This window comes from Melospiza georgiana, chromosome 4, assembly GCF_028018845.1.
Source record: "Melospiza georgiana isolate bMelGeo1 chromosome 4, bMelGeo1.pri, whole genome shotgun sequence".
NCBI classification, from domain to species: Eukaryota; Metazoa; Chordata; class Aves; order Passeriformes; family Passerellidae; genus Melospiza; species Melospiza georgiana.
In genome coordinates this window covers 22995829-23140007 of record NC_080433.1, presented here as the reverse complement: position 1 = coordinate 23140007, position 144179 = coordinate 22995829, and the positions used below count along the sequence as shown (strand labels likewise).

Here is a 144179-nt window from a genome sequence, read left to right as displayed (position 1 = left end):
CACTGTTCACAGACTTTTTTCTCTTGAGCAGACAGTTGCTATTTTTCTTTTTGGATGTAGAGTCTTAGCACCCCTGAGGTCATCCAAGATCCATGAAGGGGCAGCAATAGCACTGTGCCATGGCTGGCAGCTAAAAGCTGTTCTGCATCAGCCCCTTGAGTGCACAAGTGGTTTACCTTGGGGGACGGGTAATGACATGAGGAGCCCTCTCCACAAACATGCTGGAAGGGGCCTCACTAGAGCACCTTGTTAAAATTTCCCTTTTGTAAGTGGAAATTGCTTTGCCTTGAAGGTCAGCCCCTTTTCACATATCACTTAATCATGACTATGAAAGATGACTTATCTCTGAGGCTATAAAAATGTTTTGCCTCCTGACATACTTTACATTAAAACATTTTGGAGGTTTTTTTTAAACAAGAAAAATTAGATTATATGACACCTTAAAATTATCACCAAAAAGAATCCAATATTACCTAAGAACATGAACATTTCAGATTCCCAGATAAAGCCCCCTACCCCTCATGTCTAAAGTCCCAAATGGAATTCTGAAGAACACTATCAAAACGAAGACCTTTTTCACCCATAAAATGACTGCAGATTGGTGGCCTTTTCTTCACTGTTTGTGACAGGGAGGTGATGACAACTTTCTATTATTAAAGCTAATAAACAGAGAAATCATTGTCACCATGGTTCTGCTTTCACCAAACAAATCAAATTTGTCACTGATGGCATACTGAACATTAAACTAAGCACAGAGAAGGTTCAGGGTGAAATCCTGGTCCCTCTGGAACCACTGGTCCTTGAAGCATGACTTGAACATTCCTATAAGGGAAGTTATTCAGTGTCTTATCAAAATCTCTTTTTTTTTTTTTTCTCTTCTGTGCACTGTAAGAAAACATCCTGGTGATCAGCACTTGTGGGTTTTATGAGTCCTTCACAGGTTCAGATGATCAATACCACTGGAATACTTAATATATCTTTTCTAACGATGAGTAAACAGCCATTGTGGCAATGGGAGAATGTTGAAAGTATATGTAAAAATTAAGTCAATATTAAAAAAAAGAGAGAGGATTCATGGAAGATTAAATTTATCAAACACCTTTAAAAGCAGGGTCAGTTTTATAGTAAAATCATGAGTAAAAAAAAAAAAAATTCAGGTCAGCACCTGAGTCAAACCTTGGTGGTTTTGTACAAATAGAAAGCCTCATGTCTTGTCTGTTCCTTAAAACTGAACTCAAATTTATTTGAATCTCCTGTTTTCTGAAAAGTGGCTGTCAGCTTCTTCAGGGAGTATTTACTTAGTAAAAGCTAATCTGCTATTTAAAGTGTTGCAAAAGTGGCTTAACTGAAGTCTTATTTTCAGTCAGTTTAAATGGACAAGTTCAGTCTTGCGCAGATGCACTTAAATCAATGTACAGCTGCCATATAAAACTCCACCCATTGAATTAAGCTAGATCAACATTAGCCAGTTGTAAATCAATTTAACTGTGTCCATACATGGATTTGCTTGATGTTTAATGAAACTGATCTAAAAGAAAAAAATCCAACTGAAACCACTGCAATTTTCCTTTGCAGGCAAAACCTATATTATGTTAATTTATGTGGAGCTAGAACTCCTCTGGCAAAGGTATTGAATAGCAAGCAGAACTGAAGTGCTGAACATCAACCGGAATTCTTGGTCTTGTTATTTTGACTAAGAAGGTTTTTTTTTTGCATGCAGCCATGTTTCTCCCTCAGTGAGATTTAACCCATGCATTTATCTTCCCAAATGGTTGGGATTTTTATGTTGTAAAGTAAGCTGATTAACTTAATCCAAACAGGATTTCACCCAATTTTTTTGTGCTGTCAGTAGTTGCATGGGCTCATCACATCAGCAGTTACGTTCTTAATGAAATAGCCTGGGCTTTCAGTTTGATTTACGGATACAAGCAAGGAAAACTATAAATTCAGTCAGAAAAATTGTCCATGTATTGTTTAGCCAGGGTGTTCTGGTAGGGTTTCCTTTGTATCTAGGAAATTGGTGCTGCCATGAATTTATGGCTTCTAATGACAGTGATCTTCAGTTTGTTCCTCATTAAAAAACATTAGTTCTAAATAAAGCTCCCACTTTTTGTACTTCTGGAAACTGTGTAAAGAAAAATCATCCTTGTATATGTATTTATTGCTTAGTGAACCAATATTTCCAGAATTGATGGCATTTCTTCTCTAGGTCACTAATTTTCGTGAGTACCTTTAAAGGGCAGCAAGAAAGAAAACGTTCAGACTTGAACAACCCCAATTCCTAATGTCTTATCTGAAAATCACAAATCGACAGTCATGACAAACATATACATAAAAAACCAAATGTGTCTCTATGGCTTTGTCTAGACTTTTATTTCCTCCAAAATACGGCTGTTATTCTGATAAAAGCTATTGCTGCTCCCTGCAGACTTCCCCTGGCCAATAGGCAAAGACAATTCCAGCTACAGTCACGCTTCTGTTGGTGTTGTGCTCATCCCCATCACATGTCCTGCACAGCACTCAGAAACTTAGTAGGATCATGAGAAAATAGTAGTGGTGTAGCCTTTCACACCCATTTGACCTGGAATAATGTATACATCTAACAGCATTAATTTTGTACATTCTCATTATTTCCTACCTACACTGCAGACCAATACCAGATTTCCCAGTGCCAGAGCCTAACAAATAGGCTCGAATATTTTCTATGGTATGGGAGGAATTATTTGCCTGTAGCGGACTCTTCTTGTTGTTCTGAGTTTTCTGGTTTTCTGTAGGCACTGAAAGGAACTGTTGCTGCAGGCCCCCAGCCAGGTAATAATTAGCATTGGATTTTCTGCAAGTACTTTCAACCTGTACTGGTACAGTTATCTTCAATAAACTATCCATAAACTGAAGGAATGTGACCAGGAGAATAAATAACCAGATTTGACATGTTTCATTACCAAACATGGAAGTTCACAGTGTCTTGTTTGTTGGCATCAGCATGGAGATTCAGACCACTATATCCCCTGGAGACAGCCCTCTCTTAGTTTTGATGTTTTTCTGCCTCTTTCTCACCTAGACTCAGCCTTCCTCATTCCTTATTCCCTGTCTTTTGTACACATTTTTTCCTATCAGCTCAGTCTCTCAAATCAAAATATTGTCCTCTTTTCATTTTCCTTCCCTATGTGTCTTGTCCCAGATCTTAACTTTCCTCTAACAGTGCTGAACATGTAAAATTATCTTAAGAAAAGATGTTCTTTGTTTTTTGAGACTTTCAAGCCTAATCAACAAGAGTGGAGATTTAATCAGTGAAACACAGAGAGTGCTAGCAAGCTGCATATGATTCCCAGGTGTTAAAAAAATAAATCATTTGTGGGTAGAGCTGCCTTGTTAAGGTTTGGGGCTGGACATGCTTCAATGATCCTAGCCTAGGCAGAGACAGACAAAGCTTGGGAAGAAGAAGGTCCAGTGAAAATGGACACAAAGAAGACAGAAGTTACAGACCAAAGGGAGATCTGTCAGAACCCCCAAGATAAGGAAGTTCCTGCCAAGCTCCTGCTGCCACCTTTTCTTTCAGTCTTGTGTCCTCTAGAAATGTCTCTAAAAATGGTTTGATTTTCAAGCTATTGGTCAATGAGGTAATGCTAAATAGTCTAGGAAATCAATTTTCAGATAAAGTATGTTTTTTATTCAGATGGTGACCCACAAGAAATTCAGATAGTTGAGAGGCTTTACTGAGCAGCAGACTTAGGAACTCCTGCTCGAGAAACTGTTTCCATGGTTAATTTGACAATAAACTTTTGAGTATGTAGAAAGACTTTTTTTTCAGCCTCAGATTTATAACCCGTTGGGTTGGCAAAATCTTTTATGAATTCCATAACTGCATTTTGGCCTGACTTCATCTTTCATGCAAAGCATCTATTCTATTTCTGTTCCCCAAACCCATCTATTTTTACACAGGGGCTTTGTGTGTCATTCTCTGCATGGTCCTGGCTGCCACACTCCCAGCCTTCATCCAGTCCCACATTTTCCAGAGCATTGTCTTCCCAAAAACTCCCGTCTCCTGTGACCCTATTTTCAAGCTAGCAGCTTCTCAGTTCCTACTATTGTCTTTTGTCTCCACCTGGCACTTATCCCACTGCTTCCAGGCACATACGTCTTTTCCTTGTCTTTCCCTTTTGCTTTTCAGAGTATTCCTCCTCTTGTTCCTGCAAATACAGCTCCCTCCTGGTACAGTTTCTCCTTCTAAATCTGAGCTGAGCTCCCCTGTCTGCTCCAGCCCCAGCCCTTGCCTTTTTATGCTGCTGTTCCCATCACTTTCAGCAGAAGCAAAGAATTCCTGTGTGATGGCAGTGTAAAATCATACACTGGGGGTTTTTTTTACTGATAAACAAGGTTTATCCCATTCTCTTTGAAGAACTTCTATTCTAGCATATTTGGGGAAGCCTTTTAAATTGTTTCAGAGAGACAAATAAGAAGTACCAAATTTTTCCCCCCACGTTCCCAAATGCTGCATGATTCCCAGGATCTCAGCTAGAACTTTGCAATTAGGCAATTATAAAGCTTGTCAAAGCAGACAATATGAGGCCAGACAATGCAGCATAGACATAACATAATTAGAGTGAGTGTTCCAGTTATAAAGTGAGATGAGATGTGCATAATAGGAAAAGGAGTGACTGAGGGCAGAGGGGGAAATGAAGGGCTCAAATTCCTTCCCCAGCTTCAGCGGTTCTTAAACAACTGTAGGGAGCTGCATGCTCCAAGTGGGTTTGAATTTATCTCATTACTCTCTAGGGTGGAAAGCTGCTCCTTCTGTCCTGTTCCTTCCCCAGACAAACACCCCATTTTCCTATTCTGGGCTCAGGCTTATTTATGTTTCTTGTAAAATCATCCTCTTCACGCAGGTGTAATCCCTGCAGCTTTTAAAATCCAGAGTCTGATGTAATACAGTTCAGCAAATAAACAAAGCAAATGGGATTTGTTCACAGATATTTTCCTCTAAAGCCCATTTTCATTCTTGTGCCTCTCTGCTCCTTCAGCTGCCTGACTGCTGGACAGTCCCAGGCAACACTTAACCACTGCCCTATTTCCTTTATTATGGCACTCTCAGGCACTGGAGAAAAAGGACTCTGCCAGCTCAAACTCCAGAGTGTGTCTGATAAAATTGGTACTTATATTTTTGTGCAAAGCCATCAAGGAGCCACAAAACCAGCTCTTATTACAGAATGCTCTACTACCAGGACCCTTTCACGGGGTGACCTCCTTCCACAAAGAGCCTCAGGCTCTTTCTTCATTAGCAAAGTGTTGTAGGGCCTTCTGGGCCCTGTGACTGTCCAGGGGTATCTGATCTAATTTCTTCATTTTAATTATTGCTACAAGAGTAAAGGCAGAAATTCAGAGCAGTGTTTAGCCCTGGGGAAAGGAGAACACATTCCACTTTTCCTGTAATAATTTGGATTTCTTTGAACAATAGACAGTGTGCGAACCAGAACTGCACAGGAGACCTCTAAAAATGCTAATAATTTATTTTTAATATGGTAGGATGGTATATATGGAGAGGCAACAGAAAATACAGAGGTAATTATGCCGAATATTAATTTTTTTACTTAAAATTCCTTCTGCAGCAACTCAAAGGCAGATGACACTCCCTGTTCACCTCACTGGGAGAACTCAGGGTTTAAATAAGGCTTTTATAACTTGTTAAAATTTCTTGGCAGTTTATTACCTTGGTCCTTAATTACATTCATTTCCCTGTGGAAATTCCTTTGACAGAGATTCTCCATCGTATGACTGCTGGAAGATTTCCAACAATTCACGGTTTCCCCCATTAATTTCAGACTCAAATATTGACTTGTTTTGGGACTGAAGTGACAATAAGACTGAATTTCTGATTAGTAGAGCTGGATATACATGTATAGTATAGTATAGTATAAACATTAATTCATTCCCCATTGGGTGACTGAAATGCCTGCTGTCTAGGCGAATTCTCAAAGTTTGTGCTTCAGCAGCAAATCAAAAAGAATAATGTGATGATGGCTTAATGCCTCTGAAGATAATGGAAGTGTCAGAGACTCTTTAGCTCATGATGAGAGAAGGTGGTGAGAGAGTACAGGACCTGAATGCTGGAATTAAGCACAGGCTGAAACACTGAAGTTTGTAGATGGTGGAGGATAAACCCCCTTTTCCCTGTGCAAGCCACGTTGATCACTGGATTGCATGCAGTGGTGCAAATAAGTTCCAATGGTTGTGGATGTTTTGAACAAATCTAATTGGACTGGGAAGAAAAATGAAGCTCAAAAGCATTTTCAGACTCATGGTGTCTATATCAGTTTCTAACCAGCTGCCTGCCAGCACTGCTGAGAAGAGATCCCAGTCTGAAGTCACAGCACAGCCTCCCTCCTCCACCCAGGGCTTTCCTCAGCCTCACTCTTCAAAAATAAATCCAAGCACCTTTATAAAAATAAGTTTAAGGAATGCTATGTGGATTCCTATGACAGGAAATGTCCTCCAGGCTTCCCCTGCTTTCAAATTCTTAACTGCCTTCTCATCTGATGATGAAAGTGCCTGTGCTGCGCTACCACAGCTCCTGGCAATTTCTCAGTAAACAGCCCCCCCATGGCAGTGTGCTCCTATCCAGCAGGTCCTTGTGTTCCGAGAATTGAAAAAAATTCTTCCATTTCCTCAGAAATCTTTGGATGATGTTCATAATTTACCATGTCTTATTATAGAGGGCTACTGTTCTACCCAAAAGGGCTGCTTAATCAGGTCTTTCAGCCATAATCAGATGAGAAATGCCTGCTTTTCCAGCTAATTCCCAGAAATAATGCCTGTCCATAAAGGAGGAATTGAGCCTGACATGAATGTACTTTTTGAAATCATATTGCTATTAGCCAGAGCTTGCTACATATCTGGAAATAGAGCCTGCAATGCCAGATAGAAAAGTAATTTGCTTTTATTTCTGAAGGACTCCTAAAATTTTTGTGTGATAACTTTTTACTAGGGTATATCTAGTAGTTTCTGTGTTATATGTTGAAAGGATGGGGGGGAATAATGCTTCTTTCGTTTTCATTGGCAAGTTATCTTTCCTCAGTAAAATTTTTGAAGTATGTCTCTAGCAGAAATGTAAAATCCCCAGTGTCTGTTCCTTGCATGTGTTTCCATTCAGAGGGTTACAGATGCTCAATCACAGGGAACAGTCATGGCAACACAAGAGTCAGAGAAAATTAACAAGGCACAGGGAAGTAGAAGGAAATCTGTACATGCACAGAACCCAAAAAATGGGAAAAGGACAGATAATCTACATGGACAGGATATATGGACTTCCAGGTATTACTCACCTGTACGTCTTGCAACAGAATTCCAGCACAGTTGTAGTTTTAACTGGTATATGGCTTTGGGGTCAGATGTGGCCAGAAAGGAATCAAAGCACTAAAGCAATCACAATAGCCATGTATGTCATTTAAGGTACAGATATTTAAAAAGTCAATTAAAAAGGGAAAACACTAGAAAAGCCTATACATCATAAATGTGTGTGTGGGGGGGGTTATTTTGGTTTTTTGTTTGTTTGTTTGTTTGTTTGTTTGTTTGTTTTGGGTTTTGGTGGTTTTTTGGGTTTTTTTACTCATTATTTGAGATAGAGACAGGGCTGGGATATGGTGAGCAGTTGTGATATCCTCGTCAGGAGGTTTTCCAACTCCCAGTACCTTCCCTGATCATTTGGTATTTCTCCTAGGAGAGCAAGTACTTAGGAGTGACCTGGGAAATGGAAACTTAGAAAGCTTGGTGGGTTTTAGCTGCTGTCAAATGATTCCTATCTATTATTTCTTTAATAAGTTTACCAAATGCAGCACATAAGTGCTTTTCACAGAGACAGACATTTGAAACTGTGGGAGTTTTGTATCCTCACAAAGACACTTCACATGCAGAGATTATTTCCTTTCCCATCAGAAAGGCACAGAGAAATGGCTGAATTTAAACAAGCCTATTGCCATGAATAGTGAACTTTCATACTAAGACTCCAGTCTTGTGCCGTGTTGTTATACTTAATGTCTGAGGGTTTTTGACTACAAAATAGGGGGCAGAGAATCTCAGATTCTAGGTGAAAGGAGGTGGGAAAACAAGGGAAGGGACTGGGCCTGTGAAAAAGAGGGGAGGGACAGGAGCAAAATGGGAGCATCTGAGACTGCAATGAAAGCTAATAAAATAAAGAAAAAGAAAAATTGTAATGGGTAGAAATCACAGTACCCCATAGCTCAGCAGCCTTTTTTATCTTTATTTCCTTTCAGCTCCCCCATCAGTGCATCACTCAGGCTATTCATGCATCACCTGGTGCCATTCTGCAAGAGCAGTTTGCTTTGATGAGCCCAGAACATGGATTCAGCAGCCCCTGTGGACTCCGAGGAAGCAGACAAGGTGAGACAGCAGGGTTTTCTGCAGGCACTCCTCTTCTAAAGCAAAGTGAGTGCTTCCCTGTAGGAAAACCATCTATTTGGTGCACTTTAGTGTGGAGATAAAAGTGCACTATCTGCAAACAAATTATCTCTATTGATTTGCCCAGTTAGGTGCGCCTGCCAACATGTCATTAACTCCCTGTCAGGGCTGGAGGAACCTGACACCCAATAACACAATTTCAATGCATCCTTCTGGCCACAATCTCATTCCCTCAAGAAGAACCCTGAGGAATTTGCCTTTTCTCTCCTCCTGGGCCCTTTCACATCCCAGCTTGCTATACACATTCCAGGAGATAATAAAGTGTGTGCTTGGAGGGGAGAAGGTTTTTAGGTGTGTTAGCCACGACCACTGGTTAAGCTTTTATATACAAGTGGAGTAGGCAACTGAAACAACTAAAAGGAGCTAGGTGGGAAACAAGCAAACAAACAAACCAGTAGAAATATTAAAGGTTTTTTTCTGGTTTCTGCAAAGGATGCACGTTGTAACTGAGTTGGAATTGCAGCTGGGCTCAAAAGTTCATCGAGAAACATAGTCTTTCCTGCTTAGCATATCTCCTAGAAAATCTGAGCTGTTTTCTTGCTTGTCTTGGGCCTAAATTTTTAAAAATAATTGTCTTAATACACTGTGTTCCCTAACATAATTTCTTTTTTTAACACAAACTAACTGTGTTCTCTTTTTTTTTTTTAAGGGGAATTTGAAAAATGTTCCAATCAGTTCGGGAGGTTTACAGTTGACTGTTGGTTTAGAAGACAGTAACACATCAAAATTATTTCCATTTTTATCAAATGGGGTAAAAACTTCCTCAGGCAGTGTGGAGAGGTGCAGTTTGAGAGGCTGCCTTTGTCTGGCCTCTCAGGAACTCTGGCAGTTGCAGAACAATCTCTTTTGAAGTTGTCCAGTATGTTGTATTTAACAAATCAAAACCAAATTTAAATTTTCAGCTGCCTACAAAGATCTTGCCTACAAAAATCCATCGTCAGTGTTCTTCTCCCTTCCATGTCATTCTTCCCTGGTACTGGTGTTTATGAGCCTTTTGTGTTTCAGCAGCTCCTCCCAGTCAGGCTTGTGTCCTCTTGAGCCTGGAAAGAAAGTAAAAGGTGGCACCATTCCCAAAGCCTTTCAGTCACTCTGGAGTTTGCCCCAAAGAGTTACCTCTGCACCCTTCAGAGGTTTCAAAGGAGGAAAGGGCCATAAAGGCTTCCTGGTGATGATGGCAGAAGGATCAGGGACAGAAAACACCACAAAATAAGAAGAAGCAAAGGGAAGGCTAAATGTGCAGCTCAGCAGTGCAGTTTCTCAGCCCAGGACAGCATGGGTGACAAGAGTGGACAGAGTTTAAAGAGGGCATTTGGAAGATGAATGTAAGAGAAATACAGTTGTAGGGTGTTAACTACAAAGGATGCTCATAAGCCTCAGACTGTCAGACATCAGGAGAATATTGCAGAATTTTCCATACTTGTGCTCCCCCACAGGGAAGTAATTCTGGCTGTTGTTGAAGACCTTTGGTCTGACCCAGGAGAGATATTCTTACATTCCTGAGCAAGTAACCACCCTAAGCAGAGCTGGAGGGTGGGGGGTTTACTTTTGGCTTGGGTTCTTTTCTAGAATAGAAGGTCAGAGGCCAAAAGGGGACACAAAGAATGAGGGACCGAAGCTCTTCTTTGAGGTGTTTGGTTTTTCTTCTTATCAAAACTTCAAACACCAAGTGTGCTTGGGTTCTTTAAACACAGCATGACTTCCCATTTCATCTTGCCTCTTTTTCTTCTCTAATCTAAACTTATCTCTCTACCTAGAGTCCTGGATCCCTTTAAACTAACTTCAAGTATCTGGCTGAAGAATCTATACCTGGATCGAGGTCACTTGGAGGGTGTCCTTGCAGTCAGTGAACCTCCAGTGGGTGATTCATTTCTCAGGTGGTCTGCACCTCCCTCAAGAAACATGAATTCACTATGTGGGAAACCTAACCTGACCTTGTTTCTAATTTAAGAACATTAGCTAGGTGTATAAATTGTCAGGGCCTCAAGTTAGATAGGAACCGAATTTACTACCCTTATTTCTTCTGTCCTTTCAGAGATTTAATATTCTCATTTGTCCTGAAAGCTATCAGCTCTTTCCAATTTCTAATCCATAAACCATGGCACAGCTGCTGTCACATGAGTATAAAATCAAACTATATGATAAATAAAAATAAAGCATAGATGCTTGGGATCCTCCATTTCCAGATACTTTTCATAGACAAGGAACATTGTCAGGGTTAAAACAGATCAAGATTATTGGCAGAATGGAGATATTTAATTCCCCTTAAAATCCACAATTTTGCACTCTACAGCCAACAATGCAGGATCTGCCACAACATGTGGCCAATCTTCATTTTCTAAGTAGGGGAAGAAGGAGCCATCAGGATTTTACTTGCCAAGCTATTGTTATATCTGTTTGTATTGGAATTCTTGTCTGATTAAGTAATTGAGCTAATTTTGCACACAATGAAATGTTGTCATGATGACTTAATTTTACATTTTCCTAGGGAAAAAAAAAAAAAAGCAGATGCATAAATGATGTTTTTTGTAAGAAATTTAATGGAATGAGATTCCTAAAAATGAGCACTTAACAATTCTTATTTGTAATACAGAGTACTGCTATGGTTACCTCAGCTTTCCTTCTGGAAGCATGAAAGAACTTACAAAATTATTCTACCACAGGCAGCAAAACTCTACAAAACATTGCTATGATTTTTAGTTTTCTCCTCAAGAATTTCATTAGATGAGCAAGAGCAGTTTTGAGTCTTCAGTTTTGGCAGTATCCACACAAACAGTGTGAGAGTTAAATGTCGTCTCTCAAGATTTTACAGTTCAGCTTTCATCTGATGAAGGGATGATTCATATGTACTTCATGTTTTCAGAGAGGGTTTATCCAAAAGGGATTTCTCTGAGTGAGGCTTTCATGCTTCCTTTGTCTGGAAGGGTCAGGTATCATCATTTCACAGATGAGAACATTCCTGTCTGAGCATTCTCAAATGTCCACACTGAGGCTCATCCCTGTTTCTTCAGCAGTTATTGTCCCTTTCTCTTGAGATGGTCACAAAACACCAACCACCACAGGTCTTCCTACAAAAACTGGTGGTCACACATTTATGTTTTAGAATTACCAAAATCAGGGATTTTACTAGAAGCTGGAAGGATCTTGAAAAATCTCTTTCAGACCCTGGCTGAAGCTCCTCTCTCACCCAACTTTGTTCTCTTCTTTAGAAACCTTTGTGGTCTGTTGTAAACAGCTGAGAAAAAAATCCATGCAAAAGAAACCAGTCTTTGGGGAAGGGAAGGGAAGGGAAGTTCTGGGAAGGGAAGGGAAGTTCTGGGAAGGGAAGTTCTGGGAAGTTCTGGGAAGGGAAGTTCTGGGAAGTTCTGGGAAGGGAAGTTCTGGGAAGGGAAGGGAAGTTCTGGGAAGGGAAGGGAAGTTCTGGGAAGGGAAGTTCTGGGAAGGGAAGGGAAGGGAAGTTCTGGGAAGGGAAGGGAAGGGAAGTTCTGGGAAGGGAAGGGAAGGGAAGGGAAGGGAAGTTCTGGGAAGGGAAGGGAAGTTCTGGGAAGGGAAGGGAAGGGAAGGGAAGGGAAGGGAAGGGAAGGGAAGGGAAGGGAAGGGAAGGGAAGGGAAGGGAAGGGAAGGGAAGGGAAGGGAAGGGAAGGGAAGGGAAGGGAAGGGAAGGGAAGGGAAGGGAAGGGAAGGGAAGGGAAGGGAAGGGAAGGGAAGGGAAGGGAAGGGAAGGGAAGGGAAGGGAAGAGGGTTTCCTATTTCCTTACGTTCCACTGCCATTGTAATGCTCAATGAGTACAAAACTTTGCACAAAGCATTGAAAATACTAGAAGTAAAATTGATGAGTAATGTCAAATATAATTAACCAGACCAGACTCCTGCTTCTTACTGGGAAAAGTGTCTTGGTGACTGAAATGGGTCTCATACTGCAGGTCTGGTTTTCTTAGTGAGGTGCATGAGCAAGTTGCTGCATAAGGCATGAGATGCTGCCTAAAAGAGCAGTATCTGTCTCCTTGAAACAGCTTTTCACACACTTTCTCTGTGTCACTCTATATGTGATATGGCTCAGCTCATTATCATCAACCAAAGACCATAAATAGAGAGCAAAAGTTAGCATAGAGAGTAAAAGCTTGCTTAAGAAAGAGAGAAACATGTTGTAGTTAAAACTTATTTATACACAGTCGTTGCAGACATTTCAGATACATTTTAGAGGGAGGGGGGCACAGTTCTTGGATCTGCAACTCAAAGATCATTATCTCACCAGATTATTTTCTTGTTGATTAAAATGAAAGGTAAGAGTTTAGCTAAATCTCCTTCCCTTTCTCTCTTTTCTTCATGATCTCTCACTTTTTCTTTCCTCATAAAGTGCTGGATTACTTTTATCAAATAAGTATTCTTAAAAACAATGATATCCATTCTATTTGCATGACAGCTAGAAGAAAAATTAATTATCTTTCTCTCATATTTTCATGCAATTCCTCTTTTTGAAAATATTTTTCTCCCTTTGTGACTTTCTCCCTGGAATTTTTATTGTGCATCAATACTTGAAATCTCCCAAAGAACATAACATTCCAAATAGGAAAGAAAAAAAAAAGAACTTATTATGATAAATGCCTTCCAAAGATATTTCTTTTTTTATGAGAATGTGAATACAGACCCTTTCATCAGAATATTATAACACAGATCCTCATGTGCCTCTGAGCCTGTCATTATTTATAAAAATAATGATGTGTCATTGCTATACACTCCTGATTTCAGCTGCAATTTAAGCACTCCAGGGAGGTACCAGCAGTGCCTAAATCATGAACTCTTTCCTCAACATGCTGTTTCATTTGGGCTGTTCTTCCCTGCCTTGCAGCAGCCTCCAAAATCAGCACCCATGGGAACAGGGGTGATCCTTGGCTCAGCAGCTTCCCCACCCTGGGAGCCAGGAAAGGATGGAATAACAAGAGTGGTTTGCCTTTCCTTGCCAGGAACGATTGTCCTGTTAGAAAGGCACTGCAGAGGCCTTTGGGAGGTGCTGGTTCAGTTTCTGATCTTTACACATTTCTTGCAAAATGTGAGAAAATATTTCGCTCTGCCTTCTTTCAGCACTAAACTTCTGACAAAGCAGGTTTTGGTATTTCCTTCTTTTACACTCATCTTTTTAAAGCACTCCTATTATGAGGGATCCTAAACAGGGAGATTAGCTTTATGTGCCCAAAATTTATTCCAGTGGGAGCCTCATATCAGTGGGGATGTACTGAAGCAGCAATTCTGGAAATATTAGTGACTATTCATCAATTGCTCATGTAATTCAAGGTTAAACATGCACCAGGGCTTTACAAACAGATAAAAGTCAACTAGATTTCTAAACAAAGAATGATCTTAGAAAATTGTGATATCTAGAGTGGAGTGAATCAGACTCATACATTTTACTAATTACTTATTTACCAAAAATAGGCATTTGTTGGACAGTCGCATTCGTTGGACAGTCAGAATTATTCATTGATATGGCTGATGGTTCAAAAATGGAAATGATATTATAAATATAAAAATGCTCAATTCAAACAAGATTTTTCAACTCTTGCCTTCAAAATCAGTGTGAAGTTGCCAACATATTTTTTAATAGAGGCGATTAAAGAATTAAAGATAGCACTTCTCTTCTGGTCAACTAAAATATTCAATAATTCTGATTTATTCCACTTACAACCTGTGCTACTGAAAAAAAAAAAAAAGTTGAGTTTATCCCAGTGAAAATGTGAGGTAGCAGATATTGAGTTCATCTGGCTTAGAACAGGCAATTAGCAATAAATTTGGCATTTTCTTCTTGGTTGGACTGTACAGCTGGCTGTATATCCATGAGTTTTTTTCATAAGCCAAACTACTAAGAAACTGTCTCTCCAGATTTTCAGAGCTTTAGTGCCATGAATATAAGAGCAAATGTCAAGAACAGAGTCAATATTCTCAAATAAAAAACAGGGTGTCCCAAGGAGTATAAGGAGCTGTGTTGCTGTCTACTTTTCTGACTCAGTGAAGGCTTTCAACTTTCTTTTTTTCTTTTGTGTCAAAGATGGATCGGACTATCATTTATCATGGTGTCATGTTTCTTATAAAAAGAGAATGTGGTAATACCAGGATATTTTCACGTTCCTATTTTATTTAGTACTTCACTTTCTGAGTCATTAATTATTTTTGACAGCGCCTGGTGTTTCAGGTCATAGAAGCAAAATTAGCAGACTTGGTTCACTTTTGCCCAGAAGTGAACCATTTCTACTGCCAAACAGATCCCACGTTTCAATGTACTGATCCTCAGGGAGGAGACCGGACTGAATGCTGGTCAGCAGAAACTGAAGGAAGGTTGCAGAGGAGGGAGGAAAACCAGAGGGATGATTCTCTCAGGAGACCTTCCTGGTGCCTGATTTTCCAGGCAGGCACAAAGGCCTCATTTTGTGTGCCTCAAAGTAATGTCCCCCTGTGCTGTGACAATGACACACCAAAGATGCTCTCTCAGCATAAACCATCCTCTTGCTGACAGAGTCTGAACGACTGTGCACCTCCATCTTACATAAATGAAAGGGAATGTGGTTATTTTGCCTCTGTAGGTGGAAGGGAGGTCACTCCATGCACACTAGAGCATCACCAACCTGTCTCTCTCTCTCCTCACTGAGCAGTGCAATGTGGGACAAGGAAAATGGAGTTTTTTGAAATACTGCTTGCCCACCTTGTGATCTCAAAAAAACCCACATCTCTCTGTTCCCTCTCTTTTGACTGCCACTGAGGTTTATGTTTGTCTGCCAATACTTTTCATCTAGTCTGTACTAGGTTTGACATTTTGGAAAAGCAACTATTTTTTTCCTGATGAAGGAAGGAATCGGACACCATAGCAGCTTTTTGTCATGGGTAGTCCAAGAGAACTACAAACTTGAATTTAGCAAGAACAGCATGGACATTCTTCAGAGAATGAAAGGTCCAGCACTAGCCATGTCTTTTTGTTGAATTCCCATCTGAGTGTTCATTGTAATGCCAATTTAAGCTACTGCTATGAGCAAAAGGAATGAGATCAGTAATAAGATTTGCCTCTAGATGAAGCACATGGTCTAAGTCTCTCCTGGAGATAAACACCAGACTCACTGAACTATGAGTATGACTTGTAAAAAATAATGATTTTGTAGCCTCTAGGTCTTCCTGCTGTTTCCCCATTAGTAATTGGATCTTTCCAAACTCAAATAGTATTTCAACTGGTGCTGCTCCAAAACAGCTATGTATGTGTATCTTCTATAAAAAGGAAAGAAATGAACCTTAAAAATATATTCTGTAATAAGAGATAGAAACCTCCTTCTTTCTGGTAGTATTGAAAATGTAGTTAAGAAAACTTATCATGAAAGGAAAACAGGAACATCATTTAGGGGAGACAAAGAATATAAAAAATCCTACTAATGACTAAATTCAATACAGAAACCTCAAAATTAAAAAATCTATCATAATTTAGTCTGAAATCAAAATACTGATTTCAGATTACAAATGCAGTGAGGGAGTGGGAGAATCCTACTGCTCAAATACCACTTGTCAGGAAATGGAGGAACCTGACATTTGGTTTGGCTTCATGATCTATGCACTGTCATGCCACATCCCCTAAATACATCCAGATGCAATCAAAGTGGCGATGTGGCATGTGCTGCATGCATTGACTTTATGACAACAGCATAATCTGCTCACTTTAGGCTGCAGCTTTGGTCATGTTATGTCACTCAGACACACACATCTAGACATACTAAGACAAAATCTGGTTTCTTGATGCTTTCCATTTTAAGTTTAGAGATCACCAAGCACAAGGTACCAATATTATATCTACTAACTTAAGGGAAAAAAGTAGCTGGAACCTCCTTTTTTGTCAAAGGAGTAGAGGGAAAACGCAGAAGTGGAAAGTAATTCAAGGACATTATTCCAGTTATTTATGCTGGTATCAGGTTGTTTTGAAATGCTGGTCATAAAGCTGAGCAGAAAGCGAAGACTGTTAGGTCTTATTTCTGTAATATGAAGTTCCAAAATTAAGGGTACCTTTTCCATCTTTAGCGCCTGTACAGCCATCCAGGTTTCTGCAACTTCAGCTCAAGAGACTGAAATCCCAATGTGGCCTTTGCTCCTTTTCCAGAAAGGTTAACAGTGCTTGCACCAATGGGAAAATGCTTCACACTCTCCCTGGAAGAAGCTTGGGAAAACTCTTTTTCCCATGTGAGACTTACCCGTTTTTCACCTTTTTCAGTGGCATGTTCTCTACTTATTGGGGAGGGTATTTTTTTTGTTGTTGTTGTTCATTTTGTACCATTCCCATGAGCAGCTGGATGCTGGAGAAAGGATATTGCATTCTAGGGTTCGGGGACTTGGATGGGGTTTGTCAGCTTGTGTTGATATGGTTTATACTTTTCATTCAGACACTCTTTCTTGTTCTTTTTGGAGTGTAATGGACCACAGCAGGCATTTTGAGTTAGGTGTCCTGGGAGAAGGGCAGGCAGCTGGAAAAATGGGAGAGGATGCAATTTCATTTCAGGACCTTCCTCTTGAATTCATTTAATAATTTAAATCGTGTGGGTGTCAGATAAGGTTGCTTTGAGTGCCCAGTCAAGGGGAACTTTCTTTGAGAACACTTTGGAGTTCTTGCACAATATTCAGATGTTTCTTTCAAAAACTGTGAATGAATAGTTTTCCAAGGAAGTACTTTAAATGTACTGCTCCCTCCTTTCTTCCTCACTCATGGACACAGAGCTAGTTGAAAGGCACCTGAAGAACAGAATAAGCTCTCACAGCAACTGAAAACATTAGGAAGATATAGACACATATACATATAAAATCCAGAGGAAGTGACTATCTTTAATAAATTCTTCCAGTATTTGCAATTCAAATGTTATATTGGTGTGTGAATGCCAGAGAGAGACCTAAAATGAAAATGACTGGGAAGTCACTGTTTTTATTGCAAACAGAAAGAATGGCACAAGGTAATCAAACAGCATACACAATGAAAAGCAAATTAGATTTCTGAAATTCTTCCTGATTCTACTGGCTCCCATGTGGCACTTGCAACGAGCAAGCAAACTTGTTTATTTTATAAGTAGCAGGCCAAATCCTTACACCCTTCCCCTAATGCCAATCTAACATCACAGGTGATGATAAATTTATTTAAGAGCTGCTTTCTCAGCCATCCTGCAGAGGGATGTTACCTCCCTTCAGCTTCCTCCAGTGAACAGTGTAAGCTAGAGAAAGGAGGAGGGGTGGTCACGGGCAGAATACAATTTTCTGTTTTGAGCTGGGTAAGGGGCACAATCAGGCCTAGCCAGCTGCATTTGAAATGTCTGGGCTGCTCCGAAAAGTCAAGAGTGAGCTGCAATTTGGGTAATTGAGGAAAATAGAGACGAAGTCCACTGGAGATGTTAAAACATAATTATTTTCCTTTACAAAAAATAAGATACTGTCACATTTTCACCATAATACCCAATTAGATGGGAGAGAGGCAAGAAATATTGCAGGGTTTATATCTTGGTAGGGATAAATATGTAAATTGATCACCCCGGACAGATTGCCTAGAAGCCACTTCAATTAATGGTTCTCATTTCTCACTATTCTTCAGCATTTCTGTCCTCTAAGTATTTTTGACTTTTTAACATCAGGGAACTTGGCAGTGACTCATATAATCTGTGTTCTACCCTTGCCTCTCCCATCATTTCCCTGGGTGATCCTTGAACAAGTTACTTCATTAATTTTAATTGGATGCTGTCATGAGAAAAGACTTGTTGGGCTGGGCTGTGAGTCCGCACTTATTTAATCCTTGTTCACACAAATTCCTGTTAATTCTAGTGGGGATTTTCTCTGTGTGAAGACTGCAAGATTTGCCCTGACTGCATGTGCTGAAAAGATGGCAACAATTGGATATGTGGAGTCTGGTCATGTGCAGGTTTCTTAGAATCTGCTATTAAAACTTCTCTTGCTTGCCACTTGAACAAATTCAGGCCCTTCACTGGTTGATTCCAACTACAGCAGGCATTCCTAAGCCGGTCTGTATTTCAGACTGTATTAGCAGCTCTACCCTCTCCATTCAAACTTTGGGAAAGTTAGAATGTCTATGCACATCCCCTAAATTCTTGGCCATGAAGGAAAAAGCAAAAAAATTATGTGTGGTTTTTTTTTCTAACCTACCATTGTGAAACAAAAACGAACAGGTAGATACAGTTCTTGTCTCCAAACAAAGAGCCCATGAGAAGGTGGCCAGGCTGGCTTCCACTGCAGCAGAAATCCAGCCAAATGTGGTTCTTCTGCAGAGGAGACCAGAGACAGTTTAAACAGCTCTTACAAGATTCTTAAGAATATGGCAAATAAAGGGGATGTGGAAACACTAGATTAGAAGGTGAGGGTGCTTTATTTACATAGCTTTGTAGAGCAAATTTTCCTATTATTTTCCTATTATAATGAAAGCAGTGACAGGTTCTGATTAAACAATATCCTTTTAAACACAGGAGTACTAGAAAAATACAGGAGTCAGAAAAATTATTGGAACTGTGTAAAATAAAGACAAAAATAATAATAATGATAATGTTAATATAACAATAAGTGGTGGTGGTGGTGGTGGTGGTGGTAGTAGTAGTAGTAGTAGTAGTAGTCAATAATATTAATATTATGTTCTACCTGGACTCTCTGCAATTCCTCGCACTTTAATTTCTGATCCCTGAATAAATCCATTCAAGCACCCTTTAATCCAGCAGGACTGTTCAGGGAAAAGGTCCTCAAAATGGGACGGGACTGGCCAGGCACAAAGGGTCTCAGCTTTCCTGGGCACATTTCCTGGGCAAACAAATTAAACACCAAGGATCCAGGAAATATCCCCTTTCAAATGACACTAGGGGGTGATGGCTCAAAGTTGGACCAAATGATCTTTGAGGTCTTTTCCAACTTAAATGATCCTGTGATTCCATGAACCACTGGTTTCTGTTTCATCCCTTAACATTCCATGTGTGTTATTTGTTAAAAAGGAAAAATAAATACTTTATCCAAGAGAAAACAAAATTTTCCCAAGAAGCAGCATGCAGAACAGTCTTCCACTTTTATGAAGATTATGGAACTGCAAGTTTAATATTATGACATCAAATGGCTGGTGGCTACTACTTGCAAACAGTGATATTATTAAATGTATTTAATCTCGAAAAGGAATTTCACCAGCTCACAGAACACCACAGGTTTGCAACCATTATTTAGCAGAACCACAACACCCTATTAAGTTTGTGTTGAACAGAAAAATACCTTCATTTTAGAAGTACAATCCCTTCATTTTCTGTCAGTGATTTGTGGTGTCTTAACATAGGTGTGCCACCCCTAAAAAGATATTATTTTTCCCAGGATAAAGAGTGGCCCAAAAATTTGTGGTTAAGGGAGTGAGATATCAAGTAATCTATTTCTGTTTCACTAACAAAAAGGTTTCTGGTATAAATAAGCAGGAAGAGAAGGAGAAGCAGGAAGCAAGCAGATTTGTATTGAAGCTGGACTTCAAAGTAAAGATAACATTTTCTAATACATCTCTGACCCAGACCCTCAAGGATATGGAGCAGTGTTACTCTGATGCTTAAATAACTTAATGGGTATGGACAGAGATGATTTAGCAGGACATGTAAATTTGTATCCTCCAATCTGCCTATGGTTGGTGTGTCAGCTTTGCAAAGAAGAAAATACACAAGTGAAGTGCAGAAGGGAGGATACAGTGGTACAGTGAGGGAGGAACATGCCATCATGGGGAAGTGGCCATCCCAGCTCCCATTTCAGGCAGGAGAAAAATCTTCCAGAGGAGTTAAAAATTTCATTTTCCAGTCCATCAGGGAGAAATCCTAAGCAGGAGGATGAAATACTGCTCTGGATGTAATCACTTATTAATATAGAGAGGATTTTGATTATAAGCCATGCCAATACAACAATAAAGGCACATTTACTCTGCAAATCCTAGCCCAAGGATGGCAATCTAAAACCTGTGGCCACAGAATATTGTGCAAGAGAAATCTATTTACATTGTGGCTTTATAGGTTATTTTCTCTTGTGTGTCTGTTCTGCACTGACAGCACCCATGGAGCTGAATATAAAGGAAATCATAAACAACTCTTCAAACTATGCTTCCATCTCTGGATTCCACTGGCATTAAAACCCCTTTCGCTGAACTTCTGCTGTGCATTCCCACACAGGAGAAAAATCCCTTTGCTGGTATGGCTCAATGTTACACAACGTGTTTCTCAATTCAAATACTTTCTCTCACTTTTATTCTTTTTTCCTTTTTTTTTCTGTGCACACTTACTTCAAGGACTATTTCCAGTGAACTGCTGAGGCATAAATAATGTGAATCTTAATTATAGTACAAAGAGTAGGGAGATCCAGCATCTTGGCCTTTTCCATACGGTAGCATGTTTTGAAACTTTCCATGTTTGAGGTCCTCTCTCTAATACCAAGGATTATTACGATGTGCCTACAAAGAGATTACGCCAATGAATTACACAGAAGATTAGTGAGAAATCTCATTTCATGCACCCATCAAAAAAAAGCTTTTCCAATTCATTGAAGAGCAGCCTTCCTCCCTCATTGCACCAGATCCTTAAATATCCTGTAAGAGGACTCAAAGAGACCAGAGAACCCAAAGCTAACCTGTATTCCCAGCAAACTTCCAACAAATCTATGCTGGAAAGGTCTATTTATGCTGACAAACAAGAACATGAGTCAGCCCCATGTGTCTCTCATGCAAAAACCCCCCAATGTGAGCCAGTGGTGACAGAGTGGAAAAGTTCCTGCTGGCTTCTAGCAAGCAAAACACAACAATACAAATTTCTGCTCATTTGTAGAACCTTAAAATACTTGACAAACAATATGTTCTGCAGCACATCTGGGAGACCAGATATTTTTGTGTTTATGTTGGGGATAGCTAAACCAAAACATGCTCCACTTGTCAGAGATCCAGGAACGGGAAAAAAAAGGATTCCCAAAAACCTTGCACTGTAAGTACATGAAAGCCCACCCTGCTGGCTCTCCTCCCTGCTTTGGTTAATATCTTCCAGTAAAATACAGTCATTGCACATCTGCATAATTTTTTCCATGTCAAGGATTTCAGATTCCTTCAAAAATTGACATAATTCAGCAATCCCTCCCCTGAAGTGTGCAGCCATATTTGGAATGAAATGTAGCCACTGTTCAACAATCCAACTCTGTGTAATAATCCCTGACAGAAAGTGAACAGTGACAAAATAGAACTTATGGAAAAACTATTAGCTGATATATATTTTTACAAAAATTTAAACTGTAAATTGTGGAGAACATAAAACATGTCCAAGAATTCGCACTTTTTTCTCTTCACACTTCCCATTTGGTTTGCATAAATCTACTGTCATAGTAATTATTCTTCCACCATTTTTTCTGTTATAAAGGATTCCACATCCAAGTCCACACACTGCATTGAGCTGCATCTCTTAATTTCATAACTGGAGGCTTTGGTTGGACAACATGGCCACAAACATCTACATGCATTTTGAAGAGCAAAATCTTCCTTCCTTCCTTCCTTCCTTCCTTCCTTCCTTCCTTCCTTCCTTCCTTCCTTCCTTCCTTCCTTCCTTCCTTCCTTCCTTCCTTCCTTCCTTCCTTCCTTCCTTCCTTCCTTCCTTCCTTCCTTCCTTCCTTCCTTCCTTCCTTCCTTCCTTCCGACACTTCCTTCCTTCCGACACTTCCTTCCTTCCTTCCTTCCGACACTTCCTTCCTTCCGACACTTCCTTCCTTCCTTCCTTCCTTCCTTCCTTCCTTCCTTCCTTCCTTCCTTCCTTCCTTCCTTCCTTCCTTCCTTCCTTCCTTCCTTCCTTCCTTCCTTCCTTCCTTCCTTCCTTCCTTCCTTCCTTCCGACACTTCCTTCCTTCCTTCCTTCCTTCCTTCCTTCCTTCCTTCCTTCCTTCCTTCCTTCCTTCCGACACTTCCTTCCTTCCTTCCTTCCTTCCTTCCTTCCTTCCTTCCTTCCTTCCTTCCTTCCTTCCTTCCTTCCTTCCTTCCTTCCTTCCTTCCTTCCTTCCGACACTTCCTTCCTTCCTTCCTTCCGACACTTCCTTCCTTCCTTCCTTCCGACACTTCCTTCCGACACTTCCTTCCGACACTTCCTTCTGACACTTCCTTCCTTCCTTCCGACACTTCCTTCCGACACTTCCTTCCTTCCTTCCTTCCTTCCTTCCTTCCTTCCTTCCGACACTTCCTTCCTTCCTTCCTTCCTTCCTTCCTTCCTTCCTTCCTTCCTTCCTTCCTTCCTTCCTTCCTTCCTTCCTTCCTTCCTTCCTTCCTTCCTTCCTTCCTTCCTTCCTTCCTTCCGACACTTCCTTCCTTCCGACACTTCCTTCCTTCCGACACTTCCTTCCTTCCGACACTTCCTTCCTTCCTTCCTTCCGACACTTCCTTCCGACACTTCCTTCCTTCCTTCCTTCCTTCCTTCCTTCCTTCCTTCCTTCCTTCCTTCCTTCCTTCCTTCCTTCCTTCCTTCCTTCCTTCCTTCCTTCCTTCCTTCCTTCCTTCCTTCCTTCCTTCCTTCCTTCCTTCCTTCCGGCACTTCCTTCCTTCCTTCCTTCCTTCCTTCCTTCCTTCCTTCCTTCCGACACTTCCTTCCTTCCGACACTTCCTTCCTTCCTTCCGACACTTCCTTCCTTCCTTCCTTCCTTCCTTCCTTCCTTCCTTCCTTCCTTCCTTCCTTCCTTCCTTCCTTCCTTCCTTCCTTCCTTCCTTCCTTCCTTCCTTCCTTCCTTCCTTCCTTCCTTCCTTCCTTCCTTCCTTCCTTCCTTCCTTCCTTCCGACACTTCCTTCCTTCCGACACTTCCTTCCTTCCTTCCTTCCTTCCTTCCGACACTTCCTTCCGACACTTCCTTCCTTCCTTCCGACACTTCCTTCCTTCCTTCCTTCCTTCCTTCCTTCCTTCCTTCCTTCCTTCCTTCCTTCCTTCCTTCCTTCCTTCCTTCCTTCCTTCCTTCCTTCCTTCCTTCCTTCCTTCCTTCCTTCCGACACTTCCTTCCTTCCTTCCTTCCTTCCTTCCTTCCTTCCTTCCTTCCTTCCTTCCTTCCTTCCTTCCTTCCTTCCTTCCTTCCGACACTTCCTTCCTTCCTTCCTTCCTTCCTTCCTTCCTTCCTTCCTTCCTTCCTTCCTTCCTTCCTTCCTTCCTTCCTTCCTTCCTTCCTTCCTTCCTTCCTTCCTTCCTTCCTTCCTTCCTTCCGACACTTCCTTCCTTCCTTCCGACACTTCCTTCCGACACTTCCTTCCGACACTTCCTTCCGACACTTCCTTCCGACACTTCCTTCCTTCCTTCCTTCCGACACTTCCTTCCTTCCGACACTTCCTTCCTTCCTTCCTTCCTTCCGACACTTCCTTCCTTCCGACACTTCCTTCCTTCCTTCCTTCCGACACTTCCTTCCGACACTTCCTTCCGACACTTCCTTCCTTCCTTCCTTCCGACACTTCCTTCCGACACTTCCTTCCTTCCTTCCTTCCTTCCTTCCTTCCTTCCGACACTTCCTTCCTTCCGACACTTCCTTCCTTCCTTCCTTCCGACACTTCCTTCCTTCCTTCCTTCCGACACTTCCTTCCTTCCGACACTTCCTTCCTTCCTTCCTTCCTTCCTTCCTTCCTTCCTTCCTTCCTTCCTTCCTTCCTTCCTTCCTTCCTTCCTTCCTTCCTTCCTTCCTTCCTTCCTTCCGACACTTCCTTCCTTCCTTCCTTCCTTCCTTCCTTCCTTCCTTCCTTCCTTCCTTCCTTCCTTCCTTCCTTCCTTCCTTCCTTCCTTCCTTCCTTCCTTCCTTCCTTCCTTCCTTCCTTCCTTCCTTCCTTCCTTCCTTCCGACACTTCCTTCCTTCCTTCCTTCCGACACTTCCTTCCGACACTTCCTTCCTTCCGACACTTCCTTCCTTCCGACACTTCCTTCCTTCCTTCCAACACTTCCTCCCTTCCCTTCCCTTCCCTTCCCTTCCCTTCCCTTCCCTTCCCTTCCCTTCCCTTCCCTTCCCTTCCCTTCCCTTCCCTTCCCTTCCCTTCCCTTCCCTTCCCTTCCCTTCCCTTCCCTTCCCTTCCCTTCCCTTCCCTTCCCTTCCCTTCCCTTCCCTTCCCTTCCCTTCCCTTCCCTTCCCTTCCCTTCCCTTCCCAGAACTTCCCAGAACTTCCCAGAACTTCCCTTCCCAGAACTTCCCTTCCCTTCCCAGAACTTCCCTTCCCAGAACTTCCCTTCCCAGAACTTCCCTTCCCTTCCCAGAACTTCCCTTCCCAGAACTTCCCTTCCCAGAACTTCCCTTCCCTTCCCAGAACTTCCCTTCCCAGAACTTTCCTTTCCTTTCCTTTCCAACACAAAATTACCCTCTCCCATCCAGCTTAGACTCTTTTGGAACTGATAACTCCTCTGCTGGATGTAGAATGACTCGGAGGGATGGTTTGTCCTTTTGCAGACAACTCTGGGGGCACCTTTGCTTTTAATGCCAGACTGCAAGGCCACTCCAGCTCTCTCCTCTCTCTTTACACGTGCATGGTAGCACAGCCTAACAGCACAGGCAGGTTACCAACCTTTTGGGAGCAGACACACATTTTCTCCTCAGCAATCAGACACAGGGAAAAAGCAAAAAGCATCTCAAGGAGAGATGGGAGAGTGATGGCCTTGCTGTGCTCGGGAGGGACAATCCACACACTGTGTATTATTTCTGTGACAAGTGTGAATGTTTTTCAAATGTCAGCCGCTGTAGCAGAACCCACTGTCTACACACAGAAGCAAGCAGTGTTTTTGATTTGCTGACACAAAAGCAGCTCCCTTCCCCTCTTGCTCTTCTGAGCAGCCGCTGCCTGGAGTGCATATGAGGAGGAGAGAGGTGCTGCAGCCTGGCTTGCTTAGGAATCAGGTGGAGGAAAGGGCTTGGTGGATTCACGGTGGGCTGCTCTGTGGGAGGAGGAGTGAACGTCCTTCCCTCTGGGATAACAGGATTAATGCAAATCCCACACATTTGTGTGTGTTCTGGGGTGGACCTACCCCTTACCATCAGATGGCATGGACTGGCATCTGCACTGTGTAATGTTGTGACCCACGCTACTTCCCTGAATGTGGGCTTGAAAATGTATATTTATGTATATGTGCCTATATGCGTACACAAATCACACAGACAAATGTCCTTACACTACTATAATTAATTATTGTTGTGTGTCTGTTATTTTCCTTCTTTTTTTTCTTTTTGGAAACCTCAGCTAATTGAAACAATATCCAAGTATTTATGTTATAGGTAGGTCTTTCCAAATTCACAGCTTCAAGAATGTTTATGCCAGCGTTCTTGGTTCTGATCCACTTTTTAAATACAATTTTTTTCTTGAAAATGAAACATACATATATTTATACACATATACAGCCTGGACAGCAAAGTAAGCCCTGTCCCTGAGGAATTTCTTTGACACTTAGATTTGAAAAACCATCTTTGGCAATCATCAATGACCATGTGGTAGCCAGGGCCATGTCCAAACCACCTGAGTTGGGACTGCCCTTTTTGCATTCACACTTTGATTGTTAATTCACTCCAGATGCCAACACTTCTCATCTGGAAGGATCTAATGTACCTTGTCTGCATGCAAGTCCCTCACGAATGAAAGATGACTGAAACAATATTTGAAACACTGTCTTACTCATAGTATTTTCCAAACACTGCATGGAAGCTGTGCATTTCATGTCATAATAGTCCAATAAAAACTATTAAGAATGCCAGAAGATGAAGTATCCTTTTCAAAAATGAATCCGATACTGACATGCTGCACTTCTGTGCATATAATGCATTATCAAGATTTCTTGATGTTGCCAAGGAAAAACTTTACATTAAACATGAAGTTTTTCATCCTCATAGAGAGGATGAAACTGCATGGAATTCCCAGGATGAAACAATAGGGCTTTTGGCTTTTCATCTTCAGTGAGGAATAACTAAGAAATTTGGGGTCAGACCCACAAGGGCTTGACACGTGCTTATCTTCATGTATAACTCATGCCTGCCAGTCACTGCAGCATTTGGACCTTGACACACTTGTTTCAGCACGAATCTGTACTGTAAAGCCTGGGATGTGAACTTGTCCTTGCAGTCAGTGGGACGTTCCCTGGGAGCTTATGTGAGCCAGCAGAGCTGGCCTGTAAGGGCTAAAATAGAAAATGAACTGCTCAGATGTTGTGTACTTTAAAGTAGTGCCTTTCTGTAACTTCAGAAGGGAGAAAAAAAGATTCTTTGAATAACAGCTTTATCCTATTTTTCATTATTTTACTATTTACTGTGGTATTGTCCCAAATAAAGCCCAAATGAGGTTACCATTTTAGGCTTCTTTATACCACATTAAGCAAATGATCACTTCTTGGATTCTAACCATCTTTTGTATTTTTATATACAGCTTTAACTTCGAAACCTTGAAGCAGTACAGGCTTGACTGGGAACAGTGCCACACTTAGTGGCATTGAATCCTAACACCAATTCCAGCACAGGTTTGGGCAAGAGTGATAGTTAAATCACCCATCTTCTGTTTGGTGTCACCCTCCACACTGAGACAGGTACTTGAAGTTTACACCATAGCAGAAATCGTGATTTTAAACAGTTTTTATTTGATGAGACAGGAGTGTTAGAGCGGGAAGACTTGTAGATATTTTAGAAAATAGAAAGTGTCTACCAACTCGCTAAAATATAAGATCAGTTTTATTTTATATTTACTGCAAAGAAGAGCCACACAACATCAAGCAGATGATGATGAGGCTGTTGGGACACAAGCATTTGGTTGCTGCATCTGGCACTAGCATGGGATGACAGAATCATTGATCAGGATTTAATTTTAATTTCTTGTCCTAATTTGCATTTCCCTATTACTGTTTGCAGCGTTTCAGCCCTGTGGGTTTGGGACCTGACCAACAGCCAGTTGAAAGCTCAAACCATTAGAAGTTCAGTATTTCTCTATTTCCTCCAAAATATTAAGCAAAAATAAACACCCTCCATCCTGATCTTTCTCCTCACACGTTTATCCACTGGAAAACATCTGCTCCTCACAAAATAGGCATGAGTACCACAGAATTTTTCATTTCACATTTAGAGGAGACTCTGGCCATAGCTTTTCCCTTGGTCACTCACAAGTATGAAATGGGTGAGGGTAAGAGTGTGTCACTCTCACAGAAAGAGAAGAACAGAACAAAAGGAGTAGTTGAAGCCTGAGTTCCTCACAGGAATGGCTTTGAATATTTGTGTATATGTGGGAAGAGCTTCCTTGATACCATCTGCTTGAAAAGAAAGAGGAAAAACACATGAAGAACAGGGAACAGAACAGCTTTTTGCCCTTGTACTCTCAAGGTTTAGTAAAATGGAGGAATCAGCAAATGTACAGGACTGTAAGAAGGAAACAAAGAGATGAACTGGTGGTCCACCAGTTATTTGCTCTGTAATTATTCTATGAAAAAATAACAGAGCCCACTTAGCCATAAGGAGTTTGGTTTTGGTGTCTGGAAGAGAATTAGTCCCAATGGGATGGTGAAGCCTAGTTTAACACAGCCGTGTAATGAGACATCCCAGTATGAGAAACTGGTACAAGCTGGCAGGGTATCTTCATTCCTGTTTGAAATTGTTGAACTTAACAGTTTTTATCTGCTAATGTGCAGAAAGCCATAGTTTACATTCCTTCCTGATCTGAGAAGTACATTTGTGATTGTTCCTTTCCACGTGCAGTGCCTGTGCAGAAAGAGCACTCCACCTGCTAGGAAATTCAAAACATGTAGTTCTATAGAAGTCTCTGAATTAAAATGTGTCAGGGAGAGAGACTAGGGTTAAGAAATTATGCTTTACTTTCTCCAGAACATAATTATAGGGAAGCAGTTCAGAACATTCAGATTAGGTTATCAAGCAGCCTAATTTAAACACGGTCCCATCCTCAGACAATAAATAATGTACATGTGGTGGGCATGAGTCATCACTCTTGCAACAGTGTCTGGAGCTCCCTACTTTGCATGATTTATGCATTAAAATGTAAATGAAAAATCCTTTTTCCTTATAATGTGAATTCATGCGAGAGGTCATTTATAGACATCACTGAGATTAGCTTAGAACTTCTCTGAGGTCACAACCACCTGTTGGGCTCTGGAGGTGTGATGCAAAAGGAAGGAGGGGGAGAAAGGGAGGCTTTAGCCATCTTCTGAGGGCTGAGCCCTCAAATCAGTGTCTGTGCTCCTCTTGCCCTCTCGGAGCTGCCTTAGCCTTTGTGTTGGAGCCGCGGGCTGCAGTTGCAGCAGCGAGGGGCCGCGGGGTGCGCAGGTGAGCTCGGGAATCGCTCTGAGGAGCCGGGAGGGGCTCGCACGGCGCTGCCTCTCCGCGCGTCCGCTGCTTCACGCAGTATAACAGCCAGATTTCCACTGCTCTAAGGATGTGCACTTTCTGCAGCGTCCAAACTCCGGCTGCCCCGCCAAGCCCTGCCTAGACCGGGCTGGTTTAGTCTCTAGTGAGACGTGGGGCAAACTCAAAGGCCGTTCCCAGGCGGAGGCCGTGGTTCTCCCGGTGCTCCCTCCGTCCCTCCCGCCGGCAGCACCGCCTTCCCGGGCCGGGCAGGGCTCTCCCGTAAGGAATTTTTCTAAGGAACCCCGCAGCAGGTGCGCGTTCGGCCGCAGCTCCCTGGGCAAGCCCCGCTGGAGGCACCGGAGGACGCGGCGCCCGCGCTCTGATCCCTCCGATTAAGCCGTGCCTGGAGGGGATTGCTTCTTAACAGGCTGCCGGATGGATGCTCGCAGAGTAATTTAAAATCACCGAATCGCTATTTATTAATATAATGCTCTTAAAATTGAACGTACACTTAATCCCCGGTGCCCTCGTAACGACTGGGCGGGGAGGGCGGCGTATGGGAAGGGGAAGAAGAAGAGAGGAGCGGGCCCTGGTCTGAGACGGGCAGGGACCAGCGGCCGGCTGGGAGCCTTGGGGAAGCCGCCGCACTGTCGCCTCTGGTCCAGCCACCCGCTCGCTGGTGACAGACCCCAGTCTGCCCGGAGCAAGCCGATCCTTGTGCACCGCAGAGCGGCACCGCACGGCTCCGCTCCGGCCGCACCCGCCCTGCCAGCGCCTCCTCCCTCATCCATCCTCGCCCCAGCTCAGGCGGGAGGGCGGCGGCACCGCAGAGCGCCCCGGCAGGGCCCCGGCGGCGCATCCCGTCCCTCCCCGGGGAGCCCCGCAGCAGCAGCAGGGCAGGGGGAGCGCCCCGCGCCCCCGCCAGGTTTCACCTCCATCGGCGATGCCGCCAGCGCCGCGTCCGCCCCCATGCCGGGAGGGTACCGCCGGCCTTTGCTGAGGTGAGTGGTCACCTCCGGGCAGCTCTGCCTGCCCCCGAGCCGGGACAGGGCTCCGCGCTGCGATGTCCCCGCCCGCGGCGAGGAGCCCGCTCCGTGCGGGACAGGAGCGCCGGAGGCTGGGGAAGTTTCCCTGCGGGACAGCGGAGCCAACGCGGCGAGAGGCGGAGCAGCCGCCCCGGAGCTCCAGCTGCGGCGCGGGAACGCGTGTGGGAGCGGGGAGGCACCTGGAGAGCCGCCCCAGGTGGAGTGAGAGCAGCTGGTTCGAGCGGGGGTGGGGGGAGGAAGAGAGAAGGTGGAGAAGCGGGCGGGGACAGGAGGGGATGGGGGAGCCGGGGAAGGAGGTGGCAGCAGCTTCTGTGCATCGGTGCCTCGTCCCCCCGCTCGCCGGCTGAAGCACCGCGCTCTGCTCCCCGAGGTCGGAGGTGCCGGCGCTGCCGTCCCCGGCCACACGCCGGAGCCGCGCTCTCCTTTGTGGATTCGCCGTGCAACTATCGGGAAAAGTGGCTGTGCGCGGGCAGCGACTTAGCGCAAGGTGAGGGTTGGCGTGTCTGTGTGTCTGTCTGTGCAGGGCCGGGCGGGCGGCGGTCGCGGGCTGCGCTGCTCCGTGCGCTGCCGGAGGTGGTAGAGCACCGTGCCCGGCTGCAGGAGCGGGGCAGAGGGCCCGGCCCGGCTCGGCCCGCGTTGTGCCGTCGCTCCCCCGCGCAGCGCGGTGGCAGCAGCGCTCGGGAAACTTTGTGCGGTCCCCTTTGTGCGCGGGGAGCCGCGGCGTGTGCGCGCTGCGCTGCTGCTCGCCCCGAGCCAGCGGCCGCCTGCGCGTCTGGCTGCGCTTGGCGTCAATATTTATTTACAGGGCTCGGGTATTAATCACTCATGCCGTGGAAAGCTCATTAGCGGCGACTTGTTTCCATGACAACGGGACCCCTCGGAGCCTTCGGGGTTATCTGTTTGCCCGATTTTCTCTCTTTTCTTATTTGTACTAGTACCGTGTTTTGTCACCGGGGACAGAAACAAGCAAATAAACCCTGAGTGATCCTGTGGCCCCTCTTTGCTTTTTCTCCAACGCTCCACAATTTTCCCCCACTTAATTAACGATACGTGGATGTGATTGAGCAAGTGTGAGAGTTATACGAGGTTTCTTAGTATTTGTTCTGCTGCATTACCTCGTTCAGCTGTAAAGCTCAAACTGAGCCGTGGTCTGACTTGTCTCGTGTTCAAAGTACTCCTGAGACATGTTAGTGCTAAAAACTGTTGATGTTACTTATCTTTCTGCTTGTGTGTCATTTGGCAGAACAGAACCCTTTGAGGAGCTTCATGTTGCAGTCTCTGCTACAGCTGAGCTGGGAATCAGTGGTGACTTCTTCTGTAACTTTGTCATCGTGCTGTGGTGTGACCTTGACAGGTCTCTTTAACTTCTTCCTACCCCACTCTGCTCAGCAAAAGGAAATGTCGTTCACTTGCACTTCTGCTCCGAGCTAATCAAGTAAAGCACTTTATCTAAGATGGAGTAGTGTTAAAACCGAGTATATGAGTGTATTGTCCTCAGTTACAAGGAGTGAACATATGTTATATGTTCCTTTTCCCTAATGGTAGAGGTAAAAATCCTCCTTTTTAACTCTAGTCTTTATTTAACATATCACAGTCCCCCTGCTCTTCAAAAGATGTGAACTGTTACCATCCAGCTGAAAACAGTGGTTCTAATGCCATGTTTTAAAATGCTTTCCTGGGTTAACATCTTCAGAATCAGGCAAAAACGAGGGTCTTTAGCATTTTGAAATTTGTAGGAATATCCACTGTTACAAAGAGTGTACCTCCAGTGAGAAGATGCAAGAGTAAGGAAGGAAAATGCTGTGAAACTGAATGACAGTCTTGATCACTTGCCTTAGCATTGCTACCTGAGAAGGGACTTAAAATATTTTTTTTAGAGAGAATGAGCAAGCACACACTTTTAACTTAACTATATGCTAGGTTAAACATCTGAAGCTCTCCTGCAAATTTTCATAGTTTTGCAAGAGACAGTTTAATATAGCGTTACATTGAGAAGCACTGGGAGTGTGTAAGGAATATTTTAGAATACTCAGTTCTGAAATACTGCCCGAGAGACATTCAGTTGTGACTGTTTCAGATTACAGGAGTAGGAAGTTATAATAGTAGGGGAACTTCTGTATGAAGCATACATTCTTTCTCCTGTCTTGAAACACTCCTTCTCAGTGAATAAACTGTTATAAAATAACTGTCTCTATCATGTTGTGAGAAAGAGTCTATCCTCAGCTCAGTCCAGCAAAGTGCTAAAACATCTGCCTCGTTCCAAATGCATTAGAGTAGGCAAACCACTTTTTGAAAAAAGTTTCAAATTTTACCGAAATACCTTAAAGGTATTGTTACTGAAATACCCCTTGGCTTTTGTATTCTGTTTTTTAGCAACTCAGTAGTGAGATACCTCTCTGAAAATATTTCTTGTGAGTGGAGGGCCATCACCAGCCCCTAGTTACCAGTAAAGTAACTTAATGACAATCTCATGAATAGAAAGAAAGAAAAGAACAAAAATCTTAGTTGTCATCTTGTCTCCTTTGGATGTCATTGACTTAAATTTCCATGCTGAATAATTACATTTTTACTACTTAGTGCTGCGCAGTCAATACAAGAAGAGGGAAAGTGATTTAGGTTTTACTGTGTGCTTCACATCTCTGAAGCTCAGCCTTTTATTATTGGTAGTAGTAAGAGCAACAGATATTCCAGTTCATTTCTCAGACTCTAAGTGCCATGAGGAGGGAGAAAAAAAAATCTTAATTTTAGTTTTTAAGACTGATAACAGGCAGCAAGAAAGATAATTTGTAACAAGCCCTTATTGCTTTTATAGATATTTTCAGAACAATAATCACTTAAGGTTGTGAGAAGGCATCTGAGTATGTAAAGCTGTCACTGATAAAGGGGTTTTGTTTCAGGGAGTGGGATAAAAGTAAATAGATATGAAGGCTACGTCTATAAATATGGATAATGATATTAGTTTGCATTGTGTTTTACTCAACATTATATCAAAGTAACTTGGATATAATGTACACTGTTTTTTTATAAACAAAAATGCTTCTTATGGTGTTCATATTCAAGATACTGCAAATTGCTCAACCAGCCTATTGCTCAAACTTTGCTGTCATGTGGAAATAGACTTAATATTCTTTGTTTCTCTGGTGTTGGTAGTCCCACACCTGGGATGAATAAGTACTGGACCATTATTTAGAGGAGGCAGTTGAGCTCCTTTCTTGGTAACTGATCTGCTCTGGCCAAGTCACTCATCATCATTCAGGGCTGCTTATTTGGACTGTAGAGTTGTGCCATGTGCATATATTGTGCCCAGAGAGATCTCTGGGGAAGCAGCAAAATGTTAGTGCAGCACAATAACTAATGGTAGTCGACATTTTTCCTGTCTCAGGCCTTGGTCACTGGCATCTGCACACCAGTGAGATCAGTGTGAAGATGTGAGGAATTACTTTCAGTGCTGGTTCCTTAACATTCATTTTGCTGAATATATTTGAAGGAAACAGATTTCAGAGAAAAAGTTCACAGATCTGTACTCCAAAGACGTGACAACAAACCACTGCTTTTCCTGTTTGCTGTCAGGTTGGATGTGCTGGTTTTCTGGATGGAAAAATAAAGCCATTATGAATTTAAAATAGGCATATTGGCAGCAAGGGGCTTGTGAAGGGCAGAAACCAGCACTAAATATCCAAAGTGAATTTTTTTTTTTTTGTGTATGTGTGTTTGGTTTTTGGTTTTTTTCTGCTTTTAGGAGAGGATTGGGCCAGTGAGTTTCTAGGTATACTTTCTGAGCTTATAAAATGCACAACCTCATTTGACAGGAGTGAGTAATGGTGTTAGGAAGGTATCAGAAATGTTTCTGTAATTCCAGTTAGGAGCTCAGATGTATTCTTTGTACACTTCTATAAAGTGTTTATACTTCAAATGGTGGTATACTTGATTTAGCTATAGGGTTTTTAGTTTGGTCTTCATTTCAGAATCACCCTAGTAATCAATACTTCAGATAAACCAGTCTTTTAGATTGAGGCAGGATTGTTTAGTATGAAAGGTTTGCCGATGAAAACCTGACTTTTAAAGTGATATCTCTTATATATGGTAGACTAAATTCGGCTTTTCATCAGAATTTAATGGCCAAACTTAAGATAAAACAAAGACTGTATTTTTACATACCAGTGGTAATGTAAAACTCTCCTGTTTCTGTCATTTTATTCTTTTAAAAAATGAACCTTTTTAAATGTGAAGATGTAAAAAAGCTCCTTTCTGGCCTTTCACTTACTCACCATATTTTTAATGAACCATATATAATAATTTCAAAATTACTTAGGCTTTTAAGACACAAGTTTGAAACAACCCAAGGAAATCTGTGTTTTAAAAAATGCATTCTGGAGGGATGTCGCTCCCCCATCTCTGAGATGCCTGATTATTCACATGCTCAAACTCCCAAGTAGTTTTGGAAGTTTTGGACCTTGGTGTATTTGCTACTTGTAAAATAGAGATGTCAGCTCAAATTACTTTGAAATTCAAATCTCTCCCATACCTGTATTGCTCAGTGATGGGTTCAGCAGCACTTCAGCCATGAGATGCTGCTGCTGCTCTGCCTTTTCAGCTGCCAGGACAGGCTGGCTGGGGAAGGAGCCAGGGACTGAAATTGGGATTTTCCCTGGGGATAAGGCAGGGAGAGGCCTCCTGTCAGCATGTGCTGCAGCCCTCCTGCTTCTCGTGTGGGAGTCCCTTCATTTGTAGGCTGACCTTTCCACACCAGTGAAGCTTAGCAGGCCCTCCCAATTTTCTCACTTTATGCCAAGATGTCTGATGTTGCAGACAGGGAGTCTGTTCCTGCTCTATTTGGAGGCAAGGGCAGAATTCTCACAGATTTCCATAGGAACAAGATGTGTTCCTAAACATACTTCAGTAGCTAGAAAGAAACTTCCTAATAAAGAACCAGGCTCACATAACACAGAACATGAAACATTGTTCTGAGCTTCACTTCAGAGCTCTTAGCAAGAACAGGTCTGCAGACCAAGCACTGCAAGCAGCAAATCTCAGGGCATTCCTGGCAGCACCGTTAAGGATTATCCACTCTCATCCTGCCCAGAGAAACAACTGAGGCTTCAGCAGGTTACTGATAAAATCTTATTTATTCTAATGGATGCCTTTTGAGCCCCTTAGGTGATATCAGGAGTGAGCAGTGAGGTGTGATGTAGTAGCTGCTGCACAAAGGATTTGCTATATCAAGCAGAAAAGGCAGTGGGATTTCAATTTACCTGAAGAAGCAAAATGCCCTCTCTCCTCCACGCTGGTGTGGGAGACTCTTGGAAGTTACTAAGGAAAACTTTGGAATGCAATTCTTCTGCTCTGAGTTGTCGTACTCTAGCCAGACTGGTTCCTAACTAAAACTTTTTTTCTTCTTCTTTATTTGGATGGGGTTTTTTTTTAAGGTGGAGATGTTCCAGCTCTCATTTTACTGACATTCCTGTGTTGCTGTTTCACAACAATGAATCCTTTCCAGTTACAGGCTTTTTCTTTAAGAGAGGTTCAAATGAATCACCTAAAGGCTGTTGGAGGCAAGGATTTCCAAATGTAACTCTTAGATATCTGTGATTCCTTTCTTTCCCGAATCCATGTCTTCCATCAATTTTGCCACTAGAAAGGCACTGTTCTGCCAAATAGAGCTGCCGGCTGCAAGGAAGTGGTGGGAAGATATAGATTAGTACTTTTGCCATTTGTGTTGCATTCCCATACTTGAGAGCCTCCAGGCTGCTTTTTCACACAATTTTCAGCTTATGGTAGTCAGAGTATAATTTTCTCTGGTTATCTCCCATCTTGGACTGGTTTGTTTTTGTGGTGAACATTTGGCGAAATGCATTTTTCCCCACGATGTCTTAACGGCATCAACATTTGTTAATTACTTCTTTACTTACTGCCCAATAGTTAGTATACTTATTAAAATTTTAAAAGCTTTGTCTTGTAAAGCATGTAGCATACCTACTTTTCCCTTATGTCACTTTTCAGGTAATTACTTTTTTAACATTTGAAAATATAGACAGAAGTCTGGAGAGATTAACTTTTCCAAGGAAATTGCATCCACTTCAGACACTTTTTCTTGAATGGCAAATGTAAGCGTTCAATATGCATTAAACTCCAGAGTTAAATTAGGGTTCTTTGTTCATGTCTTGTTTCAGTATGACCATTACATATCACTAGACAGAAAGTTGCCAAGATAATAGACCAAGCTTCCTATCCTCAAGATACAAAACATTTCTATTTCTAAAGATAAAATATCCCAAAATGCAGAGGTTGAACACAAACCTGTTTGAATGGTTTACTTGAAAGCTGCAGCCCAAAATTTCATAGTCCTAAAGAACATTTTACCCCAAAGCAGGGAGTTGTCAAGTGTGTGTGAATGGAAATGAATGGAAACTGAACATCTTCACAAGATGGGTTTCATTTCTATTTTGTCGTGAAAACAAGACATTGATTCTTTGAACATTCAACATTCATATTGTCAGTTAAATTCCCCTTAGTGGTAAAGGAGCCTTGACCTGAAGAAAACGTGTTCAGTGTTTAATAAAACACTGGCTTCTTGGGCTGGAATGCAGAAGTCATGACAGAAATCAGTGAGTGGCTGCTCTGAGTATGGAAACCACTTCTCAGAGGCAAGTTCAATTTAATGCTCATTACCCTTTTTAATTGTGTGGTGTTTAAGAGAAATTCATTGTGATTCTCTGTGAAGTGTTGTGATGTGGCAACATTTTGTTGATTGAGATATTGCTGGAAATTCATTTTTAGAAATACTATTGGCAGGGATTTAGAAACCGGGGCTCCAGCCAGGAAGTGAACAATCACTGGAGCCAGCTCTGTAGGGGGATTCTATATACACACATTGGAGATTTGTTAATTATTACTTTGTGCTGCAGCCCCTCTCATCCCTGTTTGGGCAAATCTGTGAATTCTTGTGGGAAATTGTGTAAGGGGCTGGCAGAGGGATTGCTGTAGTGCAGGGACATTGGCCAGGGCAGTGGCACGGAGCCACATCCTGTCCCACACCCCTTCAGGGCAGGTGGTGAATGGAAAGGGTCCCATGGCCTTGGTGCTGTTCTGTTTCTACCCTGTGTTTTTTGACAAGTAGTTCTTCTGCTGGAAGATCATCAGGATGCACAAATCACTGTGCTCACCTCTGCTGCAGAGATCAGGCCCTGTCCCTCTTCTTCCCATTTCCCTTCCTTCTTTTCACTGTTCATCTTCCAGCTAGGGTGGGTCAAAGGCAGCTCCTTGAAATTCCAGAGGGTTTGTTTACCTCAGAAACAAATTTTACATAAGAAACCAGCTCATATTGTATATTGCTGGTGGTAATTGCTCTTTAGGACCCTCATACACAGAACTATGTTTGTAAATTATGAGCTTGTCTTGCAACAAGTCACCTTTATTTTAGAGTAGAAGGGCACACGTGAAGAGTTATTGAACAGGGTTTTCTTCAGTAGGAAATAACTGTTTTCAAGACAGGTATCCTACTTTTGCAAGTCCGTGGCCAAATTCCTGTTTATTTGAATGGGAGTAGGGTCAAGCCCCATGCGCCTGAGGGCTGATGTTGTGAAAGCGGACCCTTGCTGAGTCCACTCTGCTGGAACTGGGATGCACTCGTGGGCAGTAAGCTAAATATAACAATGAGAAATTAATGAGGAAGGAAATTGGCAGCTGTGGTACTACTTTTGCCTTTCTGCTCTTTATCACCGGGCCACAATCTCATTGCAGCCACAGAGAAATGGTGGGAATAGAGTCAGGGATGGCTACATTCCTTCTAGGAAAGCCAGGGCAGCAAGGCAAGGTGGTGGAGCTGCTGTTTATGGGAGAGAGTGACTGGAATGTGCTGAGCTCTGCCAAGGAGTGGGTGAGGAAAGAGTCAAGAGCTTGTGTGTGTGTATGAGGGTGACAGAGCACTGGAACTAGCTTCACAGAGAGGCTGTGCAGTCTCCCTTTCTGTAGAGACTCCAAACCCACCTGGACACAATCCTGTGGAACTTGCTCCAGGTGATCCTTGGGCAGGGGGGTTGGGCTGGATGTTCTCCAGAGGTCCCTGCCAGCCCCATCCATTCCCTGTTCCTGTGATTACATTTCCACACTTCTGTGTCACACAGTCCATTAATTCAGTCTTTGTTAGACAGTCTCTTCTTTCTCATAGTGACATGTTAATAGCCGGGAAAGTTCTATCCATCATTACTTATTTAAGCCCTAAGGCCAGAATCTGAAGTTTGCTGCCTTTTTTTTTGTTTTTTCTTTTCTAAAATCTATTGGACAAGAGAGAAGTTAATATGGATGTACATGCACACATAGGTCTTCTTAAAATTAATTTGCATTACATGTGTTCATTTTGTGCTTCTCTATTGGTCTGCTCTCTGTGATGAGAACTGCAAGCAGGTTAATGCTTATAGCAAATTTTGGTTCAGTTTTTAACCTTGATTACTATCCCCTAACTCCACCTAGCTTCTCCCTAAACCTTCTGAGTTTGGACTGCAGTGGGAAATTTTCAGTAGCATGAGCATGAGTTCAAGTGACTGAGAACTATTAATAATGCAATTTATTCCTTTGTGTTGAATATAAATAACATTGCTCCAAACTTACTGCAGTGATGGAAATTAAATACAGAATAAGCATGTTCACAAGACTTCACAGTTTGAAACATTTAAGGCATTATTTTTCTCTTTTGATCACTAAAATTTAATCCAGTAGTCTTAAATCAATGGTTATTATAGAGCAACCTTAAAGCCTCAAGCCAGAGCTCCCAGCATGGTTTTCAGGACTGTGCCTGTGTCATAGAATGCCCCAGATCTTGGTACCAGTTGCTTTTCAAGGAAAGATAAAAGAGAAGCAATATTCTCAAGGAAGTCAACACTTTTCTTAAGGAGGGTGTGTTTATATTACTGTCTTTTTTGATAATTAGGCACAGAAGGCAAGCAATGTTTTTACTACCTCCTGCATATTTCAACAATTAAAAACTCTGTATAAAATAAATAATGTAAATAAAACTGTAATGTGATCACTCACCATCAAAGCTAAGATTTCTCATTAGTTTCTAAATTTGCTCTACCTTCCCTGTTCTGTGTTGTCAGCCCTGTATCCTTTTTCAGATGGGCTTAGGCAGGCAAGTGGAAATCTTGTAATTTGCTTTAGTTACCAAGGGTGGGATTGACTGTATTTTGCAGTTTACTGCTACCGTGGGCTGGCTGTCCAGCAGCTGCCAACAAACTTCCAAAATGAGCCAGGCTTCTATCTCAAAAGTATTTGTTGCAATCTTCTTCCTCCTTGTATCTTCCATGGGAAGTGGCCAGTAGCAATGGTTTTGTTTCAGGCAGTGCTGATGAGAACTTGGAAAATCATTTTCCAGTTTCCTATGCTTTTTCCTTTCCTTTTCCTTTCTGCCTGGTATGAAGTAACTGTTCTGGTGTTTTTGTTTCAAGCATCAAAACCAAACAAATGTTTAGCCCATTTAAACATTAATTTCTTTTCTCATTTTCTTCCAATTCAACTGCCAAAACAACAAAAAATGCCTGTTAGTTGCATGACCCTTATGGATAATTGGTATCTGGCACAGAGGGGCCCTCCACAAGAACGTGTTTTTTCCTGTGAATTGAGATGCTGAGCACAGATATGATCAGTTTGTTTCCAGAGCCATCATCATTGCAAGCCCTCAGAAATCCTATCCTCTTCCACAAGAGCATTTTCCATGATTAAACAGCCAGAGACTTAGAGTTTGAGGAGTTTAGGAAACCACTAAAAAATCCCCAAAGCTTTGTTGAAGGGAGATCACCTATGTCCTTTTCTTGAAAACAAAGCTAAGACATGGTCCCCAAGGAACTTGGTATCTTCAGTTCTTAGGCCCATAATCGCTCTGTTTATGATAGAATCACAATTTTTAAAATCCTCTTTCAGTAAGTGCAGAGAGTATTTTGTGACAAATACCTCTTGGGTTGTAAGGTCGAATTATCTCGCATGTTGTTTCTGTATCCAAGCTGAGTGCAATCCATCAGAATGATGGTTTTATTCATCTGGGGGAGCAGGAAGAAGGATGTAACCCAAATTGAGTTTTGTAGCTATGAGTAGCAAAACAGACCCAGTGAAGTGAGCTCTGTGTTCAACTGCTTGCTACTGCTGACAAATGTAATGATGTGCCAAAAACAAGTATTCATAGCAAGAATTCAAAAATTCAGTGCCTGAATTTTTGAATTTTTTTCAAATGACAAGGGATGCAATGGGAATTAATTGGGATTGCAGTTTCTCTGGTCTTTCTTCCCCTGTGAATGGGAACCAGAATTTCCAACAAGGCTAAACAGAAAGGCCTTAACATACATAAACCAGCACCTAAACCTGAAGTTTGTTCTGTGACAAGAGTGAATGATCTCTGCAAATGTAATGATATGACTAGTTAGGAGCAGTTCTGGCCCATCAGAAGGATGAAATAATGTCTGGAGAATGTATTGCTTTAAGACAGAAGTAGTAAACTGACACTTAAAATTTTAAAAATAAATTCTTCTGCGTGGTCTGTTTTGGTTTTTAATGGTGTGATGTGTCAGCTTTTGGTCAAAGCTGAAGGTCACCAGAACACAAACCCTCCATGGTTCTGCACCATATAAAGCACACTACAACAGAAAATAAAGCTATCAAAACACAAGTGATCAGCAGGATGCAGTAAGGCATAAATATCTATACAATATTAGGTTCCTTAAAAGGAAAAGTGAGATCTCTTTTCTGTTTCATTGTGACAGCAAAAGGGAATAGCTGCTTTCCTAGAAACAATAACTGGTGTGACTCTTGGATTGGGCGCATGACACAGGAGAAGGGTGTAGGAGTGAATGTTTGGATCAGGTTAAGCATCTTTCTAGCTTGTTACTATTGCCTGGGCTAGGTATTTTATTATCTAAGTATAGGGAAATTGTATTTCTCCAGATATACCCTCTCAGCTTCTGGCTGGCTGCCTCACAGGTACATTCTGTCTGGCAGCAGAGTCAGTTTGGTGTTTAATAGCTGTTGGTGGGAGTTTTTATCCATAGAATTTGCCGAATTGTTCTTGAAAGATAAGCAAGCTTTTGTCATAAAGAGAACAATTAAACTGCATGCTGTGTGGGAAAACCACCTCCTTTTGTTGTTTTTCAAAGTGCTGTCTGATAATTCTTGTATTATGAGAAGTGATGCAGGATTGCTGTCTATTCAGTTTGTCAATGCTTCTTGTAAATTTTTGTAGACTTTTATCAAATTCCTTCCCAGCTGAATCTTCCTAGTCTGTTCAAATGCTTTGCATACAGAAAACATTTACCAGCTCTTACTATCCTTGTCATTCCCGGTCCTTTTCCAGCTCTAGATGGAGATGTAGAAAAACCATACCATGTTGTAATGAGATTTTCTTTCTCCCCCTTTTTTTTTCTCATCAGCTTCTGAAATTCTATCTGCTACTGAGTACTAAATCACTATCTGCATAGAACTGATGTGCATAATTTCATTATAGCTTTCCTGTCTCTCTAAGATGCAGTAGCCTGCCCAGTGCTGAGAGAAAGGGATTTCCTCCCTGCATTACTTTGCATTTACCAGCATGAATTTCATTTACCATTTTATCCCCCCCCTTCCTCAGTGAGTGATGGATCCTGATAGAATGATTTCTGGTTGAAGGCAAGGAAGTGTTCTCTGAGCTGTGGATGCTTTGAGGAGGGAGTCAGCTCTGTGTAAGGGAAATTGTCTTGGGATTTGTTGTAGTTTTGAGGAATTGGAACTCCTAAATTCTCTGAAATAAATTTGGTCAAGAAATTCTGTTAAGCCTGTGCAGTGCTTTGCCTTCTGGCACAGTCTTTGAAGGACTGAATGGGCAGAGCTTGACAGAGTAACAATGGAAATGTGGAAGCCCTGCTTTACTAGTTTTCAGTATCAGGGCAGCAGTGGGAGAGGAAAAGAGACCTGGAATCACAAAAAAAAAAAAAAAAAAAAAAAAAAAAAAAAAAAAAAAAGAGATAGAGGAAATAGAGGCTGGTCTTCACTGGAAGTCCCTTAACTTAGACACAACATCTTGATGGCTGGATGACAGCAGTGGTAGATGATCCACTGAGAGCAGAGACATTGATACCTGCATGCACTCTGATCATCAGAGCTCTGTAGATATTTGGCTTTTCTCAGGTGACAGCTCTAAAGCTCTTTTCCACTATGGCATTGTGCTGTGTTTCTTGCATAGATTTATAGTTTCTGTGACAGAAATGGCTCCTTGGTTAGCAGTAGGAATTGGACTCTGGTGGTGAGAGAAGAGACCTGCAACATGATCAGATTCCCAGTGTTTATTCAGATTGCTTTAAAACTATGTGTTCTCAGGGATACAGTTCCTCATATAAAGGATTCTTAAGATGTGTCTCCTCACCAAACAAGAAGAAAATCCCCTGAGGTTGTCAAATCTTCCTTCCCCTATAAAGTACAAGTTTTATCCATGTGGAAACTAGCCGTGTTTTCAATGAGCCACCAGATGTTGAGGGATTTTCCTACCTGTCCTCTAGCCAAGGTAATCAGCACATCTTTGGGAAGGCAAGTTGCAGTTAGTGTTGTGGCAATAGAATTTGTTTTGTTGTGGAGTCACAGAGTACGCTTAGCCAAAGTACTTATGAAGACTGCTGTCTAGATAATAGTCCTCATGTGAGTTTGTCTCAAGGAGACAGCAATCACTGAACATTATAAACAACAAACAGCAACTCAGATCGGATATTGCAGGAAATTGAGTTGCTTTTGCAATAGCCCTCTGTTGTAGCATATTTGTGGTCACCTGAACAGTCTAAGGTGCCTCCATTTGCAAATGTGGTATTAATGTTGTTTTTATTCTTAGGGAATTTACCTTTCTTTGCTTTACTCTGTGAATTCTAGTTCCTTCTAGAGCTGTTCAGACTCATGTGTAGTCATGCTATTTCTTTTAGGTTAAGACTTAAGCTTTACTAGCATTAACCTTTTATATCACCTGTGCTTTTCCTTTATTTGCCTTCTTTGCTGGGAAAGTAATCTACAGAATACATTTCTTTAATGGGTACCATAAAGGTATTCTGAGTTTCCAACAGCTTTACACATAACCTTGTGCTGTCTTAAGATACAGGGAATACATGGAGTCATTTATCTCTCCAGGTTTTTCCCTCTCATTCTCTTTTTATATATTGATTGGTTCATTTCAGTCAGTATCTAAGTTCTACCTTCTTTTGTGCTGTAGGGGCATTCATGCTCTGCTTGTACAGGTTATTCCAACAGGTGTATGAGAGAAACACCTCTGCTCTGTGTCTTAAGGCACAGACTGCTGAGTGCTTGAATTTTTGAGATCTGTTCTCTTATCATGTTAATATTGCCCTTGGACCCTGGGGTAGCAATTTGATATATGCAGGAATGGCCTGGCTAATGAGCAACCAGTTAATCTCAGTGATGGGTAATTCTTCCTCCATTATGTCCTGCACCTCTCTCAGTTCATTTACTGAAGCATTTTATTCTGTATTCTGCTGTGGCAAAAGCAAAGAGCTCTTGCACCTCAGTTTAACTTCTTTCTGTGAAGTGCTTTATCCTTGGAGGTCATTATTTGGCTAACTATGCTGACTTTGGTATGCCAAAAACAAATGCAATAAGCAGCCTGTTTAATTTCAGACTGATAGTCTTGCTTATCTTCTCCTAAAACCTTGTACTTAACTCTGAAGCAGAATACTTTTGAATTAATTCTCCTACTGACATGGTTCTCAGTGATGTGTTATGCAAGCTCTGGTTCTTATGTGCTCTTATTAAGTGAACTAATCTTCTTGTAGTCCCTGCATCTGTCCTTCACATGGCAGGAAGTTGTGCTCTCAGTTTGCCAGAAGTCCATGGGCAACTTTCAGCATCAGAAATTTTTTTGCTTGTAACAGTCTGGGTTCTTTGCAGCTTGCATAGTTGCTATCCACTGTGTATAGTTGGGTTTTCTTCACTTGGCACATCCTCATTTCCTCAAGAAAGTTCAAGGCTGCATCTTCCAGTGGTCTTCCTGTGTTTCCCTGGTCTCATGTCAGTGCAGTATTCCTTGTTTCTTTCTAATGATGAGGCCAACCCATAGTTGGCCCTCTCTGTCACATTTGACTAAAAGACAATCAACTGCTGCCAGAAATTAGGTTTCCTAAAGCTGTCTCACCATTTGCTGGTGCCCAGTGCTGGTAGCTAAGATGTGACTCTTAGGACTTGGTGTATTCATGCACAATGGAGTTCTCTTCACTGTGGAGTAAGCAGCACCTTCTTTGTCTTCCAAATGAAGATGTTCATATTGATTTGCATGTGGAAAGCCCCTCTCCACTGAACTCAGTATAGATACACATCTGTGTGCTGTAAGAAGTTTCTAAAGATAGGTGAGAGGTGTCCCAGGAATGTCTGAATATCTGCCTGGGGAGTTTTGCTTAGGGACCCTTAACTCACCCTTTTCTGCAAGAGACCTTTAGTGGACAGCAGATTCCTTGTCCTGGTGTAATTTTGGTGTGGTTTGGTTAGCTTTGTTTCTCTTCCTAGAATACCATTCTGTGCTTGATTTTGGAAGAGAAGCATGGGGCACAGCAGTCTGTCCTGCAGAGCTGGGCCCTTCACAGGGCTGTGCCTAGAGATGGGAAACAAGAGAGACCACATGTGACCAATCCGTCAGCAAGGGCCAGTAGGCAGCTCCTGGTTTAGATAATGTGAGCTTATCCGGAAGTCTTGTTTCCACCATACCTCTCTTATTAGTGTCAATTATTGGATCAATACTCAGCCTACCCTTTTGATGAAGTTGATCTTGGAGAAGGAAAGAAAATGAGACAGCAGAGTTCTACTGCCAGAATACTACTTGAGCCTTGTGTATTCACTGCTGCCTAACAATAGCAAGGCTGGCATTTCAAGTAAGGCCCTTCACAGGTATCTGCAGCATTGTTTAACTAGTAATTCGTTACATATATTAACAGTTTGTTTCTTTATTTTAAGTTTCTTAAAATCTGTAACTTGTTGCAGTTGATTGGTCATGGTTGTTTCACCTTTGGATTCTCTGGAGATGAGAGATTGGGCGGAGGGGATATTTTGGTAAAAATCACACAAGGATGCCCGTTGTGTGGTACCAATTGAGCAGATGTGGGCTAAAACAAAGCAGACATCAGTTGATGGGATCTGAGACTCTGGGCAGCAAAACTGGCACTGTTCCAAGTGCTCAAGGAATTCTTTCCAAGGCATTTGTAAAGTGATTTAAAACTTTTCTCAATTATAAAGTATTATATTATGATTACGATGAAAATCATCATAAAAATACCACCCTTCCTCCTGTTTTCAGTTACGTTCTTCCTTAGCTACATTGAGTCTTCATATAATTGTAACAGGCTTTGAATTTTCATTCTGTAGGACTGGTTTTAATTTCAAAGTGCATTTAAGGCAGAAGACTCTTTTTAACTGTGACAAAAATACCTGCCCCATACCTGGTAGTCCAGTTACCAGTAGTAAGTGCTAATGTTTTTTAACTAAATATGTTTTCCTAAACATGTGAAAGAAAAGCTTTTTTATTACTCAAAGGCAGATACTTATTCAATTGTACTCCAGCCTGTGTTTTGCATAAATTTGCTTCCTGTGTGCATCATCCTTTTTAATTCTGCACCCTTATCGTTGCTAAGCGGCTTTCTCAGTTGTTGATCCATCTTCCCACTCCTCATTTTTATTAATATCACATCTTTTATTAGAGTCTTGCTTCCATTTATATAGTGTGCCATGATTCAGCATAGTTAATAAGGGATTTTTACTGAAAGGCAGTAAAAGGGCTTTTGGATTAGCTTTTAAAACATATTGTAGTAGGTTTGAAAATGAGATTTGTTACACTTAATGTCTTGAGACAATGTAGCTTAATCCATAGAGATTGCAGAAAATCCTGCTATTAAGTGGAGAATATATACAATATTTAAAGTTTTCACTGAACATGAAGTAGGTATTGTGATAATGAAAATTATTGCTTTCCTGATGGTTCAGGACTGCACAAGGTTGTGACTCATCTATTTTTTCTAAACCTGCCCCTTCTTCAAATACACAAAAAATCTAGAAAACAAGTGAGCTTAATCTGTTCTTATGAGAATTTCTCAAAAAAAACCAAACCCAAACCTGTTATGTCATAGCTCAGATATATAATATATATGCCATTAATAATAATGTTTCATATTTATCGCATATATTGTATAGGTGTCACCTATTGTATTTGTCATGAATGATTGTATAATATGATTTTTGTAATCATATTGTGATGTTATGGTTCCCATGTCATATGATATGATGTTATATGTGTCATGTGATATCAAATCCTATGTATTGTGTCACATTTATCACATGTACCAAATCCTTTTCAATCAGTTTTTCCCAAACAACTGAGGACAGGTAAAGCAGAAAGGTCTAAAATCCCATTTCTATTTTAGTGGGACGTACAATGCAGAAATAAACTTTCAAAAGGCAAGTTTTCTGTAATTCAGTTAAACCCAGCAATATTTCAAAGTCTTTGGAATCAGTTTCTGTTCCCAAGTGTTGCTCCCATGAAGTATTCTGCCTTTGTCCAATACAAAATCCTTCTGATTTGACCAAAAGGACAGTGATAACTTTGCAAAATCTGAAGGGTGAAAGTCAAGCTGCTGTACACAAGGAGTCTTTTTATTAAGGCACTCTGAATTTACCTGACAGTTTTTAAAGCCCTTTAGAAATACTTCCAAGAAAAAAGAATATCCAAAAACATTTCTTGTTGCTTAAGATGAATGCCTGAAAATACATTATCTGGAAACACTACAGAAATCTTCTAGTAATGAAGGAAATCACTTTGGCATCACTTGTTCTCCTGAACTGAAACTTGTGTTTAAGCACAAGTCACACTGTTTGAAATTATTGACAGAGTAATTTTTATATTTAAAAATCTTCACCTTAGAAGAGTGAGACATCAAAGAGGTCCAAGTTCATTAAGAGAAGGAGGATCTTTGATTTTTTTTTCTGGCTCCTACTCTGCAAAGAACAGAGGGGATTGCATTGATGCTCAGGGATTGCAGTCATGTGCCAGAGCTGTGCTTGTCCAGGGGAGAAGGATGTGCCTGCAGTGGCATGTCAGCACTCTGGTGGTTATTTAAAAAAAATATATTACACTGATTGGCACACTTTAGACCCAAATTGTTGGTTGCTGTTGGAGTGCTGAGCAGCTGGATAGAATTTTTAGCCAGTGCATGGCTGAAAAATAAAGTACCACTACAGGCTATTGGGTGCTGTCTGCAGACTAGGTTTAAATATATGAAAATTACCTGTATGCACATATTCAAATTGAATCATGTTTGTAACAATGAATAAATACTAATGTTTACCTCAGTAGCTATTTTTTGTTGTAAAACTGCTGATTTTCCTGATGAAAAGCTGCTCTCTTTAATTATTGGATTACCTCTTCCCAGTAAGAAGGCTCTGAAGGATTTAAATACTCTTTTTTTTAGTTATGTTAGGGGTAACTTTTGAGTAAATTAAGTTTCTCATAGCACTGAGTCAGTGGGAAAATAAACATATTTATCTTCATGCGAATGAGCAATCTGAGCCATATGTTTGCATGGTAGAACGATATGAACTATACAGAATGTACAAAGAGTTTTTATTTTCAATAAAAAATCTTATTAAAAGCAAAAAAGCTTTAGTCTGGCTTTTAGTGGTGAAAATAGGTGACATTAATACATATATAGTGCAATATAAATACTTAATGTTTGTGATTATTTCTTCCCCTTTGGGCACAACAAACCTCTCCAGAACGCTTTTCATGCTCCAAATACAAAAGCAAATTGAAGTACAATGCTGTTGCTTTCCTGACTGGAGAAAAGCTGGATAATCTAGATGCTGGTTGTGAGATCAAAATGGAAGCTTCCACTAAAGTGTTCCTGGTGGTGCTCCGTTTGAGTAGCCTCAGAGAGCCACTGATGTGCTCCCGGTTGGAGGAAGGCTGAACTCAGTTGGCTCTTGTTCCATCTCTAAGACAAGCAACAAAATAACCACTTTACTCAGGTTGGCTGAGGCAGGCGCCACTTTCAAGCACTGGTGCGCTCTGAAACCTCTCCTGTGGGACATCTCCCTTTTTAATAGCAATATTTGCTTTCAAAAACATACTGATCCCTCTTTCCCACAGAAGTCTGAAAATGTCTGTGGGTGGTCAGACCAATAGGACTGCCCTGAATTTTTAAAATTACTGTTTTGGTTGCAGATGCTTTGTTTGTCCTTTACATGGATATTCTCCTGAACTGACTGCCTTACACAGTTGCAATTGAGACGGTTCAATTGAAGCTGCTTGTTTCTAGTTCATTGGGCTGATATCCCCACAGTCCTCTTCTTAAGGGCATCTCTTTGTCTTGTATTTCAGGCATTTAGCAGCCAGTCAGAGACCTTAAAAAGTCAGTATATTGCTATCAGTTGTGTGGTCGCTTTTACCTGTCTGGATGCCAGGCACCCATCAAAGTCTCTCTATCACTGCCTCTCTTAGCTGGACAGAGAAGGGGAAAGGCTCTGGAGGTCAGGTATGGGCAGGGAGGGATCCCTCCCGGGAGGGATCCCTCCACATCACTGTCATGAGAAAACGAGATTCTGCTTGGGGAAATGGATTGAATTTATTAACAAAGAACAAGATAATGAGAAGTAAAACCAATATTGAAAATGCCTGTCCCCCCACCACTCCCCCCTTCCCAGGATTAATCCCGATTCTCTTGCTCCTCCCCTCCCAGCAGCACAGGGAGGTGGGGAAGGGGGTTAAGGGCAGTTCATCACATCTCGCCCCACTCTTCTCTGTACCCAATTACAGCTGTGCATGAACATTTTTTTTGTTCTTAAATCCATTATTCCCTAGGTGTCACCACCTTCTCTGCTAGGCTTGACCTTTACCAGTGGCAGGTCTGTCCTGGAGCCTGGGCTGGCATTGGCTCTGCTGGACATGGGGGATGCTTCTGGGAGCTTCTCACAGAAGCCACCCCTGTAGCTCTCCCTCCACCACCAGAACCTTGCCAGGCAAACCCTAGTATCTGTATGGTGGATGCTCACCAAGCTGCTCTCTCACTCCTCAGCTGGACAGAGTAGAGAAAATGTGATGGAAAACAAGGAGGATGAGATAAAGCAGTTATTAAAGCAAAAGCCAAGATTGGATTTGCACAAGCAAAGGAAAATGTCCAAACATTTTATTCTCTACTTCCCATCAGCAAGCAACATCCAAGGGAAGCAGAGTTCTAGTGTGGCTCTGGAAAGCAAACAGTAAATAATCAATGCTCCCCCTTCCTCCTCCTTTTCTTAGGTTTTGTCTGAATCAATGTCACATGGTCTGGAGTATCCCTTTGGTCAGTTTGGGTCACTGGCCTGGCTGTGTCCCCTAGTGGGACCTTGCCCACCCCCGGCCCGTGGCTGGGGAAATGTTGGATGCTATGCCAGCCTTGCCCAGCAGCATCAACCAAGTCACCTTTAATTGTATTATCTGTCTTCATTCCTAGCCAATTTTGCTTTCTGCTTGCTTTAAGAAACAAGGCCTTCTGGGTTTCTTCATGGCTTGCTTCATCTGTGTCACGGTTTGACACTGGTGCAATGCCAGTGCCCCCATGAAAATACATTCTCTTTGATGTCTACTGTGAGATGTGACCAGGAATAGAGCAAAGCAGGCTCCAGCTTAGGAATAAAGAAGAAAAACTTTATTAACCTACAACTATGTATAAAAAGAAACACACACAGAACTCAGAATGAAAACCTTCCAAAAACATTCCTCCTCCCCCCACCAAATTTCCAAAACATCCGCCTCTCAGATCATCAACTCTCAGTCCATCACCACCCCTTAGATAATCAATTCTCAGTTCATCAAGGAGAGAGGAGTCCCTCTTGTGCCATAGGCTTCCCCTGGAAACACAGTTGAGACCTCTTGTGTTTCCATGTCACACGTGGCACCGCCCAGAGATCATTTGCCATCCTGACATCTTCCTTCCATGCCCAGTGCTCTCACCACTGTGCATGGACCAGAGCTGCTTCTAGGGTTCCCCTTTTAAGGATGCTTTGCCCAGTTCCACTTTCCACAGTCTCTCACTTTTGGGACACCAGTCTCCCCCAAATTCACCCCCTGGGGCCGAGGGGTCTTGAGAACAGAGATCTTCTCCTCCTTCCCTAAAGACGGAGGGCACCAGCACCCTCCTCACCCGTCATCTCTGTTCACATACTCCTTCACATCACATCACTGCACTCTCTTGGCTCCAAGCCATTGCCTCCCCCTAAATGCAGTCTCTGTGTCACAGGAAAAATGGTTCTGTCCATGGCTATGCAAGAAAAGTCCAGCCAAAGGCCACTCCATCACCTCCACCCCCCCAAGATTCTTCTCAACTTCTCTCGTGGCCCATTTCCTCTTATCTCATCTTTATCTCTCTTCTCATTCAACTCCAGGAGGATCCTCATTTGTAAGGTTTCCATCATCCAAGAAAAGGGTTAAAAATCTCAGGCTCTGCCTGTCCAGAACTCCCACGATGCCCTGCTGGAGCAGGGCACCTTCTCACCGCACCCCCCCTTCTCCTCCTTGGCCGACCCCCCCTTCTCCTCCTTGGCCGGCCGGGCTATCAAATTTCAAGGTGGCACAGGCACGGTCTCCCTCTCCCTCTCTCTCCTGGTGTGGCTGCCCGATGCCTCTGGGTGCTCCTCCACCCTTCCATCCTGCCGGGGCCTTCACCTCCCCTCTCTGCCCCAGGCCCGGCCTACCTCACCCGGCCCATGGCTTCCCCTCCCTGCCCAGGCCACAGCCGCCAGGGCAGCTCTGACTTCTTGCACCAAGGGAACCCAAGAGAGGTTCCCCTGGGAGTGCTCTGCTTTTAACCCCCTGTGTTCTCAGAGGCGTATCCATGTCCTCAGTGGCCACACCAGGTGCCAGTATCCAAATCTGAGCACCCATTGGTTTGACCACAGCATCCCAAAAAAACTCAATTCCTTTTCAAACCAGGACAATCTGTTTGAAGATTCCAGGTGTTTTCATGCTAGAGAAACAAATGTGCTCACTCTTTAATATGCACCAGGGACTCTTAGCATGCTGTGATGTTTCAGCTCTGGTTGCCACCTCTTGACTTCCCTGAGGAAAGTTACCACTTCTCCACATGAATCGTGCCCTCCTCTCTGAGCACATTTTACATCCTTCTTCATTTGAAGAGCCTCTTTTTGACAAGGAAGGAGTTTGGAAGGCAGGCACAGTGCAGATGCCAAGCCTGGTTATGAGTCTTGCTGGGAGGGGTGAGTGGAAGTTGGTGCCCACAATGTTGCAGTTTCACGCTAAAGGCCTGATTAACTGAGAAGTGCTTCCCTAAGTGTGATTTTCCTTGTATTCTTTTTTAATCAGTGCTGTGTTTCAAGGTGAGTTTTCTTCTTAGACTGAGAGATATTTCTGTAATTTAGAACGGCCTTCCCAATTATTGTTAATTACCTTGTCATACAAGGAAGATGATTAATTGTGTTACTTGATTTGGAAATTCATTGTTCAAAATGGCCTTCAGAAGCTGCTATGCTTAGAGCTTACAAGAATGATGAAATTGCAGGTTTGCCCTATGGTTTGGCATTTTCAGGAAAAAGAGGGTATGTCAGAGAAGCATCATGTGAGATTTCCTAGCTAGAAATATATCAGGTTAAGAACAAGGCCTCCTTTTAATGGAATTCCTTACTCACTGAATGTGTTTCCCGTTGATAAGGTTTCTGACCTAGTGTGATGTTCCTTCTCAAAGAAAATACTATTTTTTAACTATGTGTAAATATCAGTCTAATGTAAAATATTTCCTTACTTCTTTAATTAATTGATGTTTCAATATTTCATTTTCTAAGTGCTTCTTTGAAATAAGGATTATGATCCAAGCTTGCTTTCCTTATCAAAGACTATTGAGTTTCTCCCATATTTCTCACAGGACAAGTGACACAGAACTTGTCCCAAAGAGGGAGTATACTGAGAAATGAAACTTTTTTGGGAAGTGGGATGCAAAAGTAGTGATACTGTGAGGGCAAATCAGCCCTTTTGTAAAGCAAGAATAAGAGAATGTTAATCTGGTCCAGTAGCATTTACTATTTATTTACAGCTGATCAATAGAAGTAATTGAAGTAAAAGATGTCCATGCTGATAAGAGCTCTGGAGAAAAGCAGACATTTATATAAGCAATGAAATAATTTATTGCTATGATAATTGCATGAAGATTTTTCAGTAATCAGTTTTTCTTTCATAACATTTTTAGCCTTGTTAGGGGAATATAGAAGAAATTTATATCTAAGACAAACTTAGTATGTATCCAGAAGTTTGTTTGACTTGAGGTTACACTTAGGATCTACAGTAGCTCCAGCAGCTGAGGCACTGACTCCTCAGGAGCCCTTGGAAAAGCCTCTTTTGCCAGTGTTACGGTTCCTGAAATAGGACAGTAATCCTAGACGGTGATTACATGATAGAAATTTTACAAAACCATGCTGTAGTCTGTGCCTACCCTTTTAACTGATGAAGCCCATATATTAAAACATGAGGATTCTTGGATAAATAGTTTACCCAATATAAGGATTTGTTTGAAGAGGAAAAAAAATAGGACGAGGAGAAAAGAGAGTGACATATGACCTTTGCTGAAATGCCACAAGCCACAGCAATATGTTTAGAAGTGTAGAAGACAGTTGATTACCAAGGAAGCTGAGGAATGGACTACTTTGATTTTTAGTAAAATAATAATTCAGAAAAAAATTAAAAAACAGAAAGAGATTTTCAGATCTGATAATTTCTATTCAGCAGTTTTGCTGGAGGGAATAAATAATGATTTAAGCAGCTGAAAGAAGTAGAAGGTGAGAAGGAATAGAATCAGGTTATCTGGCTACCATTCCCTTACTTGGACAACTCTGTTTCTCATTATGCTGTCATTCAGTTTCTGTCTCATTTATATTAGCTAGAAATTAAATATTTCTATAATTTGCTTCTTAAAATAATAGCTGTCTTTCCCCCAGAGTTGTTCAGAGATGTCTCTGTGAGTTGTCATTCCAAGTAAAATAAGGAAGGCAGTTCTCAATCTTTTCTCCATATCAGGCCTCTTTATGTGGGGAATTCTGGTTTGTTACCTGTAACTGAAATGGGTTAATTTTAAGTCTGAAAAGCCTCTCTGCTCTTCACAGACTCCATTAGATTCAGTTCAGTTATATTGAAGGTCTAAGGATTCCACCATTCAATATATTTTGGATGTAGTCTACTGTGCCAAGACACAAAATGGATTGTCTGGGCTGTGTGACTCCATCCATACTGATAAGTGTATTACAAAGTGGGCATCAAAGGCCTTATGGTCGGTGAAAAGAAAATGATTGCAGAATTAGCATCTGTGGCAGCTGCCAAAAGGATGAGATTTTTATTAGACAAGAAGTATTGCTACCATAGGCATAACAGTTTGGGAACAGACCTTGAAAATGCCTTGAGATACCAGCATTAAAATTACATTCTGTTCATAAAATTTGCAAGCATGTTGGTACTCCCTGCCTTGGAGCCTGTAATTCCAGCTTTTGTTGTTGTTGTTTTGGGGTTTTTTTAATATGTTTTATGATCAGCTTTCTGTGTCCCCTATTTAAGGGAAATAGCTAGAACTATCTGTATTATATGGTTATAAAATTGCTGCTTACCAAATGTAACTAATTTCATGTTGCTAAAATACCCTAAAGAATGGGTCATTAGGAGAATGTGAGAAACTGTTCCCTTTATGAGAAAGGACTTTTACATGTCAACTTTTATGAGGCAATGTATGTAATGTAGTATTATTGCAGAGGAAAAGCAGTTGTTCAGCTAAAATTTCCAGAAACAAAGCATCTGATTTTTGAAATACTTCTTGTTGTTTAAAACTCTATATTCTGATTTTGCATCTTTGCATAATTTTGAGCTGTTTTTCACTATCTGAATGTGGAAATTAGGTGTGATCCTTTAAATACCTACACTTGTTATCAGCAAGGATGGTTTAAAATGATCTTGGTATCCCTGTATCCTTTCATCACAATCTTTCATTAAGTTGAGGTGTGCATTTAATTATACAGAAGCTTAATTAAATTTTCAGTTCTTTGGGTCAGAGGCTTCGTAAGTGCATCTCAAAGATGCAGTGGCTAGCATCTGGTTCCTATCAGAAAGTTGTTTTCAACCTGTGACCACCACATCTCAGTTTTACCAGTCCAGGAGCCATCACTGCACATGACTTGAGAGTTGACCATTACTAAATTGGGCGCAGGAGAATTCCTAAACCATGCTCTCTTCTGTACATAAACTTAATGAAAATCTTTTAAACATCAAGTGACTTTGTATTCTCATAGGTGAAGTTCTATTTTCCTACCCTGATTGTTTTCCACATGGCTTTTTAAATCAGTGTTTCCTGTTTAAAGCATTAGGTCTACAAACTTGATGTACAGACCTCAAGTCTGTTGTATTCCTCCTTTATGGCTGTGAGTGCTCTGAGCATCAGCATCCTTTCTGTAAACTAGAAATAGTGCGGCCCCTGCACTTATCTTTTTTTTTTTTTTTTTTTTTTTTTCCCATTTGTTTGGACACCAAAATATCTGTGAGAAGGAACAGACTGCATGACTGCAGTATTGCTTACTGGCAAATAGCTTTGCTGGATTGAATGCTTTACTTTTATCCTTACTTACCAAATATTTGGATTTGAGTGGTTCTCTTGGTCTCTAAGGAAAGTGGGAAACGCATGTCACTTTTCACTTTCAGAAGAACCATTTCAGAAAGTTCTGGCAAACTGTTCTCTGTGTGTTGCTGTAGTTGTGCACCTATTAATGGGAAATGTTTCAGATGGAGGCCACTTTTAGGGATGGGGCTGTTTGGAGCCAAAATGTGGTGTTGATTGTAGTAGCTGGAACACCCTGGATTATGTTCTGTGTGAGGGATGTAAACCTGCCCACTGAGATAAATATTAAACAACTGTGGCTTCGTTCTGCAGCTGATGCTTCTGGTACTTTCCATTTTGCTCAGCTGCACTGGGCTCAGTGAGGAGAGGCGTGTTTGATGCTTGATCCATGGGAGGCCAAGAATCTGAATTTCTGTGGAATTCTGTACAAGCCTTTGGATGCAGTTCCTCTTGCACCCACCTCTGTGCACAGCATAAAATTTGCAGACACCCCAAGCTAGGCATAAAATAAGCAGTTTAGCATCTTGTAAAACAGAGGGTGTGAAACAAAGCTTGGGGCCATGTGATGTCGCCACCAGCAGCAGAGCTTTGTTTTACCTGGTTTTTCAGTTCCAAAAATTGCATGCTCAAAAAAAGAAGAAAAGGATAAATTGTTGAAAGCCACTTTTCTGTTGCTCTGCATGCTTTATCTGCTTCTGCTTGGCAACCTCCACACCTGCTGTTCTGACTACTAAAAATTGTCCTTTCTTTTGTCCTGCAGGTATTTCTGCTTAAGAGGAGAGGACAAAGGATTCACTAGCATTTTCCTTGGTTTCTGTGCCTTGTTACTTTCAAAATTAAGCTTTTGTTAACAATCCAGTGTTCTTGGGGTTGAAAATTCAGGGGTTTTAATTAGAATAGCTGTGAGCTAGGACGGTTGCAGTAGTACAGCCATGTACTGCCCTTTAAACCAGCTTTTTAAGGTATTTATGTGTGCAGAAGTGAAAAATGGCATTTTCTCCTGCAGTGTGAGGCTGGTTGTTCAGTCAGAATGAGGGAAAAGAACAGGTGAAAAGGCAGTTACTCCCACCTTCTATGGTGCATTTTTTTTCTTTCCTACAGTCCTTGGTTAAGGCTCCCACACAGTTTCCTTTTCCCTTAGCTGGAGTCTGCTTTAGGAACAACCTTCATTTGTGATGTTACTGAGAAACATTTCAGTATGTGAAATATTTGCAGATGTTTTAAGAGGAGAGGAAAATTCTTTTGAACTTGCTGATCCTTGTGGATCCCTTTCATCTTGATTCTCTGATTTCTCAGTTTACTCCAGTGGATGTTTTTCATCCTTTTGTTTAACAACAGGGTGAAGAAGCTTTGACCAAAATGTTTGCAGGAATTCAGAGTTATTTTCTTCTTAAAGGACTAGTATCAGGCTTAAAAAAAAAAAAAAAAAAGACCTGCCTTTTGCACATAGAGGTGTTATCCTTAGGAAAGTTGGAATAATGCTGTCAAAATACTTGTAGTGCAGATCCAGCTAGGTCAGAGAAGCTACACCTTGTGTTGGTATGATTAAATGATCCTTATTAGAGGGGAAAAAATGGGGTCTTTTGCATTTTGAAATGTTTAATTAGATTGTAAAGGAATGGAGTAATAATTTGTATTTGTAAAAGGAAACATTCTTTCTAAAGCTGATGGAAAGAGGAAAAAGTCTTTATAAGAATTTTGATTTCCTTTGTATTGGCTATGAACAAATTAATGCTTTTCTGAGTTGACTTCAATTTTTGTTTAACTTGCTGCTCCTATTTTTTCACTTTTGAACAAAATAACATTTGAAAATGTCTACAGACGCAGAGTGACAGAATGTTAGAAACCCATCTGATTAAATACAGATGTTGATAATTGATGTTGAAGAATGTGAGAATTAAATAAAATTTAGATGTCCCAGACTTTGCACTGGAAGGTTTATTTTTCAGAAGAGGCCATTTTGAAAGGAAAATGTGTCAAAATATGTTCCCAGAGAGACTGTAGGTAGTTTTGCTTTCTGTGTATATAAAGCTGAGAGCATATTGGGGAAACCAAAAATGTGCTCAAATTTTTCACTAGATAAACTGCTGATATATTACTTTTTTCTCAAATGGATATTAAAAATACACAAGGCAGATTTACTGCCCTTTTTACAGGTATACACATTCACACGTTTTAGAGCTATACTCTAAAGCAGAATGAGGGATTAGATCTGGGAGTTTTATAAAACCTGGCTGTTATAAAACCTCTAATCTTACTATAAAAACTCATTTTATTTCTTAGTAACATCCTTAGAATTACTTGGACAAACTGTTTCACATAAACTAGTAGAAATTGGAATATTAATTTAAAACATGGTAATATTTTAAATTAAAGCACATTTGCTTTGGTTCTGTACTGAAAGTAACTCAAAAAGCCCAAGCAGAAGTTTCCCTAGAGAAGAGCCTTGCATTTCTTTAAAAACTGAAATTTGATTAACAGTAGAGATTAGAGATTTGTAATCATTAAAAATGTATCCTATCCCTTTCTTAAACTCTCTTAGAATATTATTACACAACTCTGTATACTTCCTTATCATTCCTGCCTCATGGGAGATCAAGACCATTCATAATTTTAGGGTGAAAATTCAGTTTTCTCAGATTGCTTTGTTTCATGCATAGTTTGGTTGTCTCACCCTGGCAGATTTATGAATTCATTAGCAAAGTTGAGCTCCCAAGATTGTAGATCAGCTGACTCAGTAGTCCAGGTGTACATCTGAAACGAGTTATTTCACTAAAAATAAGGGTTCTGGATGACTACAGCAAACCTTTATCAGCTGCTTATGCTCAGGCTAATAAAATACATGCAAATGAGAAAATATAAATATTTTCTCAGTGGCTTCAGAGCATTAGGGAAGGTTGCAGCTCTTAGCTGCAGAATGAATCCTGCCTAATGACAAGTGAGAAAGTTGCCCCTAACTTGTAGCTGAAGTTAGTTGTCAGTAAATCATCACAACTGCAGCTGTTATTTTTATAAAGCCGACTGTCTCCAAAAATTAATTTGGGTATTTTTCCTCAAAATGAGGTCTAATGTATACAGTGTAAGGCCAGTTGTAGAACAGACAACAGTCTAAGATTTTCTGACCTTTATCAGAAATAAATCTAAGAAATTAAATATTTATTTTACCACATGCAAGTATGTAATGAATCACTTATTTGCATACAGCTACATTATGGTATTGTCTTTAATATCTTTACATCTGCTATGGAGACAGTTTAGAATTTGTCTGTGAATAGAGAGTTTGTGCTCTGTTGTGGAACTTTCTCATCAGTTAAATTTTGTGATTATAAGGTCTGAATGCACCACCGACTCTCTAAAATTAATACTCTTGTAATAAAGGGACCTTTTAACTTCTGTATCAGACTCTACTGTGGGAACTGCTAAAATCCTATTCCAACTTGGATGTTTATGATGTGGCTGTGGGACAGTTCCCAATGACCAACTAAATGTGTTAGTGAAAAGGGGAAAAATAAAGGTAAAAGGAGAGGAATGAATGGCTGTGACAGATGACACTTGTGGCATGTGCAGGTTTCTTGACCCCATCCTGCTAATAACAGCTTGAAGTTCACAAGTTGGCCTTCAGGTTGTACTTCAGAGCATTATTTTTTAGGATTCATGAATGTTGTCTCTTCATAACTGTTTGGAGAACAGCTGTATTAAATAATAAACATGGGAGGGTGGAATAAAACACAGCAGTCTATATTTTAAATTATAAAATTCATGAAATAAAGAGGAATAATTTTGTGGCCTAGGTGGTGTAATATACATTTGCTCACCTTTAGCAGTACTAAAGCTCTGACTGGAAAGGCTTTGTCTGCAGCTGGGTAGAGACTCACACGTGCTTAACTTCCAGCATTTGTGTAGTGAGATGTTTTTAGGGAAGAGGCACTGAGAAATGTTAGTGCTGTGTCACAATCCAGAAGGTTTTCTACCAGCAACTCCTTTTCATAGGTTGTTTCAAGTAAGGCAACTGTCAATTGAAATCTAGTATCTGTTTGTCATAAACATTTTGTTGAGGTTGCTGCCGTGGGAAACCACATGTTTTCTTAATAATCAGAAATCTTTCATGCCACTTATATTGCGTCCTTTGTAGTAAGCTTGTAATTTCATTGCAATGGCATTCATGAGCACATACTGGATGCATTTTTAAGCCCTCTTTAATGTGAGAAGTGAACAGAGCCAGACTAGGAGTTAGGTTTGGATCACAGCCTTTTCTTTTCCTTTTAATTTTAAACAGCTTTCTCAACCACTGTCATGCTCTGGTCGTGTTACTCATCCCCTTACTGCTGCCACAGTGCACCAGCATTGTCTCTCATGTAGTCCTGATGCATTTTTACCCATGTGGTTTTGTCTGAGTGCAGATGTGCCTCTCTTCATTTCAGAGGGATTTACCTGTGTGCCCTTGCAGTAACCGAGAATTAGCAGAAGCTCCGTGGCTTTCTGCACTTTGGTAATGCTGTGTTTTTATTTCTCCTGGAAGAGCTGGCAGCTCTTGGAGTGTTTGTTAGGACTTTCAGGGCACTAAGAAAATACAAAACCACTGAATACAAAATGATGCTGAAGTTACTTGCACAACCTTGCTATAAAAGATAGAGGCAGATCAAAGAGGGGGCATAGAAGGTATAACAAGGATGTTTTTAAAAGAAAGATTGCAAGAGGTGTAAGCTGTTAGCCTTAGAAAAGGCTGAGTGAAGATATGATAGCATTTCTTGTATGTATTAACTAAAAGATTGATGCAGAGAGGTGAAACCAGTGTGTCTGTAGGTAAATAATTTTCCAGCTCCACGAGACATAAGGCTTAAAGCAAAGCAAAGGGGCTGCAAATTTGGTATAGGGAAACCTTTCTAGGGTAGAGAAACTCTCTAGGGAATTGACTGAGAAGGTTAGAAAACCACTGGTGGTGGGAATCCTGTGAACTTCTGCTGAGAATGGTTTAGATGGTCTTAATCCTATGGCAGGAAAAAGGAATTAAATGATCTCCTGAATTGCCCTATTTTCTGTTCTAGGCAGAGAGAAAGCTTGTGAGGCAGTGCTGATGTGTTTAATAAATTCTCTTGCTCTAGCTCCTTTTGTTCTTCCTAATAACCAAAAAATGCAAAATGTGTATTGTTTTTCAGGCATCTCTTCTAAACATAACTTTCCTTCAAAGTCAGGGGAAAATAATTCCTTCATCAGAATCTTCCCTCATGAAATGGTTGTTTCTCTTGGCAGCTTTTCTTTGCAGTGATTCACTGATTCCCTTCAAGAAAAGACAGCTAGATAAAACTATGAGGATAACCAAAGCAGTGTAGGTAGGAACAGAGTGAGAGCTAAAATGTCACAGGAAAGTAAAATCTGGCATAATGAGCTCATGCATTTCTATGGTCCCCTTGATCATAACATTACCAGCACCTTTCCTTTGAGTGGTGCTGTCTTTGGATCGTGCATGGCTGCATTTTTTGCGAGGGAAAACAAGATTCTGGACAGAATCCTTATTCATGAGAAGATAGCAAAAATCATGAGTGAGGACCATTTCTTCTGTTCCTGATTAGATCTTTGTCATGGTTTAACCCCAGCCTGCTTGCATAGTAATAATAATAATAGTAAAAAATAGTGAGAAAGGGGAACAAGGATAAGATGTGGACAAACAGTGAAAAAAGGCCTCTAAAATGTGATTCTTCAGACACTTCTTTAGTCTGCTTTCTGGGGTAGCTGAAATTGTGATTGCCAGCAGAAGGGAGGAGGTGGTGTGAGGGTATGAATCTTAAAGCAGGAGGAAAAGGATGGGCATCATCCTTACCTCCACAGTGACCACAAATAAGCTTAGAATGGTGCATTAAAAATGAAAACTGATGCATTAGACCACCCTTCTATTTGCTGGTTTGCTGAACTAAAAGGAAAACAATCACATAGCCTCCAAACCCTCAAATTCTACTCAAAAAAACAAATTAAAAAAAGAGACTACAACTAAATCTTCCTTTCCTCCATCCTTCAGATGTAATGCTCTTGCTTTAAAATGCCATCAGTCTTTAATTAATAACAACAATAATAAATAATAATTTATTTATCTAGACCACTGCTAATTACCTTGTGCCCTCCCTATTCTGTGGCCTGACATCAGGAAATACTGTGTATGACTTAAGCTCTTCCTTACAGCACATCACCTGTTGTCCTGCACATCTCGTCCAGTGGCTGAGTGGACCTCTGATACCTCAGAGATGTCATTGTGGTACTGCTCAAATACAATGACTTTAGCTGGACAGCAGCATGTAAGAAATTCAAAATAGTCAAGGAATTAACAGTTACTTGTATTTCTGTCCTCCAAAAATGGTCTTGTTCTGTGTAATGATCACTGAAGCAATAAATTATTGCTTATTAAGTTATAAAATTGGAGCATTTCACTACCACCACAAAAATTTACCTAGATTCACTGACACAGATTCTGTCACTCTGCTGGCTCTTGATATGCATCTCTATCTAGTCCCCCTCTCTGATCCTCCCAGCTGATACTCTATAAAATGCAACCATTGCATGAGTTGGATTAAAATGCCAATTTCATTGTTGTCCATTCTGTTGGATATAATTCAATAAATTTTCCCTCCCTAAAAAGCTTTTAGATTCATACCCGCAGTGCTGTTTAAGAGATTAGCAGTGAGGCTGTACTCAGTTACTAACAGGATTGTACTTTCCAAGACATGCACCTGATTTCCAGACTGAGTTATTCTTCCACAACTGATAAGAAGCTTGTTTTCATCATTCTTACTGCCTGCTCAAGTTGCATGATATTTTACAGGTGTCTCCTACATTATAACTATCTTTAAGCTACTTTAGTCAAGAGCCCTGAAAGAAATAAAATTAACTTTGCAAAAATCGCATAGTGATCATGTTACTTATATTTATCTCCCTAATTAATTGTTAATTGGAATGCATGTTAACCATGCCATTAATTTTCTCTGGATCGACATCACACTCACAAGCTTTTGATTACCTGAATTATCTCATTTACTTCTAAAAATCTTCTTACATTTCTACAGGTCCTCTGAAACTTGCCATTGTTTTCCAACAAACTGAAAAAATTATGTATGTGTCCCCCAGCCAGCTCTGCTGAAATAACTAGGTACAAATTGCATAGAAATGCAAATATCAAATTGCAAACCTTAGTATCAACTCATTAATGTCATCCTGAATTATTCTTGATATGGAAATATTTAATAGGCTCAGCTATACCAAACATCTTTGTCATCCCAGATACACAACAGGAGTGCTTATTGATCTCTTTTTAATTAGCTGTTAAGAAGGCCAAGATTTCCCTTATTAATGCATCACTACCAACATTCCTGCAGCTTTGGTTTACTCAAGAAAATATCAAATTCCTTTTATTCCTATCAATACTGGCAATAGCTTGTTCTTTGCAGCTGTTTTTCATGTGGTAAATGCCTACATTCTCAACCTCTGGCTTGTATTCATTATTATTCTTTTTATAAAAAACCAGTTCCAACTTTAAGTCTGCTTAGTTTTCTAATTAATATGATATTCCCTCTGGAAAAGGAGGAAGGCATTTTTCAGTATTCATGAGAAATACTCTTACTTAACATTCTTAGTTTATTGCACTTTTATTTTTTTTTTACAGTGTTAAAGCTTCAAATTGTTTTCCTCTGGAGGAACTGGCTTATTTTAAAGGTAGAAATACAGTGGTTTGGGTGTTAATCATGCTTGCACCAAACAGTGTAAACTGGTGTGATTTCCTGAACAGAAGTGTAGATATATTATACATAAAATATATAGTTATACACAGATAATGGTAGTAATATTTAGTAAATAGTGATATTTATATATAGTTTTTACTTAATAATCAGATCTTCTTGAGGTATAAATTGTGTTGTTTTATTTTTCTGTATTATCTACTGTGTGTAATTCAGTCCCTGAGTAAAGACAACGCTATGAAATGGGTTTGTCTGTATTCGAGGTAGAATTGATTTAAACTGTTTTCCTTAATAAGCCTTTGATATGTACTGATGGGGTTTTGTTTCTGTATATTGTATGTAGAAGTTTAGATTGGGTAGGGTTTATTTGGTTGGTAGAGTCACGGGTGTTAATTAATTAGGTGGTTTTTGTTAGATGTTGTTTCTAATTTTTGAAATGTTTTTTACTTAATGTTTGTAAGGTGGTTAATAGTCTAATATACTTCTTTATTTTGTTTGTAGTTGGTGTGTGATTGGGGATATAGTATACTTATTTAATGACATGTTCCCTAGCCCAGGTATTGATAAGGTGTTTTTGAACTGAGTTCTGTTGTTTGATTTAATCTTTTTAGGGGTACTATGTTTCTAAAGGACTTGTGTTTCAAGGCCTACAATGGTGCTTCTGCCCAGTTTTGAACTGAAACCACCACAAGAAGTTACACCGATTTTTAGATTTGTGATCTATATGCTAAGATAGCTCTTGGTGAATCTGCTTGTGCCACACACAGCATTTTATGTTAGTGAGGAATCTTTTGCCTCCCAACACTTTGTAGGTAGCACAATGTTTCCCCTCTGGTGCCCACATCTGTTACTCAGAATTCAGTTGCTCGTGGTGTGTTAATTTTCACCCCCTCCCCCTTTTGTTACGAGCAGGTGCAATTGTTTGGAGATTTTAATTTGATTCAGTAGGTTGGAGCAGACACCAACTAGTAAACCATGTAGTATTTATAGAATACAGCATATTCATATACAGCTTATTTTATAGGTATTTGGCAAAATGTGTCTCTTGAGGTGTCAGCAGCAGTGTAATTTTTACAGAAATTGCCATTCCCTTTCTTTTTTCCCGAGGCTGCTCCATTGTAAACACCTGAGAACACTTTTAGCAGCGCAGGAGTTGGATTCCCTGCACCAGGTTGCTGCAGCACCCCCTGGGCCATCCTGTCTGTGGCCCCAGTGCACACAGGGTTCATGCACAAAGGCAGAACTGACCTCTGCTCTTGTGTCCTGATGCCTGTGTGAGTCCAGGATGCTGGAAACCTCTGAGACGCAGAGTTAGTTGGATGTATCAGTGATGGCGATGACAGGTGCCACCAGTCCTCCTGGTGGTGACACCTGGGACAGTCCCTGCTGCAGCTGCTGTTGCTGAATCAAGGTGAAGAGAGGAGGAGTTTGGTCTCACCCTGTCTGGGAAACACCAACGAGGGCTGCCAGTCAGATCAAACAGTCAAATCACTTCTCACTCTCTGTCCCAGGAAAACAATAAATAATAATCCCATGAAAGTCTCTGATGCTAATGAAAAGACATTTTTTGAAGTGTTTCCAACCATCGCAGTTGCTGACCCACTTTCTGAGCGACTGCACCCTCTAATGGGGTAAAACAGATTGACTTTCAAAGCAGTCAGCTTATTTTTCTATTGTTTATTCCTTTCTGGCCCTTACACATATAATACAACAGCCTGTTCTCGTGACAGTAAAACAAACAGAGTCCTGCTGGATGTAGATTACAGGGGACATATGAATATTCAGTAAAAACTTCATATGATTCATCTCTACTCTGGGTTAATGAAAAGTATGTAAACAGCTGTATATCTCCATGGTGAAATGAGAAAGGAATTTTAATCATAGAAAGGAGAATTTATTTCCCTTTAAAAAAGTGAAAAAAAATTCTAGAAAAAAAATTGATTTTTTTCCCCTAATGTGCAAAGCCATGTCATTTTACCAAAGCTATGTGGGGAAGTGAACATTTGAACAATGAAAGGAGATGAAACAGACATTTATTCATGATTTTGCATCTTGTCCAACAGATAATTCTCTAATGGACCAATGAAAGCCAATGATGACAAGTTGTGGTCAACAGTCCTTGAATGTGCTGATGGTTCTGCTTTCATTACTCTTGTCAGCAGGTAATTTTTATAATTTATCTTTTACCGATGTGTGCCACAGCAAAAAAATAATTGCAATTTAATACAGGGTTTCTACAAAATAAACAAGACTAAATAATTGTTAATTGTCTAATAAATCAGTCATAGAATCATAGAATGGTTAGGGCTGGAAGGGACCTTCAGGATCATCTAGGTCCAACATAAATGAAGCCTCTTTGTATTTAAGAACTGGAAACTGGAATTTGAAATGGAATTGAAAATTCACTGTAAGAACAAAACAGACTGAAAAGTTGAAATAGTAACTTTATTTCTTTGGATATGCTACTTTTTCAGTTCACCTAAAAGAAAAGAATAATTTCTATACCACCATAAAACACACCCATTTTGCTAAATAACCATCTACTGGAAGCAGAGCAAGTCAGGTTCCAGGTGTGTGTTTTTCTATGTGCACACCAGAGAATGTGAACTACCTGAAGGATTGAACTTGGAATCTGTGTAATTTTCCTCAATCTAAAGAATTGACTGGACCAGAGGTGTTTCTCCTGATGCTTGGTAGTTCTGCTCTAGATGTTTGCAATTAGCACACAGAAAGGGTTTGTGTGGAAATGTGCTCTTAGACTGAGAGTTAGTGGAGTGCTCTGATTATTATCTGTATTTGTTCATCAGAAGTAATTTATGGCATTAGGGTTTTTTTGTAATCATGAGTGAATATTTAAAATAAAATTTTCAAACGTTGTCAGTCCAAATAGATTTGACCTTACATGTTTTTAGTTCAATGTCTTTTGTCCTCCACTCTTGAGGCAGTTTTTAATACAAAAAGATGAGTTTTTTCAATCACTGCTTCTTATTCTCTTGTAGTACATCACATCCCCAGCCACCAGAGTTAAAATTTTCCCAGGCACCATGTTTCCTAAACTATCCTTGTGCTCCAGTCAAAATTGTTACTACTGAGTCTGTGTCTTTAACATTCATAAAATATTAATACTCATATCCTCACCAGTCAGTTCAGGCATGAGTTTTGTTGACCACAGTCTCATTGCTTGTTTGCAGTGTTCAAGTTGATTCTTGCTAATGATAGTTTATTATTTAGCTCTGACACAGCTGTTTTGCTAACAATGTTACAATATTGTCAATTAGAGCACTCCTCTGCTCATCTTAAATCATTGTTTTCCTTTAGAGCCCTTCCCCTGGAATCCCCATGTATGGAACTTCCTAAGTGTGGAATTGTCCTCCTCCTCTGATGGACTGGGATCAGGCACAGGGCCTGGAGCTACTTCTTTGTCTTCCTCTAGCCTAAAGAAATTTCAAAAATCTACCTCCCTGGTGTAGTAATGAACTTGGTTATCGAGAAGTCTTCAATGAAGTGATCCAAGAGGGATCAAACATCACAAAACTGTTCCAGCTGCTCCAGGCTCTTCTGTCAATTTTTAAGTTTTTACACCTTTGCCACTCTTTATAGGGGACTTCTGCTAGAGCTGTCCTGAGATCCCACTCCTCCCACCAATTTCCTCAAGCTGATACAAATTCCTGTGTTGGAGTTGAGTGGGACACTGTGGTTACACTGTGCAATGCACTATGCAAATACCTGTATTCAGCCACTGGTGTATTCCCTCAAACCCTTGTTCCCTCAAACCCAGACTTTTTTTTTTTCCCCTCTCTTAGAAGTACTGCCTGTGAAGTGCAATGTTTTTATTTGAAACCAATTACACACAGCTTTTACTTCTTGCATAATTTATCTATTATCCTTGATAACTATTGGCTTTGTAAATGTGTTTCTTATAATTTTGTTGCTCCTTGGATTATTGGTGTTTTATTATCTCATGTCCTATATTAGCATGTAGAGTCCAGGCTTAATTTGAAATCATCACAAGTCATTCGTGACAGCCAAACTGCTCCTGCCTTGTGGAATTTTGCCACTGTGATCTGTAGGAAGGGGTTTAGGTCATTGGTAACTCACAACACATTTTACAGGAGGAAATTTTTTATTATTTTTCAGCCAGCCAGTGTAATTTTTTTTTTGTCCAAGACAGATCAGTTTCCATAAAGGAAAACTACTGTCTTTATGCAGTGAATGATAGGGGATGTGGGGGAGAAAGGATACTACTCTCACTGGAATATAAACCTCATTTTTAACCTGAGCTGAAATGAAAATCTAATGGCAAGATTCCCTTTGCGTCCCCTAGATTTACAGACTTCCATCTGTAACATATTGCTTCACTTCCAGGTCTTTGGTATACTAAGATTAACAATCTCAGTAATCAGTTTCTGGGTTGAGAATACTGAAACTTGTGGTATTGTATTTCAGTGCCAGCAAGATCACAGTGACGTTTTAGGGTTGGTGAGCACTCACTGGTTTTACTGAGCACACAAGGAATGCATAATAAAGGGAGGAGCACCATGCAGTCATGCTGGAAGGATGACTTTCTGACCACTAACTCTTAGATTGGCTTTGCAAATCTAAACCGTTTCGTTTAAAGGATTGAAACACATTTATAAAATCAGTGCTGACAGGAAGACTTATATTAACAAGCAAAAATCATCAGATTATTTACACGTTACAGCATTTTTTCTTTGAAGTAGGAAATGAACATCCACACAGCAAGTTAACATGTGGTAAAATGCATACATATGGATATTTCTGTGGTTCCATATGGAAGGCTGATAAACACCAGCCATCCAAAGACTCTTGGGGCTTTAAAAATTTAGTATCTAAATTAAAAATGTACATTAGGCAGATCTCTAGCTGTGACTAGATAGAGAAGTAACAGTTTGACATTTGCTGGCAGTGTATTTTTTAAGGTAAAGTAGGTAAGTCTTGTGGTGATGAAGCATGACAGACTATCCTCTTGAAATCAGTTGGAACAGAGAGAGAAGCATCTGTGGCAACTGTTTTCAAAAATAGCCTGAGAATTTGCATTCACAACTCCAGACACAGCCGCACCTTTGCAACAGACAATTTAAGGCCTTTACATGTACAATGCCTTTATCTGAAGTATTTCTTTAGAAATAAGGTCCTTTAAACCTGAAGATTTAAGTGAAGTTATTTTCAGAAAAGAAACAAACAAAAAAAAAACTTGGAAGAAAATAAATCCCATTTTGTTTATTGTCTCTCTTTGTTTATTGTATCCACAGAGAAGAACAGACAGCAATTGAAATTACACAAATTATAATAAATTGAGGAAGTGTTTTCTCTGTGTGCTAGGTCTGGCTAGAGTGGGGTCAAGGCTGTGTTTTAGGTTGGTGACCAAAGCAGTGCTGGTATCACAGAGCTGTGGCCAGTGACAGGCTGGCACTGCTGACCCAGACTGACCAAGGTGGTTTCTATTCCATGGGATGGATGCTCAGCAATGAAATTAGGGTGGGAGTTTACTGAAAAATTGCTCAGAGACTGGCTGGACATCATTCTGCTGGTAGTAAGTGATTGCTTTGTTTTTTGTTGTTGATGGTGTTGTGGGTTTTTTTCTTATTTGTTATACAGTGTTTATCTCAACCATGAATTTTTTCTTTGCTTCCTGATTCCCTGGCCCATCCCACTGGGAGGGGGAAGTGAGCAAGGTGCTGTGTGGTGTTCAGCCCAGCAGGGGTAACCCACCCCACACTGACTGCCCAGCTTGAATGGCATTCAGTCTCACATCGTGCCTTTATTTAATCACCAACACATTTTGCTATTTTAAGGATTTGCTTAGGACTATTTCTTTGCAGACATCCCTCCTCCTAGGACCTGATGTTGTCTTATTTCTCTCTTCCTTCTATAATTATGCTTTCCTCGGTTTTCATTCTCAGAGAAGTTTGGGGATTCTTGTCTTTTTAAAATGTGCAAAGGAGCCATGTAGGGATCAGGGGACACTTCCAGATATGCAGTTAAACCAAACTTTGGCAGTGACGAGCAGGCTTAACCCCTGAGTGGTAGGGACGAGACCAGAGACCATGGGGCACAAACTGACCCAGAGGCTCCCTCCAAATGTCAAGAAATGCTTTTCCTCTGTGAGGGGGACTGAGTAATGCCACAAGTTGCTTGTGGAGGATGTGGAGTCTCTCTCCTTGGCGATACTCAAAAGCCATTTGGACATGGTGCTGGGTATCAGGTGGCCCTGCCTGAGCAGTGGATTTGCATGAGATGACCTCCAGAGGTCCCTTCCAGCTGCAAACATGGAGGTTTTTCACAACATAATCTATCCTGGCACACTTTTATTACTGCTATGTTCATTAAGGAGGGGTGTGGAGCAAAGTACTTGTTCAAACAAACTCATTCCCATGCAATTACATGCTGTGTGGATTTTGTGACAGAATTTGAACATGCAGATTTGTTACAAGAGTTTCAGAGGGTATTGAAAACCTAAGTGTAAAGAAAGTTTCTTTACATCCTCACATTTGGAACGCATATTTTTTTCCGAGGTAGAGCAAGAAGAGGTAGGTAATTAGTGTTCTCAATATCTGTATACCTTTAGAAATTACTTTCTTCCAGCACTTTCAGTTCCTGGCTGAATTAATCTACAAAAATGATTTCATCTTTCATGCAAGTAATGATGCCAGGTATATGTGTGCATACATAAATATTTGGAGTGGGCTTTCTTGACTCAGACTGCAGTACAATATTACCTTGTCATCAGCCTAGTACTCTGGTTTTTCTTCTAGGCTCCCCCTCTCCACACACAAATAAAGTGATCTCCAATGTCACAATCCCTAAAATTTGTCTTAAAATTAATATATTTTATAAAATTGACAAACAAGAGTATTAGGAATAGGCTATTTTTTTTTTTAGGCAAAGTAGAAAAAAATGAGGATCAGACAGGCAAGGTGCACAGATGCAGTTTCAGATCAAGAGGGGCTCTGTGCAGAGGGGTAGTGCCATTCAGCTAAATCCATGCAAGTCATTATGTGTAACCTCTTGTACTGGTAAACTGACAGAAAACTCATGCACCAAATTACAAGAGTTAATTCAGTCAGTCCAAAGTGAATATATAATTTATTAATTGGTGTAACGTTATGAACTGCAGCTGCCCACATCATTGCTGAGCCTCAGTTCTCCAAAGAACAAACATTTCACTCCTGAGAGGATTCAGACTCAGCTTCCACATTTCACATTCCTTAGAGCTTAAGTCCTTTGGGGTGTCTGTGTACATGCACTCTTAAATGATCTTGTGAGGCCTACCATAACACAAACTGTGAATGTGGAAACAAACATTGACTCCTAAAAGTGTGGCATTCACATTCTCTGAAAAAATTCCTTCGCCCAGGATTTTTCTCCTGGGAAGATGAGATGCCTCTGAGAAAAGGAAAACAATTCTTATCTCATTTGCTTCTCCTGTGTTGTGCTCATGTGGAATGTCTTTGGGGATTGTTTACCCACAGGTGATTGTTTCATTGGATTGTGGTGTGAGTTGTTTTGACACATTGGCTAATCAGGGCCCAGTTGTGTCAAGACTCTGGAAAGAGTCACGAGTTTTCATTATTATCTTTTTAGCATTGGGTAAGTATCCATTCTGTATTCTTTAGTATAGTATAGTATTCTTTAATATAATATAGTACCATAAAGTAATAAATTAGCCTTCTGAGAACATAGAGTCAGATTTATCATCCCTGCCTTTGTTGGGGCATTCCCTGCAAATACAATATAAAAGTCTTTAAGGAAGCTGTATATGTTTGCTTACGACCATTTTGGAAGGGATTTCTACCCTGTCCCTCTGCTCAACTGAAAAACTCAGAAACTCAGGGAAACCAAGATGAGAAAAGAGTATCAGTGGACAGCTTCTTTTTTACCCCAGTAAAAGTGATGGTGAAATCAGTGTGACACAGGACTGCAAAAAAGAAAAATGTTCTCAGAGCTGTAATAAACACTTTACATGAGATCTTGTTAAAGAAGAAACGTAAGAACTCCCAGGAATAACCTGTATTTTATTAGTTCTGTCTATTTGCAAATTCAAAGTTGCTCAGATTTGTTATACTGTTTGTAATGACTGTTTCTGATACACTCTTCCTTATCAAAGACTGACCTTTAGAGAAGAAGAAAAGAAATCAGAAACAGTAAACCAAGTGCCATCAAACTTTCATTGCAGTTTCTACACAGACGTTTTGTGTTTATTAAGTCGTTCCAGGAGAATCAAGCATGAACATTGTTGTGGGTTATGGATATCACTATAACTAGAACAGTAGTGTGAAACAATTTCCCTAAACACTTTTGTGCCTCTTAACATGGAGGGCATTACTCCCTTCCCTTAAAACAAACAATGATAATCAAACATAGAAGCAACAGAACTCAAGATATAACAGAAGTCTGAACATTGTTACCTTTAAGTACTAAATGTTAAAACATTGAAAGTTCTGTACTACTGATGTTTTCCAGAAATCAAGCAACAGTTGTTTAGCCTTGAAAAATGAGAGTTGATATGATGCAGATAACACAAGTGACTGACAAAGCCAATGTTGTTTTTGTTTTCCAGTGTTGTCCGCACATTTTCGGGTCTGCGAGCCATACACGGACTACAAAGGTCGCTACCACTTTGGTTTTCACTGCCCCCGTCTTTCTGACAATAAATCTTACATCTTTTGCTGTCACCATAACAACACAGTGTTTAAATATTGCTGCAATGAGACAGAATTTCAGACTGTTATGCAGATGAACTTAACAGGGAATGCAGATGGATATATGCATAAGTAAGTAAATGAGTTCTAAAGTACTCCTCACCAAACTGTTCCTGGTCTAATAACAGAGTCTGAGGTGCACTTAATGATGGAAGCAATTAGAATAATTGCATATACAGAAAACCATTACTAAAAGGTTTTTTGTTGTTGCAGAGCTCCTAAAAGAAAGAATATTTCAGCTTTGCTTTCTTCGCTTTGACATGGGCTATAAACATTGCAAGGAGAGTAAAAGTTCCATATAAATGTGACAAATAAAAAGTTACATATAAAAGTTAGAAAAGTCTTTGCCCTGACCCTAATTTGATCCAAACTATGTTTAAATGTGCATCAGTAAAAATAAACCCCAAAGCTGTTCATAGGTGAGAGAGGAAGTGAGCTGACATTTTCCATATCAACCCAAATGCCCTTTTTGGAATCCCTGATGTTTTTGAATCTTAACCTCTTGTAACAAATCACTAGCCTTGGGGAACAGAATGTATTTGCTTTTATACCAACATTGTGTGGTCTCCTTGCCTGTTACCTGGGATACTTCCATGTTCTGCTGAGGGCTGTCCCCCAGAATGAATGTCAGTAAGTTTTTTATTTATAAAGAAATAGGAAGTAGCAAATAGATCTTTGTTACTGAATATCTATTTACAGGAACAATCGCTTGTGGTCAGTTTGCTATTTAGTGTTGACATTCTGGCCACACTGATCGGCTGTGATTTCCCTTGGTGTAATCCCCAAGATCAAAATCTGATCAATCTGCTTTCTCTGCCATTTTATTCTGGTATCCAGCCTCTGCAGGACAAGGAAGGAGCAGATTAAAGACAGGTGGAATCCCAGTGTATGGACTGTTGTTCGCAAGAGGATTTTGGTGTTTTCTGTGGTGCCAGTCAATTGATCTGTTGTATTCACACCAATGGGAGCAAGTGCAGGGCTGTTAGGAGATGATGGTGCCGGAATACAGATGCTGGCTGGTCTAATTCATTGTGTGCAGCTGTGCTCAGCTTGAGGAGTCAGCAAAGCATTGCCTTCCTTAACACCCACCACTCACACAGAGCTGCCCAGAGAAATTTCAGTCTTGCACAGACATAAAGTTGCATTCTCTAAATTTACCGGTTGTTAATGTGTCAATCACCTGCAAAGACAGACAAAAATAGACTCTACCCGTATAAGATATCTTTAAATCAATGTGGATCTATACTGTTGTGTTACTTTATGTGCAGTTACATCCTTCAGGTGAAATTTTCTCGCCTTGGCTTTGTAGTGCATCTGGGATCATGAGAACAGATCACACAGATTGCTGGGAAGACACTGTAGTACCAAGCCTGTTATAGACTATCCATGTTCTCCACCTTTTGTGCAGCCCAGACAACCCAGCAGCTTTCACCTGGAGCTCCCCAAATATGGCAACATAAATAGTTCCAGGCCACCAGGTGGAGTTTATAGCCCCAGTGCTCCTACACATGCTAAAAAACCAGCACACACACATGTGTGTGCTCTACACATGCTAAAAAACCAGGGTGTGCTGCCCCTCTGTGTACTGGGGTGGCCCTGCTCCCTCAGCAGCCCTGGATGTCAGAGAGGTCCTCACCAGACTCTCAGAACAGAAGGGCTCTGCAGGCAGTCACAGACAGTGCTAGAATCTGCTGCACACTTAGAGTGGTAAAATGAGCTTCAAGAATGGGCTCACGAGGCTGTTGTCCCCATGCTTTTCCAGGTCTTTGTCCTGCACACAGCAACTTTGTTTCATTTCTTGCTGTGTTGTTCTGTAAACCCTGCATCAGCACTGCTGACCACCCTGTCTCACAAAAGTCAGGATGTTACCATCAAAGGCAGTTCTGACAAGCACTAAGCCAATGCTTCAGGCTTTTCCCAGTGTCTCAGCAGCTCCTCTGTGTAGTCATGACCAGAGCTTACTCAGGGAAGGCTCTTCTGCCCTTTCTTTCACCAGCAAACTGGAATGTAGAGGGCAACCAGCCTTTCCAAGGCAGAGGAACAGGTCCAGGCTGATTGCAAAAGATGCCCTGGGACACAGAGCATTTCTCTGCCTCCAGTGTTGTTTGCCTGCTCACATCTGCACATGTGCACACATTCCCAAAAAAATAAATCCAGGGGTCTTCACATCACAGGGCTGTTGTGTATGCAAGCAGTTTGGAAAAAAAATTAGTTTGGTATTCTGTGAACTACAGCGTTTATTTTGATAAAAATATTTAGAGCAAAAGTATTATATTAGTTTTCATGTAGAACTATTTTTCAAAAGTCAACTTGTTCAATTGTGGTGCAGAAAGAGGAACCTGTGTAGGTTTTTGTTGGTAAGATTTGTGGTTGAGAACCACCTGCAGACTATTTACCATCCAGTCCAGGACTTCCTAAGAGCATCAGCTGTGTGAGAACTTTTGCAAAGGTATGTGACATCCTACTGGATACAGTAAAAAGCCTCTGGAGCTGTAGTGTAGATAAGTGCAGGAATGGAACTGGTGTTGCCTTGTTCCTCAAACATCACTTCTGATAAATCTCTCAGGAGCACCAAAATGAAGAAATGCTGCTTCCTATGTAAAACTCCATCCATGGAGTAAGACAGACAGGAGAGATCTCCTCACCCTGAGCTCAGTGATTTTGCTAGAAAACTCCCTGGTATTTTTAGAAGGAGCAGAAAGAAGAAAACCATATGTGCCTACATTAAAAACATTGCAAATAGCTTCTTAAGTAATACTCTGACTTTATCTATCGTACACAATAATTTGGATTCTAATGCTTCCAGGCTTCAGTTTACAGTGACAAAGTCAGCTTTTTGTTTAGATCTAATTTCACACACCACTGAAAAAAAATCTAATGAAACCTATTGTACTGTGGCAAGGGAGAATAATTTAAGATATGGGAAAAGCAATGAACTTTAAAAAAATGGATTATAGTTTTCAGGGAAGAGTGATTCAACAGTATTGCTTGGTTTATTTCAATATTATTATTTGGTTTATTTTTCCCCTTAGCCATTCTTGTGATCACCAAAACAAATTTCTTGTTTTATAATACAGATGAGGGAAAAAGTTAATGAAGTGACTTGAGACTTCTTTGATATGGCACCGCTCAAAAGGCACATTTGTCTTCACCAGTTCCACAATGCAACTATAGTCACATTTATTTACATTTTTCCATTACTATAACACGATATTTATATGTTTTTTATAAAAGGAAAATATGGGAGTATTGATCTTTGTAATCATGCAAATTAATCAGTCTATAATATTTTTGAATGTGAATAACTCATTTAGTATTAAATATAGAAATAAAAATTATGTCTAACAGACAGGAAAAGCTCTTTAATCCAAACTATTTTCCCTTAAAACCATCTAAGAAATTGTTTAGCTATTCTTAAAAATAGTATTCACTTGAACCTAGTTTGTCTAGTTTTCATAGTCAGGTTTTTTGTTGTGCGTATTTTGGTAGATTATCAGTAGTACCACTATGATAGGGGTCCTTAATCTGCTACTGCCGCATGGGTCTGGCAGTCTGTAGTGTATCCAAGGTTTTGCTTATCTCTTAGTTTGATTTGTCAGCGTGGAATGGCTTTTGCACACCTCATTCCAACACTGGCACCCAAAGCAGTGTGAGAACAGAACAGCACCATCTTTCTCCAGGTACTGAGTGTCCCCTGCAGAAATGGTATTTGCCTAAATAGCACTCAGAAAAACAGCACTCTTTACACGAAAGAAAAAAAAATCAGCAATCCTACTAACAGCTGTTGCAAAAATATTTGGCAGGAAAGACCTCTCATGTACGGCAGGAACAGATTCCTCAGGAAAACCCAGGATTGGACAAAGGCCTGGAGATAATTATAAAGAAAAATGGGGGGGAAATCTCATTTAAAGTGTAGATGCAAAAAGTGCACTGGCTTCCTCAGCACCAAAGCCGTAACCTTGCATTTCCTAGGGGCAGCCCTTATTGTTACTAATCCAAGGAACTGCCCCTTTTAAGTGGAGCAGGAGGGAACTATTTCCATGACCATCTGCCCACATTTAAACTCTGCAGCTGTAGAATTCAGCCTGCAATTGTTCAGATTTGCTGGCTTTTTCAAACCTGAATTCCCAAATGAGTTATTTTTTGTTCCTGTTCTGCACATAAAACTCAAGAAAATCTACTAAAAAGATATAGGCTAGTCAACCAGCTTGTTATCTGTCTCAGAAAGTGAATGAATGAGATGGATGCAACTTGATACACCCTGTAATGGAACAAATCTATAATTTCAATCTCAGCACTTTTAGAATCTGTTCACACTTCAGTTTTAGTAAAAATGAAAACAAAGACCAGGAAAATCAGATTGCAAGAGTAAACTGACAAATCATTCAGGTCAGTGAAATGAGAGAAGTTTTTGGATTCTGAGTTCTCTTCTGTGTTTCTGGCCTTACTGTTAATCCATGTAAATAAGATTGTTTATTTTCTAATGAGGACATACATCTTGATTTGCAGGTCAGTTTTAATTTTTATTAGTAGCCATCAGAAAAACTGCCATTTTCTTCCACCTTAATCGTTGGAGAAACAGAAGGTATCAATGTATGGAATATCCTTCTGCATACTAAACATACTACTTACTGTTTTTACTTGTGATTTTTCACAAGGCACTTTTGATACTGCTGTTGTCCCATTGTCTGTTAATTAATGTAAAGCAGCAGCCTTTCATTTTTTGTACTTGTGAGAAACAGATGTTTTTTAGGAGGAGCAGATGAATAGCTTACATATTGACATGATTATTAAAGTACTGCTTTAAATTGAAACACTCAAAATAGCTCTAATTTTCACTAGTCAAAATTTTGGTGGATAAAATTAAATACCCAAAATACAAAAAAAAATTCTTTTGAGTTAACTAGAAGGAATATTTTTGCTTCTCACATTGTTGCCAAAACAAATATGCTTTTTTAAGTGTGGGTCAAATACAGCTCACCTGTATGCAAAATGGGTCCTATTGGAAGTAATGATGAACAAGAATGGGATTTATCCAAGTGCATTTCTTCCTGACTTTTCCTGCTTTTTCTTGAATTTTATTATTTTTAACAGAAAATAGAAGAATTTACCCCCAGTAGGACTAAATCTACTGGAAGTCAAGAACAGCACTGCTGAGAAGCCTGGATTAACCAGGTCCTGTTTTACTTTTAAGGGCCTGAACTGCAGATTTTAGTGCATTACTAAGATCTACCCTCTGTTGTGTGAAGTTAGGCTTGCATGTGTAAGTTTAGCAGAGGTAAAGACTCTGGAGTTAAGGGTTTTCAGAATATTAAACTTTGCCTACTTCTAATCCTTCTGGAAATGTTCTGTTTTCTTTCTATTTTTTAAATTTTAATTCTAGGCTTGTAGTCCTAAAGTTATACGGGAAGTGAGCCATTAACAGCTTGGACCTTCCTCCTGTTACTTAGTTATTTAAAATGAAACTTCATTTAATCTAAGGGCATTATAGCTGTGTAGTGGAAAAATCATTCCCTGAAAGGAAGAATCACTCTCTTGAAGTGCTGACAGACAGTAAAATTCTGATTTCTTGTTTCAAATACTGATTTTTTTAAAGTATAAAATGGAAGAGTCATACAATAGTTTAAATAGAAATGAAAGTTCAAAGCAGAGACTTGAAATATTTTGATCCAGAAAGGCTGGAGGACATATTTTTAAAATACCAAATACCCTTCTGTTTTGCATGTCTTCTCATCCTTTTTTTTCTTCTTTAAGCTCTTCCATTTTGATCAATGTCCTAAAAAAATATGATTTCTTCCAAGTTTTTCTGACTGGCTGTGAAAGGAGAGCACAGTTGAGTGTGTGTTCAGCTTTGAGTTCAGCTCGATGCCGATGTGGGTTACCCACCCATGACTTGGATATAATTTTTCTGAGACTGCATTCCTAATGACATTTTTTACTAATATCCCTTCAGCTTCCTCTTGGTTTTATAGTTTCCAGTACATGTACTTCCACATTAGCTTATGGATCTAGATCAGCCTTTCTTTTGCTTTCTACTTAACAATCTCATTTTTATACATTTCTTTCTATCTCAGTTCTGATCTCATTCTCCCCACTCACACAGTTTCCAATCCAAACTGCATTTACACCTGACAGTCATTTTTCTTTTAATAATACTTCATCTCCAGCAGGGCATTAGCACTTCTTCCCCTTTTTGATCTCCATATTTTTGACCCTTTACAATTTTTCCTCCTGTTTTTCCCCCCTTTCCTTTAATACCATTAGTCATCTGTCACAGATTTACAGCTCTCTGCACCATATAATTGCCATGGTCTTTATCTATATATACACATTATAAATACACCAACATATACATCTCACTGTTGTACATACTTTCCTTCCTGTGAAGTGCATTGTCTGACATTATTTTGCCAATGTTCTTCCTTCCTAAAATTTATTGCCAGCCATATTAAGAGGTCTCTTTAGCAGCCACTCTGGAAAGCCTATGGACAGATGAGAAGGACAAAAATTTTTTTAAGACAGGTGGATTTAGTTTCTAAAAACCATGCTTATAGCAGTATTCATATTGGAAAAAATAGCTTAATTTTAAAGACACATGCTTTGGAACAATATTTTGTTTCAGACATCAATAAATAATTAATGAAACAAGCAACCTTGATGAATTAACGCAGTGACCACTACTGAGAGATAGTTGTTGTCCCTTTTCTTCCTTTCACAGCAACTACAGTGCACTGTTGGGCGTGTGGATCTATGGCTTTTTTGTGGTGATCTTACTGATACTGGACCTTTTATATTACTCTTCAATGAACTATGATATTTGCAAATTTTACCTGGCCCGCTGGGGAATCAGTGGAAAGTGGATGACACCGGGCCAGAGTCGATGGATTAACCCTGCTCAGGACCCAAGACAGACACAGCCTCAGCCAGAGACACAGCCTCAAACTCAGCCCCAGCCTCGAACATCACAGACAGTACACACCTTAAAAGGAGATGCTTTAAGCCCACCCCTGGTGTCTTTTCAGAGTACATCTGCCTGGTAAGTAAGCAAAGCCATACTGAGATATATTCTTTTGCTGTTTTGACGTGTGAACAGTCCCCTGTGTTTGGAAGCACCTGTGAATTCAGGCTGAACAGCACCACTTCTAGCACATAATTATTTACATCATGACCTGTCTTATTGAATTACTGCTTAGGAGTAATGTCTTACTCTGAAATATATTAAGTCATCTTTTAATCCTTTTCTTGGAGAAACAGGTGCTGCCATCTTTCTGTGCTGAACAGTTTTACTACTATGTCATGCAAACAAACTACAAATCTGCATCAACTATAAAAGTAGTTCTGGTCCCAAAGACTAATTGCTATGCGTATCTGTTGCTCTGGTTTTAAGAGACTTTACTTATAGTGACGTTGGGATAGCTTCCACGTGAGATGTCACAAATCCTCTCTATTTGTGGCATGAGACACAGAAACAACATTAAAACCAGGTTAGTTTTTTATATGCACAGCCAAAAAAGCTTTGCTTGATCTTATTTGACAGAGTGACACAAGTAGGCTATTGTAAGGTTAAATGCTATGAAACCAAGACAAAACCTCCAACAAAACTCCTCAGACCAAAAGGGAGGCAGATCTAAGGGAGCAAGCAGAACTTGCAGTATAAATAGAAAAAATTAAACACAGCCACGGGGCAAAATGACGTTGACTTATTTTGGACTCGTTTTGCAAGGAAGATGAAAGCAAAGGGAGAGAGCTGAGTAAGACATTTCTCTGAAAAAGGTGTCAAGAAAGGCAGGGACTTTTCTTCTTACCAAGAAAGCATTAGTACTTGGAAGGATGCAGAGTGAGTACCGAGTCACCACTGTGTTTTAGAAGAGTTCCAGAAGGCTGAGTGTTGAGTTTTGGCAAAATTAAGTGATCTAAGAATGTGCAGGGTGAAAAAGATGACAGCAGTTCCTGGAGCTGTGGAGCACATGAAGCCTCAGCACTGATGTCAGTCTGAAACCTTTGGGTATCGCTGGGTTGCAGATGGGATGGTAACAGTAATGTTCCTTTGATTTCATCATTTGCCCTTTAAGTGTAAATAGAGAGCAAATAGAGCTAAAGATTTGTTGCAATAGGGAAAGAAGTGATGGTTAATTCAGTGATAGAGGAGGTTGCTTGCCACTGGAGCCAGTCCTGGATGTATCCAGTGCAGATCAGGCTGAAGGACCATTCCAGCAGCGCTTGCTCAAAAAGAAGAGGCTGAGGCTGCTACTTAAGAGAGAGAATTCCTTGTGCTTTGTTGTGAGCGTTCTCCCTTTCACTTCCTCTTTCCTTTTTCCTTGGTCTAATTCTTCCAGCTTTTTTGCACATTGATTTTTGCAGTCTCCAGTTAAAATTGCCATGTAATTTAAGAACACTTTTGTAGTACAGTAATGGTATTCTGGCTTAATATGTGTGTGTACATGTACAAAAATGAATTAATCTGCTAATTTATGTACTATTAGTTTGCTCTAACATTATAAGTTGGAACAATGCAATATTCTTGAAGGCTTGATTCCTGATCACTTCTCATGACTGACTCCTGTTCTGTTTCTTTGCTTTTCCCAAAGCGTTAAGCAGGCCGTGTATGTTAGGATCAGGTGAGCACATCCCATATGCTCCTTGTCCTGTGTTGGCAGGAGATGAGCATTGATAAGCCCCTCCAGTAACACTCCTTCCCCAGTGAGCTGTTTGTGCTCCCCTCAGTTTCCACAAAATTGTTCTTTCCCCTAGTCCTTTCCTTGGTCAGTGGAATAAATAAGTAGATGCTTCCTTTTCAAAACCCTATTTATCCCCTGTATTTTAGCATACTAGCTTCTATATTTTCATTCTTGTAACCTGCAGCTTTTGGAACTTAGAGCCTTTGAACCAAGAGCACAGATGATTCAGTGTGAGTTGGATACAGAAAAAATAGCAATAGGCACTGGTGATCACAGGCAAGATGTTTAGCATGCAAAAGAGGATTTTGAGTAAACAGCTCCCTCAGAAAATGACAGATTTGTGTACTATAGCAATTGCTAAAACAGTGGGGAGTGGGTTGCCTGGCTATTTATTTCTCTTTTAGATAATCTGCAGGTTATATAGATGAAAATATGATAATTTTGACCTACAGAAATTAGGCTTAGTTTCAGAGTCTGATTTTCTGCTGCAGTCTATATTTGATGAATGACCTCAGTACTGTCTTCTCAAAATGTAACCATACTATCTGTGAAGAAGTGAACACTTACTGGATTTGTAATTTCCATCCCCATTTTTAAAATCACTGAGTCTATTAAAAGACCTGTTTTACATTTTCTACCTGAATTTCCATTATTCTAGATTATGACACCTGCTTTGGTAACACACCAGGTTTCCAGTCTAAAAAAATCAACTTTTCAGTTTATGTTGCCATTTTAATGTGTCCTAAACTTATCCCAGCTTTTCTGTCTGCAGGGAAAACAAGTGTTTTTCTTTAGCACTTCACAAACATCCTGTGTGTGTGTGTGTATATATATATATGTGTGTGTGTGTGTGTGTGTTATCCTACCGTAAGAATGTGTACAGATAAGCATTTTAAAAATGCAGAATAGATCAGAATAGATCTTTGAATCCTGACAGGTATGGATATACCCCCAGGCATAAAAAACTTAAATACAGTTTAAAATATTTTGCAAACAAGTTTTTAAGTTTTTGTGATGACAGATGTTGTTCAAGTTGTTAACGTCCTGTACTACATTCATCTGAGCACAGCTACAAATATGCCCATTCTAGAAGACACTACATGATGACATGCAAATCCCAGTACTGCAGAGAACTGACAGTGTAAGGAACTGTCCCAAGAAGGATGTCAGGATTAACCTATAGCTTGTAAAGTAGTTTTTGGATCTTCCTGGATCAAAAAAAATATGTAATTGGTTTTTATTTCAGCATTTCTTTCCTTGCCCTAGTTTAAGTGCTATGAATTGGCAATGAATTGGGTATGTCAGAGGGAAAAATCAAGCAAGTTATAATATAGAGTGGGTAGAACCCATCCCTATGATGTTTAAACATTTGTCACAGTGGATCACTTCATTGTTTACTTGAGACAAAGAGAACCATGTATAGCCATAATATTATTATAAGTAAAGAGGTCTGGAATCCATTAGGCAAGCTTCTGGCTGCTCTTGCAGTGTCGTGCCAGGATAGGAAGGAAAATCATTAATCTCAAGAGCATCCAACCCCATTCGGACTAAATGGATGAAGCATCCTGTAGTGTGTGGATTTTGCAGCCCAACTAATGCTGATTTCTTCTTTAGTATGAAAACCACCTGAGGGCTGCCCAAGGCCTGTGTGGGCGGAAGGTCAGGGTGGATGCACCTTGTGCAGCCCCAGCCCGGCACGGCCCGCAGTGACTGAGCTCACACAGCTCACAGAGCCGAGCCTTCTCCCGTGGCGATCCTGCAGAGCATCAGCCGCGCCCTCCACGCTCCCTGGCCCGAGGCAGAACCTGCACTCTGCTTACCTGAGCAAGCTTTTACACCTGGAAATGGAACTGCAACAAGCAGCAGGCAAATTATTTCTACTGCTCAGCAAAGTAAAAGCCAGGGAGGCGATAAAATGGAATATTGCCAGTTGGGGAATCGAAATCCTGACTGCTGAAACAACTTGTTCTCACAACTGTGGGAATATTGTTAATTAATAATAATTAAAACGGACTAAAGAGGAAGATCACATTAAGAAGCGTGGGCCAGGGCAGCCTGGCAGAATTCGTCCAGGTCCTCTGTGGCTGTGTTTTGTTCTGGATGTGAGAGGAAGACCTGATCCCTCAACCTTGCACTGCTGATGTTAAACTCCTCCTCACCTCCATCAAGGATGCAAATCACAGGGAATAAATACTGTCCTGAAGTCCAACGTTTGCTTCTGTGTTCTATGCCTTTCTGCACAACAGCAGGCAGAGGCACTGCCTGTGATCACGCACGTGCTCTGTGACTCTCAGTTTCAGAAACCTGCTGCTTGGCTAGAATCAGGAAAGAAGCAGCCCGGCAGGGTTAGCCCCTGTATTTCCTTCACACAGCTGGAATGGATTAGGCAAAGGCAAGTCTCTTTTTACTTTCCCTTATTAAATGTTGGAATCTGCTTTTGCTGTGAATTCCTCTGGGGCACTTTGTCTTTCGGACAACAAATAGAATAGTTTCTAGCCCGATGCTATTCACCTGCTACTTGACACCTCTTCAGATAACTACCAAAGCACCAGAGAGAATAAAGCCTATAAAAATACTGGCAGAGTTTGGGAGCCAGCAGGTAACTGAGCATGTCCTCAGCAACTATACAAAACCGCATGAATATTTTGCTGGTGGCTAAAAAGATCTTGTGAAAGAATTTGCTTTGATAGCAGATTTTGAAACAGGATGTAGGCTATCACTGCAGTGCTTCCTTCAGTGACTTGTAGGAGCTACAATCTTGCCTGTGTGATGAGACATTGGTGCTGCAGTGGGTCACTGTGCACGCAGTCCACAAAAATCATGAGCCATTGTGGTGACAGAGGAGTTAGTGCAGAGGCTGCTCTTGATATAATTATTTACAGTGACAAGGGAAAAAGACTGCCTCCTTCGATTCTAGGTAAATCTCAGCTTCACATTTGCAGAATTACTTCACTGAATAGCAATAGGATGATGCTGTTTTAAAGATGCAGAATTTTGCATCATAGGACCAAGCATAGTTTTTTATTTAGAGCCCCTACCTGGACTTTTATGTTAGACTAAATTTAGCAAGTCAGAGCATGAGTAATTTGGGTTTTTTAAAAAGATGAAAAAAAATTGAAAACTTCTATTGTGCTTTTTTGAAAGAACTCTCTGGAAATTGACATCACCTAGAAAATCTGTTTGGTTACAAAGATTAGGTAAGTGTGTAAGGCTACATCTACCATTATCTGTGGGCCTCCAATGCCTTTGGAATATATTGGGTTAGAATAACAGATAATGCTGAATGAATTTTCTTCTAAATATTCTTACCTTGCTTGCTGAGAACTGCATAACTGCTAAAATAGAAATTAGCTCTACCCCAGCCCAAGCCAGCACATCAGGGCAGGAAGCCAAAAGCACAAAGACACGGTGGGCTTGGAACCAAACACCTCAAAATCTGCCGTGCTCCAAGTCTTATTTGCTTGCCTCGATAAAACATGCAAAAAATTGGGAGATTTTGGTTTTATCATTTCCATTTAAATAATTAAAGTTACTGAGTGCCTGCTTCCATTCTTCCTTGTGTTCAGAAATTGACTGTTAGCGTGTGAAGTTAAGCCAATGTGCAAGGTTTTTGTCCAGTTCAATCTAAGTCTTTGTGTACTAGATATGCCCAAAATGCATCTTTTGTTGATACATATGTAGTACACATTGTTCATTTCATTCCATACTCTCCTTTTCCTCTGGCTCAGTAAATTATAGACCCCATACTGATTTCTCTACATTCTTAACTTCAAATTCATGGCATGTGGGCTTATTGATATTCCCTATTACAGCTGTTTCTCAGCCTTTTCATTGAGTTGGGGCTATTGCATTTATCAGCTTCAAGAAAATCTTTCTTTTAAAGGGACTGTACAGTTGAAGCACTTTAACTTAAATATGATAATGAAGTGTGAGAAAACAGTAATTAGTAACTCACTCAAAAGTGAGTGGTTAAAAGATTATCTGAGTACTATTGCTGAATGAACTCTTCATACTGAGAAATGACATGTAGTAAAATTATTGGAAATCAGAGCTGAAAATTTTCCATATTTAAATTTCATCATCTATTTCTCGTGTATTTCTGGATAGAATTTCTTGCAGTGAGATCATTACCTCAACCCCATGATACAGATATGGAATGACACTACTGAAGTAGCAGATAGCAGTATAAAATTTATGTGAAATCAGAACACTCCAATTAAGCCCACAGTTTTACTGCATAATGTCACAACACTGTATCATCACACAGGAAGGAGTTTGACATCCCAAACTGTATCAACCTATTCCATCTCCTCTGTCACAATAGGAACCAGTAAACTAAACTTTAAAAGACTCTATAAATATTTTGATAGTTACAGAAGTCCTACCCCTGGCATCCTCTTAGGTGCTAGATGCTCAACAGTAATTGAGTAATGTTTTACACGTTTTAAATATGCACAGAAAAATAAAATAGCATCCTCACTTGGGTTCTGAAGTACGACAGAAAAACTTTAGCATGAGCCAAAGATCTTTGCAGGGATAGAAAGAATAAAACAGGAGATGCTGAGAAGCTGGAGTTAATGATTTAAACAGACAGTCCTTACTTTATGCCAAGTGGCAATGGGATTTCTAAGTAGGAGATTTAGTGTAATTCATTGTTCTGAACTGAAAGAAAACACATTTCAAAAATAAAACAGAAAAAAAATATAGACAGGATATTGCCCATCTTCAGTAGTTTATGCTGCAGAAACTACTTAAAATACCTCCAGAACAACTATCTATGGTGCTTTTAACAGAAGTGAGAAGGAAGAACAAACAAGGTAAGAGTCTCTAAAGTAAGATGCCACTGCTTTCACCTTGGAAAAGAAACTCCCAAAGTATATTTTGAATGTCAAAAAACAAGTAACTCCCTAAACTCAAGGAGTACTGAAGATCCTGTGTTGACCTATTTATTATTTTCAGAGTTACTATTAAGCAAAAAGCTATATATAATAAATAATCCTTCTATGGGGTAGCAGAAGATCTTTTAAGTAAGCTAAAATTTCTGTGTGAAATGATGGTGTATTATGGGATATCAGACATTAATGGAATAATCAGAAACTTATATGATAATGCTGAAGGCGGGACTGTAAATGATAACAATGTCAGACAATTATTTTCTGTGAGAGCTGAGGTCAGGAATCTACCATATCATTACTTTTATTGTCCTTGTCCCCTGATGAGATTATAATGAAAACAACCACAGTAGTCATTTCATCAGAGAAGTGCTAAAAGTTGTCTGTATGACCTTGTTTTTATAATTATGTTTCACTGAACAGTTCAAAAAAAGAACTTAAAAGAACCAGAAGTTAGACACAGATTTTCATTATTAGCAAGGTATCAGACATATCTTGGCTGTTTAAGTCTCAAAAGAGAAATACATCAAGAAGCACTGAAATCTGTGTCATTATACTCTTCACTGAGACATGAGAGAACACTGATGTCAATCAGCAAACAATTTTCAGGCACTTGAAAGCTTTTGGGAAAGTTACATGATCAACACTGTCATAAATAAATATGCACAGACACCTACAATTCACTGCAGGAAAAAAACATACCTCTGAGGAGAGTTTGAAATCCACATAGAAAGTTTCTTGGAAATTTGCAATGCTGAGGAGATAAAACCAACTTAAGACATGAAATAGCAGGAATATGACATGTCACTGGAAAGCAATTAGAAATGCTGCTAATGTTAGTCCCACCTCAGGTGACAACATGATCCTAAAACAGAACAAGTGAGACACATTGCTTCAAAGAACTTGGAGATGAGTTTAATCAGCACAACACTATGTAGCCTGCACAGAGCAGCAGCAGAGGAGTAATTGGTTGTAGCTTGGCACCCATCATAATATACAGGAATGCAAAAAAGGTGTGTAAAAGGTGGTTATGTGTGGAAATAAGCTACCTCACTTCACTTCCCAATAGGGTTATCTGTTTCCTGGTGTTTCTGAATAGTGGGAACCTTTACTTAGGCTCCAAGATTCTTGGAGTGTAATGACTTGGGAGACAGAGCTATTGACAGTAAATGTTAAAGGCAGAGATGGAAAGGTGTTTGCACAGCAGCTCACAGCAGAAAAATTACTCTGGGACTCAAGTCTGGAGGGGAACGAGCTCCACCCACAATTTTCCTTCCTGAAGAACTGGTGCTCTGGTACATCAGGGAGGAGTTTATGCACAAAGGAGCTGTCCTAGTTACAGGAATTGTGTGTATTAACGACCTGATCATATCCCTGAGCTGAGCCCTGCTGAGCACACACCACACAGGCTGCCTCCTGTCTGCTGGAAATCACTGCTGGCTGTCACACAGAAAAGGAACTGCAGTGAGCTTCATCAGGAATTACAGTAAATTAATTAAACAGCCACTAGGTATATTCTGTGTTGATTACTGTTACAGATTTTGGTCACTCACACAGAGGATGGAGGCAAAGTAATTTTCAGTTGCATTCACAGTCTTTGGAAAGTGGTGAGTCACAGGGAGCTGCTGAAGCCAGAACCTGTTACCTGCTCATCCCCAGCACAGCTTCACCAAAAACATTCTGAAGAAATTGTGACTGGAATGGAAGGCAGCCAGAGATCAGCCTTTCACTCACCAAAAACCTCCCAAACTTCTCTCATGCTGCTGAAGTTACCAGCAGCCAGAAGAACATCAGCCTGATTTGCATTTTAAGGCATTTTAAAGAAAATTACATGATGGAATGACAGTTGACTCAATTTATTTTTTTAATATTCACTGAAACCTCTTACAGCATAACAAAAATAGGCATCCCAATTAAAAAGAGCCCTATGAGTGTTTGCATGAACAACAAAAATAAGACAAAATTGGGGATGCATTTTTGAGAGTATTGTGGGATGATAGCTAAACAATTTGGAATTCTGGAGTTCATGGAGAGGAGATACCAATTAGAAGTAGGCAACTGTTTCACGAGTAGTGTGAGATTGCTAGAGGGAAACACCACCTTCCCTAGGGCCTGCAGCAGGAAAGCTCCTTGTGACAGATGGGAAAGCATTCAGGGAGAGCTGCAGAACTTACTGGACTTCTGGAAAGTTTGTTAGAATATGGAGTTAAGGAAGATCAAGGCTAAAAGAACATTAAAAGGCAATTCGAGCTTGGTCTGTAAATTCTTCATGGCCCAGAGATTTCAGATAGTAGAGGACTGTACACAGACAGAAAAATATCCAATACCTGGAAGATCTAATTATACAAATCTTTACTGGTGATAAAGAGCAGGATTAAACTTAGTCAATTTAGCTATCTAAAAATCCTGTATCTACTAGTTATCCTCATAACACATTGAAAGAGGCATTTCCAGGTGGTTATTCATTCCACCTATCTTAAGATGGATGAAACTGCTTGGAAGCCTGGCTTGATTAATTTTTTTGACATTATGCTGGAAGATGAGTTTACAGAAGTCGTTTATCCAGCTGAAATTTGCCAGTGGGATTTATCTCCTCCAAATTTGTTTTTTTTTTTAAGTTGGCAGTTGATCAAGGAAATGTCTTGAGATGCAGCAGAACACCCATTACTTGTGATTTTAAAATCAGCAAGGGAGCTTGTGGAACATAAGCAACAGTGGGAAGAATGGGAAGCTAGGTCTGCACAGCTGGCCAAACTGAGGACCCTAAGAGAATAAAAATCTTCAAAAATCTGATTTATCTGGGAAACAGGTGAGGCTACAGTCCTAGAAGATTTACACCAACATCATTTTTCTTAGAATCATTAGGCTGGAAAAAACTCTTAAGGTCACGGAGTCCAATCATTCCACTAGCACTGTCAACCCATGTCCCCAAGTGCGACATCCACACAGCTCTGAAATCCCTCCAGGGATGGAGACTTCACCACTGCCCTGGGTACCCTCTGCCAGTGCTTGGCAGCTCTTTCAGTGAAGAAATTTCTCCTAATATCCAACCTAAACCTCCCCAGGTCCCACTTGAGGCTGCTTCCTCTTCCCTATTGCTTGTTATCTGGGAGCAAAAATCGACCTCCACCTGTTTTCAGTCTCTTTCCAGATATAGATAAAGAGCAACAAGGTCCCCCCTGAGCCTCTTTTACTCCAGGCTGAATTTCCCCCAGCTCCCTCAGCCCCTCCTGCTGCACCAGCCCCTCAATGTCTGTCTTGTGAGGGCCCAGAACTGGACACAAGATTCAAGTTGCGGCCCCAGCAGTGCCAGCCCAGGGGACAGTCACTGCCCTGGCCCTGCTGCCACACCATGGCTGGCACAGCCCAGGTGCCATTGGCCTCCTGCCCCCCTGGGCACGCCTGGCTCCTGTCCAGCCACTGTCCCCAGCACCCCCAGGGCCTTTCCCATCTTTCCAGCCCCTCTGCCCCAGCCTGGAGCTGCAGGGGGTTGGCATGATGCGAGCATCACATTATCCCAGCATGGCAAGCTGATCATGTTCACTGAGCAGTCAGAAAACACAAACCAACAGCTGCACATCAAAACTCACACGATGCTTTTCTCCAGTTATATCACCCTCTGCCATTCAGGACTGCAGGGGACAAACATGTGGCCTTCTTCCTTCCCTACCTCGTCCAATAAATGCCTGATTATACAGCTGCTGCATAATAGCTGCTGATGCCAGTGGAACTGTGCAGTGAGTGCATAATCACTCCAGAGAATGGGAATCTCTGGGCAAAGCCTCATCCCAGCACCACCTGCCCAGTCCTCATCTCTCAGGTTCTGTGGGCTCAGAGAGCCAGTGCTGGTAGCAGCACTGAAGAGGTGAAAATTATTTTTGTATGTAACAGGCTTCCAACTTTTTCTGTGGAAGCGCTGTGAGATTATAGTGGACAAGAGAGCATCCAGCAATGGGCTCTGTTACAGTGTGTGCTTGTAAAAGCTGTTGTGGAATTAATCATCCTGAATTCTTACAGCCTTTCTGCTTCTCCTCTAATGTTAAGGTGCTCACGTGATAGCTGCAGTTATCACTGGGCATCTCGAAGAAGCTTAAATTTCTGTCATAAAAAAATGAGCATATAATAGATCCACAATATGAAATGTGCACACAGATGCAAAAAAAAAAAAAAAAAAAAAGAAAAAAAAAGAAAAAGGGGGGGCAAATAATGAAAAGTAACCTAGGACAAAATAAGAATAACCCACCAACTGGCAGTCATAATGGTATGCAACAAAAAATTTCCATGCTTTGTAAATTATCATTCAAACCATGCCATACCAAGTGGAATTCCTCAGTTCTGTGACACCAGCCAAGCACTGTTTTTCTTTCTCTGTGACTGAAGAAAGGCTGCTCTGCAGGGATCATACACGGCCACTGAGCCATGCCCAAAGTTCCTGTTGCAGCCAAAGGACATTCGATGCCCCAGCACACCCATATCTAGATGCAGCTGTGAGACAATTTAAAAGCAATAAACCAGTCACAGTTCCAGCACTGGCGTCAAAGCATGTTTCTGTGTAAAACCAGCCATACAGCTCAGATAACCACAGAAGAAAAATTGTTTTCTTGCCTTTTGTACTCTGCTAAAATTGCCCAGGGTCCTTGGCCTCTTCTCTTTCCACATCACAGCACACCTCAATTTCTCCTATCACTTTTTTACATGGGAAAGGCGGGGAGGAAAGAGGGAAGAAGCATTTCTGCATAAAATTGCCTTTCTAACATTGCTTCCAGTGTGTAGTGCTGTAACCAATGATGGTGTTGTGGGTGTTGCCCTTCTGCTCCCAACTGCAAAGAAACAAACTTAAAAGTTTTTTATTGCTTGGATGATTATGTGCAAATAAACATAGACTGGATCTACAACAGGAAGCCAAACAGGAAGCATATTAAATTTCAAAGGCTCTATTGCTCCTATTGATTTTAGCTGTTGATACTTTTGTTAAGGTTAAAAAGCAGTTCTGTGTTGTTTATAGAAGTATCTTCAGAAACTTATTTAAAATAAATAGTTTATATTTTCCTGCTGCTAGAAAAGTCACACAAATTCAGTTGTGAAAAGAAAAGAAAAACATACATAGAAAGAACAGTTGCAGGAAACATGACTGTTTTCATCCTACAATGAAAGCTCTCAACACAGTAATTACTACATATTTTCTCTTGAGCTCTGACTCAGAAGACTAGCCCTCTTCATACTGAAAAGTGAGAGCAGAAAACAAAGCTCTTGGTAAAAGTAATAACTATTTCAAAAAATACTTTTTCTCACATGTCATTAATATGTATTTTATTTCCAGAAATGACAGAATCTCCTGTATTGTACAGAGGTAACTAAAAAAGCTAATTTAACTTGCACTAAATACGCAGCTCTGGGCTAAATCACAGGTTTGGTGCTCAAAACTTGAGTGCTGAAACAGATTCCTCCCTCCTAAATAGATGGTTGTGCAGCTGGAGCAATTTGAACCTCTGGCAAGGCAGAGGGAAGCAGCACATGCATCTTGTCTCAGAAGATTGCTCATGCTCAGGAGAGGGAAATGGAAATAAGAAAGGGGAGGTAGCTTCCTGAGCCAAATGAAGTGCAGAGGCTGAGGAGCAGTTCCAGCAGCCAGAGGGGTTCCCTGGTTGTTGGAGGCCAGCACAGCAATCGGGCACCTTCCTCCTCCTCCACTGTCCTGCCCCCTTTCTATGCAGCACCCACCCTCCTAGCACGGGAACAAGAGCCTGGAGTATTTCTTAGTGATCCAGCTGGGATCCAGTTCAAGCAATATACTCATTTGATCTGCTTTGTAAACCAACACTGCCACATTCCTTCAATCTGGGACAAGTTCTTGTCCTGCTTCTAACATAAGTCCCCTGAAATCTCAGTGGCTTTCAGTTTTCTTGACTTCTGTGGGCTTTGAAGAAGTCAGCTCCTCAAAGCTCTGCAAATGGTACCAGAACATTCCAGTCTAATGTTTGGCTGACGCCTTTTTCTTTGCAGCATGTTTCAGCAGTTCAATTTCCATGCAAGTGGTTGGGTTTTAGCCTCTGTTGGACATCAAGACATGCTAGGCAGCAATTTTAAGAGATTGAATTTTGCTGATGCCAAGATGTTAGGGCAAAAATAGCAGGATATTCACCTGATGTAGGCTGGCCTGAGCTGTTGTTTAGCTCAGTCGATTATTCTTTAATTTTACACAGAAACAAAGCTTTACCTATATAAAAAATGTCAGAAATTATATACAGGAATTGCAGGCCAGATAAATAGATACATGAATAAACACATGCCTTCCTTACATCTGGCCACATTTTTCCTCTACTCACTAACATTTCTGTTCAATTAATGCCAAGGTACAAACCACATTGTCCTGTATAACTGAGCTGCATTTACGCTCAGCTGTAACTTGCAAAAACCTGTTACAACACTGAGAATTGACCATCCTCATAGGTAAAGATACTGTGAGCTATACTGAGTATAGCTTGCGCAGACAGCCTTTTAAATTGTCCTTCATTTATAAATAAATAGATTTAAAAAAATTAAAAATTACCAGATTGCTCTATAAGTGCTCTTCTTTCTGATTCAAGCAATATTGTTGAACGAAAGTTTTGGTGCTTGTAAGTTTTTAAAAATTCCTGTCAGTATTTTCAGTGCATTAGGAGACTATGTAAGTGGGGAAAGGCAGTGTCCTAATGAGCTACATTCTAAATCACATGCCAAGTTTTACTGTTTTTTTTTTTTAAACCTCACTTTCTAGAGGATCCGTTAAATTCAGATTGTCAGTCAGCACGAAAGGAGGCTTTTTTCTCCCATCATGTACCTGAATTTTAACACAGAAGGGCATGATCTTGTAAAGCCTCCTGTATTTCCACTGTGCTCTCCTGGATCTAAGATGAATGGTTTGGCACTGCTGTATAAGAACTCAGCACAAATGGAGAATATTTGAGTGTCTGAGGGATGTCATAGCCACTCTCTAGGAACAGATTTTGAAAGCTGGTGACATCAGCTTTTGGGAAATTGGGAAGAGCTGGAATCAGAGATAGCTCAGTCCTTACCATTGATGCAGAAATAGTCCAAGTTCACAGCTTTTTTAAGAGCTTTTACAGCACTACCAAGAACAAATTGAGGATCAAGGCCTGCTCCAGAGAGTGCTCATCTATTACCCCACCCACAGGAACATGCAGCACCTCTTGGCATGTCATGAGCCTCAGGGATTCACATTTCCTGGAACTGAATTTGTGAGATGTGGAAAAAAATCTAGGACTGCACATGCAGATGGAGGATAAGAATCTGCTTCCTTTTTAGAGGTAGCTGTGTTTGAGGAAATATCTACAGGCCTTGGGTTTTCCATCAGAATCTTCTAGGATGTTAGGGGTCTGTTATATGTGTTCATCAAATCTGGTCGTGAATAAACTTGAGGGAAGTTTTCTAACCAGAACATGGAGACTGCAGAAACCCTTCCACTTAGTGGTACTGGATTGTAAAACAGAGTTTCATATATTTACGTAGAAATTTGTATATTTGCATGTGGCAGTGTGAGAGTGAAGATGGCGTTAAGAGAAATCTGCACTACTGCTGCACGTTTTTGTAATTCCGTTTTTGGGGCCAGTGGGGCTTCTCATTTCCTAAGTTAGGCTTGGGACTCTGAGGTTCCTGCACCATCAGTTTCGTTTGGAGCCCATCTGAGGAGGAGTAGAGTAGCTCTGCAGGTGTAGAGTAGCTCTTCAGAGTTGTTTTCTGTTGACAATAAAGGACCCTGAGGTAACTCTCTAGAAATTAACCATTTTAGCATTCTGATGGCTGCATTTAGGTGGGATTAAGCCCACTTAGAGTATCTATGCCATTAAATTACACTACACACAGCAATAAGTCTCCTTTCCAAAGCAACATACTTGGACCTTAAAGAAGCAAACAAAAATACTCTCTTGCCTCCAGCAATAGTTCCTCTGTTTTTAAATATCTTACTCTATGATAGGAGTGCAATTAAAGCTATTTGGTCACTCCAGTTACATGAAAAAGATGTGAAAATGAGAACAGTCCCAAGTGGAATAATAATCTAGAGTTCTTCACATGATACCCACATTCAGCTTGGCATTATGATGCCTTGGGGTCTTGAAAAAACTTGAAAGCAGCTCAGACTGTTTACATAGCAAAACCAGGGTTGCAGGTTTTTTTGACTCATACAAAGAAATTTTGGTTCAGGCTTAAGGACTGCCACATATTAGCAGGAAAATTCATCAACAATCAACCAGATGAATTTCAGCCTCAAGCCATGTCTGTTTCAGGCAGCCTGGTAGTGACACAAGAGTTTCATAAATATCTGGAGAATTAGTAAGCCCAACTAATTTTCAGTTTTACTAGTAATGGGCCATCCACGCTTGTAAGACATTTTGGAAGGGGTGTTTTGAGTATTTTTCTGAAATAACCTTAAGAAGAGGAAGAAAACATTTCAGATCATGAAAAGTCAGACTGCAGCTCTTCAGTGAGGAAAAACACAGCTTTTCAATGATCATCTTTCAGTTTATGTGCTCAAACCTTCATCTGTTCCTCCATTCAAAACTTTTAAATAAAACTTTGAATGCTTCATATTTCCTTTTAAAATAAAAACAAACCTCAAAAATTCTCCTGGATGTATTTACTTCCCAGAACAGTGTTCAGGAGTATCAACCAATTCAGGAACTACCAAATGAAAAACACTGCTACTAATTGAAAAATACTTGACTTTCATGAGCATAGGATTACTTCAGAAACCATTATTTACAGTAGGTAATGTTTATTTATGTTAGCAACCCAAATGGTTTCAAATCACTACTCTTTGCAAGTGAGTATGGTAAAATATGGCCATTAGAAAAAAAATAGAGAAAATTGTATCCTGTGTGGTTTCATTCCTGTCCCACCCAACCCAGCTGATGGGACAAAATATGTATTTAATTTGTACAATTGTAGACATTCCAGAGACTCTCTCTACAGGAAACCAGTTTTCCCTCCTAGCTTTGCTCTGTTGGCCAGGCAGCCACGCTAATGGCAGAAGTTAAGCCAGCTGCTGTTTGAACGCCCTCAGTTCAGTGGAAGGAGCTGGATGAGGCCAGTCCTTGCCTGCTGCAGCTCTCCAGGCTCACTGCAAGTGCCAAACCTCCTTCTGCATCCCTTTGTAGGACAGGCCTTGGAGCCAAGCAGATCCTAAGCCTCACTTCCCAAAAGGGCAGCCAGATCTTTGGTAGTGTGACCATAGTGCTGTACCAAAACCAGTTCCTGACTGGTTGCAATTTGTTTCCCCAGCTCTCTGGCTTCCAGATCACAGCACTACCCTGGACTCAAGAGCAAACCAGTAAGTCTACCAGTGTGAAGCTCAAACACATCGTGTAGGCAAAGTGTTCCTCTGAAAACCATCTCTGAACTCAATATTAGCAGCAAAAAGTCATGGAATCAAATTTAGAAGTAATTTAAAGAGGCAAAGAAAGCCCCTCCAGTGGTGTGATATCCCAATCTCATGGATGAGTGCACTCCAGTGGGGGGTACACAGCTATTGGTAATTAGAAGGTCTTAGTATTGTTACCAGATTTATCTGGAAAATAAGCAGCAGTGGAGTTTAAATCTGTCAAGTCCTTGTCTGTCCCTCTGACACAGAGAGCAGCCCTGCACCTGCCCTGATCCACCAGCCTTCCTCTGCAGGGCAGCAGGCACCTGCCTGACATCTGCCAGCAGCTCTCTCTGCCCAAGCCAGCCTCTCCCGTGGGAACACGAGAGCTTCCCAAAGTGTCTAAAGTTCCTCCAAAACCAGGGAGCAGCTCTCAGAAGTGATGTGATGCCATGTGCAGTTCAGGTTATATCCCCTGAGCCCTTATGGGAGTTGCACAAGCGTAGACTAGTCTGTAAAAGGTGAGATTCTTAAGAAATGTGGTTGTAGGAAACATAAAGCTAGAAACTTCCATTGATACTGAAGAGTTTGATTTACAGCCTTGGAAGAAGCTTGGATTGATGTAAAAAAAATTACACAGACATTAAACAGAAAAATTATAAACTTCAATTTCTCTAGTTGTAAGTAAGAATATACCTTAAGTAAGTAAGAAATGGTATTGGGTAAGATGGTGAAGGGCTTTATAGTGTAGCAATGTAATTGTACAGAGTAAGCTGGGTGTAGATGTTATCATAGACATATATGTGTGAACGTGTAACAACAGCCCATTGGATAAAAGTATCTGCAGTGCAGCAGAATTAAGTTAAGGTGATAGGCTATCAAAACAAAATAAACTTTGTGGCAATTTTCTATTGGATTGGAATGTTATATATTGCCTTATAATGAAAAAACTTGTGACTACCTTGAGCTATGGCCGACTTCTTACGCCTCTAAAATCTCACAGTCTTTGAGGTTGATGTTTATCTGAGTAATAAATCGTTTTTAGCCTGACAGTAGTCCCATCCCTTCAAGTAAGGCATCGATAATAATTGTGGTGAACAACTTAAAAAACAGACTTACCAGCACTCATAACAAACTATTCACATGGAAACTTCTTTAAAACTGCTTCACAAGTTGTTTTTTTCTAGTAAGTCTTTCTAGTAATCCATTGTAAACAGTCAATGATGGAACGTCTGAGACAGGTGACAGCAATCACCTTTTTACACAGGATGCCCTTAGGTGATAATTAGCTCCCATTACACAGACAAGCGATTCAGCTGTGAAAGTAAGCACATGCCTGGTCCCCAGCTGCATTTCCTAGGTGGAAGGGAGAACAGCCTGACAGGTGACATTCACACCTTTTGTCTGAACTCACAGACACTGTGCTGATGTTAGCTCGTTGCAGCGTGAGCAAACACACTGCCCTAAGCATAATGCAAGGGAAATTTAAATAATCCAAATGCTTTCTTCCCACCTGCAAAGCAACATTGTTTAACTCTGGTGAATCACACATGCATTGCACGCTTATTCCATTTAAACCTTAACGCCATCCTGAAGTATTTGCTTTCAAACATATTTTGACATTTCTCTCCATTTTTGCAGAATTGTCAGCTACAGGAGGAACACTTGAGTTGAAATTTCAGGCTGTTTTCCAAGTTGAATATGTCCAGTGCCTGACTTTTGTGTAAATTCTTAAGCACCAGATGTCTGTCTTCCCTGAGCCAGCTATTATTTAGAAATATTAGCAGAGGCTGTCAGTGATGGTGGTCATTTTTAGCAGTGGCTGTGACAAAATTGATTTGCCACCACTTAAGGTCCTCCTCCCATCTGACCTCATGCAGGTGCTGGGATGCATTTCACAGCTAGACCATAGGAGAATTTGTGATCCATCAAAAGTGAGGTAATTCAGCCTAGGGATGAAAATAGAGGCAAATCCAATGCTCCTTTATGGCAAGATGGCAGCACCCAGGACCGTTGCTTAATGCTCAGTTGTTCCTTGTCAGTCCAAAAAGTCCTGAACATTCAATTCAATTCTTTGGTATTGAGCCAACCTGACGCAAATTTTTCTTCTTGTTGAAGTTTCCTCTGCATTGGAAAAACCTGAATCATTCAGCTATTTTGATGTTCTCCCCAAAAAAAAGATGAGGAGCCCCACCTAAAAAGTCAAGTCTGTGACTTTCCACTTTCTTTCATGCAAACAAGATGGCCAAATTGAGATTGAACGAGTGGCATTCACTCTGGCATTTTGTAACTTTCAAGAATTAGTATTGGTAATGCAAGGAACCTTTCACTATATACTTTGGATATAATGTTACATGCTCGGTATAATATAGCCATAGGAGTCTACAGATTCCAAACGATGAAAGTTATTTCCCTGCTCTTTGGCAGACCTGCAGGCAGAGGGATTCGATTATATTCTATTTCTATTTCTTTCTGGTTTGAGATATATTTAGACATTTAGTGCTTGTCCTGCAATTAATTTCTCATGTCCTCCCTTTCAAGCTGGTGAGGCTTTTACAAAGTCTTGTGCATCATGCTTTGTCCTCCCTTGTCCTTCCATTTCTGGGCAAGGAGGGCACATTCCTATTTCCTGCAACAACAGGTGTAGCCACCAAGGGCTTCCTGTTGCAGAAAGCTGTTTGTTAGCCTGGCATCCCAGCTCTATCTGTGCCAGAGACAGCAAAAGCTTTTCTCCCAGTCACAGTGAGCAGGCTGGAAGGCAGATGCAGATCACAGCAGGCCTGCTCAGATCAGTGTAGTGCCATTTTATGCCAGAGTAAAACCTGAACAGTTGCAGAGGCTGTTTGCTTTCGTGTGAAGTATGAGCCACAACTCGTGTAAGTCTTGGTCCAGGGTGCATCTGAGGTCTGAGGGGACTGTGGTGATCCATGGCACTTTTTAACCAGAGGCCTTGTAATGGTGAATGTGGCAGCTGTTTACCTCATTTGTTAGAAAAATGGCAGAAATCTCTGGAAAAACTTGCCTTCAGAGGCTCTGAATCATTCCTTCATTACTAACGGATGGCATTTCATTCCAGCAGAACTGAGCTACCAAGCAATTACTGCTGTCAAAGAGGAGGCAATCTTTTAGTTGTCAAGCAATGAGAATCACAGAATCACAGAATGATTTGGGTGGGAAGAGACATTAGAGCTTATCCAGTTCCACCCCTTGCATGGGCAGGGACACCTTCCACTAGACCAGGGCTGCTCCAAGCCCTGTCCAACCTGGCCTTGGACACTTCCAGGGATGGGGAAGGCACAGCTTCTCTGGGCAACCTGTGCCAGGGCCCCACCACCCTCATGGTAAAGAATTTCTTCCCAATATCTGATCTGAAGGTCCCCCCTGCTGATGTGGCTTTCCTGGGTGCTTTTCACTGAGCAGTCTGGGGTGCTGTACAGTGACCATAATCTCTGACAGGGAAAAGGAGCAACCTGAGCCACCTCCAGAGCACAAGCTTCAGCTCGAAGTGCATTAAAACCCTGCAGAAGTGACCAGAAGTGACAAACACAGGGTTTCTGTTGCCAAGCACACTGTGTTGGGGGACTGGAATATAACACTCTTGCACATGGAAATTAGCATTCATCTCTCTTAGGAGAATGTAGGTATTTTTATGGGATCCTGCTATTGCAAAATGATGTGAAGAAGTACCTCTCAACCTTACTGGTCCAGCCCCCAGTGAATCAATCAATCATTCAATCAATCAGTCAATCAATCAGTCACATATCTCACTTCATTTATTGTAGGGGAAGAGGACCTTTTAGCTTAGCAACTGTCCTGTGAGGGTTGGGTTTCATGGAGAAGCTGTGGATTTGGCCCAGACTCATCCAGCTTGGAAAATGCAGGGTAAATACTCCCTACTTGCTGAAAGAGGCTTCCAGAGCTGAGTGGGATCTGGCTCTGCTGTCCACATCCTCCCACTCATCCTCCCATGGCTTTAGACAGAGGAGAAGAATTGGCAGGAAATCAGAGCTACTCACAGGAGTGGTATTTTAGCTTCTGTGCTGAAGACAAATATTCATGAACTTTGCTATGGTCCTCCCTGGCTGACAGTACTGTGAAAAATGCCTCAATGTGAATTAAGATAATACTGTTGTGCTATGGCTCTGGTGGCTGCATACCCAACCTTGCATTGTCCAGCATCTGGGTCCAAGAACTCCAGTAACTCTCACTTTGGTGACTCTTGATTTTACCTTAACCCGAAGAAGGACCTGGCCAGCAGCAACTTGAGGACACAAAGGTAAAGAGTAACTGGCTGATAGGTCTGACATGTTTAAAATTACAGTCTGTCCTGGGACACACATGCCTGCTCTATCTCCTTCATCTCTAAACATTTATTTAAAAGCAAAGATAGATAAATAAAAGAAACTGTATCCTGTCAAACAGTCTAGTGATTTAAACTATGTAGATAGCCGATTAATAAAGGATTTCACAGGAGGGGAAGCACATGTGACAATCTACAAAAGAGGTGAAACAACTGGAGGTGCTGGGAAGGACAGAGGTGCCTGCCAGCCATAATATGTACTCATAGTGTGCAGTTTCTTTCTCCCCAGGTGTTTTTTTTTAATTAGTTATAGCTGAGTCTCCTGAGACTCTCTTCTAGATACGAACAACTAATTTTAAACTTCATCTGTGTGCAGACCTTACATGAGGCAGGTTTGCAAGTTGTGTTACTATGCATTTCTACCTATATCAAAAAAGGACAAGTGACAGAACAAAACAATTTTTTTGGTTTTGTATTTCTAACATGAAAAATGCTGTGTAGGCTACTTGATTATTAGAAAGGAATTAGCTGTCAAACCTTGGGAGGTCTCATGTGACTGAATTTTGGGTGAAGGCTTAAACCCTCAGAGTTGTAAGAAAATCTCAGATTTCTATCTGGAGGTCCTCCCTGGCTGACAGTACTGTGAAAAATGCCTCAGTGTGAATTAAAATAACACTGTTGTGCTGTGGCTCTGGTGGCTGTATACCCAACTTTGCAGTGTCCAGCATCTTGCACTTGTTACCTGCTTGAGCAAACAGATGTATTTCTTTAATTTGTTACTATGATTAGTGATCCTAGTCTGCCTCAAAACATTCCCTAGCTGGACTTTCAGCGCAGCCCCCTGCACCCTGCCATAGCTGTCTGTGGATGGACCCCACAGCCTGCACACCCTGCACAAGATTAAAGCAGCAGATTTAAAGCAGCTGTAATATCCAGAAAGTGCTGCAAGCAAAAACTTAGTAATACTTGCAACACTTCTGTAAGGAAAGCACATAAATATATTATTTACCCACGTATATGTGTGGAAATAGAAGTACATTTTCTCATCTATTAGAGGAATAGGGATCAGAGTAAGCAGCCAGGACCAGTTCAATATGAACAGGGAGAAACAAGCTTAGCCTCCCACTCTGGCTATGCAGAATCAAACCAGAGAAGGAGAATGCAGCTATCAATAGCACTCACAAGGTCATACCAGACCGAACAGAACTAACAAAGGAAGGTAGAAGCCTCTTAATACCTCCTCTTTCTTCCTCATGCTTTTCCTTCTTCTTTCTTGCCTCCCGAGATTAAATCTGCAGCTGGAAATACTACAAGTTTTTCTTTACAGGAAATACTTTTGTGTTAGGTGTTCCTGAAACATGATGGAAACCATTTGTGCTTTATGTCTTCCAGAAAATTATATTGATGTGCCTCAAGATGGGAGAGGTAAGACCAGACTTCAAGGAGCAGCTTTCAAGAAAATCAACTAAATTACAAGAGCTGAAAAAATTATGGATAAGTAGGAGAGAGAAAGACTACAAGAAGAATATTGAGCAAGTCACCTGAAGACAGACACCATTCAAACAGCTTCTACAGGCAAATGATATAGAAAGAGTCTCCAGGAGAAAGTAGTCTGTAAGCAATATTTTAATTCTAGACTGACACTGTTATCTCTGAAAGGAAGCATCATATTTGTGAAAATGCTCAGTAGGAAGAAAATTACGTTGCTCTGGCAAATCCACACAAAGGTGGGAAATGACCACAAGACAAACCTTTGGTAGATAACTTTTCTTTGCCTCCCCATCCATCAATTGCCATTTGAGCCTAATCTCAGCCTAAGTGTCAGAATCCTGAATGTGAGTTTTTCCAAAGTTCTCTGGTTAACATTTTGTCACAATAGGGTAGATGCTGGTAATCCACATCACTGTTAACCATATGGCCCTATGCATTGCAAAGGTAAGCAGAGCCCTTTCATTGAGTCAGACTGCAGGCTAACTTCAACCATAATGCACATTTTTAGATCACTGGCAATGACTCTGCTAAGACTATCCGAGCCCATCTTAAATTTAGGTTCTTGAAGAGGGCATCCTTTATTAGGATGTAACACTATTCCACCCCCATACTCCTGGAAGCTGAAAGCAAAACAGAAAAAAACCAAAAATTGTTTATTTCAAAAGCAATAATACCATTGTCCCCCTCCTTTCTAAGGCAATAGTCAAATTCCCTCAGCCACTGCCTGACTGCAGAGTTTACCCCACACAAGTCTCAGAATCCATTTGTAAGCCAGAAGGGCAATGACTTTGCCACAGAGATATGTGGAGCACTTGATCACTGGGTTGCAGTAGGTTGACAACTTTCTACAGGGCAGGGTTATTTTAAAATCATACAGTACCAATTACATGAGCAAATCCTGTGAGATTCAGTTATTTAAGATATTTGCATGGAGAACCTGGTAATGACAAGCAAACAGAGGAGTTCATCTGGAAATCATAACACAAAGCCATGATAATGCCAGTTTAATCCTTCATGTCTAATATTTTGTCCTGCAAATCTCAGTAAGTTTAAAATAACCTTACATTTTACCATTTAACCACAACATGAGGAGCACCTTGTTAATGAATAATCAAGTGTTCCCTTTGTACCTCTTTGGCTGAATTAATTTTAGTTTTCTATTGAACTCAACGGGGACACTCTTCTCAGTGATTTGAGTCAGTTCTTGGCTACTGGAGTTCAGGATGGTATGTGACTAAAACCATGAAGGAATAAATAGTGTTGGAGGACCCAACAAGACTGGACACCACAGGAGTGGGAGCCCAGTCTTCAAATAAAGCTCAGTCTGAGTAGCATGCCAACATGCACATGCCCCTTTTCTCTGTAAACCAACAACTAAACATGCCAGGTATCACTGAGTAGGGGCAGGCATTACCTAAAAGAACAAATTCACAGGTGGGAGTGCTACCCTGCAGGGATGAAACTCCATCCTGTCCCAGGAAAGCTTGAAGCCTGGCCCACTCTCACTCATCACAGAAGCTCCTGCACATCCCCCCAGCTTGGAGAGACCTGAGGGAGCTGCCACAGTGCACCTGGGATGTTACACCTGTGTTACACCTTAGGAACTCTGCAAGAAAAGCAAAGCACACTGAGTGGCTGGTGGTGATGCCATCCATGCCAACATCATGCTCCTCCACACTTCCCCATTGGCTCCAAGATCCATAACCCCTGCAGACACCCAAAAAAGTATCCACAGTAACCAGTGTGGCACTCTGCAGTAACTGTTTGGTCCTTTTACTTCTCCCAGCACCTACTTTCGTTGTGAGGTGATGACTGCCACAGAGAGCTTTGGAAAAAGCTTATGTTCATAGAGGAATTTGTATTAGATACTGGTTTGTGTGACTTACTGTATTTTGTAAGGGTTTTTTTCCCTTTGGGAATTGTGCGTTATTAATGAGCAGTTTTATGCTTTACTTCTAGTACACGTATACCTTGTAATGGATGTGCTTTTTGTTAGTTTGTTTTCTTTTATCCTCTACACAGAGCCAGTAAATATAAGGTAGATACTCTCTGGCTGAAATTCTGATTTTGCCTACCAATTATTTATGGATAAATCCATGTTGTAGTTGGTGAATAATTTTTCATCAATTGTGTTGTTATAATCACCTGATAGTCTCTCTACTTCAGCAGAATAAAAGATCCTGAATAAGACTAATGCTAATTGGGCCTTAAATTAAAGGGAAATTGTGCTCTACATATTTCCCTACCATCATTTCTATCAGCCCTTCTTCCTTGCTGTTGGGACACTGGAGAAGAGCACTGGCTACACAAATAGCCACCTGAACACCTCATCCACCTCTGTAGCTGTGCTCTGATATTCCTCTGCATTTACTTGATCAAAACTATGGTGGATCAGATAAACTGCAATGAATTTTTCAGTTATTTCTGCAGAGAGATTGGTTCAAATGCAATCCTTCTCTAAAAGAAATTATCTGGACTAAAATTATTGTATTTTTCTCTATGCCCATTCTGATATGTTTGGAAAAATAAGGGTTCTGAAATTAACACTTTAAAAAGTGCATACATTATACCTCGCATGTGACAATGGCAGCTGTCTATCTCAGTGGCTGTTAGGGAGCTTCCTGCTCCAGAAGCCCCTTCCCCTGCCCAAATAATTTCCTCTCTTCTGTTTCACTGAGAGCTGTGTCCAACTTCTTAGTAATTGCTGTGTATAATGTAGGACATAAAAAGTTAGGTTATAAAGCTTGTGCAGGACTTGGTGTTGTAATTTAACCATCTTTCATGCCTGGTTATGGATTTTACAAAAAACAGAGTGAAAATAATCTGGCCTCTTAATGTATAATTCAGCATATTGTAGCAGCTATTTTAGACACCTATTTTTTATAGTTTTACTACAGCTGTAATTTCTGTATGAGGACTGCCCACTTGAAGAAGCAATGAAGTTAACACATCAAAATGATTTTTTAAAGTCTGTTCTATTCCACTACCTGTGACTGTGTATAAATAGTAAAGCAACAAAAACAAAACCTCAACCACTGCGGGGAAGAAACACCTTTTCTCAGCTTCAAAAGTTCTCTTCTGTAAGACAGGCGTTTCTTCTAGTCCTCCTTTTACAAAAGTAGTAAATTACTAAGAAAATTATATATATACAGTACAATAGTCTATTTTGATAGTCAGCAGACTATTTTAGGCTAATTAAGCTAACTAGAAATTGTAGGGTTGCAGTGATTTCTCTTTATTGATAAATTGATGATAATACTGTTTCCATATCACTTGGTGTTTGAAATCAACACGTGCCAGGGTCCAGTGATTTGCTAATCTAGTTTCTGGTCTGATCTTGTCCTATTTTTTTGCAGCATTCTCTAACTTCATATTATGAATCATGTTGTCTTTCTAAAGTGATTGCCAAGCAAACCAAAAATGTGTTTTACACTGCTATTGCACTGCTCTCGTCTTTATATACAGTAGTTTTTATAAAGATGTCCTTAGGTTTTAATAAATGAGTGTAACGTAAACTAATCTCTGTAATAAAATTTGCTTTAGTGTTTCAAAGGCTGTCTGGAATAGCTGTAGAGATTTGAGCTTCTGAGTATTTCAATAGCTTCAAAATTTGTGGCTTCCTTTCCCTCTGCAGGAAATCCCCAGATACTAGAACTCCATGGTCTGCACAAGGGTAAAATGAAGACAGTGTATTTAACACAAAGAATGGACTTAGAGGTGGGGGGAAGGGGCCCCAAGAAGCCAAACCACACCACAAAAAAAAAAAATATTAAGGCCGTTGCATTAATCAATACATATTCCATTTAGTCTGCTTCACATTTCCAGCAGTTGCTGATACCAGATATTTAAGATGGAAGTGTAGCACACTGAAGAGAGATTGCTAAGAAATAAAAATAATCTTTCCACTACTCGAGGCAAGCTGAGAAGGCCAAACTGCAACTGAGTAGAAAGAAAGCAACATTTTGACTTTCACACTAAAGTACTCTGTCCCACATGGCTCATCTCTCCTGCTGAGGCAAACACAGTTTAGTTTGCTTTGTACAAAAAGGCAGGACCAACAACTCTTAGGGAAAAGAGATTTAATTTGTTCTTTGCTTCCAGACTGAAGAATTTGGACAGTTTCCCCAGGAAGTTTTAGATTTTCTAAACACTCTCTCAAGTCTCCTTGTTACCTGTTGTTTAGGAGGCATCATTGACAATGTTCCCAAAATACTGAGAGCTTTGAGCTGAAATTTCAGCTCTCCCATTAGTAAAAGTGAGTATTTTTGACAACATCACCTCTTGGAACAGATTGCTTCCTTTTACAGAAAGAATTCTTCCTCTGTCCTCCTGCCCCCAAGCTTGAGTTCTCCTCAGCTGTTTTCCTGTCCTTCTTGCTGTCCTCCTTGGCCCATCCCAAATCCTTGGTATCTGACTGAAGTCCTGGCATTTATACACAGCAGTACCTTTTCCCATTAGAAATTATCCTTTCAGCATCAGATCACTAGCCTCAGACTAGAGACTGTGCTGTGGAAATATACCTAAACAGTCAAAAATAGATTTTATAGCCAAATTTAAAAGTAAGGATGAGAAATCCCTTGTAATGTCACTTACTTCATGTGCCAGAGTGCATTTCTGCAGCTTCTATAACAAAGCACATGAACTCTAAAGTAGAAAAGGATCGTTTTCATTAAAGCAACACTTCAGTAATTCTTAGGGGTTTTACAACTGTAAGAGACTACAATTGCACTCCACTGTGCTAAAATTTATGGAAGGTATTGTAGAAAGAAAGAGGACAAAAAACAGCTTTAAAAATACATAAATGTGTAAAATTACATGTAATTGCAACCCAGTCCCCTTCTCAAACTCCACCTGCAATTGTGAAAACAGTTAAATAGATGAGACAAAGGACAGAAATCAATGGATTGGGTGTGTTATAGCTCCCTCACCAAGTTTCAACAATTTTTATTATGTGCTTCTAGTAATTGAGTAAGGGTTATATTCAGCACATTATGCTCACCAGGAACAGCTTTTATATACCAAGGAGCAAATTAAATACCCCTGGAATTTCCATGGGAGATGTTAAAATGCTGATATTGACTTGCAGACTGCCATTATCACCAAGTCAAAACAAACAGGAGCATCACAGCCAGTTCCTTTAAACTGTTAATTCTTACTAGAAAGCAGAGACTTCATTGATTTGCTGGTTGCTTACACATACAGAAGGACAAGGAGAGAAAAGAGAGCTGAGATTTGATTTTTGTTTCCAAGAAAACAAAACTGTCACTCACTCAAGCTATTCCAAACAATTAGTTTAATTTGGAAAATGAAAAAATGTTACTTGGGGGGTAGGGGGGGAACATACCAATACATTAGGTATGAGTAGCTACTGCTGCTGCTTTGCTGTAGTGAGAATTAGCAGTGAAAATCAGGTTTAAATCCTTGGTGTTGACAACACACAAACTAAACAAAGTTTGATCTAGGGAACATTTGAGAACAGTCTCCCCTTAGCCAGCTACAGAGATTTAATTTAAGGCATTTTTGAGAATTACATGGGTTTTGTTTGTTTTGACTGCCTCATAGTTACTGCTTAAAAATGCTGTTTTATCAGGTAAGGCTACTGAAAACAGTTGAAACCTTTGAAACATCTGAAAAGCTGTGTTCCATTTTACCTCCAGGCTTTTGCTCCCCAGGATAAGGCCTACCTCCTCTGCTGTCCAGTATTTGCTGTCCTGAGAATTAAGAATATTGCATCATTACTACTATTACTATGCAGTATCAAACTGTTCCCTGCAAAGCCACCTCCATCAAGCATTCCTGGCTTTTGCTGGAAGAATTTATGTTGCAAAATGCTGCTGGGGTGGGTGGGAGCGCAGTAGGAAGTGCCACCTTCAGTGAGCTTGTGATAGCTGGGGTTTGCTGCATAAACTCTATTATCATTTTAACCACACAGTCCACCTCCTATTTCCCTGAATGATTGTGCTCTCAGCAGCCACCAGAAAAAGCCAGTTGGGAATTTATCTAGCAAGGAGACACAGCATCCTTGTGCTGGATCTGCTATTATTATGCAGATAGAGGAGCTCAAGACATTTCACAACCTCTCCCTCTTTTCTTTGCTAGCTGCATGGATGTTTGTTAAAGAAATCATCTCCAGCTAATAAAAAACGTTAAAAGCCCTAAGGAAAGAAATCATGCAATACTGTGCGTCTCACAAATTTAGGTTTTTTATAATACGCACAGAAATGCCACATAAATAAAAGGCCCTGCTTAAGCCCCAGTTGCATGTTTATGGAGTTTCTAGGCTGTAGCTCAGTGGCACAGGATGTGACTTCTGTTAGTGCTCTGCATTTCTCCTTTCACATCTTCTCCCCACACTGCCCATAAACAAGGAGCACTCTAAGCATGACAGGCAATGCTTTTGCACTACTGGATGTGCTCCCACCCTCCCTGAGACCCAGCTGTGTGTCATGGCCTGTAGTAGAAACAGGCAATGCTCCAGCCGGGGAATAAAGTGCTCTGACTCCATGATTCAGGGGGCTGAACAGCTGCTTTATTAAGCTATACTATATTACACTAATACTATACTAAATTACATACTAAAAAGATACTATACTAAAGAATATAAAAGAAAAACCCATGACTGTCCGGAGACAGCCAGGACATAGCTTTGACCCAATTGGTAAAGGAATCAAAACAACCTTCACCGGTGTCCAATCAACAAATCACTCTGGGTAAATTAAACAATCTCCATAACACATTCCACATCTGCAGAACAACAGGAGCAGTGAATGGAGATAAGAATTGTTTTCTTCTCTAAGCTTCTCACTGCCTTCCCCAGGAAAATTCCTGGGAGAGTGTTGTGCCTGCTGCTCTCTGTGAAGAGAGTTGTGGCCACACAGGGCCCTCAGCAAGCAAAGACTTCTCTGCAAGGACCAACAGCTTTACCTCCTAAACCATTGTCCCTCCCAGTCTGTGCAGGGAGGTCTCTGCTCACCCAAGGCATCTGTGACTGCTGCCTTTGGCTGGGGACCTGCTCCTCTGCCTCAGGTCCTTCAGCATTGCACCAGAAAAGGGGAACCACGATCGTCTGGAAAAAGTGCACAGAAGTGGAACTGATTCAGGACAGAAATAAAACAGGAATACTTGGACTACTTGAACACACTTTCAACTTCTGCTCCCAATCTCCAGTGTTCAGACAACAGGAAAGCAGGCCATGGGAGAACCACTGCTATTAAGAAATCTTCTTTCCTCTCAGCTGTAAGATTGTATGCACTAAGGCTTCCAACAGCCTTTTGCAGAGACACACATTCCTTGCTGGCAGGAATGGACAGTTTGGTCAAATCCAGTTTTCTGTTTCACTTCTTCTTCTCAACACTTAAAGAATATTTTGGCTGGACTGTGCTCTTTCCTAACGAGCTACAAAATGCCATTCTCTGCCTGCTGCAGCCCAAACCTGTGTAGTCACTAGAGGCTCCCAAATGCAATTCTGACACCAGCCAACACTGGAGGTCCAGCGTGCTCTGGACCAAGTCTTGTTCCTGAAATAGACTCTGTCAGAGCTGTGTAAAACTTGCAACCTGATGCTATGGGCAGATTGTTACATGGCCACTTCCCAAGGTTTAACCCAGGGTCCCTTGTGCTATCCTCTCCTAGAGGGCACAATCCATGGAACACTGCTCTTCCCTTTGCCAGGTCTCCCCATGTCGCAGGAGTGGTTTTCCAGCCCCATCACTCTCTGCCTCATTCCATCACCAGGCAACAGAGGCACTTCCTTCTGTTTTTCAGGGAGCCAGGAACATCTGCATGCCCTCAGGGAAGGAAGCAGTTTTGAAAAACACTTTTAAGTGTGAGCTTTGGATCTGTGATTCACATCCACACTCTGCTGCCGGAGTGCTACCCAGTTTGCACCACAGGGTTGGGCTTTGGCTTTGCTGCTGAGGTGAAATGAGGAGACAAACCTCGGGGAGCTGGCAAGCAGCAAATAAATTTGGAGCAGAGTAGGGTAAAACCAGCAGGGTCCAAAGAAGGCCAAGCTGTGTGCCTGGTTACTGTGAGCCCTTGAGCCAGAGGGAACCCTCTCCCCCCTGTTTGCACATACCCAAGCAGCAGGCTCATACCTCAGCCAGGCTCCTTTCCCAGGCTAAGTCAAACACCCAGAGATCACCCCCGATCAAAGGGAGCCGCCACTTGCCCAGGGCATGTGAGCACATACCAAGGATGTGTCTGCAAGCATGAAGAATGGTCTGGCCCAGACCCAGAAAGTTTCAGCCTGCTTGGCTGAGAGACTCTCTCCTCCTCTGTGCCGTGTCCTGTCTTGAGCCACTGGCTTGGCCATCCCCTTCAAGCCTGTCTAACTTAGATCATTAATTCCTCCAGCGCTGCTACAGGAAAACGAGCACTACAAAATGGCTACCCGGAAGACACACAGAAAACTTCAGAACTAACAGGAAAATATAAAACTGGGTGGCAGGGGGCCTCTGCAAAACATGAAGCTTTTGCCAAAGCTATGGCAGGATTTTCTTAGCGTTTTTTTTTCTTCCCATTTCAGCCAAAATTTTCTCATCCAAGAAAGCCTACCTTGTCATACCCAAAGTCATTGGTTTTAGCTGAACTACTCATGGGTTTCCATGTGCTTTGTAGCTCCAAGGTACAGATCAGAGAGGTTGAGTGGGATACATTTGGTGGCAGCCAGGTCTTAGCAGTTCACTATCACACCTGGAGCTTGTAGGGCATTCAGAGAAGAGGGTATGAAGCAAAAAGTTGGGCTATTTCTCACCATGGACTGTATCAAAGAGAGGACACCAAGAAAATTGCCCTGCCTGCAGAATATTGCAGAGTCTTCCCTTCTGGCCCTTCTAGTAGGGACTTCTTGGGTGTAAATACAAGGAGTTTCTTCTAATGTCTCATTTGATCTCCACGTCAAGACACGTACATAACAGAACAGCAAGTTCAAGTCTTTGAGGAAAGCTTTATGAAAACTGCTGTGGCTGATGTATTCCCAGCATCTGCTGCTTTAATCCTCTCTTGTTGGAAAAGAAAGGAGCTCAGCAACAGGCTGGTAATTAATTCTACAACAATACTCAATAAGGAAAAGTTTGGTTTTAATAAACAGAACAGAACTGCTGATTTAACGCAAACATATTCAGTTAGAAGGACATCTCAAAAATATTTATATTAGAGGCAAGAACAAAGCAATAACAGCCACTCTCTACAGGAAGTATTGCTTGCTGTCTGGTGATTAATAATCTCCAGGAAAGAATAAAATGGATGGTCTAAATTTTTCTTCTCTGTTTCCCATAAACTGAAAAATACAAAGGAAATAAATGCCTATGGTGAAACCAAAGCCAAAATTTTGCTGTGAGCTTAGGTTATTACAGGAATGTCTTGAGATGCCCCTCCCCAGGGAGCTCAAGTGATTTCTTATAATGTTGATAGAGGAACAATGGGGAAGACTTCTAAACCAGTGGAGACTTATCCAGTTTTTATAAACTGTCTGTCAAGCAGAGGAAGATTTCCTCCCCTGCCGGTCTCTGTGGCTGCAGCTCCAGCAGAAAGCAGTGGGAGCTCAGGCACATGCAGCCTCAGTTAGCAGCAGCAGTTAGTCCCTACCAAAACATGCTAAAGAATGTGCTAAAATTCAGTTGTAATATTTCTCCCCAAAACATTTAGCTCAACAGGAAATACAATGTCATATGGGCAGTAAAAGTTTTAATTTCTTTCCATTATCCTTTGTGTTTCAATAAACTGTTGGAAAGCAAGCTACAGAAGACTCCTGGATGTTCTTGGAATTCTTCTTTTACCTAAAATATCCTCTCTCCAAATCTCCTTGGCAATATATTCTGAGGAATCAATCTGTCATCGAGAATGTGCCAGACACATGTTACGACCTCAACGCCAGACCACAACTGGAGGTCGTGTGGGTTTTTGGCTGCCAGAAGCTTTCTCTGAGCCCTTGGGCTGCACAGTTCAGCTCTCACCATCTCAGGTCTTGTTATGGTCTAGCCCCAGACAGCAACCGAACACCACAGAGTCACTCCCACCAGTGGGATCAGGGAGAGAATAGGAAGGATAAAAGCCAGGATACTCGTGGGTGGAAATAAGGGCAGTTTAATAGGAAAAGCAAAACCCAGACACAAACCCAAAGCAAAACAAGGAGTTAATTCCCTGCTTCCCATGGGCAGGCAGGTGTTCAGCACCTCCAGGAGAGCAGGGCCCTGTCCCGTGGAATGGTGACTTGGGAAGGCAAACACCATCACCCCAAATATCCCAGCCCTTCCTCCTTCTTCCTCCCCCTTTACATTCTGAGCATGATGTCAGGGGGTCTGGAGCATCCCTTGGGTCAGTCAGGGTCACCTGTCCTGGCTGTGTCTCCTCCCAAACTCCAGGCACCCCAGCCCCTCCCCAGCGTGGCCTTTGAGGGGCAGGAAAGGCCTTGGCCCTGTGCAATCCCTGCTCAGCAATAACAACAACACCTCTGTGTTATCAGCCCTGTGTGCAGCACAGATCCAAACCACAGCCCCATTCCAGCCACTGGGAAGGAAACTAACTGGTCCCTAAAAAGAGGCATATGTCCAAGTCTGACATTGCAAGGAAACAACCTGGAAACCTTTATGAAGTTTTCAAGTGCTCTGATGAAGATGACAAAGACAGAGTGCATACGGATTTGCAGTCAGACACTGGTTTAAAAACAGACAAAAAGATTGCAGTAATTTAAATATGTCCAGACCTCTCTTCCACACACTATGGATACAAATCTCCCCCTTGCACCACATCATGAAGTTTTGAGAGGAGTCATTAAGTCATCTCTGTATTTGATGTGTCCTTTTTGAGTGTCAGCTTCCTTTCCACAGGCAAAATCCCCCAAGCCCAGCTGAGACATTCCTGTGCTGCATCCATCAGTCACTGTGGACACTGCTCCTTGCTTGCACCACAGCAGCTGGAACATGGAATCCTTAGCTGCCATGTGAAAACTGCCTTCTCTAGACAGCTGGAATTGCTGTAGCAGCCTCCTCTGCAATGAGGCTGTCTGAAGTGAAGTCACAAATATATAAAAGAGGAGGTGGAAACACTGGATCAAAGCAATGGGCGGACGGGGGTTGTTTGCTCTTAAGTTTAGAGTTGGGGGGTGTCCTTGGGGTTTTGTTTTGTTTTGCAGTGGTTTTTGAGCAGCACAGGGACAGTGGGGTCTGTCCAACGTGGTTCAAAGGCAAAAGAGTTGGCAAAGTCCCAAGTGCCAGGAGAGAGGGCGGTCAGAGCACGTGGCAGTCATGGCAGAGCTGCAAACTCCTTTTTGCCCATGGATTTTACTCAAGCAAATTGTTCACCTGTCCCACACAGGGCTCTGCTCATTATTAGCCCTGGCCATGCTGCAATTTTCTGTGCCAGAGTCAGCAGTGTGAAATGCTCAAAGAATTTGTGCCCAAAGTAGCTCCTCTGTGGCAGAGGAACTACTGGCACACCCGCACAACACCATGAGAGCAAAAGACTGTTTTGAGTCCAAAATGAAAAGGTTTTTTTACACATTTTACTCTTCAAGTTTTCAGTTTCTGCCTCAAAAATGAAACTCTGACTCTTTATTTCTCGTTCTTTACGTGCTGGATGCTCAGTAGTTACCCCTCATATCTCCATGAGGGTTTTGGCTGTGCTCCAGGATAAACAGTAATAGATGGAATCTACAGGACACAGCAAGAACATTGTGTGGCACAAACACCAAACTATACAAACGTCCCACACTCCTTGATTGTCTTAGGTCTAATGAATTCCCAGCAAATTTGCCATAAACAGATAAAATCCCTAAGAAATCAGAGCTACCAATGGTAGTCCAGGAGAGGGACAGGAGGGATTTGGGCAATATATTTCATCAGTTCGACAGAAATAGAGGTATAAAGTTACTCTCATGACACTTATAAAGGCAAGTCTGAAAAAAAGCAGGAGGAGATAATTTTGTAATTCTCAGTGTGAATCCCCAAAATAAAGAGCTTTATTCTTTGAAATAGAAAACAATTATTTATTTCAGCTGTGTTCACATCTTTTTTGCCCCCCAGGGTTAATCTGTTGAAAAGCTTTTAGCTAAGATTAATGTATATCCAGCTGTCTCTGGATTTTTCTGTTCTATCCAAAAATTAACACACAGCAAACAAACAAACAAACAAATACCGGCAATAACATATTAGCAAGAAATAGAACATTCCAATTAATTCAAACACAATTCCTACAACACTGCCTTTCACTCTGAAAGAATAAAGCCAATTGAATTTGTTTTCTAAAGGAAAAAAAAATTGAGATGGGGTGAAAAAAGGTACTCTGCTAATTTATAGCATTGCTCAGAAGACAAGGAGATTAAAAGGTTTTAGAGTTGGGAGTATAAAATTGCTGGTTGCCTGCATGGTACGTGTGGAGATACTGCCAGTGGGGAAACTGGGGCTACCAATGCCACAATGGCTTTACCTCATACCAGCAAACCCCTTAAAACCTTCTGCAGGAGAATACAAACTTCACTTCAATGTGCTCAATCACTCCTTGTTGCCCCAGCCAATTCCTGTTCTCCTGCATAGGATGTTAATTAGGCAACTGTTTGCCCTCATGTAGCTGTTAAGATCCGGTTATTAAAATTTTTGGAGATGCCTCTGCCTGAATTAGTGCAAATAAGACTATATGCCAAAGTCAATAGTATGGATTTTATTTAACAGTAAGCCTGAGAGAGAGAAATAGAAAAGAGTAGAGGGAGAGAGAGATAGTGACAGAGACAGATTAAGCAGAAAATATCACCACTCTGTGGCATCCCATTGATCCTCTCCATCTTGTCTTCTTAGTGGTGAGGGTCCCCCAAAAAAACCATAGAGTTCATGGATTAATATACATTTGGGCCAGGTGGGAAGACCCAGATACCTCCCCTGGGGAGTCAGGTTTGACACTGTCTTACAACTCTGGATCTGTTGCATCACTTTGCATCGTATGCAGTCTCCTGCTGCAAGGCCTCGGGAATTGGTCTGGGGGGTGCTTTGGGAGTCATTGACGGACTATGACCCCCTTAGCAGCCAGTTTTGCTAAAGAATTGCTTCACCAAAACACCTCAGAACAAAAAATAAAACATCATGGAACTTTCAAAGCTGAGAAGTTCAGCATGAACATCTGTAACCAGAGCAGAGACAAACAGCTGACCAAACTGCACCAATGAGCATACCTTGATCTGGCCTCAACATGCCAGTTTTTAAGGTACCTTTCAAGCCCTGCTGGATTCCTTGATTCACTGTCAAATACAGCCTGTGTGTATTTGGCTTACTATTTTTTACTTGTAGCTTTCCATTTACTTAGTCATCATATGGAATTTTATTCAGGGCTAAGTTGCTGTCATTTTGTCATTTCACAGCTGACACTGTGACTATCACCCTTCCTTAAAAAAACAAAACAAAAACAAACAAAAAACCCCAAAAAACCAAACCAAACCAAACAACACAATAATAATAATAATAATAATAATAATAATAATAATAATAATAATAATAATAATAATAATAATAACTGTTGCTCTATGTTTTAATTAACCACCAACAAGAGGCCCTGGGATGTTTTTCTTTCTGAGATTATGAAGGACTTGTTTCCAAGTCTTTGGAAAAATACAACCAGAGGCAAGGTTAACTTTCCAGAAGAGCACCACAGAATAATGGAGAAAGTCTGTGATGTGGTGAGAGGTTAAATGAAGGCTGTGCAGAAATGCTGGCCAGCCTGAGTAGTAGGGATAAAGTCAAGCCCATAGGGACAAAAGGGAATGAAACTTTTTAACTGTTTTTTTTCAGAGAAAAATACTGCTCCAATTCTACCAAAATTGGAAGGAAAAAAATCTCACGAAAATGAAACTGGGCCTTGTTCTATCACAAATGTTTCAGAAAGACACATTCCAAAATGGATTTTTTTAAAAAAGCCTCGAATCTTTCAGCCTGTATGCAGCACATTAAATTTTCCTCTAGAGCTTAAAATGGAAAGAAAATAGATTCTTGCACACAGTCTGTGCAAATACTGAACTTGGTGTGAGGAGCAGGAGCTCTCCCCAGATCTCAGCTTTTTTTCAGATTAAACCAAGCTGTTCTCTGATCAGCACTGCTAGAGGATATATAACTTTAGATACTACTCAACTCCTTGTCTGGTGATCCACAGAAAATGTGCATCTGTTACAGCAAAAGGGAAGTTTAATTGGAGCTGAAGAAGCTCTAGTTTTCAGGCTGGGTGTTCCTCATGTCAGCAGCTAGTGCTGGGATGAATGAGTGCTTTCCACCACCTTCCTTTGTGGGGCTGTAAAAAGATCAGTCTTAAATGTTACCACACACAAAACTTTTACTGGTGTTTTTTCTAAATAAAGATTGATTTTTTTTTCGACATCAACTTACAAGGAAAATTCTTCAGGATGATCCATTCTAAAGACATGTAAAGGCTGACAAGGAACAGGAAATTCAAACTTCATAGAAGCTGTGGAAATATTCCCCTACTGTGTAAAAACAGTTATAAGAGGAACCCGAAAATATGAATCTGTGTACTTTTTTGGGGGCCTAGTGGTGTTTTCCTGTGAAAGCACAAGCCTTGCCAAATCCAAACCAACAGCCCTAAGGAACAATTGAAAAATTGTAGGGAAACATTCCCAAATGTGCCAGGGCACTGCAATATCCTCCAAATGGCCTGGTAAAGGTACCAGGGCTAAGTGATAACAGATGTGTTTTAGACTACACCAAAAAATCCAATTTTAAAAAAACAACAATAGAGTAAAGGACTTTAAAATGTAAATGTCTTGGACAAAATAACATGTCAATATAGTTAAAACTAGTAATGAAGTTATTGTTTGAATTTCAATGAAGGTATAGTGCATGTGGAAAGCAGCATGTCACCTCTAAATAGCATTTCACTTCTAAAGGGAAGTAAATACAAGAAACAAAAAGCAAACATAAAAAAGCCCTTTCTCACAGACACCCAGGTTGAAAAGAGGCTCAGATATTGGTGCTATTCCTGGATCACTGCTACAATACCACTTCTACTTCTTCCTTTGCTGCTCTTAATAGTTGCTGTTGCTTTTGCTTGAGAGTGCAAAAGCAACAGCAACTATTAAGAGCAGAAATTCAGAAACATGTCAGACATATCTGATGTGTATCCAAAAACCTGAGGGTTTTATATGGATTAAATCACTGAATGTCCTTTCAGTAATGCCAAAGTCTGGCCAAGTATCAGAAGACTACTAAAAAAATAGGTATTCACAATCTTCTAGCCTCCCTCAAGACATTGCTCCCAAATCTGTCAAGGCTCTTCTGCACCCTCTGAAGCGCTGTAAAATTTATCCTCAGGAAGGATTCCAGGCTGATGGTTCATCTTTTCTTACTTCCAGAAATCTGAGCCTACTCTGAAGCTGTAGGATTTCCACTGCAGCACCCTCCCCTGCAACTGGCCTACTCCTCGCATCATCTTCTAGCAATTTTGTCTTGGCAGGTTTTCTGCAAAGAAGCAGACTGCAAGAACTAGACTTGTTCTCCTAAAACACATGCATGTAAAAAAATAGTTGGGGTCCTTTGAGTTCAAGAAAATACTCCTCAACTGTTTTTCTTTGCATGGAAAACTCAATAACTGGCTCCTCTGAAAAGTCAGAGCGCAGATGTTGAGGTATTGCTTCAAAAATTCAGCTTCTGCTGTTTCTCAGCGTTGGGTGAACATGTGACCTCATGGCAAATGCACACCCAGATGAGGCTCCAGCAGCTTCACCAGTCAAAATAAACACAATAAACCACAGAAAATTCAATATATGCTGCATGAGATACTCGCCTTTTCTTCAAGGGAAATTCTATTGAACAGACTTCCTGCTTTATTATTTTTGACAGCATCTGTCTCATTTTATCAGGCTTTTTTCCCAGCAACATACAGAGCCTTCTGTGGCTCACTTGCACAGTTAAAACAACAAATCATGAAAATGAGATGCGGGCAAGCAAGTAAGGGGTTGAGACTGTCCACACCTTCAGAGCTGACAGGGTATGGTTCCATCATGTCTGCCCACTAAGGGGCTACTGGTGGCATGGAAGTACACTGGAATCACTTGGGTGGGAAGCAGCACCCCCGTCCAATGGGATTCCCAAAACCTGGGATTGATGCAGAGATGCCCGGCAGTCTGCTGCTGTCCAGCATACAGACTCATTATCATGGCCACCTTCTTAGCTTCTTCATCTTTTCATAACAGATTGCTGACAATATTAGGAAATGTTAATCTCTATTTGCTACCCACTGCATTTTGCACTTACTTTGATTTATTTTTACTTAGTCTTTTTCTTCTTCCTTTTATTGCCTTCTTTTCTCAACTGTGTAACTGCATCAATACTTAAAGCTCCTTAAAGATTAAATTACATATATAAAGAAAAGCAAGGCAGCAGGTTAAAGATATATCAATTACTGTTGCCTCACGATAACAGTAAAATACAGATCAGCTGCAGCTTCTAAAACATTTTCCAAAAAAGAATGGGTTTTTCCTCTACCAGCATTAAAGGAGAATTTCTTGTCCCCATTGCAGCCTGTTTGCTTTCTTCTGTTTCCACTGTAACACAGAGCCCAACAAGCTTGTGTACCCAAAGGGCCACAGACAAAACCCTCTGCTCAGTCCCTCTGTCCATCCACTATGCATACCCAGATTACCTGGAGCATTAGTGAGTTGTCAGCTCAGGTCTTGCTGAAATAGCATAACTTCATGAGGGCTATGGAGGAATTTATTAAATACAGCTCAAAGTCAAACACACTTCTGCCCTTACTTTCCGAAGTTTAATGCAAGTATAGTACTTGTGGAAAGCAGCATATCACCTTTAAATAGCATTTCACTTCCAAAGGGAAATAAATACAAGAACAAAAAAGCAAAAAAACAAAAAAAAAGCCCTTCTTACAGTTTTCCACCAGTGCACAGAAAGCAAAACAGAACAGATAAAGCCAGTGGCTTGGACTGAAATACTTCCCCATGCAGCAGACAAGTTGAAGTGTAAATGCAGGCAGTTCCAGAGCCACAGTGATGGCAGGAATCTTGGTGGGTCACCTCATCTACGCCCAGGGCACACAGCTAGACCAGGCCAGCCCAATAGACTGGCCTGACCCATACAGACCAAACCCCAGCCAGGGAGAAGCCTCTATCTCCCAAGGGCAGCTGCTCCTGTGCTCCCCCAGCCCAGCACACACTGCCCAGGGATGTTCTTTAGAGACTGTGAGATTCTTCAGAACATCATTTACCACTGCCCAGCTCAGTACCTGGGATAAGAAAGGATGGCTAACTTATTCCTTTTTTTATACAACATCACTCAGCTGATCCCCTGCCAGCTGGGGATGATACAATCCCCACTGCCTGACACCTCACCATCAAGGAAATGATTGTGTTTTCACTCAGGATGCTCACAAGGCTTATGCAGAAAAAAGAGAACAATAGTCTACATATATAAGATATTACATATCTAACACTGGCTCTTTATGTAGTCTCACTAAATAGCTTTTCAATATCACTGAGCGGCCACCACCCAGGACTCACTTTTCAAGAAGTGAAATCCTGGCACATCCCATCTTTCCACACCACTTAATCCCTCTGCCGAGGTGCAGAGAATCTACCCACCCATCCATGTTTATCAGCCATTCACAAAACAGGAGGGAAATGTTCAGCATAGGGGATGGAAGTTTCCCCCAGCAAACACCAAACAACATCTGTGCCAAGCCAAATAATCAATGGAATCGTTGGGAAATGTCATCCCATACTGGTTTTGTCTAGAAGTATAAATTCACATTAAAGAGAAGCCTCAATTCAAATGCCCTGCTATTTTCAGAAAACCCATTTGTGTTTGCAGGTGGCTGATGCTGTCTCTGCCAACCTGCTCTACTCTTCCCAACAGCTCCTCATATCCCCACTGTGCTGCCCAGACCTGGTGCTGTCCATAAATTCTCATTACGGGGGGGAAATGCCTCTTGAAAATCACTATCACAGAGAGAAGAGACAGCCATGAAGCTGAAACATACACGAGAATGGGCAAGCTATACAGAATTTTTCTCAAAGGTGCAAAACTACGAAGCTGGGAATAAGTTGCTTGGAAGCTAAGCCTAACCTGAAGTTTGAAGACAAAAAAGGGCCAAATGCCAGTGAGAAAATTTCTTGAAGGCTTCCCTCAAGGGCCCTTGGAACGCTTTGGTCACAGTCTGGTGCCTCCTCAGGGTCACCTGCAGCTGCAATGACAGTCAGTGTTTTCCCAATGTTCTGTTACAAAATATTGTCACACAAGATTACCAGCAGCCATGGGCACTGCTGTAAAAGCAAAGGGACACAGTCAGGGGACAGAAGTTCACAACAGACACAGGGTAACTGCTGCATTTCAATGAGCTGACCAAAACAAAGACTCTTTGGTAGAATGAAATTACTGATGTCACAAACAGAGGTAAAATACAACTGGTAGGAAGGAAAGAAGTCCTCTCCAGACAGGATTTTCAGTGGTTTTGAGACAAAAAGAAAGGGGAAGGCAAAAAAGAGGTTTAAAATTCTAAAAATCAATGTGTTCAGTATACTTACATATACAGCTGGGAAGGCTTTGTATCTCTGTGTCCTGGAATTCATCTTTATTGGAAAAAAATTAGAAAGGAGATTATTACAGCCAAAAGATGGGATCTGAACCAGCAATGTAGCCAGCCACAGATGTAAAAAATAGGAAAACAATGGAACATCACTGTATTTTGGTTTACCTGCCACAGCAGCCTGGAGGAAGAGAAGTCTCTGTAGCTTCTTGGCCCCTGGGGTTTCACAAAGAGTATATTTAATCTTTTTGCCCTAACCTCTAAGTTAAAAGAAAATCTACACTGCAGCCTCCAGCCTTCCAGAGCTCCTGATGGAAAAAAAAGGCCACTGAGTTTGCCAGTCTTCTGTGGGATTTGCTCCTGAGAGCTTGGAAACTGCAGGGTTTTGTGCCTGGTTTGCACTACATGACAAGGAGCCAAGTGCAAGGGTCATGCTCTGCAGATGGTGCAAGATGGTGGCAGACAAACTCTTCATTTTACTGTCCAGGACAGCCACTAAGCTTTTGCTTCCTGGTCAAACTTGCAAGGCATCCAACAAGAGCAATTTACCAGCTAGAGGGATGCATTTTTCCAGTGCAAAATCAGGTCTTAAGTTTGCTTATTCTTCTCACGTAGCACAACTGGCAGAAGTAACAGAGTGAGATCAAAAGGAAAAGAAACTACATGAGAAAAGATGAAGTATGAAATAATGCTGGTAACAGACAAGCTGCAATTCATGATCAAAGGAATGAATCTGGCCCCAACTATATAAATAAAGAAGTATCTCCCCCCATTTCAGAAAGGAAGAATTCATTGTTTGCCTTCATATCGCCCAATCCTTTCAAGTGCAGATATACTTAGGTAGCTGAAAGGAAAAAAAAAAGTAACAGAGCACCTCAAACTTTGTCTATTTTGCTTTATTCATCATGAAAGAGGGTTTCCTGGGACCTCACTGCTTTCCCATTCATGTTATGTATAATCCACAAAATAAATAATCAAACCCCAGAGCATTTTCCCTTCCACCTAAACAAGGTAAGTGTCAAAACAAGGTCTCCTGACCATTACCAGTTCAAAGTAAAGAGTCCTTAGCAGACAGATCAGCACTGCATGCCCCACAGATTTCACCTCCACAGTCACAAAGTGGATTTGTGAGACACGTGTATCCCACCACCATCTCCCAGGGAAGGCAGAACCCACCCCATGGGGCTTCCTGGTCCTTTGAGTTCAGCTGGAGCAAGAGGCTCAGAGGGGGTTTGATGAGGAGGTGGTGGAAGCACATGGAAAGAAATGGTTTTCCACCCATACAAACTCACCTCAAAGCCTGAGAAAGGAAAAGGGCCTCAAGCTTCTCTCCCTCTGAGACATGATCAGCTCTGCATTGAGAAAGCTGCCTCCAGGTCTGCTGCTTATGCTCAGGTGAGAAAAAGAGATCCCCCCCACAGCTCCTGCAGCACCTCCACTTAGGAATGGACTTTTGGGCCCCAGGGAAAAGGAAACCTTTTCACTGCTTGAAAAAAAATATTATTTTACTATTCAGACAAAGGCAAATCAAAAGGAATACCTAGAAATTTCACTTCAACTTTCAAAGTCTCAAACACCATTTACCTAACATTTTATATATTAAGGCCACACAACACTTTGGACACTCCCATACCAAAGACCAGGAAGCAGCAGAGTTTCTGTGACACATGCTGATTTTTCCCCTCTCCCTCTACCCCATGCCAGAAATGGGTCCAGGCCCATCTCCCAACTTCAGGAGGGGTTAATGACAGAAGCAGTGCCAACATCACCTTCCTCGGTGCGTGCAGATGTCTTGTGCAGAGTCAGAAGAATGTTACGGCATTTCCTGCTGAAATGGATGGCCTCCCAGCACACCTGAGCAGGGAGATTTTGCACAGAGAAGTGCATCAGCCTGATATCAGCAATGACTGATAGGCACTCTGAAAAGCTGAGCATTCAAAGCCTTTGTGTTCCCATGAGAAGGACCAATCTTTGCAAGACCTGGGCTCATACTTTTGTTGTACCAACAACTGAATGTGCAGAAAACTTTCAAAATCCAAGAGAAAAGGTGGAAGATTTTAGATTCTATTTTGGTTTTCAGAGTCAGCTTTGAAATACACAGAATGTCCTTGGGGAACAGAAATTTCCATGTAATTTGATGGTTGCATGCCAAGAGTTTTTGGTGTGATTGTTCCTGAACAGAAGGTGATTGTTAGGAATCACATTAAAGGGAAATGTAGCAGAACCATTGGAATTAGTCCCTCTGTTCCTGCTGACAATGGCCAAGGCATCACCACAGAAACCTGAACTTCTTGATGCTGTACCTCCAGAGAGAAAACAGCCCCTCTGACAATCTCTGCTGTGCTACCAGATGAAACACTTCATTTTAGCTCTTCTTCCCTCATATATTATCTCTTACCCATTTAAATAAACCACTCTGAGGCATCTGCTAGTTTTTTAGGTTGTACTTGACTTCAGGGGAGCTCCCACCTCCATACAAGCCCCTTGTTAATTACTGTCACATCAATCATTCAAGCATAAATTTGGACTGGATATGTTTTCGTAAGTGCTTCCTTTATGTACATTGGTCCTGATTATTACATTATTGTACCTGATAAATAATTGGCAAGCAACAAATGACTCCTGGTACCCAGGTTGATGGTTCTGCTCAGGTTTGTGGTTTGTTTCCTGTGGCAGACTACAGTTACTGCTGTAAGATAATATTTTAAAAAATCATTCCATACTTGATAGGATTGAAGAGAAAATACTGTTCAAGCTCAAGCAGAGAGAAGACATTGTGAGATGGGACAGGGTTTATGCTGGAGAAACGACAATATGGAGGCAGAAGGTGGGAGATGGAATAAAGAAAAAAATAGAGCCCTCATTTTTCCCCTTTCTGTGTGCTGAAATACAAGACACTCATTTTTCCTTTAACAAAAAATGTTTGTACTTCACAACACGTCTTTCTACTAATGAACGTTTTAAACTAAACATCCTGATTTATTGAAAAGGTTTTTATTCTTATCTAGGTTTTTTGTTGTCAGTTTTCCTTTAAAACAGAGAATACCACCAAAAATAGGTATCTAGAGAAAGAAGTCCCTCTTTCTTCTAGAGAAAGAAGTGCTTGATTATTGAGGCCCTTCTGTTAACAACATTTGCACACTTCAATAATTCCCTCCCAACTCATGTAAAATATTGGTAAGAGACATTATTTTTAAAAATTTTCCTAGACACAACTTTCTTTGTTTCATTCAACACAAGTTTAATGTGCTTTCTCTAAGAAGCAGCAAAAGAGAATTATTTTTATTCATGGTCTTGTCTCTTTACCTGCTCCTATTAAAAGTCCATGAGTGTCAATGTTGGAGCCACTGGTTTTAAGAAAAAAACAGAAAGGAAAATAAAACTTTACAGAAACCAAAAACAAAAACTGAGCCACTTTCTATTGCTGACAGCAATCTGAGCAGAGTTGCAGCCCCCACCCAGCAGCCAATTTGACCTGTGCAGCAAACTCTGAGGGACCCGAGACCATCTATCCTTCTGAAATGCCACACTTCCCCTTAACCTGGGATTTGACAGCATAACAGCATTTACAATTCCTCAGTTTTATATCTGCCTGCCACTCTAAGACTTTGGAGATACAAGATTATAATACAAGATTATAATCCTTGTTGCAAAACGAAACTCTTTGGAGCTTCCTGCACCAAAATAGTCCAACCTCAATTAGTAATTCAGTTGCCCAATGAAGGAACAATATTTGCTTACAGTGTGAGTTTGGGGGCTGATTTTTATGGCCTGGAGTGTCTAAAGAAGTATTCATAAAATTGCAAAATGTAAGGCATATCCTGGAGAGCTAATTTTAGAAAACTAGATTATCAAGTTTTAACATTAAATCTAAATCTGGAGCAGTACAGGATTAAGCAGAGACACAAAAATGTCACCATTTTAAAATTTATTAAATATTTGCTCTTTAAAGCAAAATTGTACTTTTGTAATCTCTCCATTCAAAGAGTTTGGAGAAATATTCATGCATACAGTCTGACAGCTGAATCACTTCTATTTGCTGTGTGTCCCATTTGCTTTTTCTGTATTATTCACTACCACGGAGACACGGTGATTTACCATTAATTTAATTTACATATATTAAATGTGCTCAGAGTATTTGCACAGCTTGACTAGAACTATGGGACCAGCTTTCCAAATTCAAATAAAATTTCCAAATTCATGACAAAGCCCACAGGATGCAGTCATTTTGCTAAGCTGGCTGTGGAACAGAGTCACTTCTTAACTCCTCAAATTTAACTATTCATGGAGAGTTAATTACTTCTGTTCTGCATATCAGCAACAGCTGACAAACCTTATGCACTAGCATATTTTTCCTTTGTCAAACCCTTGCTCTGCATCTGCGTCTGCCTCAAAGCTTTTCAGAAAGTTTCTGTGTTGATCAGTAGAGTTTTCCTTTTGAAAATCATACAATTGGATGATTATAAAAAAAAAGATCATCATGTTTTGAGAGCAGAGAGAATCTGGACTTTCACAGTCACCTTTTTGTTCCTTGCAAAAATCCTCAGTGTAGGTCTAGATCTGTAATGCTGAGTGTTCCAGATCCCATTCCTTGTCTCCTGGTACCACTGGGGTAGGAGGTAGAGCTGGGAAGGAGGGAGGGGTGGAGAGAAGGGGTTTCTAAGGTTTTATTTTACTTCTCATTATTCTGCTCTGATTGCATCAGTGTAATAAATTCAATTAACATCTCTACTTCAAGTCTGTTTTGCCTATGACAGTATTTGATGAGAGATCTCTCTCCAGTCCTTAACTCATGAGCCCTTGGTTGTATTTCCTTTCCCCTGCCCAGCTGTGGAGGGCAGTGAGAGAGGGGCTTTGGTGGATGCTGGAATGCAGCCAGGGCCAACTCACCACACCACAACAGCATGCCCAGTGCCTGGCAGCCAAAAGCCAGCTTTAGTGGAAGGTTAAAGCCACCAATCTATAAGGAGAAGGGGGAATTAGGGGATCTCAACAAGAGAAGGAGATTAGGGGATCTCAAGAACATTGCCAGGGTCCTGAGTGTCTATAATAGTAGGAACATGTTTGATTTTAATGCACAGAACAACTTAGACTAGCCACACTGCATTTTAGTACAGAAAGCCAGAAGGGAATTGGTGCAGTTTTTGCCAGTCTCACCTGAGAAAACTGGTTTTGGTCTCCAAATGAGGTGATGTCTTTCACTCTGAGTCAGTGTGGGTAGAACACACAAGCACCACTATCTCCTGGGTTAAGTTATATCCCAAAGAAAAATTAATTCCTTTTTAGTTTCAGCAAGCAACCAGCTGGAGCCTAAGGCATGGATTAGGACAATATCAATATGATGCAAACAGCAAACCAGTCTGCTTCTGCAGCCCCTCAAAAATACTTACCCATGATACATGGGTAATACACGATACTGAATGCATGAGCCACAAGTTCCATTTTCTATTTACATGGATTATTCTGTTGTGTTATAAAATCCCTTCTATAATTTTATGAAGTTCTACCATAGATTTAAAGTCCTTTTCCTCAGCAATTTGCAGGGCTGTGTTCTGTGTCCCCCAGCTCCCTTGAACTTCATCTTTGAGATGGCTGGAGACTTCCACCCTGCAAATTGGTGGTGTGTGAATCAAAGCAGTTCCTTCTGTGCCAGTAGTCCCCCTTCAATTGTTACTTTTTAAATTCAGCAGCCTGTAGTAATCTTAAAATTCCAGATGGGTGGTGGCCAGCCTCTTTCACCTCTGCCAGTAAAGAAAACTGGAACAAGCAGCAGAATCCCAAGTATAGCCACTCCCTAAACTAAAACACATCAAAACCACTTGGTCAGGAGGATCAAAACAAAGTGGTGCAAGTACCATAAGAGGCAAGCACAGCTATAAAACTGTGTATGACTCATTGACTGACTACTGCAAATAGCAGAAATTTAACCAATCGCGTACTAAGGAGCCAAAAGCCTTAAAAGTCAGCTGTAAATGTTAAAAAAAAAAAAAGGTGAAATTTGAAATTTTTATAATAACCCCAGAAACTGAAATATCTTTGTGTTGTCAACACAGTTTCCAGCAGAAATCTAAAATAAAGCCCCATACTAGCTACTATGAAGAATATTAACTCTATCCCAGAAAAAAAAAAAAAGCACAGTCCTAAAGGGAAATGTCAACACTTTTCTGTTCCCTGTATCTTTTCAGTAGAATCAACTACATCAACCTCTGGTGAACCAATACACTCAGATGCACCATCCTATCATCTTTTTAAATGAAACTATTTATAAAGCAAGCAAGAAACTGTCCCCTGTTGTGCTGTGTAGGTATCAGAGAGGTTCAGTAAATTCCAAACATCCTCTTATGGCTGGCTGAGGAAGCAAACCTTTGGGGCTGTGACTTTGCCCAGAGGAAGGCCTGCAAAGGCAGGGACACACAGCTGGTTGTGCACTGCTCCTCCCATGGTATAGAAGCTTGGCAAGGGGAGACAAGCTCCTCACTCGTTTTAGGAAGAGGGTATGCATGTGAAAAGGGAATAATGGCATATATTAAGAGGAAACTGTGAGGGTGAGTAGGAAAGGCACAAGAGCTGGCAGACAAGCACCAAGAGGATTTGCTAATTAGCCATCAGCCACTGCCAAGGTGAGTGGTGGGGGAAGCACAGCACCTCTGAGTTGTCACTATTGCCTCAGCAGAGCTCACTTCTCCCAGAATTATTCTCTTTATCTCCCCTCCTATCAAAGAGTCCTGAGGGACTGCAAAGCACAAATCCTGGCAGCCAGGCAAACCTGCCACTGAAGCACTGACAGCTCAGAGATGACATCTCCATGCAAGCTTGGGAGAGTTGCATTCCAGCATGAAGCTGGGCTCAATTTTTGGTTGCCTACATGGGCACCATCCTTCAGTCAAGCCAGCCTGAAGCCTGGCAGATCTTCTCCTTCACTAAGGCTTTCTCTCTATTCAAGCTTTTTTTCTTTTCCTCATGTCAACCTGATATGCAGGAGAAGCTACAAATGATAAATCTGTTTATTTAACTGTGTTAATAAAAATTACTGTGTCACAGGTCATCTGTGTTTGTCTACTGAAAGCAAACGTATAAGAATTAAACTCATGTTCTGTAAAGCCAGTTTGTGCTAAATAATACTCCCTGGTAAAGGTTTTACGTAAAAAGTGATTGGAAAATCTAGTGCTAAAGTAGTTTACCAAGTTTTGTGTGAGCACCAGTTAAAAAATAGGAAATGAATGTATGAATTCAAATATATTTATAAAAGTCTTTCATCTGTACTTTAGCCCATACTTGGATGAAGAGCACTCTTGAAAGTTGAAATTACTGTCTACTAAAAGCATTAGTCTCAGAGAATTTTATCTAAGCATTTTTTTAGGTCAGAGTTATCACTTTTTTAAAGCAAAATTGATCTAATTTCCCTTCTACAAAGCCCAATCCCTGCTTGATTTGCAGTCCAGATGTTGCAGCATTGTGCTAATTCATGAGAAGAATAGAGATAAAACCACCAGAAACAAAAGGAAATCCCAATTTTGTTTCACTGTGTTAGGAGCAGGAAAAACAAAGAATTAACAGGAGAAATATGAGGCAGAGAGAAGGAGAAGGCAGGGCAGAGAGAGAACAAAAATTTCCCCTGGCTCCCTGCTTTTCAATGCCTATGAACAGCCCATCCTGTCTATCCAAAAACACTGCAGGAAGACTCCTGGGTCCCACAGGACATCAGCTGTGCAAAGATGGGGCATGAACACAAAGTGAGTGACTGTCTTTGTGTCTTCATGGACTCAAACAGCCTCCATGCCCACTCCACTTCCCAGGCTGCAGGGATGCCTCCTAGGCTCCTAGAGCACAGGTCTGGCCTTTCTGGCAACCCTCTTCTTCACCTGCTCTCTCCCCTAAATTTAGGCAGGAACTTACAGCAGAGCCTCCTGGATAGCCAATCAATCCCTTTCAGGAAGAGAAAAAACATTTAAAATCCATTGATCACCACCACCTGCAGGAGAGGATTGCAGGTGTTTGGTTTTTTTTAAGAAAATAATGGCTCAGTTTCCTACTGTCTCTGGGGAATGTGTGCACAAAAAACCCCCCAAAAAACCAAAAAATCAAAAAACAATTATACTCTACAATTTCCATCTTGTTTATGATGCCAGCCTCCCTCTTCTGTGATGAGACTCCTTCCTTCCTTGGTGATTCCAGAATTGCTACTACTTCTATGATGCCAGACTCTTTTCCTCCTCTGTGGTGCCACACTCCCTTGAACATCCAGGATGGCAGAAACCCTCTTACCTCTGTGGGGACAGAATCCTTTCTCCCTTCCCCAACAATGCCAGACTGCCTCCATCCTCTTTGATTACCTCCATCCTCTATGAAGCTAGATTCCATCTTTCCTCTGTGATGTGAGATTGCCTCCAAGCTCTGTGATTCCAGACTCCTTTCTTCTGCTATGGTGCCATATTCCCTCCATCATTTGTGATAGCAGAACTCCCTCCTTTTTGATACCAGATTACCTCCACCCTCTGTAATATCAGACTCTATCTATTTCCAAAACTATTAGAAAGGTAAATGTTGTTTATCCTCATTCAGAAGGTTTGGATAAAGCTGAGGATTAAGTTTAGCTAAGTAATAGCCCATGGCTAAGTGCTTGTGGACGTGCAGAGAACCAGGAAAGAGTAATATAGGAGCATTGTGTTCCCAGGGAAGGGGCAAAATTACTTCATTCGTTTCTCTCTGTTTGTAACTCCTGTAATTTTCTTGTAACGAAAATAACCTCCAGGATGTCTGAGTCAATGACAGCCACGTTTAACCACAGCTTTCTGAGATCAGTTTTGTCATGTAAAATATTTATCAGACATATTTTGTCCTATTCTTCCCCATCTGTCTGGTGACAAAAAAAGGTCACCAATGTGCAAGTTAAATGCAGCTCCAGTGACAGCAATTAGATTGGGAACTTTATTCACAAACAAATATGACGTTGGTGGGTACAAAAATTAATCTGCTGGAGATCTGAGCACTGACTCTCAGGAAGTTATTAGCTAATTAGCACAGCTAAGCACCACTTCTTAAGCTCTTCTGCTCCCCATAACCCCACTCAACAGTACCAGCACCAGGACTGGAGGTTGAGTCTGAGTATCCAAACAGCATTAGAAGTGTCCCTGCAGAGCCCTTGGCACAGGGATTGTTGGGAGCACAGTGTGACAACGTTTCCCAGGACAGGGAAGAAGCTGGGACAGCACCTTCACAGCTTCAAAGTGAGAACAGCCTGCAGGTATTGTCTGGTTGGCAACACTAAATGGTCCATGGGGTGCAAGAATTAAGCTCTTCAGCTTTGCTTCTGAAGCCTTCAAGTTCAACCATGCCTTGTGAACACCAACAAAAGACTTGCCTTGTTTTCAACACAAGAACTTCCTTGTGGTAGCATCTGGATTTTATCACAGCACTACACCTTGCACCTTGGATCCTACAGCTCTTCAGACTTCACCCCTGCGCCAGGTGTTTCACTCAGGGAGGCCTTGTCAGAGCATTTCTGTGCCAGGCAGCAGCATTTTTTTTTTTTTTTAGCATTTGTCTAGTGAAACTGGAGAAAATTTTTTTTCTGTCAGGATTACACAGCAATTCTGTGTGAGGTAGCATTAGTCTATTGCTCAATGTAAAAGGAACAAATGGCAGTGTCTCTCCTGAGAGCCACAGCCAATCTTAATCTATTTTGTCACTCCCCTAACCCTTCCCAAGCACTGTGGGTTTGTAATTTATCCTTTTATCCTTCCTTTAGGTGTCCCAATAAACAGTTGTTTTTCTTTCCTCATACGGCTCTCTCTTCTCAGCAGCCCCAGCCTTTGTGTAAGTTCTGTTTACTGTAGGGAGCAACTACTCCATTCCCTTTCCTTTCTCCTGTCTTGGCTCTCCAGGTGGTGTCATCTCCTGCACCTTATTTTAGTCACTAGACAAGTAGGTAAACTTTCCTGCAGAAAATATTTCTTTTCCAGTGAAAGCAAGTATTCTTCTACTTGAATGTGCTGGATGTACTTAGTTTCTTTTTAAAGACACACTTTAGCACAACGTTTGTAGAAGAAAGGGAAAGAGATCAATAAATGAAATGAATAAATCATAAAGGCATCTTTTCCACAGTCAAAGGGATGAAGGAGAAAGGGTACCAAGGAAGTCACAGGGTTATTTGTGCACTTCTAAAACATTCCAGAAACAGGCACCAAAATTGGGGAGCACTGTATTGTAGTATGCAGAGGTCAGAAACATTGCTCAAAGGCTCAGCCCCTGGCCTCATAGGAGTATATTGAAATATTAATATCTTAGAATAAAGAAAGGTCAACCAAGAAAACTCCTGTTCTTTCCAGTTGCTGGAAAAACTGCACATGTTAAAATATGGTCTAAGAAGACACAGAACATAACTATTAGGAGGTAGAAAACCTAGAGCTTTGATTCTCAAATAAGATCTTTTAGCCAACTGGAGCACATCAGGATCATACAACTAATTATTGTTGTGGGAATAGTAGTGGGAATTAGCATTAATTTGGAAATGACTCAGCATGACCATGCATAAAGGATGAATTAATCACTCCTACAGAGTCTCTGGCTGTAGAAGTCCAGTCACAAGTGTGAGAAGCAAAGCAGTATGGCTAACACTGAGATACAAATTTAAGCTGTATTTGAAGCTACCTGATAAATTTAGTGTCAGTCTAAAGAGGCAAAGGGATTTAGGAATGAAAATAAAGTCAACTGGAAAGGACAGAAGATCACTTGGATGAAATTAACTTGTACACGGGGCTGAAATTAGGAAGCAGGGAGCAAGACCATGCAGGCAGATGTGCTGTCAAAGGTTCAGTCAGGCACAGGCAGAAAATAGCAGCTTTCACAATGAAGAGATACTGCCTGTGATCTGGAGAACAAATGGGTCCACCATTTACCTAAGGAAGAGGACCAACGTGAGGCAAAAGCATTACTGTCAGAGTCATATTTTATAATTTTTCTACAATTCTTTTGAATCTGATGGACAAGTCTTCAGAGCACGGACCAGATCCTTCCAACACCTACCAAAGGAAGAGAAGTGGATTTTGAAGTTGCAGAACAGACCCTTTCCCCACATAACTTGTGCAAAGCTTACTGCAAAGACACCAGCAAACCTGGTTTTCTTCTACAACCCTGTTGATCAAGGGAAGCTGATTGATGTCACTTTTGTGGACCTCAGCAAAGCTTTCAGTACTGCCTCTCCCAGGATCCTTCTGGACAAACTTTCTGGCCCACAGCTGGATAAACACATCCTGTGATGGGTGAGCAACTGGCTCAGGGGTCAGGCACACAGGGTGACAGTGCCTGGGATGACACCAGGCTGGCAGCGGTCACTGGTGGGGTCCCACAAGGCTCCATCCTCAGCCCTGTGCTCCTAAACATCCTCATTAATGATTTGAAGGAATATTAAGTAATTTTGCCAATGACACCAAACTGGGAGGAGTTGTTGACTCCATCGCGGGCAGAGAAGCCCTGCAGAGAGCCCTGGACAAATGATGGGGCTGGGCAGTTCCCACTCTGTGAGGTTCCAAGGGGATTCTGCCCCTGGGATGGGGCACCCCTGGCTGTATGGACAGACTGCAAAGGGACCTGGGAGTTCCAGGTTGTGGCCAGCTGGACATGGACCAGCAGTGGCCTGGTGCCAGGAGGGACAGCCCTGTCCTGGGGCACCAGGCCCAGCATGGCCAGCCAGGCCTGGGAGGGGATTCTCCCGCTCTGCTCTGGGCTGGGGCAGCCTCACCCCCAGTCCTGGGGGCAGTTCTGGTGCCACAACATAAAAATCATAAAAAGCACATTAAGCTTTTGGAGAGCGTCTAAAGGAGGCCACAAGGATAGGGAAGGATTTGGAGGGCAGTCTTCAGAGGAGTGGCTGAGGGCACTTGGTCTATTCAGCTGGAGAAGAGAAGAATGAGGCCAGAGCTCACTGTGCTCTTCAACTACCTTGTGAGGGAAAGTATTGATCTCTTCACCCTCCTGACCAGGGACAGGACCCAAAGGAATGGCTGGAGCAGTGTCAGGGGAGGATTAGGTTGGCTTTTAGGAAATTTTCTGCCCTGAGAGGGTGGTTGGGCACTGAACAGGCTCTCCAGGAATGGTAATGCCCCCAAGGCTACCAGAGATCGAGGAGTTTTTGGATAATGCTCTCAGGCACAGGGTGGGATTGTTGGGGTGTCCTGGGCAGGGCCAGGATTTTAACTTGATGATCCTGAGTTGGTGCCTTCCAACTCAGCCTATTCTATTATTCAATTAAATTTGGCCCATAATACTAGATGATGAGCATTTTTCTCTTTTGCAGAAATGTAAGTGACCTTGGAAATTTCTTTTCCCTTGTATGTTCTGTATTTGAATAAATTACTCCCCTCGGTGACTATCTCACGTGGTTTTCCAGCGCCACATGCCAGCAAATGCTTTGATCCCTTCCAATCATGGAAACCAGGCAGGGCTGCAACAGAACCCCTTGGACTGCACAGCTACAGCGCATCCCAGGATAACGTAAAAATGAAGATGGTTACAAATGAGGAACTGACCTCCTTTGCCCAAGCAGGATTCAATCATGGAGTGAATAAATTTAACCATGGTCGCCTCCTTCCAACCCCCTGCCATGGGCAGGGGTATCTTCCATTATCCCAGGTTGCTCCAAGCCCCATCCAGCCTAGCCTTGAACAGTTCTATAAAACATGAACATTGCCCCATAAATCAAAGTTACCAGAAAAATACGATTGTATTCTTGAATGGTCCAAATTCTGAGACTCACTCTATTTGGTTCAGTTAAAGGTCAAAATTAACATATTTATCTTAGAAACAAGGTCACTTTAAATTCTTAATATCAGAAAAAAACTCAGATCTATCAGAAAGGAAAAAGAAATTTAATCGCCACTTTAAAAAAGCCGCCACTTGTATTCTAGTTCTGACATCCTAAAAAATAGTAAGCCTTACAATTTTATTTTGATTGTACTAGGCCTTTCTAAACACTCTGTTATGACACTTTTAGGATTTAGTATTTCCTAAGTATGGAAAATTAAGGCTTTTTTCTTTTGAAAAATACAAGAAAAGCCAATCCTTGGAAAAAAACACAGAGGGTTAATCTTTAACTGTAGGAGCCCATGAGAAACCAGATGCTGAAATCAGGTGGATTTCAAGTAAAGTGATGTGAAACTGCTCACATTCAACAGACTCATATAGAGGCTTTCAGAAAGAGTCAGCATTTCTAAATCCTGGCCTGTAATCACCAGGGAAAAAAACCAAAAATCCCTCTGGTACAGGCCACAGTGATAGGGAATTGTTTTGTTCAAGACAGAAAAATCAACATCCTGTCCTCTTGTAGTTAGGGTAGTCAAGATGCCCTGGAAACCTGCTTCAAACAGGACTATCCAGCTTTCTGATTTGCTTCTAATTTGACTATTTCCTCCCTCCACTGCCCCTTGGGAATCATTTTATACAATTTCAGCATGGAAAGACACCTTTGCTCCATGTCTTTATTTTCCTGTAGCATTGCAGCATATTGGCATGTATCACATCTCCTCGGTTCCAGGAATTCACGTGCCACACACACAGGTGGGCAACATGCACTCAAAAAGTATCATGACATAAGGAACCATAACCAGATTCGGGCTCATTTCTCCAACAGCAAAAAAAGGATCAATTTGTCACATTGCTTTGATTTTGAAAAGCACAATTTTCAAAGGGCATCTCTATTTATGCCTCCTAATTATAAGCACCATTACTGGGCACAAACAAGACAGTTCAACAGCCAGCTAAGTGGTCTGCACACAGAGATGCTTATAGATGCAGAGTTCACGTGGGGAAGACGTATTCACCATACTCATGATGCCTCTTTGAAAATGTCAAGGTACTGCCCTAAAGCTCTAGAGACAAAGCTCAGCAGAGCAGAGCACCAGCTCTGAAAATGAACCTGTGAGGACTTTTTGAGTCAACAATTCTGTTCACATTAACAATTTCCATCTTCAAACCACAAGTCACAAAATAAAGATAAGGTTTTACAATGCAATGCTTTCAGTTCAGAACATCCTAATACATGAGTAAGGAGGTTCCCCTTCCCAGAAATGCCCTTTCTTTGTAAAATTCAGTATAAAAGGCTTGAAAAGCTAGAAAAACTGTAGTACCTTTACCCTATAAAGCATAATTTTCCCCATAATTATTTATCATTCTGCTCCTGAATTGTAAGGGATAGGTTCTTCATGAGAATTTATAGTATGCCATTGTCTTCTCCAAAGTTCTGGCAATTTATAACAGCAGAAAACTTAGCCATTCATAAATGCAGAATTAGAAAAAGAGTTATTGAAAATCCCTCCAAGTTCAAGGCCTAGGAAATCATACTTGCATGACAAAATATTAGAAGAGGGTAGCTCTGTTTCCTAGCCATCTTCTAAATTTCCGTTATCCTGCAAAATATTTCTACAACAGAATTACAGTGGTGAGTGAGCCAACAGCTGTAATGATGGAAATGACATGGAATTTATTAGGTCACAGAACCCTGACACCCTTTAGGTGTATGAAGAGTGCAGGACAGCACAGACAGATGCAGTTAGCCCAGCTTTCCCTGGAAGGAACTCGATGCTGTGAGGTAGGATAAAACATTTTGAATGCAAGTTAGGAGTCAGAAGGCACGAATTCCATGCCTCCTTCGTGTGGCTGGGAGCCACGCTTGGTGCTCAGCAGCACCAGTGGGACCCACACACAGCCCATGTCTCTCACACAGGAGAAGTGCCAGCAGCAGTGGGCAAAGGTGTAGAGGAAGGGCTGAAGTGTTTGAGTAAGTCGGGGAGCTGTGTAGTTACACAGAAGCAAGGTATCTGTAGATTTTCGTAGTTATGCAAAGGGTGTTTGCCAATTGAAAAGCTGAAAGATTCACTGGCGGCAATAGTACTGGCAGGAGATTCCTCCTGCCAAGGAGAAAAAGCAATAAAACAAGCGCTAGAAATGCAAATGCCATTTAATTAAACCAAGAGCTCTGGGCACTGTTTAGAATTAGCTGCACAGGTTCCTTCAGACCAAATACCCAGCTTAACACAAGTGTGTATATTCAGTCTCTAACAATTTCATAATATTTTATAACAGAAGCTTTTTTGCACTTCTTTCCTTTTGAAGAATAAGCCATACTCTTATAAGATGAGAGTATTGAAAACCATTTCAAAGTTGAATAACATGGAACTCTAAGTGACCCCTGTAATGATCTATTGCCCCTCTGTGAGAGGCATCGTTGCTCAGCAGCCTCATGCTGATCCACCTTTCGGATACCATTGCCTGCCCAAAGCTTACTAAAAGGTCATTCTTGGTCTCTAAGGATGCAATTTAAAACTTAGCTCTGAAAATAACCTTTCATCTTTAATGATGTGTTATAATCCCTCTGCAAAATGCTATTAATTTGTAAGCCTTGTGGAGGTAATTGTGTTTACTCAAACCCATAGTCTGAAGTATTCAAGTGCTGGGGCTTCGATATCAGTGGCCAGGTCCCTGTGCAAGAACACTCATTTTAATTCAACATATTGACTTCTTTCCTCTCCGCACATCTTCCCCTATTATTTAGAGCCAAGGAAAGTAAAAGCTGTATCTGCTGGCCTTCCTCCCCCTTCCAGCTTTATTTTGGTCTTCTTTCAGAAAAGGTCTCCTGTGAAGAACCACATCAAATTTGTGTGGGAGAAAACAGCAGCTGCAGGCAAATTCAAAGAGTAGAAAGACTGTGAATTTGTCATACCAATTAAATATATACTTGCACACTGAAAATTAAGACATTCAGGATACCCACTTGCCATGAAAAGAGATGCAACTCTTGGCTGCTCTGATCATGGTCAGCATCTCAGAAGAAAAACAGTGCAACAAAGCTGTGAGCAAATGGATTGGATCCCAGACATTTTTCATGTGATGGAGCAAACCTGCACCCTCATGTAGCTCTCTTTGTATATCTGATGTCTTTCCTAAATGCCATGTCTTAGAATTGCATTCCTTCAAATGGGAAAAAAAAGGCATCTCATATTTCCCTCTATTATCACCCCAAAAAGAAAAATTAGAATAATGCACACATTCAAAAGCTCAGAGGAAGAATCAAGAGTTCCTGATATTTGTTTCTTAATCACCCAACATTTTCCAAGTGTTCAGGGCTGAAAAATCACATTTATTTCACTCCTTTCTACCTTATATTCAGACAAGCAGCAGTTATCCAAATCCACACTGAACAGACTAGTTAGTTGGGGTTCTTTTTTATATAAAACAATAAATTACAGAAGGTTACATAGAGCAAGAAAAAGAGTTCACTGTGGTCACATAATCAGGAACCAAAATAACACAGCATGAACAAATAGAAATTAGTTATAGACACTTGCTACTATTTCTACAGTGTTGAGCCATCATAGATGAGATTAAATAATGTCATGGTGGGGAGGGGGAGGGGAAATAACTTCCTCTAATCTCTCCTGTCAAATTGCATCCAGGTTAAGAAAAGAATTAAAGGATCTCCTTTTACATTTCCCGGAAGATAAAGGCAGACAGATCATCCCACACTGCGGGTAGGGAGGCAAGATGGGATTCTGGTCTAACACCCACATCCTTAGACAGTTAATGCAGGGAAATTGGGGGTTACAGTCTGGGGTGTCCTGGCAGAATTTTGTGTGCCCACAGGAGAAGGCAAAGATGCATTTCCTGCAGAAGAGTCCTTTCTGTCCTCACTGAGTAGCTCAAGGCTGTGCATACTCAGGGTCCCTAACCTAGCTAAGGTCCCACCTGGGGAGCTTTCCAGGCTGTGGGCACAGGTTGTCAGCACCTGGCAGATATTTCCACAAACTCTGTGTTTGGAAAGTGAGCCCAATCTATTTGAAGAACTAGAATCTCCAATATATGGTCTAATCCATCCAAACATCTTCCCCTTCATAGAAAATGAAGATTATTAAACCCAAACTTTTCCTGATGTTTTGGGTTCTTTCCCTCAAAGCATCCCAGAACAGTTATTCAAATACTGGAGAATCACCACTAGGATTTCCTTTGTCCACATTTATTTATTTATATTTTTAGAACAGGCTCCTGTAAACATCATGGTAAAAAGAAATCTAGGTTGTTAGATTTTGAGGACATAATTGCCAATCTTAGCCTTAATTATCACAGATCACTTCACTTCTAGCAAGGATATGACCACCCATACCTTCAAGCACATTTCTGCAAAACTTATCTAAAAATTTTGCTAATATCAATCAGAACTTAAGGCAGGAAAAAAAGACCACAACTCAACTGCACCTCAAGAAACATGGTCTGTGCAGGATTTTACACCTCTCTTTTTATCTTATTACATAAAATCTAATCACACTGAGTATTGCTTCAATACGCTCAACATTCACCATTGAAATTTTCATTAGTTAAAATTCATTCACATCAATAAAAACACAGATGGTTTCTTCTGTACCAAACTGTTCTATTCATCTTCACCACACACTTTTCAGGCACTTAACAGAACACTTGTCAAATCTGGGCTCCTGTGAGGTGCAATGTGTGAAGTAAATTGTGTCATTTTATTATCAGCAGGATTACAATGAGTTTGATCAAATGGGTGGTGTCAATCGGGCCTTCTGAAATCTCTGGCATGAGAGCAGCATCTCAAAAACCTCATAGTAATTCCTGTAAATGAATTCACCAGCATCTACTCTGTCACTGTTAATGAAGAATCATTTGCTCCCTTAGGCTCCCATATAGGAAATTTTGCTACATTTCATGAAATATCTTGCATCACAAATTGTAGTTGTGATGCAACAGGTTTGCCAGTTTGCAAACAATCTCTACCACTGTCACTCTCTTTGCAAATGGTATTGGAGAAGGTGATAGAGGCAGGCTTCCTTCCCTACCTGCTCAGGTGGCCAAGCTGCCCCCATGGGGCTGGTGCAAAAGGTGTCAAGTGAGGCACGAAAGCTCAGTGATTTCCTTTTTCTTGACCTTTTCTGCACATGCTCTGCTTTTCTGGAGATGTCTAGCAATGAGGCAAGCCCTCACAATACCAGCACTGGTAGCAGAGTGACACAGCACTAATGAACCACTTGGAATGATCATTATTCTTAAGGAACTAATGAGAATTAGAGTGGAAAACCCTAACTGAATCATTCACACACCGATATATTTATACAAATCAGATGTACCTATCTGGTCTGCTTCCACCAGCTGCTTTTGGTAAAGCTGGATCAGAAAGAAGATTGTCTTAGAGAGAGAAATGACATGCAGAATAATTAATTCTCTTTCCCTTTACTTGTTTACAAAGTATGTTCACACAAAAAAAGCACTCTCTCCCTTTTTAGTATGTTCATACATGCTCTCACTCTTCTTTTGCCATCTAAAAGATTAATTTACTCAACAGTTTGTGGGTATGAAACATTAGACTAACATCCATCAGATGTTATAAAAAAAGCTACTGATCAGCCCAAATTATCTCTGCTAGTATTCAAATTAGCATCAAAGTGAAAATTTGTGTGTGTCTGAAATGGCTGGTCCTACAAAGCATGAATGGCTAAAAGGTCACCACCTAAATTGTCTCTGTGCCTTGTAGCACATCAGCAACAGTCAGGATGTCATCCACTCCCTAGGAGACAAAGTTTAATGAAATTTGAAGAGCAAAGGACTGGACTTCAGAAGAGAGTTTCCATTTCCATCAAAACCCAAATATTACTCATCTTTTTAAAGAAAATTATAATGAAAAAACCATGCACATTCCAATATTTAATTAGGGGCAAAAGTATTTCAGTGAAATTTCCTCATTACAAAGACAGGGATAGAAGAGAATTTAATTACAATACTTATTGAAAATGTGTTAGCTTTACAATTCTCTCTCCTTCTGTCACAGTTCTCCATTAGGCATAACAAAACAGCTCACAGACCAGGTACTCTGATTAGAACAGCAGCTTATGAATATAATATAAGCTGTTGAACATACTGTAAGCAGCAAAGCTTTCAAAAAAATATCTCTTTGTCTGCAAGAAAAATTACCTCTCCTCACAATTGCACTGATACTCTGAGTCCTGAATATGCTGAATATAATCTGTGGCACACAGGGCTTTGCTAGTTTTCTTTGTGTTAGATATTTCCACACAGACACCCCTCACTTTCACGAACCACTGCTGTGGTGCATCACATTCTGAAGGCTATTTGCAGTTTGCAGTATATGACTGATCCTTTAAGTCACTGATTAATATTTCTCCTCTCAGAGACCTTTCAAAATGGCTAATTAGCATTTTTAGAGGAATTTTGGGAAACACTCCATTGCCTGGCTAATTGATGGCAATTTCTTTGTCCCCTTCACAAGCACAAGTCCCTTCTACAAATTCTAGAAGTTGAAAGAATTTAAAAGGTGGGAAAATAGTTTCCAATCCAGCAGGTCAGAATATCATATTCATTTGATTTTAAGTAACATTGATCATCTAGTAGATCAGCAAATGTAAGAGTCATAGAAATGTATGTGGTAGTTGCGGGATGATTTGAACCAAATTTGCAGAAAGTACATTGCAATAAAAATTATGGCTTTAAGAATAATTTGTTTCATGTATTGTTTTACATCTCGAGTGAATTTAAAAAAAGCCAAAACAAAAAACCCTGCTTTTCTTTACCATTTTGAATTAAAAAACCTTAGCTTCTTATCTTGAATATTAATTTCATTCAAAGGGTTGCTGTGCTTTAACCAAAAATGATAAAAATTATTAAGCCACATTGAGTTTCAAGAAGTCAGAGACAAAAGCTCATTAAAGATTAAATTCTGCTGGCAATCCATCATGCTGCCTTGAAGGTAATTTTGAATTGAGGTATTAGGCTTTGGGAATACATCTTTCTACCCAATTCACACACTGTCATTCTTCAGCTCCCATTAGAAGAGGTTACCAACATGTTCCCCTGATTACACGAGGAACCAGCTGCCTTGACACATCTTGAAACACCTCTCAATCATACTGGGAATGGAATTGCTTTAGAATCCCTGACTTGGGAAGCATCAGTGCTTCAGCTCTTTCCCTGCAAAACAGGACTGACTGCACACTGTTTAAGACAGCACCTAAATAGATAAAAGAGAAAGCTGGGGAAAGATAAGATCAGAAACTGAACCAGAAAAAAAGGTAAAAAAAAAAAAGTAGGATGTGTAATTTGCTTAAGTTCAGAAGGAATGAAAAGCAGAACTGGGAATTGAAAGCAGAAAGCAGATCTTCTGGTCTTAATTTTGAAAATATCTGTATCCAGCACTACCTTTCCCAAATGAGAATTGATAGAAAAGCAGCTGTTTGATTTTGTCTTCCTTCTAAAGAATATCTCACTGTAAACAAGATGATAAAGCGAGGCAGGGTCTAATCAGGACTGAGACAAGGTCTGGCAGAACTATCAGTCTTGATGTTCCAAGAGATTTTCAAGGACTCAATGGGAGGCATTTTCTCCCCAGTCCAAGAGTCTGAACCAAAATTAGCTTTGCCCAGCAGTTGTGGTAATTGGATAAAATAAGCCCCTATGGGAGCTGTAAGTGTTCAAGCAGGTGACAGGGAAAAATTTAGCTTTATATGAAGCTGGGCTTCAAAATCCATGCTAATTTTCAGCCTCATCCCTCCCCCTCAAAAAATGAGGGAAAAAAAAAAGGTTGATGATAATTCAAGGTTAGGTTAAAAAACAACCACCCAAAACCATGGAGAGGATGTCCACAATCATAAGGCAATCTGATTTCTGATGAGATTAGAGACATTCGACATAATAGCAAAGAGCATCATGAGAACAGAAGCCCTTATCTCCATTTATGCTCCAGCAGAATTGCAAAATCTGTAATGTTCTGATCGTACTGCAATAAAACTACATCTGCCAATCCTCACCCAGCTGTGTCTGGAATAAGCCAAGGTGTAGCCTGTCTCTGTGGGCACTGAAACCACTGTGTAACTCATAGCCTTCCCAGCTTTAAGCACCCACTGCAGGTCCTGCAAACAGTCTGTGCAGTCACACTGCTCTGGTGTCCAGACACCATTTGAAATCCTCCTGTCCTTCCACCAGAGCCTGCTTTTCCCAGGAGGACTGTATAGTCAGATCTTACTCTCATGACATCCTCCTCTTTTTATTTTAATCACATAAAACACATTGCTGAGTTTTTTCCCAAGCATATTTAGAATAATTTTCAATTGTGATTCTACTAGTTTCTCTTTCCTACATCACTGTTGTTGATGCTATTTGCCAGACTAAACATGCCTCCTAATCTGCAAGCTAAGGAGCTTCAGCAAGCTAAGGGCCACTGGTTCTCTGCAGATTTAGATCCGAAAGACCTGAATTCTGTTACTGAGCTTCAAATTAACCACAACAGGACAGAAGGACTTTGCCATGGAAATGCAGATAACAAAGAGCACAGAGATTCACTGACAAGAAGATATTTTGTGGTAATAGATTAATGGGCTCAGGTATTTACAGAGGAGAGACAGGGTGCCCAGCTTCAAGAGACACTTTCTTCCTTTGAAAAATTCTCAGATCTACTTCTAAATACAACCACTGACAACAGCACTAGCCTGCTGCCTTGGTACAGGATCATGTTTTACATTTACTTTTCCATTGCTAAATGGCGATGAATGGGTATAGACCAACAGTGGCGGGTGGCTCTATACCATGGTCAGTTTGGAAAAATAAAAAAAGCAAAGGATAACCAAGGATAAAGGAAAAGAAAGAATATTTAAAAGTGCCTTTGAGATGAGGCAGAGGGAAGCATCCCCAGAGAAGCAGAGGGGAAAGTAGCACAGTTAAACCAGAAGCAGAGACTGAAGATTGCACTGCAACCACTGTTCCATTTTCTGATCACATGAGTAAATTAAAAACTACTGTCAAGGAAAATTAATTTGACTTTTAGTGAAGATATAGCAGGAACTAGGACAAACCAGGCAGGTTACAAAAACTGGGCCCCTACAGACTTCAGCCCAGTGGAAGAGAGCTTCTGTGAGACTTGACAAGGTGCCTTGGGCTGGAGGTGAGAAATAGGTCCTGATCCCTCAATGTCCCTTGAGGGATGACCCACATCAAATCTCAGCTCTTTGTTTAATTTTTATTATTTTCAAGCAAACTCTTTGGGGGCCAGTGGTATTTGTCACTCCACGGGCAGCACACCTCCAGTACAGAGCCAGAACATAATGACATCATTGTCACATAAAAGCAATGAAATCCAAAGACAATAGGACATAAAAAATGCAGCAGATGGCTTCGTGACTAGAAGAAAATCCTAGAAACACTTACTGAAGTGCAAGAAGAGTTGCTGTAGAAGAGCCATGGGAGAAAGCCACAAAGGCTGTAGGTGTTTCACAGCACATCCTGTCTCCACAGTGAGCTGTAGCACATGAACAGGACAGGGCAGAAGACAGAAGGGAGTAGGAGGACTGTCAACACCAGAAGATACAGTCTGCATAATATGCAGCCTGATGCACTTGAATACTCACCTCTCCCTGTCAGGGGAAATGCCAGACATGCTCACAGAAGAAATTCTCATAAGCCTTCTTGACCTAGGTAAGCATTTAATGCAAACTTCCCACGCTGTTGTACGATGGGTGCAAAATTCTTATATTATTTCCTCTTTTCCAGATACATGGGCATAGTCATAATTAGATTTTCTTTTTGTTGAAAGGTGTTGCCGCACTTCTCATAATTACAAAAATAAAAAAATAAAAGAAAAAAATTACAATTATTTTCCATCTACTAATCTTCTTACAAAAGAAAATGAAAATGGTATGAGCAAACAAAGTAGAACAAATGCACTGTAGAATGTATGTATTAGTAATCTTCAGTTAGGTAGGGGAAAAAAGGCAGGTAGATGACATATTCTATTTATTTATGCTGTAAGTTGCAGCATTGTACAGAGCAATCCAAGCATGCTTTAAAAGAGTTGGGTCATGCAAACCTCCAGCAAGCTGGTGCAAAGGATGGGGTAATTCTCCTGCCAGCAGCAGAAGTGGAACTAGTTTGCTTTGAAATGCTTCTCCCTTCATTCAGGCCATAAGGAGTTAAACTGCCTTAGTTGCCAGTGGTCTGAGTTGACACCAGGTTAAACTCAGTGATGGCAGGATCTTTTCCTTTTGCTTCTGGTGTGAACAATTATAGATAAGCAGTTGTGTGAGAGGTGAAATAATCCACTGAGTTGGAGAGGTCAAGAATCCCCATCTGAGTTGAGGAGGAATTTCCTTGCTGTTCACAAGGAGAGGGGAAAGTTTTCTCCCAGCTCAGCATCAACAGGAGCCTCTTAACACAGCCTGTCCATTAAAGTTTGTCATCTCTGGGTCCCATTGCATAGGACAAACACACTCAATTTATTTTCAAAAACAAGAGGTTGCTTGCAGGGTTTCCAGAGCATTAATGTTAAATAAAATAGAGTCTTTAACCCAAGGACTAAATCTTTTTCCTCTCAGGACTGTGCAAAGGCCCTGTGGGAGTGGAAGCTTTGTGCTCCCTCTCATCTCCAAGAGGTTAGGTGCTTACCAGGATTTGGCCTACCTTGGTCGCAGTGACAACCGCCCAGAGGAGGCACCAGCCCTCATGAAGGCACATGCAGGTCACACCGTGCTTCCCCCGCACATTTACACAAAATCTGGTTTGGCTTAATTACTGAGGGTTTCATGTTTCTTACAGAAAAATCTGTAAAATTGCTTTCTCAGTAGCTTTCAAATTTCTGTGTTCCTTAGGAGGGCTCAAGGCATATTCAGACATCCTTGTTATACTTTAACCAGTGTGACCACATAAGAAAAATGTCCGATTTAAACTCAAAAATGGCCAAAGCCTGCAGATACGGCACAGAAAAAAAAAAAAAAAAAAAAGAAAAAGAAAAAAATGTAGTGCTGAAACCATTGTTAAGAATAATCTATTAGCTAATGTTGTAAAATAGTGGCATTGCATTTAGGCTGTCTTATTAATGATGAAAAAATACAGAAGTCAGATAAAAATGTAATGAAAGTCATAGATTTAGAAAGCTTAGCTGTGCAGAAAGTCCTAATAGCTCTAGTCCCTATAACATCTTCTTGTGAAGGAGGAAAAATTGACACATAGTGACACTCTGCATTCAAAAAAAGACCTAAACAGTCCTAAGAGACAAGAATTTATGTCATCGATTAGGGAAAAAATACAGAAAGGGTCAGGCTGTCAAGGAAGTTCAGTAAAACATCCTTTTGTGGAGAGCAGACGGTCTCCTGTGCTAGTGAATTTGGCAAGGCTGATTGGTGCACCACTACCAGGATGAAAACCAGAGGTCTTGACAAACAACTGAATGTCTTCTACCTTTCCTAGTTATTATAATTTTAAAGTTCATGTCTCTAGCTCACGGAAGCCAAGGACTGTCTTTTTTTTATTTCTCGTCTTCCCCCCTCCCTCCACCTTTTTAATACTGTTTTTCTAACTATCTGCAACTAGTTTTAATACCATGATCAGATGTTTACTCCTTCAAGGGGAGGTTCCTGTCTTAAATAAGGGATTAAAATGCTGAAATTTGAATTGACACAGAGTACCAGTCTGGGGGATCCTCCCATATACAAGCGATTTGGTGGATTGCACTTTAGGTTATTGAATCTGCCTGACTGTTGAACAAGATGGTGTGGTTTAAAAATTAGCACACAGCCTTCAGCATCTTGCACATTTCAATGTCCTTCCCCCCCCCCCCCCCCCCAAATTAGTTTCCTTTCCATATGGAGCATGTGGGAATTCCCCTCATCACTCCCATAATTCTCAAGAATTATTACAGTATTGGAGTGCAATGGCATGTAGAAATCACAGCTTCAATCAGGGCCTCAGTGCAATCCACAAAGTTAAAAATATTCCTTGTTATAGTCTAAATATAGGAAAGCATAAATAAATAATTTAATTTTGTAGCCAGGGAAGTAAAGCTCCAGGACATTCAGAACCAGCCCCCTGGAGCAAGTTAACATTTTCAAGAGTCTTCAAACAAGACTCAGTGCTACGTGACAAACATCAAAAAACTGCAGTTCAATTTTCAGACATTTCTGCCCCACCTGAACCAAAGCTACTCAGACAGTCCCTTGTAGCAGTGTGTTTTTTAATTGTAATGCATTTCTAGCAGTCAGTTTTATAATCTTTCCTATTTTGTGCTGTTATAGCATATTTTATTATTGATGGATTGTTCCATTCCCCGCTGTGTTATTGGTTTTACCCTGGCTGTCCATCTCTCCAAAGATCTGCCCCTCTGTTCCCTGCTCCTCCTCCTATTCAATGTTAATCCCTCCCCAAGCCTGCCTCTTTCTCTAGAAACTTCCCTATCAATTTTGCATCCTTCGAAAACCCATTGGTTTGCTTAAATTTTTCTCCTCCCCTGCAGTGCCCTTTTGGTTTAAACCTTGTATTCCCCGCCTTGTGTTCCACCCTCAACTTCTCCCAATTGGTCAAAGATTGTATCCTCTCCTGGGACCTCCTCTCTCTTATAATCTGATGTATGTTTTTGAGTTTGCTCTGTCACTGAACCTCCAGGGATAAACTTGTTTGGAAACCATACAGAGGGCCTCTCCCTGATCCTCGTCCCTGCCCTCGCCAGTCTGCAGTCCACCGGTGTCACAGACATCTTTTGTGAAAAATCCTTTCTTGGGATTTTTCTCCCTTCTGAGAAGCTGTGGCCTCAGCAACAAAATGTAAACAATGGTTATCTACTGCTATGGAATGCAACAGGTGGTGGATCCGTGATTGGTCTCCTGTGGATGTTTGGATTTACTGACCACTCACGGCAGAGCTAGGTCTTGCTCTCTGCCAAGAGACAGATCTTTGTTATTCATTCTTTTCTATTCTTAGCTTAGCTAGCCTTCTGAGAACTTTTCCTTCTATTTCTTTTTAGTATAGTTATAATGTAGTATATATATAATAAAATAATAAATCAAGGCTTCTGAACATGGAATCAAAAGTCTCATCTCTCTCTCACCCTCCAAACCCTTGTGACCACCGTCACACACCTGTGCCGTAGAGCTGCCGTACCCTGCAGCTGCACCCCAGACTGGGCAGCTTTCTGGGGGCAGCCCACCCCTGCTGTCGGGGTCGGGAGCTGGTTGGGCAGAAGAAATCCGGCACC

At 41.0% G+C, this 144179-nt stretch overlaps 1 protein-coding gene across 4 annotated transcripts; it reads left to right on the top strand.

Moving 5' to 3' along the window:
• Nucleotides 1-29635: 29635 nt before the first annotated feature.
• SHISAL1 (shisa like 1) lies at nt 29636-103168 on the top strand. 4 transcript variants are annotated; one of them, XM_058023539.1, is made up of 5 exons: nt 29636-29782; nt 64238-64336; nt 70756-70969; nt 77616-77933; nt 81190-81961. In XM_058023539.1, exons 2-5 carry the CDS (start codon nt 64267-64269, stop codon nt 81203-81205), a joined length of 618 nt encoding a protein of 205 aa, XP_057879522.1. In that variant the 5' UTR covers nt 29636-29782; nt 64238-64266; the 3' UTR covers nt 81206-81961. The 4 variants fall into 4 exon arrangements, with proteins under 4 accessions (XP_057879522.1, XP_057879524.1, XP_057879521.1 ...); XM_058023541.1 differs by lacking the exons at nt 29636-29782; nt 81190-81961 and adding exons at nt 30118-30314; nt 99518-103168; XM_058023538.1 differs by lacking the exon at nt 29636-29782 and adding an exon at nt 30118-30314.
• Nucleotides 103169-144179: the final 41011 nt, after the last annotated feature.

Bases quoted from the DNA above. Each gene is read 5' to 3' on its own strand.
- SHISAL1 (XM_058023539.1), top strand. From the start codon at position 64,267: ATGATGACAAGTTGTGGTCAACAGTCCTTGAATGTGCTGATGGTTCTG. The intron at 64,337-70,755 runs GTAATTTTTATA...TTTGTTTTCCAG, and splicing joins TTCATTACTCTTGTCAGCAG to TGTTGTCCGCACATTTTCGG. The intron at 70,970-77,615 runs GTAAGTAAATGA...TTCCTTTCACAG, and splicing joins GCAGATGGATATATGCATAA to CAACTACAGTGCACTGTTGG.